The 113,012-nt window shown below is 41.5% G+C and overlaps 2 protein-coding genes and 2 long non-coding RNA genes across 6 annotated transcripts; 3 read left to right on the forward strand and 1 right to left on the reverse strand.

Moving 5' to 3' along the window:
• Positions 1-6,896: 6,896 nt before the first annotated feature.
• On the forward strand, positions 6,897-40,457 carry LOC130911324 (GTP-binding protein 8-like). Of its 3 annotated transcripts, XM_057829208.1 has the most exons (9): positions 6,897-7,040; positions 8,562-8,754; positions 8,876-9,029; positions 9,584-9,682; positions 10,887-11,017; positions 21,141-21,240; positions 24,331-24,449; positions 34,510-40,331; positions 40,408-40,457. In XM_057829208.1, exons 2-8 carry the CDS (start codon positions 8,585-8,587, stop codon positions 34,598-34,600), a joined length of 864 nt encoding a protein of 287 aa, XP_057685191.1. In that variant the 5' UTR covers positions 6,897-7,040; positions 8,562-8,584; the 3' UTR covers positions 34,601-40,331; positions 40,408-40,457. The 3 variants fall into 3 exon arrangements, with proteins under 3 accessions (XP_057685191.1, XP_057685188.1, XP_057685189.1); XM_057829205.1 differs by lacking the exons at positions 24,331-24,449; positions 34,510-40,331; positions 40,408-40,457 and having other exon boundaries at positions 21,141-21,486; XM_057829206.1 differs by lacking the exons at positions 24,331-24,449; positions 34,510-40,331; positions 40,408-40,457 and having other exon boundaries at positions 6,911-7,040; positions 8,566-8,754; positions 21,141-21,486.
• Positions 11,025-19,059, forward strand: LOC130911325 (uncharacterized). The gene is made up of 2 exons (XR_009062005.1): positions 11,025-14,090; positions 17,282-19,059. It is a non-coding gene; the product is annotated as an uncharacterized LOC130911325 (long non-coding RNA).
• Positions 40,458-58,597: 18,140 nt separating the features above from the next.
• On the forward strand, positions 58,598-71,307 carry LOC130911323 (ileal sodium/bile acid cotransporter-like). The gene is made up of 6 exons (XM_057829204.1): positions 58,598-65,584; positions 66,427-66,545; positions 66,727-66,815; positions 66,923-67,098; positions 67,243-67,400; positions 70,754-71,307. The coding sequence occupies exons 1-6, from the start codon at positions 65,190-65,192 to the stop codon at positions 70,945-70,947; spliced, it is 1,131 nt and encodes a 376-aa protein (XP_057685187.1). The 5' UTR covers positions 58,598-65,189; the 3' UTR covers positions 70,948-71,307.
• A 34,258-nt stretch (positions 71,308-105,565) lies between these two features.
• On the reverse strand, positions 105,566-105,958 carry LOC130911331 (uncharacterized). The gene is made up of 3 exons (XR_009062010.1): positions 105,891-105,958; positions 105,712-105,786; positions 105,566-105,603 (listed from the first exon to the last, which is right to left on the reverse strand). It is a non-coding gene; the product is annotated as an uncharacterized LOC130911331 (long non-coding RNA).
• Positions 105,959-113,012: the final 7,054 nt, after the last annotated feature.

Genomic DNA, 113,012 nt, shown 5'->3' on the forward strand with positions numbered 1-113,012 from the left:
ACGCTTAGTGCTCGGGCCCTAATAATCCTTTGCAAAACAATAGGGCTTTCGCACGCTTAGTGCTCGGGCCCTAATAATTAGAACACTATCCTGAAGTAAAGTAAAATAAATAAATAAATAAATAAAGTTGTTAACTCGTTTGCTCCCAAAAACGTATAAATACGTTCTATTTTTAATTGTTTCAGTGTCCCAAAGACGTATTTATATGTCTTTTCCGTTTTTTTTTTTTTTTTTTTTTTTTTCAAAAAAGACATCTCTTGGTTGTGATTCAATTTCGCTCCAAAGCACAAAGCTGAAAATCCATTTTAAAGCAATAAAACTGGCCACTGGAGGGCAGTAGCGGTAAGACCCGCAGCCCAATTCAACGGCAACGAACGGCCAAGCCGCACGGCCGGGCGCCGGCGTAAGACAACCGATGCCAGGCAGCGGACAACCGAGCAGAACAACCGGTAGGACGCCCGGGATGCCAGGCGCTGGACGACCGAGCAGAACGACCGGGACCACTAGTGAAGAGGCTGATGCCTGTGAGTCCGTGCTGCTCGCGAGCAGAGCCCGCAGAGACTCAAAAAATTCATCTTTATGAGACAGACGGCGATGAGGGAAAAGTTTAACTGGCTGTCACGGCCAGAACAGCGTCATCTTTCAGTTAGTTATGAGTAAATAAATTGTTACTTTCAAAAGTTCTATTTGTCTTGTTGTTTACCTCATTTTGTAAAAGGAAAACATTATTCAGATGTTTGGGATGTAACTAAAGCAAAAAATAGCTTTGTATAAGTGAAAGTTATGTTTGAAATGTATGCTTTCACAAAAAAGCTCAATTTCTCCATTTTTTCATCAGAAATTGGAAAATTGCTCAAACTCAGCTATTTTCTAATGCTGATTTCTAAAGAATGGAAAAAGATACAAACTAATTTTTTTCTGCTGAAGGAAGAGAGTCTAGTCTTTCTTTGGGTGGGTTCCATGTTTATGTAGCAATAGAACATAATTTTCTGTGGGCCTTGCAAAATCAGTCAAAATCCAGTAAAACGGCCGGGAGCGAAGCGCCTTGCTCCGGTGAAAATGGCTGGGAGTGAATGAGTTAAAGTAACAATATTTATTATTGCAGTCACACTCATGAAACTTCTGTTATGGGCTGTCCAGATACAGTGGGGCCAATAAGTATTTAGTCAACAACCAATTGTGCAAGTTCACCTACTTGAAAAGATTAGAGAGGCCTGTAATTGTCAACATGGGTAAACCTCAACCACGAAAGACAGAATGTGGAAAAAATAACAGAAAATCACATTGTTTGATTTTTAAAGAATTTATTTCCAAATTAGAGTGGAAAATAAGTATTTGGTCACCTACAAACAAGCAAGACTTCTGGCTGTCAAAGAGGTCTAACTTCTTCTAACGAGGTCTAACGAGGCTCCACTCGTTACCTGTATTGATGGCACCTGTTTTACCTCATTATCGGTATAAAAGACACCTGTCCACAACCTCAGTCAATCACACTCCAAACTCCACTATGGCCAAGACCAAAGAGCTGTCGAAGGACACCAGAGACAAAATTGTAGACCTGCACCAGGCTGGGAAGACTGAATCTGCAATAGGTAAAATGCTTGGTGTAAAGAAATCAACTGTGGGAGCAATTATTAGGAAATGGAAGACATACAAGACCACTGATAATCTCCCTCGATCTGGGACTCCATGCAAGATCTCACCCCGTGGCGTTAAAATGATAACAAGAACGGTGAGCAAAAATCCTAGAACCACACGGGGGGACCTAGTGAATGACCTACAGAGAGCTGGGACCACAGTAACAAAAGCAACTATCAGTAACACAATGCGCCGAAAGGGACTCAAATCCTGCACTGCCAGACGTGTCCCCCTGCTGAAGCCAGTACACGTCCAGGCCCGTCTGCTGTTCGCTGGAGAGTATTTGGATGATCCAGAAGAGGACTGGGAGAATGTGTTATGGTCAGATGAAACCAAAATAGAACTTTTTGGTTGAAACACAGGTTCTCGTGTTTGGAGGAGAAAGAATACTGAATTGCATCCGAAGAACACCATATCCACCGTGAAGCATGGGGGTGGAAACATCATGCTTTAGGGCTGTTTTTCTGCAAAGGGACCATGACGACTGATCTGTGTAAAAAAGAATGAATGGGGCCATGTATCGAGAGATTTTGAGGTAAAATCTCTTTCCATCGGCAAAGGCATTGAAGATGAGACGTAGCTGGGTCCTTCAGCATGACAATGATCCCAAACACACAGCCAGGGCAACTAAAGAATGGCTTCGTAAGAAGCATTTCAAGGTCCTGGAGTGGCCTAGCCAGTCCCCAGATCTCATTCCCATAGAAAATCTGTGGAGGGAGTTGAAAGTCCGTGTTGTCCAACGACAGCCCCAAAACATCACTGCTCTAGAGGAGGTCTGCATGGAGGAATGGGCCAAAATACCATAAACAGTGTGTGAAAAGGTTGTGAAGAGTTACAGAAAACGTTTGGCCCCCGTTATTGCCAACAAAGGGTACATAACAATGTATTGAGATGAACGTTTGGTATTGACCAAATACTTATTTTCCACCATGATTTGCAAATAAATTCTTTAAAAATCAAACAATGTGATTTTCTGTTTTTTTTCTACATTCTGTCTCTCATGGTTGAGGTTTACCCATGTTGACAATTACAGGCCTCTCTAATATTTTCAATTGGGAGAACTTGCACAATTAGTGGTTGACTAAATACTTATTTGCCCCGACTGTATCTGCTGTGGTTGATATGTACTCCAGTTCCTCAAAAGACTTTTTAAGCTCAATCTTCATTTCTTGTATTCACTGTCTATGAATTTTGCAAAGGTTTGTCGGCATGGGGCAACCCCCCTTCCTCCTCCTCGTATTGGTATTTTAGCGATTATAGCTCCGAATGTCTCAGATTCCACAGTGGACAGGGGTAACATGTTTTCAACTGTGTACCTGGCAATCAGTGTGTTCAGCCCGGCTCTGGTGGTCATCTCTAGCTGACACGAAAAATCGAACGTTACTTGTTTCAACACAGTGGCTCCATCTCCCGTGCTGGCTGTATTTAGACTTGGGCTGGGCTAACAGCAACAGCCACAAGTTTGGTGTTGGGTTGCATTGATGTGAGGTGCTTCATAAGGTTAGAGTTGCTTAACACTAGAAAACCCAGCAGAGGCCGAATCAGCCTTTCCCCAAGACAAATACTCCCAATATTCCCAAGCAATGGCCGATTTGGCCTCTCCTCTGGAAAAACCCAGATCTGGCCAAAATGACCCAAGTGGTTTCGAATTAGCAGGTCGTTGTCTGATACACAGCTACAATTTATATGTAAATAAAACCACTAGACATACATTGTGTTGGTATGCAGCCCAAACGGAGGGGAACACACCACGGTAACTATTCATGTGATAGTTTGTGTCAGTTCAAGTAAAGCTACATTTATTTATTTACATTTGTTTATGGTGACTTTTTACTTTTTTTTAAACCCACTTCTCCAGTACTCCACACACAGCAACAGAAAAAAATGGCCCAAATGTGTACATTGTTTTGAAAAAAAAAAAGCGTTTTAGAACTGCAATTTGAGTGTAACAGAATGAATTTGTGTCGTGAGAAGGGGGAAGGGACCTGTTCGGTGTCCTGGGGAGGGGGAAGGGATCTGTCATGGAGGTGAAGCTCACCAGTTTGGTGTCATAGTACCTTCAACTACATTTTAGAAATATAAACTTTTTTTTTTTTTAAATGCAAGTTAATACAAGAAAATGTGTGAAAACTTTTGAGAAAAACAGTAACTGACTGAATTTATGAGGCGAGAAGGGGGAAGGGACCGGCCCCGAAAATTTGCTTTGAACGCACTAAAACAATGACTGAATGTCCTAATAGTTACTATGGAGGTGGTATGTACGGTACAGTGTTGTTAATCTTACTTCAAAAAGTAGTTAGTTACAAACTCAATTACTTTTTGGGAGAAGTAACTCAGTTACCTCATTGTAAGAGTAATTAGTTGTTCAGCAAAGGAACTGATGTTACTTTTCATGTTATACTGTACACATTTTTACATTATTCCTTCTAGAACATCTTTCAAAGCAACGATGTTAATGTTGTTAACTGATTGAACTAATTAAAAAAAAAAAAAAAACTAGGTCAGAATTCTTATATTTTTTAAATACACCTATATAAGAGTTAACAGTATCCAACTTTAACTTTCAAATGCTGTGAGAAAAAAAAGCCTTTTTGTTTTCAGGTAGTACTGAAACCGCACCGAACCATGACCTGAATGTGTTGTCACAGCCCTAATTTATATAGATATATTTTTCAATATGAGGCTGGTGATTCAAGGTGAGGCTCTGAAACTCCTAACCTCTCCTGTCTTCGCTCTAGTTGTTTTGATTAAAAAAATACAAGGTTCATGGATACATGGTTCAAGAAAATTTTAGGGCAATTTTGGTAAATAGAAACTGCCGTTTCTGGAGAAATTACTATGGGGCTTTGCTGTGCTAGATTACAGATTACTTTGCTGTGCTAGATACAGATTTATCAGTGACCTGTTGATTTGGGGACATTTTGTGGACACTTCCTGTTGATATCCGATCACTTCCTGTTAATTTGGGGACATTTCTGGGACATGTCCTGTTAATTTTTGGTCACTTACTGGACATACCATCTTCATAATAAAGTAGGACTAATAATGCAACATTCAGTCATTGTTTCAGTGTGTTCAAAGAAACTGCTCAGGCGCGGTCCCTTCCTCCTAGTGATGGGATTTTCGGCTCTTTTCGGTGATCCGGTTCATTTAGATCGGCTCAGTGAAAAGAGCCGGCTCTTTTTGGCTCTCAAACAGCTCTTTTAACTTTAGCTTTTCTTTTAAATATTTATGACACATTTAGCATACATTTTGATAAATGACTTGGTGAACTAAATATTGCACTCTACTGACTGCAAATAGCAACAACTATCAAGCAAAGAAAAGGGTTTTTACTTATTGAACATTAAAAAGGCTCCAAACAATAAACAAGCAACAAAATTAAACTTCAACCAACAACAATCAGACATGGTGCATCATAAAAAAAATAGTGAGTAGTAACTGCAAAGCAGCAGCGAACAAAACAAACATAAGCTACTCCTTGCTTTATTTTAACAAACATAAGCTACTCCTTGCTTTATTTTAAATTAGCATTCAAGAAAACGAAATACTTCAACTTGGACGGGCTGATCCGGCTCCTTCTCTCAGTAATTATTTGTCCAGTCTTTGAGAACCCCCTCTCTGACGGTACAGATGTTGCTACAATGCACAATCTACTCTCCATTACACGGCATTCTGCCCTATTGTCATCTGACTTTAACCAATTAAAATGTCTCCAAATGTTACTGCGTTTTTTGGCTCATCATGAAGGCCTACAAACCGCGTTCGTGTGTCGTTCTTTCCTCCTCCTGTGTCTGTCTGTGGCTGCGCAGACTCGACGGGGCATGTGCGCGGACGCGACGGGGCATGTGCTCAGCGTGCACACCGTGCAGTACCTAGTACCAAGCCCCTCGCCCCTCCCCTTTCTCTTCCTGTCTCCCTCTTCTCACTTCAGACACGTGAAAAAGAGAGAGCGACAAAGAGAGAGAGAGACAGAAAGAGAGGGAGAGAAAATGACAGAGCCGGCTCTCGAGGAAGGATGCCGGCTCTCGTCGTTCACTTCAAAGAGCCGGCTCTTTGTACTGGCTCGTTCGCGACCGACACATCATTACTTCCTCCTCCTCAATTATATATTTTGAAGCCTGGACTGGCTAATCAGTAAGTCTCATTATGAAAGTAAGAAAAACATGGTGATCCTTTCCTAACCAAGTGTTTATTTTGTCATAATGCAAATTCAGTCTGTTACTGTTTTTCTCAAGTTTTCACACATTTTCTGGACTAACTTGCATTTTTTAAAAATGTGTTTGTATTTCTAAATGTACTGTAGTTGAAGGTAGTATGACACCAACCTGGTGAGCTTCACCTCCACGACAGATCCCTTCCCTTCCTAATCTTGAGGTTTACTACTTTCTAATGTCCTCTATAATTAAGATTGAAAGCGGTTACATGTTACTATACATGTAATATAATAGAATAGCCCTTTATTGTCATTATATAGTTGTTCAATGAAATTGTGGAGCATCAAAACTACAAATTTTGAATATTTTGTTATCACTATAATTCTTGATGCATTTTTTTTTTCAACCCACAAAGAACGTTTTCCAAAACACCTACAATATTTGTATTTTTTCAATCAGAATTAAAACACACGGAGATCCCTAAAACTAATTAGCGATATAAATTTTTGAAAACAATCTGAGTATTTTATGTTGTTTTCCCTGAAGCATGTTGTTAAAAATGCATCAAATATGTTTCCATGTTATTGTGTGTATAGTATTTTGGGCGACTGTTTCTATTTTTATTTTCATTATATTGTAACTTTGAATTTTTAAGGGGGTACATTTCTGGTAGTAGCAGCAGGATGTAGCAGTAATCAAAAGCCTCTTTAGTGTTTTGCAGTGCCACGCGAAAAAGAAAACGTGGATGACCAATTTGAAGCAGTGGCCAAATTTGATCTTTAGAATTAGGTCACACAAGATCATGCCCCTTCTTTATTTGGAAAGTTTTCATTCGAAGTAGACATAATGAAGCAAATCAAAGAGGTTAAAAAAAAATCACACACAAAACAAAGTAACATATTAAAAAATGTATCTAGTACTGATTTAGCCACCTTTCTTGTGTAAACCACTGCTTTTAATCTAATATTGGGAAGTTTTTAGCAGTGTATGCAAATATAATCGAAGCTTGGGTTAATGATATCCGATATGATTTACTAAGCAAAATGTCCACAAGTGCACTACATTGTTCCCTGAACAGCAAGTACTGGGAACTTTTGGATTGTATACGTGTTTCACACGGACCTATTTAAGCGTGCACCCAATGTTTTTGCAGAGCGACATAACTTGATGAACTTCATAACATTGCGTTTATTAATACCGTTTAGCAAAAGTAAAAATATTTGAAGCCGTGCAGACACATTACAGGTGAGTAATTCCCTTATTTTTTTTATTGCTGTCATGTTGCATGAACATTTACAGACGCCCTACAAACTGACCTAAAATAACAACAAAACAGGACCGTAATTTGGAGGGCATCGTGTCTTGATTATTTGTCAGAATAGAAAGAAACTGCAGCGATGACTGGTTTATTTTGTTTAGAACAACATATTAAAAACGATAGTCACTTTTTTTCTAGAGCACGAGCTCGATATGATCACCTTTCAGCTCTGCATTTCTTGATTGATTTGGGCACAAAGTTGTTAAAGACATCCTCAAATTTGGATCGACGTAATTTCTTTTTCCCCCGGAATGAAAAAAAAAAAAAAAAAAAAAAAAAAAAAAAAAACTGCGACCAGGCCAGCCTCAACAAAGAAAAACGAAGCTAGCCGCCCCTCATTTGGATCATTGTTTGCATTGTGTTCATTACGGTAATGCAACGAGATGGCTTAAAAGAGCAAGTCCCTTGATTTTAGACATTATAATAAAAATAAAAAAACAAGAAGCTATCCAAGAATGTTTCCACATCAGGGGGACACTGGAGCATCCCTGGACACAAAATAAAGTATTGTAATATTGACTAATCCGAGCGAAACGACCGGTGTAGTGCCTAATGCAGAATCTCACCCCCCCCTTCCCCCTTGTGCTCAACGCTGCGCTTCCGACAGAATGAGTGTCCCGACAAAGACCAGAACGTCACAAGATCGGCGCATATATCACAAAAATGGTTGTAGTCTGTAAAATGTGTAAATTAAAACATATTATTGCTAAAGTCACCCGAAGCTAGCCAATGTAGGCAACGCTAAATTTCACTATTTAAGTTTTAACTGGGCAGATATACAGTAGTTGTGCACTATGGAATCGCAGAAGTGATATATGTAAATATATGAATATATTAATCGATATAAAGAGAAATAAATGAATAAATATTTTTAAATAGTATATTTTGTCACTGACTTTTACTTTTTGCAATTGAAAATCACAGACAATAGCTATAGATATTGTAATAATAGTAGTAATTATTATTATTAACAATATTATTTTTATTTTATGTCTGAAGTTCAAAGAGGAAGCACTTTAGCAACAGGAATGAGATTCTGGCAACACTGCTCCTGCCAAAATCTCAACCCCTAATTCCCCCTTCGCCAACCTCTGATAGATAAGGCTGAAACACTTCAAAATCATTCTGGTGGCGTGTTCAGCCAATTCCGATCAGCTGAGAAATTGTGCGATCGGCCCAATTTCCGATCACGTGATCAGATCGGGACATATCTACTCGTTTTATACAAAAGTGCATCCCATTTGGATTCTCCCGTTAGTCAATAAAAGATCATTCAATTGAATTCGTAGACGATTTAGTATCTACGAATAGATATGATGATATGTCATAAAAACAGATACAGTATGTATGATAACCTGTATTTTGCAAAAATCAACATCAGACTTGAAAGATATGATTCTAACTGCGTTGATTCCCCCTGATGTCCTTTTCCCAACCATTGACTTTAGCCAGGTCTGACCTTTGAGGGAAGATGATTTATCTACATCCTCTTTCATGGCTTCAACCTGGGATTAAGATGTGCACTTTCCCACAACACAGAATTCACAAGTTGGCATCACTGCAAGAGGCAAGAGTTCGATACCCAAACAAAGTGAAAAGCTTACTTTACCCTTTTACAGATGTAGAGACTTACCTGGACAGGTATTTTTTTGTTGATATATTTTCTTATTAAATATTATTACCTACTTTAAACCTGACTGTTTCTTTTTTATGTAAATCTCAAACTTTATGTCGACAATGTCTATTTTGTATATGCTGATAGCTCTGTGGATAGGACACAATTTCAGCTCTTCCATCCCTGCATGAATGATCTTCTTAAAGCTGAAAAGCTCTTCTGTTCCTCACCGTCCCATAAGATTGATTATTATGTGTCAGCAGAGAGGATGGACCACTCACCTGCACTGAAACAACCCGAGGTCAGTAGAGTACTTTTGTTACACCACACTGTTTCACTATTTGACATTTCTGCCCTGAGCCTATTTCAGCCATTTTAAAGAAAAAATATTTGTTTTTATTTTACCCCTGTAAACCACGTAAAATGTTTAACACACCCTTATTTTTTTAAACACAATCAAAATAGTTTTTTGTCGCACACAGTGGCAGAGTGGTTGGCACGACCGCCCCACAGTTCGGAGATCATTCCAGGCTCCGGCCTTCCTGTGTAGAGTTTGCATGTGCCTGAATGGGTTTTCTCTAGGTTTGAGTGTACACGTGAACAGTTGTACATCTTCTTGTGCCCAGTGATTAGCTTACAACCAATTCAGGGTGTACCCCACCACTGCCCATAGTTAGTTGAGATAGACTCCAGCACAAATGAATGAATAATTGCTAATCACGCAGTGTAACTTTAAAAGTACCTCTGTGTTGACATTTTAAGAGCTCAATCTTTATCCAGTGTGAAGGCCTATTGTTTTTCATCCAGGTTCATCCCCAACCCTTTTACATTAATGTTGTTGTTGTGTATCCCCAGGTGTGTTTCATTGGCCGAAGCAATGTGGGAAAGTCATCTCTTGTTAAATGTCTGTTTTCTCTGAGTCCAAATGTGGAAGTCAGAATCTCCAAAACACCTGTGAGTAGTCATCAGAAAAAATGTTTTAGCTGGATGTAGCAATTGACATTTTAGACAGTCATTGACAAGAAGAAAAACCCGAGACATCTAAATGAAAGTGACATTTTTTGAAAAACAACTGCAAATGACGAAGGTATTAAATACATAAAATGTATTGAATTCATACTAATATTCAGGTATCCACAAATATTTGGTAAACATTACAATTCATCTAAATCACAATCCTAGTTAAATGTGATTACTGTAATTTTCGCACTGTTACACGCACCTGACTATAAGCCGCTACCCACCAAAGTTGGCACAAAAATGGCATTTGTTCATAGATAAGCCGCACTGGACTATAAACCGCAGCTGGTCTCACTGTATTATGGGATATTTACACCAAAAGATATTAACTGGTAACACTTTATTTGACAATCAAGCTTGTTTTCTCACTCTGCGGCTGTCACACTCAACGAAGTTGCTCTCCCACCTAAGCCTAGGCTAACAGTCATCTTTGTAAGCTTTTAGTTAGTTTGTATATTGAATTTGAAAGGAAAATGTGTCTTTTTTTTTTGGCGAACTTTTTCCACGGTGCTAATCTGTTGAAGCTACTCACATGGAAAAATCTAATTGTACAACATTTTAAATGTATTCATTTTGTATATTACACTTACCACGATTTGAGAGCTCAATAAATTGAAGAACAGTACGCCTTATGTTTGGAGTATTTGTTTTTGGGTTAGCTGGCTGGCTAGCCGATAGTGTCACTTTCACACACAGCAACAAACGGGAGGGAGTGAGCGCTGCTGCGCCAAGCCGCTTCTGGCTGCATTTTTGACACAAGAAAAATAGCGAATACCGTACTACGGTCTGACGGAAAATTTTGGTGGTTTTGAAACCGCGACGTTTTCACACCACGGTAAACCGTGAAACCGGTAACCAGCACATGCCTAGTTACAGGCCACATTAATGGTGGAAAATGTTTTGACATTGTTTACCTTGGTCTTTTTTTTTTTTGAATATGCCCAGAACCTGGCATTTAAACTAGAATTGAAATGTACCTTTTTTTTTTTTTTTTTTTTTTTAAATGAGTAACTTTATATGGGGTTATCAAAACTAATTATTACTGAAGCAGATGGTTGACTTTTTTCAAATGAAAATGTAATCAGATTACAGATGTGAAAAATGATATTAATATTGTTTGTCCTGTATTTTCTTATAGGGTCACACAAAAAAGATGAACTTCTTTAAAGTGGGCAGGGCTTTCACCATTGTGGACATGCCAGGTTATGGATACAAAGCACCCAGAGATTTTGTGGAAATGGTTGAACCTTATCTCTACTCGAGGAAGACGTGAGCTGTTGATTTGGCTACTTGGAGATGAAATGTCTAACACAAATTACAAACATATATTTCATATAGTACTGTATTGGCCCGAATATAAGACGGCCCTGATTATAAGACGACCCCCTCTTTTTCAAGACTCAAGTTTGAAAAAAGACTTTTTGAACACCAAATTAATTTTTGTACAGAAAATAATTACAGTACATCCGAAACAAATGATTATAACAATATATTTGAGAGAAAAAGCATGTTATTTTGCCTCATTCAAACCTTAATATCTGAACATTTAAATATGTAAACTAAAGTGCAATCACATTCGTAAATGAATGGCTTCTGTTTTTTGAAATGTAAATAAACCAATCTATTGTGATAAAACAACAAAATTGCAATAACTGCATTAACCATCAAAGTGAAGTCTAACTGTAACTTTAGTCTTGAAACAAATCTGAATAAGGAAAAACATTGCAATAAAATAATGCAAACTGGTTAAACTAAAAAGAGTAGCTGAAATCTGTCATGACAGAACATCGCTTCAATGATATCTGGCGCCATCTAGCGTCGTGAATGGGTATAATGTCTAGACCGCGAATATAAGACGACCCCCTCTCTTTTAGTGTTATTTCAATGCAAAAAACACCGTCTTATATTCGGGCCAATACGGTAGTTTGAAAAAACAAACAAACCAAAAAATAACATGCACAAATATAATTTCTAGAAGGAAGAGGAAAAACATATAACCTGGATTCCTGCACATACAGTGCTAGTCTGGAGATGTGCCCCTCTAAGCCAGTGAATATTAGTCAGATTACATGTTTATGAACTATTATTAATGCGTGGTTAAAGTACTCTGGCGTTATGCCAGCATTCCGGTGTATGTTATTATTTGTAAGACACGAGCACCCAATTAAGAAAGTTGCATTTAAAAAAAAAAAGAATTCGAGCGAGGTGCCGTTCGAGGCAGTGTTTTTTTTGGCAGCACTTTTATAGTTAACGTAATGCTTTGGGATCTCTTCAGAAGAGGAAGTCAAGATTCACTTTAGGGCAACTTACCACTAAGGGGCATAATAGCGCTTACAAGATTAATTAAAAGAATTTACCTTCCCAGGATGACTTTTCATACACCTTCATTAACAGAACGCTCACGCAGGTGAATTCCCCAACTATGTACAGTGACGGATTCCCTCGGAATTTGTACCCACAAGTCTTTGCGCACACTAATGGCGTCAAAAAGCAGCAGACTAGAAGACAGGCAGTGCCTCTAGTGATGCGCAGAGGTGGGTAGAGTGGCCGAAAATTTTACTCAAATAAGAGAAGCGTAACTTCAAAATAATATTACTCAAGTAAAAGTAGTCCTCCAAAAAATGTACTCATACAAGTGAAGAAATGATCCATGATCCAAAATTCCGCGCGTTCCCCTCTTGTGTTAACCCTTTGTACTGACTCCATGTTCCAAAAGTCTGAAGAAGGCTCACCGAAAACATGTTGACAATTTATTCGTTGACAGTGGTCAAAAAACATGGCAAAACAGACGACGGAGGGACCCTGCTGGAGCCAAAACAAGGCTACATTGAAATGTTTCCGAGCAGCGAACGTTTGTTATCTCAGTGTCCAGTCTTTTTGAAAGCTGCGGTGGAGTGGGCCGGGCCGAAGGTGTGGCTGGGTGTTGTCTTGGGGTGATCTCTCTGTGGCCGGTTTTGGGCGGTTAGGTTTGTGTGTCATCCTTCGTGGCTGGGACGTGATTGCCACAGCGACTGACGCTAGTCTTGACGTCCCAAGCACTCGCTATCAACTTGTTATCCTGGCTAGGCGAGACGCTACTTGTTTTAGGACAGTGTGCCCTGCTCTTTGTCCTTGGAGTGGCCGGGAGAACTGATTGCGAGAGTTTGTGCCTCAATCTTGCTCGTGACACACACGTTGGGCTTCTGTGATAACATGGCATTGTGTATCTATTCTGCTTCTTCTCATTAAATTATGGTGTGCTATTTATTTTATATTAGGTGTGTTAGAGTAGTACAAACAATCCTACAGTACATATGAGAAACGATACTATTCCCTGATTGATTATATTAAGTGTGTTAGAGTAATGCAAACAGTTATATGGTGTGTGCGAGAAAGGTAACTATTCACTTCACAAGTAAAAAAAAGTATTTGGTGAAAAAAATACATTATGAATAACTGCTTATATTTTTGTTTTTTTATTCTTTTTTTTAACAATCGTATTTTTTTTCTGACCACAAAGTTATCTATAAGGACTGTTATAATGATACTGTACAACAACCCATTACATAACCACATGAAGCCAAAGAAATGATAATAAAAAAAATACATAATTGAACCATTATTCGTCCAAAGAGCGGTGTGGCAATAAAACAATTATTACCGGTAGATTAATCGAGATTTGACACGTGACGATTCGATTGAGATTCTTAAATGTTCAAAAACAATGATTCCCTAATAACTTAGAGCTGAAACGAATACTCGAGCAACTCGAGTAACTCGAGTTTAAAAACTGATCCGAGTAATGTTATTCACCTCGAGTAATCGTTTATTTTGACAGCTCTTTTGACAGTTTTTCTCAGACTACTTTTAATGCGGGACAAACCGCTAATGTCACGTGCGAAGAGGAAGAAGGAAAGATATTTTATATTTTTTATTTTAGGTAAGATATATATATATATATATATATTTTTTTTTAATAATATCTAAAAGTTTTTTGAGTGAAAGCAGTGAATTAGTTTTTTTTTAATTCTAGTTACATCTGAGATGCAATTGTTGGCTGTTTTCAACAATATACAGTGATACCTCAGCTCACGAACGCTTAAGCTCACGAACTTTTCGCCTCAAGAACATTAAATTCTCGAGCATATAGTCTCTGCTGACGAACTAGTTTTCGGCGGACGAACCAATTCACGCGGTCGAAAAGCGCCACGAGAAGCTGACGCACGCTCACGGCGTCCCAGTTCGTCCCCTCACTTACGTTGAGTGCGGACGTGGTTTGTGTTTGATAGACATTTTGGACCATATTGAGTGTACTTTTGCTATTATAGGACCGAAAAAGAGTTGCCTACAGTCCTTATGGAAGGTGACTCGTGTTACCAATTCGCCCTCGACTGGTAATTGGCGGTGCTTTCAGCTTCCCACCGTAGTGAGAAGTGGACCGGCGAGTCACGTTGGCTCGTTGTCGTCGGTTGTCTTCGGTTCGGCCGATTTCCTCTCCAGAAAGGTGGCGGCGTGCATACAAACACCCAGAGGCGTCGGATGGCTTTTTGTGGGCACTTTTATTAACAACCAAAAGCATGTGGGGGGCACAGCAGTGGAGTCTACGCTAACTGCGCACTTTGCCGGTAACACTCTCCTTCCTCCTCCCACTCCATTCCATCAAGCTATCAACTACCATCACAAAGGTAAATAAAACGACTTTATTATACAGTACAGTTTATTTCTTTAATTATAATACAATAGCACATTTATTATACATAAAATAAGGTATATTTTTGTGTTTTAAGGCTTATTTAGTAGAAAATTATGTTTTATGGGGACCTGGGAACGGATTATTCTCATTTTAATGGTTTCTTATGGGAAATAAATGTTCGGAAGACGAACTTTTCGCCTTACACACACTTTCTGGGAACCAATTATGTTCGTGAGCTGAGGTATCACTGTACATCGAAAATAAAGACATTGATTGACTGAAAATGGTTCAAGATTAGATGAAATGTCTTGTTTTCTCATGTATATTTATAATTGCTCTTCACCTAAAAATATATTTGTTTTATCGGATTACTCGATTCATCGATAGAATTTTCACTCGATTACTCGATTACTAAAATATTCGATAGCTGCAGCCCTAAACTTAATGACATCCACTGCTAGCGGAACTAAATTTAAGACACGTCTGCCGCACAAGGTTGGGATAGCTGCAGCGGAAGTTACTGAGTGAGAGATTTACTCCTGTATAAAAGACTCGGAAAATAAATGTGTGGATGTGACAGGCAAGCAAAGGTTGGTCATGCACGCTTTGGGTCCTCTTCTGTGCGCAAGTTATTATTTAGAGCGAGAGGGGAAGAGAGCTAGTTCGCAGCTCCTTGGCTTTCAGTTTTCCAGCTGTAGGTTCATGTGACAATTGGAAAATGTCCGTAGTGTGTTGCTAAGAGGAGTACACGAAACTTCTTGTATTGTTTAGCCTTTGTTGTTGTTGATTTGGAGATGTTACTAGTTAGTGCTGAGCGCTATGCTAATTAGTGAATTCGCTAGCGTGTCCATTTGGGTGTTGTTGGATGTTGTACAAAAGTTACTCCAGATGCAGAACGTGTAAAACCAGGATTAAGTACACCGGTAACACTACAAACATGCGAAATAGTACAGAAATATGTGAAAACAAAGTACATTGGTTAAAAGAATTCTTATTTCTAAAGGCACATTGTTTCCAGAAGGGTTAGGGTTAGGTTTTTTTTCCACCTTCTTGTGAATAAGAGCATCTTAAGGTCAGCTTTGTGTTGTACATGTTGAGAAATAAGTACTGCCTTTAAAATGGTTAATGTTTTTGCACTTTCTTTACAAAAAAAAAAAAAAAAACAGCTTAAGGACAGCTTTTTGTTGTATGGGCATGTTTCCATTGTTCCTGCTGAATCATTAGGCTATTTTAAATAAATGGACAGTAAGCTACGGTACTTTAATAATGAATACAGTATATGCATCTATAATCGTGATCATTGTCAAGTCATCGTTCAATGATTGAATCATAGCACCCTGAATCGTAATCGAATCGAATCGAATCGAATCGTGGCACACCAAAGAGCATGAGTTCCCTCTGGTAGAGAAAATAGTTCCCTAGTTTGAATAGTGAAGAATTCCTTCATTATTTCTATTTGGAATTTAAAGGTTCGTATCTCCGGTTTTCCGTGGTCAAACTGTGCCAAATAAAAACAGGGAGAGAGGTTAAAATCCATGCTTTCGAGTCATGTTAGACTCGCTCTATTTCATTTTTTACGGCGCTTTATAGACACTACATGATTGAACAAGCTGGTGTGAAGATACAATGGCAAGCTTGCGTCTGATTGGTATAATGGAGTCATGTGATTATTGTTGCGACGTCTCATTTGTTAAATTGGTAGAGCTACCCCGGTAATGCATCAGGCAAGCCTGTCGCAATATGCAATAATTCCATTTATCGCACGATAAATAAAAATGAAGGCGGTCATTTTTCCGCTGTGATTTATCGCCTCGCGTGCACGTGCGTGCGTGCGTGCGGCAGACTTGCTGTTAAAAGTTCGGAGTCCTTGTTACCAACTACGCAAAATGCATCTTCGTTCCAGGTCCGGCAAAAAAATAGCGCCGGAGCCAATCGTTCCCATTATATCCTATTGTTCAAAGTATACCGGCCGCGTCAGTGCTCCGGATTGACTGCGGACCATCTCCGGCGTGCCGGTGTTGTTGACATGTGGGCGCTCCCGTCAGGGGTGACATTTCACGTGGGGCGGCTATTTTTCGGCACAACACCGGATATTTACAACGAAGTCCACCAAAACATTACTGACTTGCCTGCAACGAACAACCTCGCTTTGACAACGGACAGCTGAATGGACATTGAGTGGCAAATTAAGAGCACTGTGCTTCAAACTCATCCTGTTTATGAAAGTCGATTGTCATATGCTGGTGTTGTGCAGTAACGAGCAGACGTGACGACTGTGTTGTTTGCTAACTTTTTTAATGCGCGCACACACTAGATATCATGAAATGGCAAACTCGATGTGCTACGTCCCATGCCATTGGGTACGTGAGCCCAGAGTGATTATGGGACACGTAGTCCATATACTACATCGATGAATTATAAAACGCACTGAACTGAATGGTTAAGAAGGCCAAATCAATCCATACCAGTGACAATAGACAATGCTGCAAATATTGTTAATTCAGTAGGTGACACAGATGGATTCGGACCACAAATGGGATGTCTTGCTCATGTAGTAAACCTAGCTGCTAAGAGAGCTGTAGCAATCAAGTGTGCCCCACCTCACTTTACAAACAGTAAAGATTGTTCTCAGCACTTTTATACAAAATTTCTTCAGATCAGTAAGAAGTAAGCACATAAATATTATGCACTAAAATGCATGTTTATATGATGGCAATTTAATTTTTGCCGAAACAAAATATACAATTTTTTTTTTTTTTCCCAAAGCATTAAATGTATCGAATCGGATCAAAAATCGTATCCCCCGTATCGAAAATCGTACCTAACCGTGACTTAACTGTATCGTTGCATCCCTATGGCAGGGGTTTTCAACCCAGTCCTCAAGGCACACTGTGGGTCCTGGTTTTTGTTCCAGCCGATCCAGCAGAGACAGTTGAACCAATGAGGCTTCTGCTAAAACAAGCCACACCTGACTGCAATCAACTGATTGCACTTGTAAAACACCAGATTGGGGAAAAAGTGTTGTCATCTTGTTTGGTAAGAATGAAATCCTGCACCCACAGTGTGCCTTAGTGGAATAGGTTGGGAACCCCTGCCCTATGGAACACCATAGCAGAAGCTTTGAGGGGAAAAGTTTTCATTTGCCTAAATGCTTAAGTTATTAAGTGCAATTTTTTTTTTTTTCCTTCAAAAACACTATTTATTCTGTGTTTCTGTGCGGTATTAATACTGTTGTCTTTTACTTAAGGCATGGTCTATTGTTTTTAGTTGTGATTTCTTAAAAAGTATTTTGAATTTAAGAGTAAATATAATTAAATGAGTGTACTGGATCTATTAATATATCCTGTATTCTCACTGTGTTATTGTAAATTGGTTTTTAAAAAAATGGGGAGGCGCAATAATATCGCATATTGCAATAATTTATGAGATAAATTATCGCACACTAAAATGTGTTATCGCGACAAGCCTAACACCAGGCATATCTCTACTCTTGCCATCGCTGGCACAAAAAAAAAAAAAAAAAAAATCTAATATGTAGAATAAAGAGGAAAAATGTAACGACACTTGTGTAGCCCAAAGTAGCGGAGTAAGAGTAGCATTTCGTTCTTCACAAATCTACCCAATTAAAAGTAAAAAATATAGCTTAATAAAACTTGTAACGCGTGTCAGGTAGGATGTATGCACAAGAGTCACAAAAAAAGGGGACAGGCTTCCACTTGTGCATTTTTACTAACCAAAAACATATAAATCCACCTTGACCACTGGTTACTCGGGAGCTCAATGGTCTGCGCACACGCGGTTGCAGATAAACTCCAGCAAAAAGTGAGTAGTAACAGAAGAAGAGAGCTATTCAATATGAATAAGGCGGCGCCACCACCTTGTGGTGGATGTCTTGAGAAAAGCCATTTACAAATTACTCTTTTACCCCCTTCCCACTGGCCAAAAAAAACGTGTCAACCCACTAACAATCGGCTTTTGGCGGCAGTGGGAAAGGTGCAGCGACCCGCCTCGACCCGTGTCAATCAACCCGCCAAGCGACCCGCGTTAAAATCACCTCGGCTCTGATCGTCATGCAGTGTGAAAGCAAAACACCGGGTCAACAGTCAACACCCTAATCTACGTGGTGACGTAGGCTCTTACGTGATGCGTCATAAGAACGTGCCAGTCGCCTCCCATTTAACACGCCCCACAAACGTAGTTACGTCGATGCGAACAACAAAGCTAGTTGAAGAAGAAGCATTCACTTCGCCTACGTTGCCTCAGCACAAGCAGAGTGTTGATCCTTTGCTGCATTTCGACCATTTTGAGGGCAGTAAAAAGCATGCAAACAGAGAACACAAACGGAAAGGAGGCTTCCATTTTGCTCTGCATTGTTTACTTCCTTGAACTGAATGAATTCGGTCGCATTTGTCGACGCGCATCTTAGCGTGGTGACGTCATGTAACTTTACGCACGGCTGAGGAGGGGTGGGGGGTTGGACGGGTGAAAAAAGAAAAAGAAAAAAAGACACGGCTTTTTTTGTCAATGGGAAAGGTGCCAAATGCCAATTGCTAGTGGGTTGCCTCGGCTTGGAAAAAACACGCGTTGACCCACCAGTTTCAGCGGGAAAGGGGCATTAGAAGTACATTTTTCTGAAAAAGTTAAGTAAATATAATGGAGTACATGTAACGCGATACTACTAGGGATGCAACGGTTCATTTAGCCCACGGTTCGGTTTGAACCTCGGTTTTGGGATCACGGTTTCGGTTCTGTTTACGTTTTTTTTTTTTTTTTCCCCCCCTTTTAAACTGCCTTTATTTTGCTTTTAAGAAAATGAAATAAACACTTAAAATGTAAACATTTTCGACTGTTAAAATGCCTCTTAGCTCTTTGGCTGGTGTAGTGACTGACTACTGAAATACACACACAGTATTAAAAAAAATACTTGGCAAAGTAAATGGTGTTACCTTTCATGTTTTTTTTTTTCATTAAAAAACAAAACAAAAAAAAAACATGGTAACCTTTGCTATGTTTGGAGGTCATTTAATGTTGTAAAACAACCGTTAAAGTTGGTAAAATTGCTCCTGTTTTTGCATTAGTTCCCCTCTGTCTACTTTGACGTGAATTTTAAAACTGTTTCATCCTTTAAAGATAGACTCAAGTCAAGATTTTGCCAATTTAGGAGTATTTTAGATAAAAAGTTACTTAGGTTCGCTAGGAAGGTTCACTACAACAGAGCCTTTCTGAGAAGTTTACTGCTCTAAAATGGCGGCTGTTTACTAACGCTACCGAGTCTGCCATTTTGCATGTAGTTCTATATGCATGAGACATCTAGGCGTAAATTGTAGGCTGTCGGCTACAGTCAGCAAATATTGGAGCCACGTAGCCTAGCATCGCGTTTGCTACAGCGTCACAACAAACACTCTTCCCTCTCAGTGTCTCTGACTTTTCTCGCGTCATTCAACTAATATATTAACGCACATCGTCTCATTGCCAAAACGTTGACAAAATCCGAACAGAGGAAAAGTAATGCACGAAAAACGTACAGATTTTGAACGTAACGTACGGCGTACACATTTAAAAATCAGTGCTCACTTGTACAAATTACGCCGAGACCGTCCAGCTTGATAGGTATGAATTATATTGGACCGTCAACAGTTCGGTAGTAGCACTCTGTAGAACGGGTCGTCCAACTATCAGTGGTCAGTGCGAAACTATGTGCTGTAGCGAAATCATCTTCGATGGCTTTGCGTGCCATTTCATAAATGTCTGGGATTACGTAGTTGGAGAAATATGTCCGTGAGGGAACAATGCAACGCCGGTCAAGCGTTGCAAATAAATTAACGAAGCCCACCGTGTGTTTTCACTGGTGTCATCTTCGGGGTTGTCCTGCTCTGAGAAAGTGATATCAGTGGGTGATGCCGGCTGAGGTGCCGGAGTCATGTTATAAGTGTTGCCATTAGCATAGGGAACAAGCGCTGTGCAATGCTTGCAAATTGTTTTATTTTTTTTTCAATATTTTCTCTCCCTCCGCATTGTAGTCCATGGGGAAACCGAAATGTTGCCACACCGCAGATTTGAAAGAAGCCGGTGCTTTCTCAAAATTCGGTCTCTCCACTCGCTATAGCTTTTTGTTTTCTTTCTTGTTTCACTTTCACTTCACTCGTAAGCGATAGATGGCGTTACTCGGCTTCTATTACAAAGATGTTTGACAGCGATCGGACATTTACTTGCTGGGCAGGAATTTCGCCACAGCTGTGCGTCACGTCACACACAGGCACACAGAGCTCGACCAATTCATTCCACAAGCGTTCGGAATAAATTAATTGCAAAACCGAAAAGGTGCGGTTCATAAAGGCGTATTGAACCACACAGGGCGAACCGTACGGTTCGGCTTTGAACCGCAAACCGTTGCACTGCTAGTTACTAACCACCTCTGGTAATGCTAGGCAGCCTCCACCACATGGTTAGAGGCTGAACTAGATAGTTCTATTACTCTTTTCAAGGATATCTAACATAAAACATTTCATTATGCTGTACGTCCTCCAAAATGTGGCTCCCAAAAGGAATAAGGATTTTTGTGGATAATTGTGAAGGCAGAATGTTGTATACAGTACCTTGTGCTTAATCTTCAATTTTCGGCATTCAAAAAAACTTAATATCTAATCAGAAGGTGGGTGTTTGCCTCTAAGAATCACCTGATCGTCTAGCCAGTGTTCTTGTTTTGTTGGTTTCTTGCAGTCTCGTCCGGACATTTATACTGGTGGATGGCAGTGTTGGACTGCAAAAGACTGATCACATTGCCCTAGAAATGTGTGAGGAGACTGGATCTCCTTATGTGGTAAGACTATTTAAAAAATTTTGTTTACTTTCTTGCCTCTCCCCAGAAAATACTTTACACTTCAAAGATGAATTAAACATCTGTTTTCCTCAAATAAAAGCATGTCCACTCACAGTTCTGAGATTGGAGGTTCAAAGCACAGTTACTGTGTGGAGTTTGCATCATATTTTTTGGGTTCAATCCATCAAACTTGTGTTTATTTTATATATGGCGGAAAACAGACAAGACTGAATAAGCAGTTTCTGCTCTTGCACCCCTCTTTAAAATAAACAGCCGTATTTTAAGCCAAAAGAACTGTTGTGTTTATTTGCTGCCATAGCAGATTCATGGCGCATGAAGCTCCCAAACTATTTTTAATTTGTCCATTTTACCCTGGAAACCCCCGTTTACAGACGTCGCGCAACCGCTTTTGTTTCAATCCAGCCATAAAATGAAGGTAGGTAATTATATTTTTTAAAATGTGTCATTTTTAGCTTAGAATCATCAACTGATGTCTAATATTTCGTTTAAAAAAAAAAAACGACTTAAAAAAATTATTCGCTTGCATATTTTAAACAAATAACGTCACAATGAAAAAAAAATGGTGTCTGTAAAAAAATCACGGATATCTACCTCATAACTATCACTTAATTGTATTTTTTGTTGTTACTGTCGCATTTTCTCCGATAACTAGATGATAAATAATCATTCCAAACCAAGAAAAACTGAAAAAAAAAATGTTTAAAAGGGTCAATTTATAAAAAAGAAAATCTCGACCAATCCTTGATGTCTGCGATTTCTGCATCGCGACCGTTGTTATATTACCATGTTCCACCCATAAAATCCCCCCAAAAATCCAGCTGTGGCCATTCACAGCTGTGTCTTAACACTCAGTGATACATGCTACATGGATTTTTTGGATCGAAACAAGGTAAGTACGCGATAATATCTCGTTAAAGTCATGGCGTCTTTTAATTCTGCTCTTTCATACTCTCACCTCCAGATAGGGTTTCGCTGTTTAATTTTTTTTTTTAAAAATTTTCTACCCCCAGAGAATTGAGATTTTAAGCTTTCCAATGATGTATCACACATGCATATCAGACAATTTTGAAAGTTGGCCAAATTGGGGGTCTCAGAGCAGAACTTCAAGTCACCTGAGTGTTTTCGGCCATATCTTTATTTTATGTACTTAACATTTTATTATACTTGTGAAATATAACATTTCTTGTCATTGGTTTAATTGTATTTGTGAAATTAAATTCATCAAAAAGTTGAAAAATGAGAGGACATCGTGACCCGAGGACTCCCTCTATTTATAATACTAGCACCAATATGGGCTGGCGTTGCTAGGGTTTGTGTAATGTGAACGCAATACAAACCAATGGCAGATAAAACATACTTTCCTTAGAGATGCAGCTGTAATGTGGTAATAGTAAAAGGACCCCACAAAGGGTAAGCCCGTTACGATCCACATATCGTGGTGTGAGATGAGGGAATCATCACACATCTATAAGGCCAGTTCAAACCAAAGGTTTTTCAGTTGGAAACTCGCAACTGATTGCCTTCATTGAAACAGACTCTCAAAGGCAGAGAGTGAGAGTCAATCAGTTAGACCCAAAATTTTGTCTTGCAGGCGTTACGCTTGATGATAAATGAAGTGAAAGCCGCATGGATCACTACGAAGGATGGATTTTGTTGGCCATGTAACTTCTAACATGTGACCCAATTTCCTCTGGCAACCCTAATATTAACTCAAACTAATACAAGCTGCACGGTGAAGAATGTACCTCACAGTTCTGAGATTGTTGGTTCAATCCCACCTCCGGCAACCCTGTGCCGTGCCTGCGTGGGTTCTTTCTGGGTTTCTTCTCTGGTTTCCTCCCACATCCCAAAAACATGCATGGTAGGCTGATTGAACACTCCAAAATGTCTATTGATGTGCATGTGTCCGTGGATGGTTATCTGTCTTTCCCCCGCAACCCTCATGAGGATAAGTGGTTCAGAAGATAGATTAGTTGAATGAACCTTAATACTTCTCCCAAAACTGCTTGTGTAGACTTCTGCCTTCAATAAACTCCCACTCCCACAGGCCTGCCTCTTCTAATGAATATGCGCGCTGTCCACTTTGGCTGACGCGCACACTTTGTTCTGCGAGTCAATGACACAGGCCAATATTATGTCGAGGCAGAAATGAGAAAGATGGCTGATTCAGGTGAGCCTGAAATTGAAAACCCTCAGTGCACATTTACGCTTTGGTATACTTCTCAGATCAGAATTGAAACCCTCAAAACTACTCTTCAATCTTCATAACATCGTGTCACTGGTGTAAATGAAAAAAGCAGTTTTTCGTGCAAATGCATTAGTGCATCCATGCAAATGATTGTGTACAATTCTCTGATGTTCCCAACATTATCTATTGCATACGTCAGATTGCCCCATAAAATATTTTTCACATTAAAAAGAAAAAAAAAATTTGTGTATCAACTCGTGTGTCAAGAATCGTGATACGAATTGTATTGTTACAGCCCTAATAAAGTGGTTATTGCGCTTTTAATAATAATGAATCACTTTTCCAACTTTCATTTGTTTATCTAAAAGAGAGGAAAGTTTTCATGGTAACATTATAATGCAGGGGTGGTTTAAAAAGTCTAGACTCAAAATTTCCATCACAATGTCCAGCCAAAATGAATCCCCTAGTAATATTCCGGAAAGTTATGCATTTTTCATTTTGAAATCCAGCATCTTTTGTGGAGTATTCAAAACCACAACGTACTGTATCATTACAGCATATTTAAATTTGGTTTCTTCAAATTTGTACATGAAACCAAAAAGTTTGAAAGCCAACTGAGGTATTGCAATGGCAAGAGACGTCTTTTGGTCAAAAGGGGGCACTGTTGCCTCCTAGATCAGGGTTTTTTCAATGTTAATTTTAGAAGTTTCAAATTCATTTTCAGACGCTTATTGTACAAATGTGTATTTTTTCGTGAAAATCGTTCAGGCTGTTTCAGAGTCCAACGAACACCCACACAAAGTTCCATTTATATACTGTATAAGTTTAAATAAACGTGCGCTTGACCGCCAACTGAAAGCTGTTAAATATTGTTTTTGCAGATGGTGGTGACGAAGATTGATAAATGTAGTCGTGGTTCACTACTGACAAACCTATTGAAATTTCAAGATGTTATTAAAACACAGACATCTAGTTGCTTCCCCCAGCCGTTTTTGGTCAGGTGAGTGCGACTAATTCTCACGCTCTAGTTTTGTTTTCCCCAGCTGGCAACTTTGCTGAATAAATGACAAGGTTTTACCTGCGTTCGAAATTGCGTGGTGCCGCCTGCCAGCTAAATCGGTAGCAGCGTCAAACTCTGTTCGTTCACATGTTTCGTCTTCAAATGTGTTATCAGGTTTGAGGTATTAAAACTGGCCGATTTAACTCCATCTCTCCAAACTTCCAGGCCGCAAATCTTACATGCACCCATTGTACGCAATGGAGATTTTTTAGCTAAAATATTTCCAGACCGCCGACATTTTCCTCTTGTACTTTTTCTTCCATATGAAAAAGCTGACGCGGCATTGTTCAAGAGCGGCTATTGGCCCGCTTTCATTGGTCTGGAGCAGGCCAATAGCCTTAGCTGCTTAGCATGCAATTTGATCATGTGTCATCACACAACAGAGAGCATCAGGAGAAAAAAAGGCTGCGGTCAAATATTATAATACTGAACCGGTAAATGGTATCGGCGCCTTGTTTGCTGGTACTCGCCAATGCCGGCACCACCATTTCGGGCCGGATCGGCTTCCCCTGCCGATACTGCTATCGGTATCGGTGCATCTTTATTACAAAGTCTGTAGTTTTGACCATTATGCAGGAATTTAGCCCTGTCGTACTGAATAAATGCATTTTTAATATTTCATATTCCATTTAGCACAAGACCGGGGAAAAATACTTAGATACAAATACTATCCTGTCAAAATATTAGAGTAGAGAGATTAAAACTATGATGACATTTTGCAGTCTGCTTAGTCATCAGCCTCGTGCTTGTTGTCTCTGTTGCCTTTTTCTCATTCTGAATTTTCTCCTCCCCCAAATACAACTCAAACATATATGGCTGCATGTCACATACTTCCTCTGGATCGAAAATATCGTTCGAAAAATGCACACTTGAGCCAGAATCACTGGAAAACTCGTCTTCCACTGGGCTCAATGCTAAATCTGCTGAAATTGCTCCTTCTCTGACATCATCACCAAGATGGAGGCGCCAGAGAACTATAATGACTGGAGGAGCTAAACTGCAGACTCATTTCTTGTCATCTGCGCTTTGCCGAATTGTTGTGTACAGTCAAATCGTATCAAAATATGATTTTATTTCCAATAATAATGGTATTTAAGATTTTTTTTATCGTGGCACATATACTTTAAAGCGCCGGAGAGATAAAACTGGAGAGATGATCATTTTAATTTAATAATAGAAAATATTATTATCCGCGCATGAGGGTACTCTAGGGGGCACTCATGCTCTTGAGATGGCTGATGCTTCATTTCTGCATATTTTTCCAGTTGTAGTTTGAGGATGTGGGTGTATTTTTTTGGCCTGATATTGTATTAAAATAGGTTATAGAGTGATATAACAGTTCATATAGGTGACATTATGCTGAGGAAAAATATACCAAGCAGGATACCCAGGACATGTTCAACATTTTTAGACATAGAGTACGTAGTAAATAAAGTATATAGTAAATGGAGACAAAATGTAAAGTAGTTAAACAAAAACGCCAAAAAAGGCTCAAAACGCGTCGGGTGAAATCCGTTTTTTCACATTTTTTCCCCAAGAAGAACCATAACAAAGATCTATTTAAAATATTTCATTAGCTGAGCTAATGTCGTAGCTCTCAGCTACGGTACATGTACGTAAACTGCGTTGCTGATTACAGCGATACAGTGATTACGACTTTTTTTCTTGCAGCAATAGTACAACTTACATCTCGTAGTCCTTGTTTTTCCTTTTATCTGGCCCTAATAAGTACTAAATTACCACAACAATAATAGTCCTCCTGTTAACAGACCCATTTCAATGAGTAGGGGGAAATTTTAGTAGCCGTGTAATGAGTTTAACAAGTTTCGGTGAGAAGGTGAATAGTGTTTTTTTGTTTTTCGTGAGCTACATTTCCACACAAACGCACATTGAGGTATATTTAACTTAGCAAGGACAGGTAAGAGTCATTTTTCGAGTGTCGTAGAGCTCGTGAAACTTGTGAAAAAAAAAGCGCATTTATCAAGGTCTCGTCAGCCGTGATTGCGTATATCCGTCTGCCGAAACTGCCTGATAGCACAGATATAAGTACGCCTGCCCCTCTGCTATAGACCCCAATCACCAACATCACACAATCACGTGATTGTTGTATTGTGCCGCCATATTGTCCGTCATTGTGTGTCCGTATTGTCAATGCTCGTAGTTTCTAAAGGGTGGATTTACCTGCAAATTATGGAAGCCCTGGTGCTTTCAGATGCTGTAAACTCATTGGATGAGTTGCATGAAAGCCATTACTTGGAAAATCTTCAGTCTATCGAGTCGCCAGATCCATATTTGATGCCCAAACCGATGTTTCCTCCCGTCCCGTGCGTCAGAGCTTGTCCTGAGACCACAAAATTTCCAATCATATTCCAGTTTGTCACGATGAGGAGTCGGGTACCCAAAATCGGCACCGGCCCGAATATAAACCGACATTTGGTCAGCTGAGCGTCACCGTTGTAACGATTGTAAAATGAAACTTGATCGACAACGGGCCGGTGAGTGCCGAAAAATAGCTGCCCCGCGTGAAATGTCCCCCCTGACAGGAGCACTCATTCATAACGCTTTATTGACATGGAAACATCAAATGTTTTCATGGACGCATTATAGTAATGGATTTACGACTGTAAGATCTGTTTTAAATAATTACAGTACTAATATTTTGTGTAATTTATTTTAGTAACAAATCGTGGACTGGGCCACATAACCATCTTTGAACAGAAATGTATTAGTCTACAGGTTTTCACGACCATATCCCAATGACAAACCACACAGGTATGACATTTATTAGTTCAAGCAGAGTAAAATAATACATATTCACGGTACAAGAAAGTCGCTTCTATGTGGGCGCTCCCGTCAGGGGGGACATTTCACGCAGGGCGGCTATTTTTCGGCACAACACCTGTTGTTGCGCTCACCTTCTTGCTGCGCGACCGTGGCGAAGAGCTTCGTAGTCTCCGCCTGATGATGTCCATGATCGTGTTGGCATCATATTGATGTTTTCGCCGCTGTCTGATGGCTGTCGACACAAATGCATCATGGACCGAGATAAACAAACCATGCTGCTTTAGAGATTTGCCCTTTTAACAATGGGCACACAACAACTACTAAAATGGCAGCTTATCTTCTGTTACTGCAACCAACCGCCACACATGCCTTCACAATTTTGATTAATCATTGTTAACGATTGTCAGGCAGGTTTTTGGGTTCGTTTACTAGGCGGTGATTCCTTAGACAATCAGAAAAACACTCAGTAATAGGAGGAATGTACGTAGCGGTAATATGTAAACACTGACGGACAATATGGCGGCACCAGTCAGGGGAGCGGAGTTGTGACATCACGTGATTGGGGTCTATTGGATGCGTTGTTGAAGTTAGCACGGCACCGCTCTGAAAATAGCCGCCTGTCAGCGAAAATTCATTCGAACTTGCCGATCTGTTCAAGACGGCCATTTGCCGCTCACTTTCGCCGAAAAGTCCGATCCAAAATACTGTAATGCTCCGGATGGGGCAAAGGAGAAGAGTTGGTATTGGCTTACCCACTTTACTGTGGCAACAATATTAAAGGAAAAAAATAACAAAAAAACAGCGGCTGCGGCGGCATGTGACCGCTATCTCTCGCTATCTCGCCCGTTCACCTATTCTTCCTACTCGCTTCCCCCTACATCACAGCTCCCTAGTCCGATCGTCTCTTAAGGGGGCCGCGCATAGCTAGTATATATTAGGCCGGAACGATATTGGATAAAAAAAATTTGCGATTTTTGTTGTTGTTGTTGTTTTGTTTGTTTTTGTTTTTTTTGGGGGGGGGGGGTGCGATTTATTGCGATAGTATACTGGACTGTCTCAGAAAATTAGAATACACAATATTCTAATTTTTTGAGACGGTCCTGTGTATATATACAGGACTGTCTCAGGAAATTAGAATACACAATATTCTAATTTCCTGACTGTCTCTGACTGTCTCAGGAAATTAGAATATTGTGTATTCTAATTTCCTGAGACAGTCCTGTATATATACACAGGACTGTCTCAAAAAATTAGAATATTGTGTATTCTAATTTTCTGAGACAGTCCAGTATATTAGGGGTGTCAAACGATTAAAATTTTTAATTGAGTTAATCACAGCTTAAAAATGAATTAATTGTAATTAATTGCAATTCAAACCATTCTAAAATATGCCATATTTTTCTGTAAATTGTTGGAATGTAAAGACAAGACATACTGTAAGACTCAACACTCAACATACTGTACATTAATACTGTATTTGTTTATTATAACAATAAATCCACAAGATTGCATTAACATAATTAACATTCTTTCTGTTAAAGGGATCCACAAGAAAGACTTGTAGTTCTTAAAAGATAAATGTTAGTACAAGTTATACTCATTTTATATTAAAACCCCTCTTAATGTTTTCGTTTTAATAAAATTTGTAAAATTTTCAATCAAAAAATGAACTAGATACACTAAATACACCACAAGGTGTCAATGGCGAGTTTTAAATTAATTTAGAAATCAAGCCAAATAGTGTGTTTTCTCCCTCGACTGAAGCCGTAGTTTCCTGTTTACTTACTGGTCCATTCATCGTAATTCACGTCATTTGAGTGCTGGCTTCACAACGTACTTGATCTCTGATAGGTTGTATATTGTGAATAAATATTGCCATCCAGTGTATTTGTTGAACTAAATGAAATGTTTAAGTAGAGTTAGACCAAAGTCTCATTAAGTTTTATGTGTATGTTGCATAGCTATTTTGATTGGGAATGCCAGTTCTCTTTGCACTGTTGTTTAACTGTGTGAGAATAGGGCCTCATTAATACAGATTGAAGCGCTTTTCTTTTTGTGAACATTTTTTTGAGAGATATTATTTTTGTGTTGCTTTCACTAAATGATACTTATGTTTGTTGTGAATGAGTTGCTGAAGCTTATGCCAATAAACAGCGCGGTCCAATGAACGCCTGTGTCCACTCGCCTCTCTTAATATTCTGATATAGAATTATCCAAAGCACCTTTAAGTGCACGCGGCACCAATGTTTTTTACTCACATGATGCAGGAGGTTGAGTTAGAGTTACGGCCTGCCGAGAGCCGTCGGCTGTGTTAATGTTGAAGCTGAATGTGTTAATAAAGAAACAAAGTGCCAGCACGTCGCGTGGTATACCTATGTTAAGAAAAAGCACAAAACAAGACACCTTTTTCTGCCTCTTAGCTCTCAAGTGCGTTATTGTAATCTGTTTGAAGCAATGCATGAGCGGGTCATTCCGCGCATGTGTTAAATGCGTTAAATATTGTAACGTGATTAATTTAAAAAAATTAATTACCGCCCGTTAACGCGTTAAATTTGACAGCCCTAGTATATACAGTGGGGCAAATAAGTATTTAGTCAACCACTATTTGTGCAAGTTCTCCCATCTGAAAATATTAGCGAGGCCTGTAATTGTCAACATAGGTAAACATCAACCATGAGAGACAGAATGTGGAAAAAAAAAAAACAGAAAACCACATTGTTTGATTTTTAAAGAATTTATTTGCAAATCATGGTGGAAAATAAGAATTTGGTCAATACCAAAAGTTCATCTCAATACTTTGTTATGTATCCTTTGTTGGCAATAACTCCTCACAAGCTTTTCACACACTGTTGCTGGTATTTTGGCCCATTCCTCCATGCAGATCTCCTCTAGAGCAGTGATGCTTTGGGGCTGTCGTTGGGCAACACGGACCTTCAATTCCCTCCACAAATTTTCTATGGGGTTGAGATCTGGTGACTGGCTAGGCCACTCCAGGACCTTGAAATGCTTCTTACGAAACCATTCCTTTGTTGCCCTGGCTGTGTGTTTGGGATCATTGTCATGCTGAAAGACCCAGCCACGTCATCTTCAATGCCCTTGCTGATGGAAGGAGATTTTCACTCAAAATCTCTCGATACATGGCCCCATTCATTCTTTCCTTTACACAGATCAGTCGTCATGGTCCCTTTGCCGAAAAACAAATGTTTCCACCCCCATGCTTCACAGTGGGTATGGTGTTCTTCGGGTGCAATTCATTATACTTTCTCCTCCAAACACGAGAACCTGTGTTTCTATCAAAAAGTTCTATTTTGGTTTCATCTGACCATAACACATTCTCCCAGTCCTCTTCTGGATCATCTAAATGCTCTCTAGTGAACCGCAGACGGGCCTGGACGTGTACTGGCTTCAGCAGGGGGACACATCTGGTCGTGCAGGATTTGAGTCCCTGGCGGCTAATTGTGTTACTGATAGTAGCCTTTATTACTGTGGTCCCAGCTCTCTGTAGGTCATTCACTACGTCCCCCGTGTGGTTCTGGGATTTTTGCTCACCGTTCTTTTTATCATTTTGACGCCACAGGGTGAGATTCTGCATGGAGCCCCAGATTGAGGGAGATTATCAGTGGTCTTGTAAGTCTTCCATTTTCTAATAATTGCTCCCACAGTTGATTTCTTTACACCATGCGTTTTACCTATTGCAGATTCAGTCTTCCCAGCCTGGTTCAGGTCTACAATTTTGTCTCTGGTGTCCTTCGACAGCTCTTTGGTCTTGGCCATAGTGGAGTTTGGAGTGTGTTAGACCTCTTTAACAGCCAGAAATCTTGCTTGTTTGTTGGTGACCAAATACTTATTTTACACTCAAATTTGGAAATAAATTCTTTAAAAATCAAACAGTGTGATTTTTCTGTTTTTTTTCCACATTCTGTCTCATGGTTGAGGTTTACCCATGTTGACAATTACAGGCCTCGCTAATCTTTTCAAGTAGGAGAACTTGTACAATTGGTGGTTGACTAAATACTTATTTGTCCCACTGTATTATGAACGGTTTTGTTGTTCTTTTGTTTTATTGTTTTGTATAATTTTTTTAATACTGCTATCATCAAATATTATTTGAATATTTTTCTTGATGCCTTTTTGGATGCTGGTGCGCCCTTAGGCGGTTATCTAAATCGCCTTATGGGCGGCACGGGTCTGCTTTAACACGATAATAGTCTTATTAGGGCCTGAGAACCAAGTGGTGCGAGAGCCCTATTGTAATTGTAAAGAATTATTTTTTTTTCATTGTAAATAAAAATGGACCATTTGGAGGGCTTTGCATGCTTGAAAACTCACCAAAGTTTGCACATACATGCAGCTTTGTGTAAATTTTGGTAATTTTGCGACTTTGCGAAAAAAAAACGTAACGAAATGGCTCAACAGCCCGCCCCCTTGAATTTTTCAAGAGGCCTCTCCTTTTAGGATTTTTTAAGTCAATACCTTGTGCAAAACGGCACCAAAAAGTTTCTTGGACCCATATCCCCTGGGTTTCTTTCGTATCTGGCATGAGTGAGAGGTATACCAGCCGGAACACGACTACATTGAAAAAGGCATAGGAGGACAAAGGTATGATAAGCCAAAATAACACGGTTTCACAGTATTGCAAATACAGCTCTAAAAGGTGTTACTTTCAGATCTGGGTTTTTAAAAAAAATCCGTTGAACAGGACTTTTATTTTTGAAAACATTAGCAACATTAATGTTATCTTTAAATAGTAAAAATAACCAAATATTCTAAAATAAAATAATTGCAGCGTTTTAGGTGAGCCTAAATCAGGGGTCGGCAACCCAAAATGTTCAAAGAGCCATATTGGACCACAAAAAACAAGTATGTCTTGACCCGCAAAAAATTTAAAGCCTTATAATGAATGCAACACATGCTGTATTGTATCTATATCAGCTATATTAGCCTACTATCAAAATTACTAAGTTGGCTACAAATACATAATGAGCCTTCATGATTAAATATTTATTTTCCCTGCAGTGCATCCTATAGAGATTAACACACCACGTGGCTTCATTAAAATATTAACGATTAAGAAGAAAGTTTGTGCTATGTTTGTCCTCCTACAAACAAACAAAAATATATCCCTGCCCCATCTTTTGTCATTTTCAAAGATATTTGAAAAAGCTCCTGGGAGCCACTAGGGCAACGCTAAAGAGCAGGTTGCTGACCCTTGGCCTAAACCAGGGGTCCCCAAACTACGGCCCACGCCAAACCACGGCCCACGGGCCGAATATGGCCCACCTCCACATTTGGTCCGGCCCACTGAACAATACCAGAGAGCATTTTTTTTTCTCAATAATGTTATTTATTTCCTGGCCTTTTCCTGTGAAGATGTCAGCTAGGGTTATTTGGTTATTAGCTAATTATTAATATTATTATTATTATTATATTATATTATTACTTTTATTTTATTTACTTTTGTTCCGTGAAGAATCTAGAAAGGGTTATTTGATTGTGGCTTTCTAAAAAACAATATTTTTTTTACATTTAGGCACTCCTGCAATCGTCATACTTTTTCTGTTACAAACTGACCCCGGCCGCTCATCAGAGGAGTAAAAAGTTATGTGGCCCTCACAGGAAAAAGTTTGGGGACCCCTGGCCTAAACCCACAGCCACAGATCAACATTATTACCATCAGAACAAAAATAATTGAATTAATTTCCATAAAAAGCACGTGTGTATGACTCGTATCATGTTTACATTATACACTCTTTTTCTCAACACAGACAGTTCCCAAATGGAAAAAAAACACCACGTTTTACCACCGCTGGACACGCTGGAGTTAACTCTGGTAGCTGGTGGGAAACGTTCATGACAGTGTTTACGAACCTTTAATTTATAAATGCAAAATCATATATTGGAGGTATTGCCTCCTCAGCACCTACCCCCATTAGGCCTGGTGCCCCCAGCTGGGAAAATGAAACTTTTTACTAGACAGGCCAAGGGAAAAAAATGACCTCAAACCTTCATCAGGGGAGCCTTAAAGTGCCTGTGACATGACAAAAAAAGTCTTAAATAGCATTATTATTAGAATTAAAATCGTATTTTGAGAATTTGAGAAAGCGCAGATGACAAGAGATACGTCTTAAAATATGCCGCTGTTGTGATGACGGCTTACAGCTCCATCTAGTGGCAACAGAAAGTCACTCACTTTACTTATACATGTCCAGCTCCTATCAGGTTGGTCAGTGTAGTTACAAGACATTTTGTAATCCTACATTTTATGCCCATGTCCACATGTCTCTGTCTGTTGCCATGACGACCCTATGTTCGCCGTTACAAAGAAGTAGATTTCTTCAGGGACTTAGACAGCTTATAGAGCCACGAAATTTGGCACACTTGGGCAAATTGAATTTGAATAAGGGGGTGGGTACACAGCCCAGTTGTGCCTCCTTTTTCGTAGGACCCTCTTCAATTGGGGTTTTTTCACCTAGGTGTGTGACTCTCATGATATACAAAAACATCTCTGTCAACCATGCCCACATCACATAAAGAGGTTCTACACAAAAAAGAGGAGAGTCTGAAGCACATGGTATTTTCTCATGTGATGATGAGAAGGGATCCGCCACCTCCCTGAGCTGGGTGCCGTCAGAGTTGTGTGATGCCGGAGTAGCACCCAATTTACGAGGGCCCGTAAAGTCCTGCTTGCAGGCCTAGTTCTTATTCGAACTCTTAAAAGTATGTTGTTTGTAAAAATAAAAATAGTAATTAATTAAAAAAAAAAAAAAAGTGAGTCAGCTAAATTTACAGAATAAATGCACGTGGTCTGGATGGTACCACCACTTCCTTAATTTGAGTCAGGAAAAACACTGACTCAACTCGACAGTCTTTCTTTTATGCACGAGTGAATACAGAATGAAATGCCGTAACATTTGACCCATCCATTGTTGAGAATAAAATAAAAATGTGGAGTCTGACGAGTCGCGTCGAGAACAAATAAAATCTTGTTCTGTGTCAGGGAATTCCGACAAGAAAGTCTAGCCACTTTTACCACTGGCGTTTCTATTCGTGTTTTACTCGTACACAGACAAAATGCTTAATACGTCACAAAGTCTTGTGTCACCACACTATTCGGCTCCTCCCAAGTGTCCATATTTCACCACTAGTTACAAATATATCATTATTATTATTACAGTAACTGACCTGCTTTTTCTTTCCTTTTTTCCCCACCAATCAGCTCCCTCCAGTTTTCAGGGATCTACCTCCTGAGATGCTTTATTGCTCATATTACGGGAAATCTACAGCTAAAGGACACCTCTCAAAGTTGATTTGTGTTAAAAGAAGGTATTAAAGGTCATGTGTCGCAGTTTTCTCAGAGATGTCTCAGAAGTTTTTTTCTTTCACTGTCTCTCAGGGAGAGTCTTACATTAACGTTATAGATGTGAAGCGTTAGAGATCTTGAAAGAAAACTTTTTTGACTGCTGTTAGGTTTAACCCCTCACACTCTAAAGCTGTCTTATAGACAAGTTTCCGGAGCCAATCAATCGGCGCCATCTTGGAAAATTTCTGCGCTGAACTTCTGGTTTAGACAGAACAACATGAAGTGCGATTGACGTAAGCATTGTGTTGACAAAGTTAAAACTGCAAAATTAAACCAGAGGAACTCACGGAATCTCCAAAAATGGCTACATGGAAAAACCTGGTCTTTGTGGTGGCACGGGCTTGATTCCACATCTGCCTTCATGAACATGTTGTTCTCCCATGTCGTGATGATGGATGATGGCAGATGGAAGTGGTATTTCCAAATTGTCTTTTTGAGGGATTTTGATGAGTAATGTTACTCCAGCTTCACTTTTGTTTCGAATGGAAAAAGTGTAAAACGGAAGGCGTGAGCAGAAATGCCAAAGTAAAGCAGAAGCACCTCGGAAACTTGTCTACTGACTTGTCTATTCTCCTGTCAATATATATTGCACATTATCAATATTTTCTCATATCATCAGCTCATATCAGGCATTGAATCTAAAATCAAACTTTTTAAAAGCTCAAAGTAGCCTTGCTGAAACAGTTAAGGCAAATGCGTCATGGGAATGTCTGTATTTGAATTGCAAATATATGGAAAATGTTTTTAAAACTGAATTGGTTGATTGTGCTGCTTGTCTACGCATAAAATACAAGAAACATTGAACGTGCGGAGTGTTTAAAGTTGGGGAAATAAAAGTCAAGATTAGTAGTTAACTACGGTCATAACTTTTATAGAAAGTAGTGTTAAAGGGTCAAGGTCATATGATAAATCTTTCATAGTGCCATTGCTCTCGCTCATAAAAGGCAATGGGCTTGTTTCTTTCAAACATTACGAAGGAAAAATAAAGTATTATCTCGAGTCTGATCATGACACCCATTTTAATAGTCGCAGGACACGGATTCTTAAAATTGAAAGCATCCCTAATGAGGAACAAGTAGAGAGGAAAGATAAAAGGTGGCGAAGATAAAGATTAGATAAGGCACGCTACCTACAGCTGGTATTTTATTATTCGCGTTGTCATGCAATGCAGAGAAATTGTGAATTTTATGAGTGTTCCTAGTGAGTGAATCAGAGCTTAAATTTTTTATGCTCTTTTTTTGTGCAATGATGATAAAGGAAATCTATCTAGGAAACATACAATAGATTACAATGCTTCCCCAAGTAGATATTACTTTTATTACTCTCATCATGACTCACCTCAACAACATAGCTAGTTAAAAAAAGACCGTCATATCAAAAATGCATTTGTCTGCTAAAATGTGGTATGTTCAATGTATAGTATATGTATAGCATGCTCTAGCTATAAATTGAAAATTGTCTTCGCTAAGTAGGCTTCAAAATGGGGGAAAAAATAAGGTTTCCCCGTCACATCTCATACGATTACTGACCTCAAACCACAGCTTGCTCATGAGCAGTGTTGTTAATCTTACTTCAAAAAAGTAATTAATTACAGTTACAAATGACTTCTCCCGAAAAGTAATTGCGTTAGTAACTCAGTTAACGGAATGTAAGAGTAATTAGTTACTTGGCAAAGTAACTGGTGATAATTTTTTTTTTTTCTCAAAAAAACAAACAAACAAACAAACAAACAAAAACAGGTCATACAATGGGACGTTTTAAGGGTTTTTGGGACAATTGGCCCTAGCCTAATTTTTTACCCTTAACTAGACACAGGGGTATAGCGGATATTGCGATAACTAGATAGTAACCTTTGCTATGTGTGGAAGTCATTTAATGTTGTGAATCAACCGTTAAAGTTGTTAAAACTGCTCCTGTTATTGCATGAGGTCCCCTCTGTCTACTTTCGACATGTGTAAGTTTTAAAACTGGTTCATCATTTAAAGATAGATTGAAGTTAAGTTTTGCCGATTTAGGAGCATTTTAGATAAAAAGTTTCTTAGGTTCGCTAGGAAGGTTCTCTACAACAGAGCCTTCCTGAGAAGTCTACTGCTTTAAGATGGCGGCTGTTTACTAACTCATCTAGTTCTTTATACATGTTGCTAATGCCGCCATGTCTGTCATTTGCATCTAGTTCTGTATATATGTGATATCTATCGTATCATTATGTGGACGTAGTTTGTAGGCTATAGGCTACAGTCAGGTATTATTGGAGCCACCTAGCATAGTAGTAGGAGTGGAAACTTCAGGGCACCTCACGATACGATATGATTCGCGATACAAGGCTCACGATAACGATTATCTCACGATATCACAAAACAGCAATTATCGGTATATTGCTCAGAAATTTGATACATGATATTCTACGATATTACTCTTGAAATGAAAAAAAAAAAAAGATATTTCAAAAAAGAAAAAGTACTGTTTAAGTCATTTATCAAACAGTGACACCTTTTCTGTGCCACATTGCTGTAAAATATGAATCTACTGCAAATTGTGTACCTGCACATATAGAGGAAACAAACCACAACCACTGATATCTCTTGGAGAGATCATGATGAATGGCACCCTTACTTTTTTTAGTTTTAAATCCTTTTAAAAAAAAAAAAAAAAAAAAAACAGTGCTGTAGGTGTCAGTCAGCAGTTGAGCTTGGAGTGGGGCAATGATAAAATTAGTGGGTCTTTTTTTCGTATATGACCTTTGTTACCAAAAGCATTGGTTTGAGCACTTCCACCATCTGCTTCAGCATTTGAGATGTCGGACTCAGTCACAATTTTCCTCACCTTAAAAACAACAAAATACAACAAAAAATATTAGTTACTTAATAGCTGTTGAGTTGAAATCCTGATTTTTTGTGTTGGAAGTATTGAGTGAATTAAAAATTTTTAATTGAATGTATAGAAATAAAAAATGCAATAATTACCTATTTTTAATACGTAGGCTACATTAATTGTTATGCACATCACCTTACATATCTTGGAAGCTTGTCAAACCATTTTTATAGCTTATTGCATCAAAATGGCAGTAATAACAGTTTGTGTAGTAAACTAGATGGAAAGTGGTTCTCAAATAATATCAAATAAATCAGTAAGTTCATGTAGGCTTGTTCGGTATTCATTTTCATCCAGTTTAGGGTCCTGGTTTATTTTATATCACTCAACACCAAATGTCATCAAAATAATACATGTAAAATAAAAAATAAATTACATTGCAAAACTTTCTTACCTCGAGTGATGAAAGTGAAGCAGTGAAGACATCCGTGTCCACTTCGTCACCAGCTGGCAGTGAACCTTATTTTTGTTAGACAATTCTTGCATACAGCAAAGTCCTTGTTCACCTTACTTCCTTTCTTGTTGGTGTAAAATCTCAAGTGTGTCCACATGTGTGATTTGTAGCAATATTTTTGTCACTTTTTCCTCCACCGTTTCCACGAAGCTTTTTTATTTTTTTCAACCCACTTGGAGCTTCCTCTCTTCTTCTCTCAAAGGATTGTGGGCACTTTACCTTCACAGCGACTCATGAGCGCCCCTAGTGGACCGTCAAGGAATTAATCAACAAACACTGATCAGTTTACAGCATCCAATGGACCAACCGATCGGGTTGCAAAATATCGCGATATATCCAGAGGCGTAGCAAGGGTTCCCGGGGGCCCCAGGCAACAAGCAACATGGGGCCCTTCGAGCGTGTGCAAGTAAGTGGGACAGTTGGACTTGGAGCAATAGAAGAAAGAGTTGCAACACAAAAATACCACCATCGGATGCGGAGGTATATACCTTTGTGTGAAATCAGTAATCAGATTGGCCCTACAACCCACAATATTCAAATTATTCCGTAAAAACCACTGATTGATGGACTACTGACCGAAATGAGTATAAAATTTGTTAATAAAATTGTTTAGGATTATTTTAGATGCATATATGTTATATTTTTCTTCTAGAGTATTCGACGAGGAATACAATAGACCCATTAATACACTTTTTTTGGAAAAATCATTTCTTTAAGTAGTCACATGAATAATGAGGTGGCCTGTGAAAATCAATGTGGAACAACTCGACAAAGACTTTCCAGAGAGTGCTTGGTGAGTCACTCTTTAAACAATCATGTGGTATTAATAGCTGATTGGACTTTCTTAAACATGTATAATCTATGTGACATGGTTAGCGCTGATTGGGATTGATAACAGAATCGTTAGAAAAATCTGCCAAATGATTCCATGGTATGAAACACCCTCTACACTTGTCGCTGCGACAGTGCAGTTAAGCTGCGCGTGCTAAAACTGTTGGCCCTCTGGGGGCCCCTGCTGGCTGGGGGCCCTAGGCAGTTGCCTGGTTTGCCTAATGGGCCGCTACGCCTCTGGATATATCGCTGTATCGAGATATTGTCACACTCTTACATAGAAGCATCGTGTTTGCAAAGGCGTCACACTCCCTTGCCTCTTCCCCACTCCTGCTCTGCTCTCTCGTCTCCGTGAGTCCGTCTTTACTCGCGTCAGTCAACCAACATAGTAATGCACACCTTTCCCGCCTCGGTAACGGCGTTGCCACGATGAGAAAATTAATTGGATTACTACTACTGAAGAAAATAACGCCGTTAGCAACGGCGTTATATTCTACCGCCGTTATTAACAACACTGCTCATGAGTCAACTGGGAATCAACTTTTTAGGACTACAACTTTTTTCGGCTTGTTTCTAGCTACCCAAACTTCATCTTCCATGCCAACGAGACTTCTTAGCGTGTACGCAGGGATAAGCATCACTCTCGATCACATTTTGTGATTCGCCTCGCCTGGGCATCGAGAGCTGGTCCCCAGAAGAAGTATCCCTCAGCCACGTTTTCGGTCCCTCTTCCGTGGCAGCAGGGTTTGATGGGAGGTGTCATAAAACAGATAATGTCCACGCCGGTGAATTTCCTTTAACAGCAAGACTTTATTCGACTTTGGTTATCAACACTGTTTTTTGTCATCTCCCCCTTGCCTTTGCACAATAACTCACCAGCATAGCAACAGACATAACAATGGATTGCGCTGTCGTAATTCTCTTACAGGAATGCTAGCACTTTACATATATTCGTAACATACTGTATGTGGCAGGAGGAAGTACATGAAATGTACCCGTTACCTCCCTCGACACACTGCTGTGAAGTGAGCCGCATTTTCTATTCGTGGTCAAGCCAGTCGCACTGTCTTTTCAGATATGTTTCCCTTTCAAGTTTTATCATACAAAGACAACGCATGTGGATTCCGTAAGCTTTATAATAGAAAATCATGACACTCACGTCATGTGGAAGTGTAGTCCCGTGGTCTGCGCGTTTGCCTGTCACATGGGCAACGAAGGTTTGAATCTCGCTGGAGACCTTTATTTACTATTCCTGACTAATAAAAACACTAGTGTGCAGTTAAGCTTACATTTCATATAATTGTGTGACATATTGTATTGTATACTGATTGTATTCAATTTGTGATCATAGTAATAGTAATACTGCTCCAACTTGCTGGCCAAGTTTTGTCAGGGCTCCTTGATTGCAGGCTTGAGACCAGACGAGTGGAACGGTGACAGCTGCGAGCCATAACAATCAGCCGCCTTTAAAAACCAGCTCGTCGGTGCCGCTCGTCGCCAGACCAACACTTTCAACTTTCTCGTCAGTGAAGTCCAGCATTCAGGTATTTACCACAACTATTCCTACCCGGCTAATCAGACCTCTTGTTCCATCCCAGGATTCCCCGTGCCTGCTCCCAGAATTGTACCGACGCCTGATTGACTTCCCGTCAACACCTGCCAGGTACCAGCTCGAGTGCACGTGCGCTGCTGCGACCCTCGTGCGTTCATAAATAAACTTTTGTAAATCACCGCAGCCACTCTTGCCTGCTTTGGGGTCCACTTCCCAGCGAACCTAACAGCTTGGTCTGGCCAACATGGATCCCGCGGACATGGATCCGAGTGCCGCTTCCCCGTTGACCCCCTCCATGGACCGACACGCTCAAGCCCTCAAATACCTTTACCAAAAGGTAGGAGAAATGTCTGTGGCTCTCCAGTCTCTCCAGGCGCAGTTCATGCCACTTCCCCAGCACCCGACGTCACTACCCCGCCGAGGCTTCGCCTCCCCAACGCCGCCTCGCGAGCCACAAGTGCCCCCCCCCCCCCCCGCCCCCTCCGATGGTGATTTGGGCTCTTGTCGTGCCTTTTTGGTGCAGTGCGGTCTCGTGTTCGATCAACAGCCACATAGTTAGGGCGGCGAGTGGGCCAAGATCGCTTACCTGATCGGGTGCCTTCGTGGCCTAGCCCTGGCCTGGGCGACAGCGGAGTGGGAGAAGAGATCAGCGGCGTGCGCCTCATATGATGGCTTCACAGCAGAGATGCGCAAAATTTTCGACCACCCGATCTATGGTAAGGAAGCCGCCAAATGCCGAATGTCCATCCGTCAGGGGGGCCGCATTGTCGCAGAGTTCTCCGTGGAGTTCCGCACTCTTGCGGCTGAGAGCAATTTCAACGACGCCGCGCTTCAAGAGGTCTTCACCAGCACATTCAGAGAATCCCTTAAGGACGCGTTGGCTTCCAGGGACGAGCCAGGGGATCTCGATCAGCTCATTGATCGTTCGATTTGAATCGATAATCGACTTCGCGAAAGATGACGTGAACACCGTGAGCCGCCGCCTTTCCCTTTTCACCGTCCCGCTGCCCCGAGTATGGCCCCTCCTTTCGGGTTTTCTCCACACGCCGTCGCCTCTTCACCGCCCTCAGCTGAGAGCCCAGAGCCCATGCAACTAGGACGAGCCAGGCTCACTATGGAGGAACGCACACGTCTGCTCGCTGCACAGCTATGCATCTACTCTGGCCAAGCAGGGCATTTCCTCCGCCATTGTCCGGTGCGTCCGGGAAATCGGACAGGCTCACCAGTAGGTGGGGAAATACTGGTGAGTCATGCGTTTAACAATTCCTCAGCTCGTCTCCAGCTCCCTGCCACTCTTTCTTGGAAAGACCAGTCCTGCAGTGTGAAGGCTTTTGTTGATTGTGGTGAAGATGAAAGCTTTATTGATCGCAGGTTGGTGAAACAGCTGGGCGTTAGAATGCGCTCGTTACCTGTCCCGTTAAAGACCATCGCACTCAATGGACAGGTGCTGTTTAGTGTGGGGGAGCAGACCGACCCTGTCCACCCTCTCCTTTCTGGTAACCACCAAGAGGTACTCAGCCTATTAGTAATCGATTGCCCTCACATGCCGCTGGTGCTTGGCCTACCCTGGCTCAAGACTCACAGCCCAGCTGTGGATTGGACCCACCCCAAGCTCACTGCATTGAGTACCTTCTGCCATAATAATTGTTTAAAATCTGCCCTTGCTCCAGCCTATCCTGTCCAGATCCCAGACCAGCTAGACCTCTCGTCAGTCCCTGAGTGCTACCATGACCTGGGCCTAGTCTTCAGTAAAGACCGTGCAGTGGCCCTGCACCCCCACCGCCCATATGACTGTGCCATAGACCTCCTTCCTGGCGCCGCCCTGCCAAAGGAGCACATTTATAAGCTCTCGGGGCCTGAGAGTGAGGCGCTGCAGTCCTATATTAGAGTCCTTGGCCACAGGTATAATTCGTCCGTCCTCCTCCGCTGTCGGCGCCGGCCTCTTCTTTGTGGGGAAGAAGGATGGCACATTGAGGCCCATCATTGAGTTCCGTGGTCTCAACAAGATCACAATTAAAAACACGTACCCACTCCCTCTGATGGACTCTGCTTTTAAAGCCCTCCATGGCGCACGTATCTTCACCAAGCTAGACCTACGCAGCGCTTACCATCTGGTCTGTGTCAGGGAGGGAGATGAGTGGAAGACCGCGTTTAACACTCCCCTGGGCCATTGTAAGTATCTCGTCTTGCCTTTTGGACTCACCAATGCCCCCACAGTTTACCAGAACCTGGTCAATGATGTATTGAGAGACATGATCAACAGGTCTGTTTTTGTTGATGATATCCTGATTTTCTCTCCCAACCCTACAGAGCATGAGCGGCATTTGCGCCAGATTCTCCAAAGACTCCTGGAAAACCGTCTGTTTGTTAAGGCAGAAAAGTGTGAGTTCCACGTCCCAGAGACCAAATTCCTGGGCTACGTCATTGCCAAGGGCGAACTCCGCATGGACCCTGGTAAGCTAACCGCAGTGGTAGAGTGGCCACGGCCTACCGATTGGAAACAACTCCAGCGTTTCCTCGGGTTCGCGAACTTTTATCGGAGGTTCATCAGGAATTACAGCAGGGTCGCAGCTCCGCTTACGGCCCTCACATCGACTGCTTCACCATTTCGCTGGTCTGACTCTGCTGATGCTGCCTTCAAGGACCTTAAGGGACGCTTTACTTCAGCCCCCGTGCTGGCGCATCCTGACCTTTCCCTACAGTTCATCGTGGAGGTGGACGCCTCTGAAGTGGGCGTGGGAACAGTCTTGTCCCAACGACAGACTAGCGATGGGAAGGTGCACCCCTGTGCATTTTTCTCCCGCAGACTCTCCCCCGCCGAGCAAAACTATAGCATTGGGGACCTTGAATTGCTGGCGGTTAAGCTTGCCCTGGAGGAGTGCCGACATCTGCTGGAGGGAGCTCGCCAACCTTTCATCGTTTTGACCGATCACAAAAACCTAGAGTACCTCAAGACCGCCCGCAGGCTCAACCCTCGCCAGGCCAGGTGGGCCATGTTTTTTTGAACGCTTTAATTTCTCTCTCTCCTACCAGGGGCACGTAATATCAAGCCAGATGCCCTGTCCCGTCAGTTCCTGCCTAGCGAGACCAGGGTGGATCCAGCCCCCATACTCTCTTCCACCTGTTTTCTTGCTGCAGTAGAATGGGAGGTGGAGTCCAAGGTTAAGGAGGCCCTTGGTGAGCACCCGGACCCCAGGCAGGGGTCACAGGCTAATTTGTTTGTTCCCGCATCAGTCCGGCAACAGGTGCTAGAGTGGGCCAACTCGTCCCGCTTGTTCTGCCACCTGGGTATCTGCAGGACCCTTGCTGTGTTGCGCCAACTCTTCTGGTGGGCCACGATGCCGGAGGACACTTGGGCTTTTGTCACGGCTTGCCACGTTTGCGCCCGCAACAAGACCTCCACCAAACCCAGCTCTGGCCTGCTTCGCCCTCTTCCCATCCCTAGCCGCCCATGGTCCCATATCGCCCTGGACTATGTCTCCGGTCTCCCCCCTTCCCGAGGTAACACCATTATACTCACTGTGGTTGATAGATTTTCCAAGGGGGCCCATTTCATCCCGCTTCGCAAACTCCCATTGGCGAAAGAGACCGGAGAGCTGTTGGTCCAGCATGTCTTCCGCCTTGCACAGCATCCTATCCGACAGTAGCCACGTTTACATGCTGACTTTTATTCATACCGATTCAAATCATTCCGAATGGAAATTTCACATCAGCTTTTTACATGTCACTTCATCTATTCCGATCCAGCGTTTACATGTGACTGCCTTTATTCCGAAAGGACGTTTGACAACTGCCGTCTGACATGCGCAGATTAATCAAAACAAAGCGTCACGTTGCAAAACATGGAGATCGATCGTCAGATCAGCTGCTGTTTTAACTTTTCGAGTGGAAACAAAACTTCAGAATGATACGCCGTTCATTTAAAAAGTTGTGTGGGTGCGCTGTGCGTGTGCTTGGAAGCCATGTTGCAAGTGACGTTACTTACGTCACCGAGTGACATCACCACGTCAGTACGGAGCATGCGCAGAAAGAACGCAACCAGACACCATTCCGCTTCCCTGTTTACATGATATAATTTTACTTCTAATCGGTTTGGGAAAAGGAATATTCCACCCCTGTGAATCGGAATGAAATTCCATTCGGTTTGGGCCTGTTCATTCCGAATGAGGTGTTTATATGGAACACATTTATTCAGTTTGAACAAATATTCCGATTGTAATTGTAATATTTGGCTCCATGTAAACGTGGCAAGTGTGTCTGATAGGGGTCCCCAGTTCACCTCCCAGGTATGGAAGGCTTTCTGCGCAGCTCTGAACGTTGGTGTGAGTCTCTCCTCAGGTTACCATCCTCAAACCAACGGGCAGTGTGAACGCACAAACCCGCAGCTAGAAGCGGTGTAGGCGCACTATCCTATTCCCCTCACTATCCACTCGCGGGGGCCTGCGCTTGTCAGTGATGTTCCTTATTCTCGCTATATGATTATACAACTTTAACATTTGTTAATAATATGCTCTGTGTGTAGTATCATCCATCGCTTTTCCCTTTTAAATGGGCACTTTTAAGCGAACGCAAGAAGTAACAACAGGAACATTTTTAAACAGGCATTTCACGGGAGAGCATTTCAACTCTTCGGCCAATCATATAGCGAGTGCGAGTGGATATTGAGGGGAAGAGGATAGTGAACCTACACCGGCCCTTCGTTGTATCGCGCAGTCCTGGAGCGACCACCTCACCTGGGTCGAATATGCTCATAACACCCTGCCGAACGCCTCCTCGGGCATGTCCCCCTTTCTGTGCTCACTGGGCTACCAGCCCCCCCTTGTTCCCATCCCAAGAGCAAGACATAGCGGTTCCCTCTGTGCAAAGGCACATCGACCGGTGCACCAAGGTGTGGAGGCGAGCACGCGCTGCACTAATCCGCTCGTCCGAAAGTTCCCAGGCCCAGTCCAACCGCCGCCGTACACCAGCCCCTGTCTACTCGGTGGGGCAGAAGGTATGGCTCTCCTCAAAACACTGGCCACTGAGGGTTGGATCCAGGAAAGTGAGTTTTGTCGGCCCCTTTGAGATAGAGAAGGTGGTGAATCCCTGCTCATTCCGCCTCAAGCTCCCCAGGTCTCTGAGTCCATCCCACCTTCCATGTTTCCCAGGTAAAGCCGGTCTCGTCATGCCCGTTGTCCCCCCCGGTGCCAACTCCCCCTCCTCCGTTGTCAATCGACGGGCACCCAGCTTTCAAAGTGAGGCGGCTCTTGGACGTCCGCCGCCATGGTCGTGGGGTACAGTACCTGGTCGACTGGGAGGGCTATGGGCCTGAGGAGCGAAGCTGGATCCCCGCCAGGCAGGTGTTGTGCAGGTCCCTGATACGGGACTTCCATCATGCCCATCCCGGTCGCCTGCCTCGGACGCCTAGTGGCGCCCGTAGAGGGGGGAGGTACTGTCAGGGCTCCTTGATTGCAGGCTTGAGACCAGACAAGTGGAACGGTGACCGCTGCGAGCCATAACAATCAGCCGCCTTTAAAAACCAGCTCGTTGGTGCCGCTCGTCGCCAGACCAACACTTTCAACTTTCTCGTCGGTGAAATCCAGCATTCAGGTATTTACCACAACTATTCCTACCCGGCTAATCAGACCTCTTATTCAGTCCCAGGATTCCCCGTGCCTGCTACAAGAATTGTACCGACGCCTGATTGACTTCCCGTCAACACCTGCCAGCTACCAGCTCGAGTGCACGTGCGCTGCTGCGACCCTCGTGCATTCATAAATAAACTTTTGTAAATCACCGCAGCCACTCTTGTCTGCTTTAGGGTCAACTTCCCAGCTAACCCTAACATGTCTTGAAGAAGGAAGTTGCAATTCTCCTGAAAAGTCACTGGCAGCGCTTATTCATTAAATAGTTTGAAGGGCAGGCATGACTCTGCATTTTGGCACTAAATTATATCCGTTTTAGGACTCTTATATATACATTTATCACAATACCTAACTATGTAATTTCAGATGGACCTGTGGATGAAATATCAAAGCATGGCAAAAATATGGCATACGCATTCATGCAAATGGGAGCAAGTCTCGCCTCAGATGATGTTATTTTTCTCTTGTTCTATGGCCCATGTCTGTCAGTTTGCTCCCTGCTCCACTAATGGGGTAATATTCCTTCACACTCAGCCTGCTGCCACTCCACTTATCAAGAAGCTCATCTGCCAGTCAATCCTAATCACAACTGCAACTTGTGACCAGCTGCTCTGGCTGTGTATTTAACCCCCAATTTCCACCCGGTCTGCCGCAGCTGCATTCCGAACAATGCAACAAATACGTTTGTATTGTAATCCATACAAGATGGTCCACATAATCCGCTCAGCTCCGATCCGGATCCGCCTGAGTCCGGCCTCTCCGGTCATCAAAACTAAAATACGGACGAGGTCTATTTTCTGGTCCGTCAACCTGCGGCCGGATCAAGCCCTGCCGTTTAGCACGCACCAAACAGGAAATAGAACGGCAGCAATATCCGGTCTTTCAAAGTAAATATAGTCTGTACATGTATCATGCATCTAATTTTTACTATTTTTGATTGGAATTTACACGAAACAAAATGTATATATATTGATGTGAAAAATCCTATGGAAACCTGTGTTTTCTAACATATTAGGTCTTATGGATTTAATATCAGTTTTATCAATCTTGAGAGATTCAAGTAATAGAACTAAACAAAACATTTTTTTTATAACTTTCTTTAAAATGTAATTTTAAATAAATGCAATTTCTGTTGTTGGAAACCCCCACATTCATTCATTCACACACAGGGTATCACATCAGGTGCACATGATTAGAACATCATTACCCCGTGTTTTGAAGAAGGCCTTCTTTAAACCTCACATTTAGTTTGGTGTGCCCCTGACTGTTGAGGTGGGAGAAAACACCATGGTGAGATCAAAGGAGCTGTCCGAGACCTTCAGAAAGAAGATTGTAGACACTTATGAGTCTGGTAAGGTATTTCAAAAGATCTCAAAAGAAAAAATCAGCCTTTCCACTGTCCGAAAAAATAGTCTACAAGTGGAGGACATTCAAAACAACCGTCAACATGCCCAGGTCCGGCCGTGACCCTGAGAGCAGACCGAAGATGCTAAGTCTCCAAAAACCCTAAAATGTCATCATGGGACCTATCAAGTAAAAGTCAGGCATGAAAATCTCTCACCTTTCGGCGAAATTCGCCGTTTTGAAGTCAAAAAGGGCGACCTACGTGAATTGCGTAGATCCGAGGAGAAATTCTTTTTTGGGGGGGGGGGGGTTATTTAATTATTATTATCATCATGTGATTAACTTAGTACGTAAACTGAGCACTTAAGAACACAGTCAGCAAATCCTTCTAGATGCTTCGCTGACGAGAACCAATCATCGGCCCAAGCTGCGTTCCATTATTCCAAACGCGCGCACTCCTTACTGTACATGGAGTGCTCGGAGAGCCTTTGGTTGCATTGCAAAGATGCGAAAACAAAAAGCAGGCCTTATCCACACCGGGGCAGACCAGAGCGCAGCATACACACTTGCCTGTATTTGCCAGCAGAATGAATTTGGTGAGTAATGGTTTCAATCGTTTTCACATTTTGCGATATAAAAAAGTTACTGCCATTCGTTGCAGCTTGCGTTGAACACTGCCAGAGCTAGCCAAATCTCCCATGAAAAAAAATAGCTCCCGTTAAATTGGCGTCAAGCTTGTGTACTTAGCGGTAATATAAACGAAGAAACACTGTTGAGTCAAATTAAGCGGCAAGCTCTCGGATGGAGGGGGCGCCTCACATCGCTCCCGTTGTCCGCCGGAGACGCGTTATTTTTGGCTTGGATTTGAGCTGACGGCCGGTGTCGGCACAACACCGGCCCGACGATCGGTGGGAATGAGTCCTGCTTCTTAAAGCTTTTCAGAAATACAGGGATCCCTTGTTTTTCGTGGTTAATGGGGACCAGAACCCGCCGCAATAAGTGAAAACCGCGAAGTAGCACCCCCCCCCCCCCCATTTTTTTGTGCGTGTTCAATGCATTTATTCAGATTTTACATTGGAAAAAAGATACATATATATAAGACATGTTTTTTCAAAGTATCATTTATAAATGGTTTTCAAGCACTTCAAAATGTAAGAATTATGATAAGTTTTAAACATGTTACTGCCCCACCGAATTATTTTTAAACAAGAATAAAGTAGTAAGAAAATGCTTGGCTTCATTAAATGCTTCATAGTGAGTCTACTCAAACCCTCTCAGGCTTTGGTAAAAGGTGATTGACACGTGTGCAAAGTTTTTCTTTTTATACATATTTTTTTGTTTGAAGCAACTTATTTGACTGAATAATAAAGACACAAATGTCCTAGCCAAAATGTGGCCCAAACGCAAAACAACATTACTTCAATGGAAAAATTTGTTTCAATCAAGAAAAATAGTTTTCAAATGCTTTTTTTGTCTCAAATTTATTTTTGCAATTAAAAACTATTTTTTTTATTGAGGACTTTTGGGGGATTAAAAGTATATACTGTGTTTTGATTGAAGCAACTTTGTTTTTGATAGAAGTAACTTTGTTTTTTGATTGAATAATAAAAACACAAATCTACCTCCATCGTTATTGAGAGAGAAAGAAATTAAGAAAGCTTTAAAACTAAAAGCCACCGGGGAGTTTTTTTTTTTTTTTTTTTTTTAATATTTATATTTCATTACATAGACATGCGTCGTAGGGAAGGGAGATTGGGGGATAAAAAAAGGAGTTAGATGAGGCTGCTAAAGGCAGTGGATACCTCATCAGCTGGGTGAATAGCAGACCTGGTAAGAACAAGTTTGCAAGGATAGTCGGGTATTAAATACAATTATAAACACAATTACAATGTTATTTTTCTATAAGACTTTTATGTCATTGCTTTATTAATCATTAGGTGCTAGAGTTGTTAAGTATGGATAATAATGAAATAATAGTTTTTTAAAAAAAAAAACTGTGCTGTTGGTGGCTCAGTGACCATCTGATGTGGTTTGTTCTCAGATGAACAAGTTGAGGAAGGAAGTTTTGATGCAGAGGTTGAAGGACGAAAAGAGGCAGACTGACTGAGTCACAGCCAGAAAGTGTTGATGACAGTTTTGATTTCTATTCACTGTTGCCCCCTCCCAATTAAAGTATGTCACAGTCGCAGCCAATTATTATCTAAAGCTGGTTAAAATTGAAGTTATGTTGTTTTAAGGTTTATTAAATACTTGTTAATGTGCCCCTTTTGATCTACGAGCACCCGCCCCTCCACCGGTCTCTGCATGGCTCTGCTGAAACAGTGTGGGTCGACAGAGCTCAATATTTTGTTGGGGTGTACAGTGTACTGGAACATATTTCCTCCACACCCTTCTCACCTTTTTAACTCCTGACCCATTTTCATGCCTGAAAAGTAAAAAGTATGGCTTAGTAAAACTAGATGTACATTTTTCTCAAAAAGTTACTGAAGTAAATGTAATGAAGTACATGTCATGCGTTACTACCCACCTCTGCCCATAACAAAATCTCTCAATACATGGCCCCATTCATTCTTTCCTTTACATAGATCAGTCGTCCTGGTCCCTTTGCAGAAAAACAGCCCCAAAGCATGATGTTTCCACCCCCATGCTTCACAGTGGGTATGGTGTTCTTCGGATGCAATTCAGTATTCTTTCTCCTCCAAACACGAGAACCTGTGTTTCTACCAAAAAGTTCTATTTTGGTTTCATCTGACCATAACACATTCTCCCAGTCCTCTTCTGGATCATCCAAATGCTCTCTAGCGAACCACAGACCTGCCTGATCATGTACTGGCTTCAGCAGGGGGACACGTCTGGCAGTGCAGGATTTGAGTCCCTGGCGGCGCATTGTGTTACTGATAGTAGCCTTTGTTACTGTGGTCCCAGCTCTCTGTAGGTCATTCACTAGGTCCCCCCGTGTGGTTCTGAGATTTTTGCTCACCGTTCTTGTTATCAGTTTAACGCCACGGGGTGAGATCTTGCATGGAGCCCAAGATCGAGGGAGATTAACAGTGGTCTTGCATGTCTTCCATTTTATAATAATTGCTCCCACAGTTGATTTCTTTACACCAAGGGTTTTACCTATTGCAGATTCAGTCTTCCCAGCCTGGTGCAGGTCTACAATTTTGTCTCTGGTGTCCTTCGACAGCTCTTTGGTCTTGGCCATAGTGGAGTTTGGAATGTGACTGATTGAGATTGTGGACAGGTGTCTTTTATACCGATAATGAGTTAAAACAGGTGCCATTAATACAGGTAACGAGTGGAGCCTCGTTAGACCTCGTTAGAAGAAGTTAGACCTCTTTGACAGCCAGAAATCTTGCTTGTCTTCAGGTGACCAAATACTTATTTTCCACTCTAATTTGGAAATAAATTCTTTAAAAATCAAACAATGCAATTTTCTTTTTTTTTTCCCACATTCTGTCTCTCATGGTTGAGGTTTACCCATGTTGACAATTACAGGCCTCTCTAATCCTTTCAAGGAGAACTTGCACAATTGGTGGTTGACTATATACTTTTTTTGCCCCACTGTATATCTAATGAAACCAGAATCTTCCCTTCATGAGGTTTTTGAACTTCCAAAGAAATTTTCAGAAATATCAGATTATGCTCTAAATTGGTCAAAATCAATTATAATGCCCTTTTCAACAAACTCATGGAATCCTGCATATCCAAATTTAAATTACAAAATTCTCATAGGGAACATAAAGTATCTTGGAATCTACATTTCACCAAAACTTACAGAATTAACTAAGCTAAATCATACAACTCTCTTCGCAAAAATATGTGAAGATTTGATACACTGGAAAAATCTTCCCATCTCACTTTTGGGCCGGATAGCGACAGTCAAGATGAAAATATTACCACAAATAAATTATTTGTTCTCAATGATCCCCTTTAAACCCACTCAAAAATGGTTTCAAGACCTAGACTCATCCGTCACAAAATTCTACTTTAAGAACAAGAAAAACAGAATTAGCCTTGCCAACTTGCAAAGAAACAAACCAGATGGGGTTTAGAGGCTCCCAATTTCCAACGCAAATACAATACCTTATTAAGTGGTTACATCTTAACACTGAACAACAGTCATGGCTAGAATTAGAGCAAACAGACTGCAATCGAATACAACTGGCAAACCTCGCCTTTATCAGTTCTAATATCAAGCAACATAGCTGCTTCAAGAATCCAATGATAGCATGTACTTTGAAAGCCTGTTGGAGAGGAATGGAAATTACACATTCACAATTAACGCAATTTAAATTTTCACCAATCTGGCACAACCCAGACTTTGGAGTTAATAAAATTCCTATTTATTTTAGCACATCGGATGGTAACAGGAATAAGCCAGTTACAGCATATGTTTAAAATAGTACATTCATGTCATATGAAAAAATACTACAAAATTTCCAAATCAAAGGGGTCAATTTCCTTCAGTACAATAAAGTCAGGGCAGCCATCAAAAGCAAATTCCCATCACTAACGGGTACATTAAACCCACCACCCTTTGTAAATAAAATAGTAAACATCCATCCTCAACAACAACAACAACAACACACTTTCAAAAGTATATAAAGCTTTTTCATGTAACAACTCTACTTGTCTACCGATCGAAAAATGGAGTAACGACCTTTCGGTAACAGATAATAACTATTGGTCCCATGTTTGTAAAAACACATTTACAATGACAAAGAATAAGAACCTTCAATTTATACAGTTCAAAATACTGCACATATGGCATATTACTCAATCTAAAATGCAAGAAATGGGGTTCTCCCAATCCGATAAATGTACAAGCTGCAACGAAGATACCTCAGATAGGCTACATACTTTCATGCTCTTTGGCAATGTAAACCAGTAGAAGAGTTTTGGTCACAGGTAGCGAAGAAACTCTCTTTCCTTTTGAACTGCAGGATTCCATTGTCTCCAATTCTTTGTCTGCTTGGTGATCTGAATACAGTGAATATCTCAAACCATCAACCACAAACCACTACAGTAGTACCTCTACATACAAAGTTAATTCGTTCCAGGACCTTGTTTGTAAGTCGAAATAGTCGTATGTCGAGCAGGATTTTCCCATAGGAATACATTATAATTCCATTAATTTGTTCCACAGCCCAAAAACCTACACTAAATCCTCAGTAAATACTGCTGGTACTATTACAATTGGCAATTACACATAGCCAGACAAATAATTTATAAATAAAAATCGGAATAATATAATAATTAATAATTATTCCAGTAAATAATGTAATGAATAGGATTCAAATGTGGCACTTATTTTTGCTGTACCTGAATGCACCGCGGGGCTGACGTCACAGTGAGAGAGGTCAGTGCGGTTGAGATAATACTTTCGTTTTCTTAAGAGCACAGTCAACTGCGGTGGACGATAGGCGTTTTGAGTTGGATAAGTTGTTAAATAAATGATAAAAACTTAACTAAGCTGGCGATTTCCTTGGCGATGTTACCACAATGATAACTGTCACCTTAACTTAAAAAGACAGGCGAACGGTGGTCGGAAGAGGACCGTGGAGCTGTATTGTTGAGCCAGTTCATGGATGCGCACCCCACGCTAATTTTTTTCTATAATTTGCATCTTCATTTCAAAGGTAAGCGTCATTTTTTTCCTTGTTTCACCAACTGGACCAACGTTTTTTGAAACCTGTGTTGATTTCTCACACAAGAAAATCCACCGTGGGTTATTTTGTGGTGGTGTCATATCGTCGTATTTCGAGCATGTCGTCGGATGTAGTAACAAATGGCGTGTCAAATTTTACGTCGGATGTCGAAAAAATCGTGTGTCGAAGCGATCGTATGTCGAGGTACCACTGTACTGGTAAGTTTAGCAAAAACAAACAAAATATGAACATGAACCAAATGCTAAATCTAATCACTGAATATATAACATTAGAGAAAATATCTGCCAAACAGACAAATAAAATAGACAAATACGAACAACAGTGGGAAACAGTTGCCAGAATGATGAACATAGAATAAGGATTCTCTCTCGCCTGCCAAGGAATGCCACAACAATAATAAAAATGTTTACATAAATTGTTATATGCAGGGTGTCCCGGGAAGTTGTATGCATCCTCTTACAGCTGATAACTTAACATGTTCACACCTGAACTACATTTTCACACTCCCAGTAGCATTTGATAAATAATTTTCTTCCTTTAAAGTTAAGTTAGTCAATGTGTTTAAGAAACCCAAAGACAATTCGGTTGCCGGTTGCTGGGGAATGTATGCATTTCTTGGGGGGGGTGACCGTGATATATAAATTACCAGATTCAGAGGAATCAAGGAACTATGTTCAAATAAGACACTTCACTGGACCTCGGCATACATCTAAGGGTGTTTGATAAACCTTTTCTGTCAGCTTCACAGGTGTTGGGTGGAGTTTGTTGGCGTCCTGCCCTGTGCTGCCCCGTCGCCGGTCCTGTCCCCGGGGTTTTCGGCTTGGGCTTGTCTGGTTGCATCTGGTCGTGCGTGGGTCCCGTCGGGTGCGCGGCGGTCTCGCGGGCGGGTGGGGGTGCCGCGCGGCTGCCACAGCCCTTGCCTGGCCGGCCGGTCTGGGTTTGGTGGTGTATACGGCGGCCACAGTTCCCTCCCGGGTCGGCCCAACCGGAGCCGCGTCTCCTTGAACCGGGTACCAGGGAGGTGCTCCCTGGTGTCATTCCGCGCACCCCTCCTGGCCCGAGGGTGGGTTGGGGTGGTCGCACCTCCGTGCCCTTGGTCTGTCACCGGCCCTGTCCGCCTTTCCGGGCCGCGGCGGCTGCCGCTGCCCTCCTGCTGGCGGGGTCGTCGGCAGGGCCTCTTGGGGCCCGCAGGGCCTTTGGTGGGGCTTGTTGTCCCTTGCCAGTCGGGTGGACATCCCCTGGTCTCCAGTGCTTGGCGTAGCGCCTGTTCAGCTGTACGGGGTGGGTGCTCGAGCGGCGGGTGGTCTGGGGCGGGGATTGATCGGGGCCCTGGCGCTTCTCCCGCCCTGCGGCTGGTGGTTCTGGTGGACGGGGCCACGCCTGCAGGAGCCTGCCTCTTAATTCACGCAGTCCTCACTTTACACTGTAAATATCTTTCACCCTGGCACCTACATTCTCATCTATTCCTCCGGGGAGAGTCGGGACGGGGCCATACAGTCCCAGTCGGCTTCTCCCTGATTTTAATGCATCACACACCTAGGTTGTGGGATGGACGAGGCCTGTTGCGGGGGGGGGCTGCTCACGGTCACCTCCTCACGGCAGGCCTCGCCATTCCTGCACCTTTTTTAGCGCACCAGGGTTGGTGGTGCATCCCCTCTTCCCATCCCTTAAGGCTGGTTGATGTGCGCGGGTGGCCTGGGGGACCACCCTGGATCCCGGGGTACCACCCTGGATCCCGGGGCGGGGTGACGATGGCTCCTTTGCTGGGCTGCGGGAGCAGGGATGGACTGCGCTGACCCCCTCCCTGGGTGTCCCATTTTGGGACACCCTGGGATCCGCCCCAAGCCGAGCCTAGCCTCTGTTTTGTAAATGGGGCCATTACTTACGCATTACCGGCCGCATCCCATTTCTATTTTTCTTCCCCCACCACTTGGCCCTTCAAACGAAGGAATAAGGAGTAGGGCTTGAAACGTCAGCCCTACGAATTGGGACACCTCTTTACACTCACGAACGTCATAAGTCCGTTCCGCCAGTTGTTACCAGTGTTGTTAACCTTACTGAAAAAAAGTAATTAATTATAGTTACAAATTACTTCTCCCAAAAAGTAATTGCGTTAGTAACTCAATTACCTGAATGTAAGAGTAATTATTTACTTGGCAAAGTAATTGGTGATAATTACTTTTTTTTTTTTCCTCAAAAAAAAAAAAAAAAAACATTGGCCACACTATGTGAAGTTTTTTGTGAAGGTTTTTGGTACAATTGGCCCGAGCCCAATTCTTTACCCTAATTTACCCTTTACCCTGAATCAACTGTTAAAAGTTTGTAACCCTTACTTTCCGTTGCTGTGAGGCTGTGGTTCAATCGGGTTACAGTTTAATTGTTGTGGTGCCTTTACTCAGTCTTCTCTACTAAAATAATGACCGACACGGCAGGACAGTCTTAACTCTGCGTCTTTATTCTCGCAGCGCGGCGCCAGGAACTCTCGTGTTACACTTAAACACGTCCTCTAACAGCACAACCTAGGGGGAACTAATATTCAACTAGGAACAAAAATTATACAACATAAAATATTAAATATGAATGAACAAAGCATCACATTCGAAAATATTAATGCATAATAAAATAAATGATAGCCTATATAAATAGAATAAATTGGAAATGAGCCAAAACACCAATAATGAAATTATAATAATAATGCACAATTCCTGCTTACAAGTTATTAAAATTGCTCCCATTATTGCATTAGTTCCCTTCTCTCTACTTTCGACATATGAAAGTTTTAAAACTGTTTCATCATTTAAAGATAGATTCAAGTCAAGATTTTGCCGATTTAGAAGTATTTTAGATAAAAAGTTACTTAGGTTCGCTAGGAAGGTTCTCTACAACAGAGCTGTCCTAAAAAGTCTACTGCTTTAAGATGGCGGCTGTTTACTAATGCATCTAGTGCCGTGTCTGTCATTTTGCATCTCGTTATATCAATATACAGTATATGTGATATTTATCATGTCTACCATATCTACCATAACATGCGGGCGTCGTTTGTAGGCTATCGGCTACAACATGTATTATTGGAGCTACCTAGCATCGCGTTTGCTCGGCGTCACAACTTTCTTGCCTCCTCCCCACTCCTGCTCTGCGCTGTCGTCTTGGTGAGTCCGTCTCCCTCAGACTTTTCGACCAATATAATAACACATAGTAACGCATGCCTTTCCATCCTCAGTAACGGTAACGGCGTTGCCAAGATGAGAAAAGTAATTCATTAGATTACCCACTACTGAAAAAAACTTCCTTGCAAACCTGCCTGACTGGTTTGGCCCATCCTAAGTCAAGCTACTTTCTCTTTACTTGCATATTCAGCCATTAGCTCAGGAGGGGGTTGGGCGAAACCTTCCTTGCAAACCTGCCGGACTGGTTTGGCCCTTCCTAAGTCAAGCTACTTTCTCTTTACTTGCATATTCAGCCGTTAGCTCAGGAGGGGGTTGGGCAAACCTTCCTCAGTAAGGCTACTTTGAGACACTTATTACTTGACACTAAACTGCTAAACTTCTGAGGATATTTTAATAATAGTATTTTAATAATGTTAATTTATTCGAATGTATTTGTTTGAATACCCTATACGTGTTAAAAACATTTTTGAAAAGATCAATTAACAATTTGCTGTGGATATACATTGATATGCATAGATATTTAGAAATACTACAACTAAGCACACCAAGCAACAGTGGTAAAAAGAAAAGCATCTCACATGAAATTGCTGGAAAAAACTATGCAAGATTAGTAAATACCACTCTTGGTTCAGAAACAAACTATCATTCAGGTAGTATGTCCATGTGTTGTGGACCCTTCCGTTAGTTGCAAGTGTTTGTTTTGTTTGCTTTGCTTAAATTAAATGAAACAAGCTTGATACATCCGAATAATATTCTAACAGCTGATGACCAGTATTATCTACTCTCAATGTGTTTTCTTCAGTCAGAAAAGTAATAGTTAAAAAAGATTAAACACAATAAAGAGTGCACTAATTAGGGGTGTAATAAATAAAAAATCAACACCACTAATTGTAATGTTAGTTTATTATTCACTGTGTTTCTTCATTTGTAAGGTTTGTTTTGTTTTTCAGTTTTGCTAAACGCACAAGTGCACTTTTTATCGTCGCTTTTTGGTTACGTAATAACTGGCCGAACGGACTTATGACGTACGTGAGTGTAAAGAGGTGTCCCAATTCGTAGGGCTGACGTTTCAAGCCCTACTCCTTATTGCTTTGTTTGAAGGGCCAAGGCGTGGGGGAAGAAAAATAGAAATGGGATGCGGCCGGTGGTGCACAAGTAATGGCTCCATTTACATGGGACACCCATGGTACTTCTAGTGTTAATCGTGATATCGTTTAGCTGGCGCTGGCGCATGGACACAGGCCTCTGTCCTTCCCCACGAAGAAAAAGCCCGACCCAGTGGCAGAGGAAGCAGGGCGGATTAAACCCGCCTTCAACAAGGAATGGATGTAGTCCTTCATGGCTTGTCTCTCGGGACCAGAGATCGAATAGAGCCGTCCCCTGGGAATGAGGTTGATGGCGCAATAATTGCGTCGGTTAGAACAGGGGTCCCCAACCTTTTTTGCACCACGGACCGGCGTTCTGAGAAATTTTGCAACCCATCAAAAATTGCAACGATGCGGTTCTGCGCATGCGCATAACGTTAAACATAATGCAAATTTTGCATAAAGCAAAATGCGCAAATGCAGCGATTCCAAAGTAAACACTACAAACTTTCTTGAAAGAAAGGAATATTAACTTACATTTGATCATGGAAGGACTTGTAGAAAAGTTCTCCACAGATACATCCTGCCATGTTAGCTGCACACCGCTCTCACCATTAACGACTTCGCCTTGTCGTTAAGCATTAAGAAGCCCGCTTCACAAAGATACAATGTTGGAAATTATAGCAAAGTGCTCTCGTAGCGATGTCCGGATATTCCAGAATGACTTTAATCCAGAACCTCGGTAGAGTTGTTGTCTCAAATGTACGTTTAAAGGTCGCCAACTCGCCGTCATTTACGATCTCTACAAGTTGATCCTCCTGCTGCACAGACATGCTCCAATCACTCGGTTTATTCACAAACGGGTCACAAATCCTCTCCTTCGCAGTTCGTATGTCTTCGAGGTTGTAGGCTCGTCAGGTGCCCTTTTCGCAGAAAAATATCTCCAAAGACGTCTGTTTTCCAGTCATCTTTGCTTGTGTGGGGCTAATTATTTCCGGGAACAAATGTGCTGCGCCCGCGGCCTAGTAATACGTTATTATCGAGGACAAGCGCACATAGATATATTATATACACAAACAAGATGTACTGCTAGTGGTCCAATCAATGGATTTCTATGACGACATCCTAATCTATCCCATAGTATTATATCTAGAGTAGACAGGGATATTGATGTGTTTAACAGGGGCACAGGGTTAATTCGGCCAGAATGCGGTCGTTATTAAATTATTATTTCTGTGCGGCCCGGTAGCAAATGCGCCACGGACCGGTACCGGTCCGCGGCCCGGCAGATGGGGACCCCTGGGTTAGAAGGTAAGTACATGGCACTGGTCCTGCAGAAGACCTGGCTTCGGTGGTGGTAACAAGCGGAGACCGCGCTCAGGTTGATCTCCAGTCCTGAGGTGGCAGAAAGAGACATTTTATAACATCAACCTTCTTATCCCCCATATTACACACCTCCCCACATTTCCTTGCACAATCACTACCCCTTTCCACAATTGTTCCAATGCTGCATTCAATATTCTGTGTTTGCACAACCAGGAGAACCCAAGCACCTCAGTCTGAGTTGATGCTGAGAACAGGTGAAAACTCAGGCTCTGTGTGTCCTTGTTTCACCACACCCACTGATTCGGTAGTATGGGTTATCGTGAATAGTCTGATGCCGTCATTGGAACTGGCCACCAGAGGTCGCCCGAGAGGCACGGCCAGCAGTCCCAAAAGTTTACATCCCTCCCCAAGGCATCAGGCTTTCATCTCCTCCTGATTCTATAAGTGTGTGGGTCCTAGCCTTGTGCGTTACCTGGATAGGGGTGATTGAGCGTGGTGTACTCACCGAAGTACGTTGTGGTTCTTTGGGTCCGTCACAGCAATAGGGACAGGCTGCCACCTGGTGTCATTAGGCCCCGCAGTAGTAGCCATTTCCCTCCAGTTGGCGGTGCTTGCGCTCCTCTCTGGAGTGACCGGTCCGCCCTAGCTACATGGGCTCGGCGTCTACTGGTTGCGGTGGGGTATGATGCAAAGAATGGTGGTGCCCCTCGGAACGTTCAGAAGCCCGGGGTGGAGGCCTCTCAGTACGGTTTGGTTGGTCCCTCCGATGCTCCTGCAGCCGATGGCCTGTCCAAATGGCTAAGGCAAGGAGGGAATCAAGGTCATCGGGTAGATCGAGGGGAACGTGTCGCTTCCGGATGGGAACGGAAAGTCCGTTCAGGAAGGTGTCGAGAGCGCCGTGTGCCCCCATCCGTTTCCTGCAGCCAGGGTACGGAAGTGGGTAGCGTACTCGCTGACGAAGCGGTTGCCTTGCAGCAGATTTCCCAGTTTCCGTGCTCGCTTCCGTTCGGTGCAGACGGGGTTTGAATGTCCTGATTACGGCTTCTCTGAAAGCGGTGAACGAGTAACAAATTGGGGAGTCGTGCTCCCACTCAGTCATCGCCCAAGCCCGGTCAGTCATATGAGTGACCGTGTACGCGATCTTCGCTCGGTCCGAGCTGAACTTGCCCGGAGAACAGTCAAAATGTAGCATATAGTCAGTAATTACCATCTGACTGGTACCAGCTTCTCCAGAGAAACCTCCGGTGGCGCCAACCGAGGACATCCCCCAGAGTGACTGGAAAAAGCTGGTGAGGGGGCAGCAGGTGCCTCAGGAGGCGAAGTGACGGGCTGAAGTCCACCCGCCAGGTTGGTCAGTTGAGCTGTGAGCTGGATCATGGCCGGAAAACAACCGAAATGCAAAAACTGCTTTTGGCGCAGTTATGCATATATAACACACAATCAAACACAACATGTTTTACACATGCATTAGGCCACTGCATTACACTGAAACAATTCAATTTTATTTGTATAGATACACTGCCAATGGGTTTCCTCATTGACTTGTTCTCCCCACTGTAGTACTGTGCTTTCTTTGCACAAAATCTGGATCCCACACAAACCTTTTAGCCTGTTTTCTAAACTTCAGACCACCTGTAACAGACATGGGTTTAACATGAGACGTGCTTCGAGTGCCACGTTTATTTTGCCACTGCCAAAAACAAATGCACTTAAAAGAACATTTATTTATCGAGCTGTTTCATGCTGGAATTTACTGCCTCCTAAAATGCTTACAACAAGCAATCACATTTCTTTTAAAACAAGTCCTAAAAATCTATAATTTGTAAGGAAGTGATGCTTATTTAGCCCTTGTAAATATATGTAGTTGTTTTATTTGATTTTTTTCCACACTGTAGAAATGTAAACCTGCTTTATGCTATTAATTGTTTTGTATATATTGTAAAATTACTGTGAATGGACCCCAGGAAGAATAGTCTCTACTTTGGTAGAGACTAGTGGGGATCCTTAAATAAAGAAATATTAGTTCCTGTTAAAATTCTTGCTGCTGCGTTCTGGACTAGCTCAAGCTAGCTGACACAAGGCAGAAATGAGAAACTGATTTTCATTCAAAATAGTATTTTTTCAATACCTTGCAAACTTCCATTTAAAGCTCCATCTCATTTCCTCAAATCTAAATGCAAACCTTCAATTTTAACTATTTAAGAACATAGAATGTACATTACATATGAAAAGGACCGCTCGGATGTGTGTGGAAGCAATCGATATATTATGCAATTTTTTTTAATCCCGCGCCATGAAAATGAGTCACATCCGGCCAGAGTCTGGATTGAGGAAGAAGGCGAATGTGACGTCAGCAGTAGAGATCATCTTCACTATACAGCCATTACTATAGTGTGCAGAAGGAATGTGGATTCAGCTGATTTTGCGGATTAATTTGTTTATTTTTCGCATCACATCAGTCCAATGTGGCTTTTGTTGCTGCACCAGGGAGAAGCGTGTGAGCCTTTTTGGGTTTCAAACAGATGCTGTTCACCGCGAAGAATGGGCAAAACAAGTCCGACAATCGAGGGACCATTGACGGATGAGGAAGTGACTGTGTGTGACGATGCTCCCTGTCCACCGAAAAGGCGTAAGTGGCCGCCTTCCTCGGCCGACCACCGGCGGCTTGTTGGACACCACGGTCGCGAGCCGATGAGCGCCCGTGCTCGGACAGCCACGTGCTCTCGTCTGCGGCTCTCGATTGTGTAGAGCAGTGGTCTCAAACCGGTCCTCAAAGGGCCGCAGTGGGTACTGGATTTCATTCCAACCAAACGAGAACAATCCCTTTTCACCAATCTGGTGTCTAACAAGTGTAATCAGTTAATTGCAGTCAGGTGCTGCTTACTTTAGCAGAAACCTCATTGGTTGAACTGTCTGTTTTGGATCTGTTGGAACAAAGACCAGGACCCACTGCGGCCCTTTGTGGAATCGGTTTGAGACCCCTGGTGTAGAGACTTCCGCCTCTCCCGGCTCTCTTTGTGGGCCCGCCGAGAGAGCACTATCCTCGGCTTGGGCAGCCACATACTCCAATGCTGCCGTTTTTGACCACCCCAGCTGCGTCCCCCGCGATGAGCACTCCTGCCGGGGCCGCAAAATACCGTTCGGGAGGTTTAAGAAGTCGGCCATTTTGACCATAATGCAGTAATTTAGCCCTGTCATACTGAATAAATGCATTTTTAATATTTCATTTTCCATTTAGCACCATTATTTGTCATGACCATCCATTATATTTAGCAATTGGGAGAAGATGTATCTATCAGGGGAAATTGAGTATATACAAAGAATATCCTGTAAGAATATTGGAGTAGAGAGAAAAAACAATGATGACATTTAACAATATGCGCTAGTCATCAGCCTTTTGTTTGTTGTCGTTCAGAATCTTCCTCCTCTTCCAAATACGACTATGGCTGTATGCCACCTGCTTCCTCTGGATCGACAATATCACATGAAAGATCCACACTTTAACCAGAATTGCTGAAAAACACTTCCTCCTCTATTGGGCTGAATTCTAAAATCACAACTACGCCGACATCATCACCCAGATGGTAGCGCCAGATTGCTCTAATAATAGGTGGGGCTAAACTGCAGATTAAAAGACTCACTTCTCGTCATCTGCAATTAGCCAAAATGTTGTATATAGACGAATCGTCTCAAAATATGATTTTCCTTCAATAATAATGCTATATAAGATTTTTTTTTTTTTAATGGTGTCACAGGCACTTTAAGGCAAAACACTCCCACTTTTGTCCACCTGCGCCGCTAAAACCGACCAAAACTGTTCCTTAGTGTTGCTTTAACATGGGGTTTTGACAGTTGGCATTATATTTTCAGGATCAAAGCATCGTTCCGCCCCATTACTGTCCCGAATCTTTCTCCCCTGTGTGGACATGACATTTGGGCCACAATAATGGGCTCACTTGGTACTTGGTATTTAAAATTGGCCTACATGGCACAAAACGTGATTTTAACATATGTGGATGTCTGGTTTAGTTTTAAGAAAACATTATGTCATTAATCATTCATTTGAATATTTTATGAAGAAAAAATTAAAAATGGATAAAATGCTTATTAAAAACAAAATGAAATTGAATAAACACAGTGTTAGGCCCGCAATAACTAAAGTCGCTTTATTCAATTATAATTTTATGGTATTTAATTCATTTCCTGCCATTAACAACGATAGACATCCAATTCATTGGGACCGGAAGGTTTGGCAGTGAATGCTCATGTTTTAGTACCACTGACGGCTCATTCCGTTTTGACTGAGGGTTGGCAGCGTTCATTTGTTCCTTGGCAAAACAGTTTGGTTATCTTGGGCCATCAATGGCAGCCATGAGTGCCCTATAAAGCTTGGTATAAAGCTTAATTAAAGGGTATGTCATGCCCTGGGAAAATGTTAATATTCCATCATTTATCCATAAACGCATGCCTTTTGTATTCATATCATGCCACTTCGTGGAATTACACACAAGAAAATGAGAGAAATTTGGCTCGATTGTCAAGCTAAAACGACCGGCGCCCGAGATCTGGCAGATTGTGTGCGGGACGTCACGACAAGTGAAGAGAGTGCCACCGGCCACTAGGGGGGCAGCGCCTGTCTGCATCATTATGATTCCTTCTAGTGAGGGGAGAATTAGGGGTGTTTCGAGCTGTTTATGCTGATGCATTGTGTTCATCCTGCACATATTCCAGGTTCCCTCATGAAGAAACACCCCTCGTTGTCAATAAAAGAGAATTCAGAATTGACAGTGAGGGGTGTTTCTTCAACAAGAAAAAGGCTCAGTGCTTTAATACTGAATGGCGGCGATGATGCCAGACAATTTTGTTTCTAGTTTCAGCGACGAATCCGACGTAGAAGGACGTAACGAATGTTCATCTAATGGTGACGAGGAGAGTTACGAAGCTTTAATCGGTGTTTTAGGTTACCAATTTGAGCCCAAACGAACGCCGATGCAGCGTAATGAAAGGGTCACTGAGGGGAGCAATGACACTGATGAAACATCGGCAGCAGATCATGTGGGAAACACCAATGATTTGTTTTGCATTTCTTTTTGTGAAGCTGATACACCATGACTGCAAAATAAAGGAATGCATTGAATAATTATCATTTATTGTGCTATCATAGCTTTTCGCTCTGCCAACAGACACAAATATGAATGGGATCAGAGGATTTGTTCTATATATTTTACGAACGATAATTTATACATGTGCCCAGTCCTGTATCCAATGCGTGACATTTTTTTATTATAAAAGAGTACTCACTCTGGCCATTTCGAGCTTGGCTGCTCCCCTCCTTTGCTTAGCCTTAGCCTCCTTTGCCAGTCATCGTCCTCTTTCTTGATATCTCGGGACATTTAGGTGGCTGCGCGTGTATGGTCGGCACCGCATCTCCTTTGAGCAGTAATCTTTTAGCAAAATCCGATTTCACTTGTCCATAGTTCGAGAAGCTTTCAGGTGGAAAATGCGCACCACAGAAAAGCGTGCCGGAGGCTGTGTCTAGAAAATTAGCCCTCTTTGCACGGACGAACTTTACCCATTGTCTGCGTAGTCCAGCTTTTTTTTTCGCGTTCGGGAACTCATGGATACTATATTCCGATAAATAACTATTTGTACACCACATAGCACAGCAGTTTTGAACCATTTTTGTGATGTTTTCGTCAAACAAACTCCAACGCTACTCTCTCGTCGTTAAAAAACAATGGCACCTGGCTCCGCCTCGACTGTCAATCACTTGTCGTGACGTCCCCGCCCCATTCGGCTGTTTCCGGAACACTTTCGGGAATGTTCGTCATTTTCGATCTATTTTCGATAATTGCTCATTAATGTAATTGATTTTTTTGTTAACTTTATCAATATTTGTTATCTTGGCACATAACGGTTCTATTGATGTCTCACACCCCCTTTGCCGCTACATACCCTTTAAGCTTGGATAGGGTCCAGCTCACCTGCGTACCCAATGACAACGTGACTTCAGTAGCCAAAAACTTGCCTTACAGGCCTGTCTTTATTTACATTTATAGCAACGAACTGTTTGAACCCTTTGTACTTAAGTGCATATATAGTATACTTAAACATGATCACATTATCAACATGTTTATAGTAAGGTATGTGCTCTACGTGTCAGGGCATCTTGCAATTGACTTTAAATGACATCAGTTAACAAGGCTACTAAAAAATACTTGTATGTGCAAAACAGACCGCATCATCTCTTAAATTCTGAGGACACGGTAATCCTGAGTTTAACTGTCAATAAAGTTTTAAGAGGCCAAAGAGCATTTCAAAGAATGATGGTGTAATCACATTTCAAAACTGACTCTTATACGCACATGCTCTGAACACTGACCCCATAAACTGTAACAATGGTTAATTTTTTCCACACCATTTTCCTTCCCACTACTATTTGGCAGTTGCTAGCAACCCATAAAGAACGTTGTGGGCCGGACAATTTGGCCACCATCATCTTATTGGATAACATTTTCAGTCCAATCTTAAAAGACTATGAATTGCCGGCTGCAGAGGGCTCACATTCAATACGCTGTGGCGGTGAGGGATAATTGACTTCATTTTCAATATGTCTATATTCAAGGAACCCGCCAGACTTACTGCCTGCCCATCTGAGGCCACGTTATGCTCTGGTATGGACTGCCTCGCTCCCACAACTGACTTTAATGCAACGCTGAGTTTAGTGTTGAGCACCGTGCTCACTGTCATGCTGGCTATGGTCATGTTTTCCATGGGCTGCACCGTGGATGCTAAAAAGCTTTGTGGGCACCTGAGGAGACCCTGGGGCATTGTCATCGGTTTCCTCTGCCAATTTGGCATTATGCCTTTTACTGCCTTTGCTTTGTCCATTGCCTTCAATGTGTTGCCTGTTCAGGCCATTGTCATCATCATCATGGGGTGCTGTCCTGGAGGCTCTGGTTCCAATATCATCTGCTACTGGCTAGATGGAGATATGGACCTAAGGTGGGAGGCTCTCTGGTTGGTTTGATCATTTGAGCAAGTTAACGGTTTGTTGGCAGAAATCATCTTTATCACCTTGATTTACATTACTTACTAGACATTAGCATACAAACATAGACTAATACAGTTGTACATGTTATTGGGCCAGAAAGAAGCCCTTTTGTGCTTCACTTTGCCCTGTAGGAACTATCCGCGGTTCCGAGAACCTTTTGGGGGATGATGACATCATTTTGCGAGTTGGGACATCTAGGAACCAGGAACTCGAGTTCCAAGAACTATTTTAGTTCCTACTTTGAGGTAGGGACTTTCAGTGGGGCCGTAGGAACTCTATCATGTAGGTGTTCGGTGATTCGTTGAAATCAGCCCATCCATACGCACGTCTTGAGGAGCCGCCATATATCTAAGGGGAAAAAAATACCTTGTACTAAATCAGTGTGCTCTTCCAGTCTCATCGTTAGATGCTGAATTTGCTCGCTGATGGAAACTATTCTGTTCCAACAAGCATAAGTTACCGCTGTGTCCTCAACGGTCTCCATTTTGTTGTTTTCCGTTCAGCTTAGTTTTTGTGGTTTTATTTTACCAGAGGTGTGTGTGTCGAGAAAATAATCACAGCAGTTAGTATCAGGCGCAGTACCCATGTGCGAACAAGACTGCCTTGCGAAGGATAGTTCCTGTAACTACTGGAGCGGCCTATAGTTACAGGAACTAAATAATGAGGTTCCTACAGTCTGAAAGCGGCTGTAGTCCCTCAAAAGGTTCTCAGAACTGCAGATAGTTCCTACAGTGCGAAAGCGGCTAAAATGTCACCCGAGAAGCATGTAACAATGTACTGTATTTATCATCAGTATCAGTATGACTGCCTGTTCCTCCATTCTGGCTTTGGGAATGATGCCTCTGTGTCTTCTCATATACACCTCCATCTGGACTTCTGCAGACACCATCCAAATCCCTTATGACAGTATTGGTAAATAAATACTTTGTGTCGATCGATATCTAAGCACGTTATCGATTTTTCATTTGAAAGATTTCCTCAATGAGCTCATTAGGATTTCCTTAACTTGTTTATGCTATGTTCGGCCTGTCTTATATTTTGGTCCCACAGAAACTGAGAGAATTCAAAATTCAGATCATTTGGCTTTAAACAGGTATCACCCTTGTGGCCCTCCTTGTCCCAATCACTGTGGGAATGTATGTTAAACGCAAATGGCCTCACATGGCTAAAAAGATCCTCAAGGTAGGAATTGACTTTGACAATCTAACCAAAATAAAGCTGCAAACTCTATTCTATTCTACTCTAATACTATTTATTGTACTTTTTTTTTTTTTTTATGTCCTGTCCAGGTTGGGTCTATTACAGGATTTGGTCTCATTATCATCATTGCAGTGGTGGGTGGAATTCTTTACCAGTCTTCCTGGACCATTGCTCCCTCTCTTTGGATCATTGGAACCATTTACCCTTTTATTGGTTTTGGACTGGGATTCCTTATGGCCCGCTTTGTGGGTCAACCATGGTACAGGTAAGGTGACGGTACATAATCGGCTTTCAAATCAACTGCTGTACTATATTTTTCTAAATTTAATGATTTTTTTTTTGTCTTTGGTTTGCTTTAGCTCATCTGTTATACCAGTAGTGCTTTTAATTCCCGCCCCCTACTCCACAGGTGTCGAACAATTGCTTTAGAGACTGGTTTTCAGAACTCCCAGTTGTGTAGCACCATTGTCCAGCTGTCCTTCAACCCAGCTGAACTGGAGGTCATGTTTGCATTCCCTCTTATCTACAGCATCTTTCAGCTGGTGGTGGCTGTCATGTTTGTGGGAGGTGAGCGACAAGCGATGACCAGTTTGCGATGCTCTCCTATGTTTTCTTAGGCTATGTGTACACCAGGACGGTTATAAAAGATTTTTCACACATTTCATTATACCTAGCCACACAGTCATTTTAGACGCCGTTCACTGCTGCAAGCTAAGCCCATATTTCCACAGAGTCAGTGCTGTTTCACCAGGGGACAACCGCCCGCCAGTGGGGGAAAAATGAATACCTACTGAATGCAGGCTTTGAAACAGATCCGTTCAAGTTGATGTTACATGTTAAAATGTTTGATTTCACCATGAAAATTAACTTGTCTCCGGCCCAGTACATATCTTGAATTTGGTCTTTATAGCAACATAATTGCTTCACAATAACTGACCTTTTGCAAAAGCTCTGCACATTTACGTCTTCCTTGGGGGGGCGTAACAGAAAATAATTGAGAAGCACTGCCTTAAGAGAACACGTCTGTATGCTTGTTTATTTTGGAGACATTTAGCTGGGAGTGACGCTTCTTAATCCAGTGGAATCAAGTTGTATTTTCTGGCTTTGGGAAGGGAAAGAATCATATTCATACTAATATACTCCTGAGGTACCCCCTGTCCAATTTAGATATTCCATAGGTGGACCTCGTCACCACTTTAGACATCCACAGAATGTTGAGCCTTTTCATTCTCTTCTATAAAGTTTTCTGGTAGGTGACAATGTCAAAACCACCTAATCAATTAATTAGACAATGAGGAATCTGAGAGTTTGTCAGACATGTTGGACAACTGTTTTTTAGAATGTATGATTGGTCGGTGGTTGTTTAGGAGGCGAAGTTTGCGAAAGGTCAATTGTACATTGGATTAATTTTATTGTACCACAATCATCCAAGCAATCCTTATTCAAAACCCATGATTTTCTGGGCCACATCTCCCCATCTGAGACAGACTACCGAGCTTTCCTATCTTTTCAAAAACAATGAAAACTAGAGCTATCTGGATTGATAATCTCGCGTAAATTAGACATTCTGCACATTTACAATATGAATGAGCTGTAAACAACGTAATCAGTCAACAGCTAGAATGCACATCGTGTCAGACATATTTCACATGAAGCCAACTACAGTGGTACCTCTACTTATGAAATTAATTGGTTCTGGAAGTAGTTTCTTAATTTGAAAATTCTGCAAGTAGAGAGGCGTTTTCCATGTAAATGCTGTAATCCGTGCCAAGTCCCCCCCAAAATTCAGACATAAATATGTTATAATGCATAAAAATGCATCATAACATGTAACAAAGACATGTTACAATTAGATTATTGCACAATAAACATAAAATCTGAGTTGTTCATCATATAAAAACCACAGAATAGAGGAAGAAAATTTAATACACATACAGTTAATACACTCATGTAAAGCTGTCGGAACATGAGGGGCAAATGAAGAGGATGCTGGGATGCACATACAGTAGTGGTCCCTCTTAGCCAGTGTTGTCATAGATTACTTGAAAAAGTAATTTAATTACTGATTACGCCTTAAAAAGTAATCTAGTTACTTTACTGATTACTATATTATAAAAGTAACTAAGTTATTTTAAGAGTAATTTGTCAGTTACTTTTTACCAATCTTTCTCCCTTTGCGGCCTCATCATGAAAATGACAACAGAAAAATGTCATCGCGTGCAATTTAATTATTTTACATAAGGCTTAATATTCGAGTTAGCGGGGGTTTAATTAGTTGAAAGAGTTGATTTCAATCACCATTGACTCACGCTAGCTTAGCCACTCTTGTAATTCCCTCTCGAGTCGAAATGACGAACCAAGCTGTTTCTCTTTTACGGGCTTTAATCACAGAGCCCTGAAAGTAACAAATATCTGACAAACTGCACAGAATTTGTTCAAATCAACTCCAACTACTAATTAAACCCTGGCTAACTCAAAGATATACCTAATGTCAAAAATTCTGAACTTCCCCTTTAAAACAAAGACCATTAATTAAAGCCATTAAAATGTTGTCTTTAAATGTTTTAAAGAAATAAAACAAACAACAAAAATGGACGAAATGAACATGAATCCTTCAAAGTTTTTTAAAATGGGTCCAAATTATTTTTCGAACAGATCATGTGACTATAGCACCTTAGAGACGATCGTTTGCTTTGCTTAGCCAAAACTACAGCTGAGGAGGCAAGATGGATATTTAGAATTTCTTTAAACCTAAGCTTTCAAAAGCTTCAAAAACAACTTAGCTTGAACCGAGGATTGAGCATGAGCACTATCAAAAAGTACTGGCTGTCTCGTTACCTATTGCCTTTGTTTCGAGTTCTGCCACGTTGTGCTGTAATTCCAAGTGGTGCTTGAATTGGATGCTTTTAGGGTCGACAGTCTTTTTGAGGCGGCGCAAAGTTCGCAACGCACGGAGATATTTTTGTCATCTGTACTGGACAAAAATGTGAAGTAATGGCTGGTGTTTCCAGTGAGCAAATGCAGCGGTTTGTAGTATATCTCCTGCCTGCTGACGAGGTAGCAAGGCTATGTTGTTTTGGCCGCAAACTCCCAGCGCTCACAGCTCACATAGCATGGTAATACATGTGACCCGTTTTTTTTTCCATCTCCAATTAGAAAATGTGTCATGTAATGTCACTCCCATGACTATAGTATTCTTCTTTCTATATACAGTATATTATGAGGCAATAAGAAAATAGTAACACACGGGCATCAAGGAAAGTAACTTTAATCAGATTACTGATTTAGAAAAATGAATGCGTTAAATTGCTCGTTACTGAAAGAAAGTAATCGGATTACAGTAATGCGTTACTTACTGACAACACTGCTCTTAGCCAATTGGATGCCAGTAATGCTAGACAATAGCCAATGGCAGACTCTGGGAGCTGCGAGTACCAGCCATACTGTATTTTTTGCTTTTTGTATCCTGAAATTTCTTTCTGAACAAGAGGCGATATTTTCCCATTGAGGCGTGTATTAACATGAAGATTCTGTATGTAGAGACGTTCTTAAGTCGAAGTACCACTTTATAAAATCATTTCAAGTACATTTCTGCTTGTTTTTACATCAGTTGTTTTTACATCAATGCATAACTGTATTTGTCATTATTGAAATTGTGAATTCTGTGGAGTGTCAGATTTGAATTTGAATGATTTCTAAAATAATCACGAGCGTGTCAATTCACTTCCCGGTAACCAGCTGACATGGATGAACTTGTGCCCAGCCGGGCCACTGCATTTGATCGTCTAACAAGTACACATTGTGCAGTAGTGATTATGTGGTAACTCAAAGTATAGTTGGTAAACAGCGGTGACAGCAGTGTATATTGAAAAGACGTGAATATGATGAATCGTTCAAATTTCTTGCTTTTTACTCCACAGGATATCAAGCCTACAAAAAGTCATGTGGTCTGGGATCAGCTGATTCAGACAGCGAATCGCCATCCTTGGAAGATGGCTGTACAGAACAAGGAAAAGAGAAGCGTCAACACATGGAAAATAGTGCCTTTGAATTGAATGAGGATTATATGAACAAATGCAAGGCTGATCACTCTGAAAAGAATACTCATCTTTGAGACTGGGCTATGCTGACTTTGAACAGAACGACCTCCACAGGCAAGGCAATCCTGCTGCTGAAAGGCCCTAACTTTGATATACTCTACACTGCAGGCTCGTGTCCAACTGTTTGACTACATTTGAAATTATTGAGAGAACTTCTGAACCAAATGAATGGTGAATATTCGTTTATTTGTGGAGGGATCATTTGTCACACTCAGAAGAAGCTTGCTAGTGGTGTGGTCGTGTGCTCATTATGTATCTAAGCAGTCAAAAAACACACAGTTCATTACAGCATTTTTCATGCTTCAAATATACTTTGCGTTTTTAGTTGTTTGACTTAATTTATACCTTATATTTGATAATAAATTGAGATCTGACTCCAGGTGTACAAAAGACTCATGTGTTATTTGTGTTTTGGACAGGCAAACTGGGCCGCCGCGTTTTGGGTCCTCTCTTATGTGCCTGCATGTGTGCAAGTTAATTTAGAGTGCCAAGAAGAGAGAAAGTTTCAGTTGTTCGCCAGTAGTTTCGGGTTGCGTTGTTATAGAAATGTCCTGAAAGAGTGGTCAAGTCCTGTGTGCTAATATAAATAATAATGTAATATAAACTCATAGACATGATAGGTGAGGTGAGTGCGGCAGTGAGTCCCTTGTATTGTCTAGCACAGGGTTCACCAAATCTGGACCTCGATGCCATCTATCCTGTCGTTTTTTTCTACGTTTCTCTCCCCTAACACAACTGAATCAAATGATTATGTCATCAGCAACCTCTCCGGAAGCCTGATAATGATGCTGATTATTTGATTCAGATGTGTTGGAGGAGGAATACATGGAAAACACGACAGGAAAAGTGGCTCCGAGGTCCGGATTTAGTGAACCCTGGTCTAGCCTTTATTCTTGTTGTTGGTGATACAAGTTAGCTTCGCGCGCTAAGCTAATTAGCCAATTGCTAACAAGTCATTTCAGTGTCTAATGCGAGTTGTTAATATATTAGCCTTGCTATCATTGCTGTGCTGTAGTTTGCTTCATTTTCTTCTTTATGCAGAAAACCACACACACACACTAAGTCACGTCCACTAACCTATACGTATGTAAAGCTTAGTTGCCTGCTACACCATATTCAGTGTTGTCACAGATTCCTTGAAAAAGTAATTTAATTACTGATTACGCTTCAAAAAAGTAATCTAGTTACTTTACGGATTACTTCATGATCAAAGTAACTAAGTTACTTTAAAAGTAATCTATCAGTTACTTTTTAACCATTTTTCTCCCTTTGCCGCCTAAACATAAGAATGACAACAGAAAAATGTCAACACATGTAATTGACTTTCCGATGATTGAATTTAAAGGGGAATATCTGAATTTCGCACTAGCTTAGCCACTCCGGAGCTCTGAAACTAACAAATATCAGACAAACTGCTTGGAATTTATTGAAATCAACTCCACCGACTAATTAAACCCCTCTAACTCTAAGATTAAGCCTAATGTCAAAACTTCTGAATTTCGGGTTATGGTTAACAGCATGTCAGTGCCAATGTAAAACAATGCAAACTGACGGCACAATAATCAACAACACACAAGTGGATTGTACAGTGCAATAAACACAAAGGTGGTGGCGAGCGCGGAGGCGCGTGCACCCGTGCACATTAACAACCCAGAAGTACTCCTCTCAACACACACGCGGTCAATTTGGCCACAAAATGTGGCGGCAACTAAGCACTTTACACTCAGTCGGACTTACAACACATCCCACAGATGCTAAACGAACACATCACCTCACGGCATAAATGTGCAACACGCATATGATGTAAACAAAGCTTGTCAACATGGAGCGATGACTGCCCGTCGTTGCTACGGCAAAGCTACGAAACGGCCGCGCATGTAGGGGGTCCAACCTTTTGCTGATAGCTTCCAGAATGAAGGAAAATTACTCACCTTCATTCATGGATATCCACAGATAAACATTCTCTCGCAACGTCTCAACACTTGGCGCGAATGTCCACCCGCCTCAGTCCCACAACAAGTGACACGAGACCAAAACAGGAAATAGCTAAGAGGTTGTCATGGAAACACGTACCGGGAACCTTTTATTTTAGCATTTTCTATTCAAAATGCTCTTCGTACATGACTACAATATTCTTCATTCTACATACATTATGTGGCAATGAAAAAATAGTAACGCAGAGACACTAAGGATCTCCCGCTCCCTCCTACCGTCACTCGTGAACAAGACCCCAAGATACTTGAACTCCTCCACTTGGGGCAGGATCTCATCCCCGACCCGGAGAGGGCACTCCACCCTTTTCCGACTGAGGACCATGGTCTCGGATTTGGAGGTGCTGATCTTCATCCCAACGGCTTCACACTCAGCTGCGAACCGCTCCAGTGAGAGTTGGAGGTCACGGCTTGATGAAGCCAACAGCACTAAATCATCTGCAAAAAGCAGAGATTCAATGCTGAGGTCACCAAACCGGACCCCAAATTTAACATCAGAAACTTAATTCTTGAGGAAAACATGCAGAATCAATAATAAATAATAAAGAGATGGCCGCTTGAGGACAGCCCAGCTCTCCAGTCTCCAGCTCTCCTCTGCCCACCAGCTCCACCAGGACGTCGAACATCATGGAGGCCGGGTCACACCTCTCGAGCTCCACAGCGATCTCCATGTTCTCCTTCTGGGCAAGCTCCTGCTTGGCCTGGACCTTCCTGGCCAGGTAGCCGTCATTCGACGGCGGGTCCGGCTAGCTTCCTGGAAAGCTCGGCCAAGATCTCCTCATCCTCTTTATCCTCTAACTTGGCGCGGTCCAGGTCGGCCTGCACGTCCCCGGGGAAGAACTCGACAAGCTTTAGCAAGTGCAGGCGCTGGGGCGGCTTATTGCTGACCAAAAGAAAAAAAAAAAAAAAAAAAAAAGTTATAATTCATTTTACGTAAATATTAGGGCTGTCAAAATTATCGCGTTAACGGGCGTTAATTAATTTTTTAAATTAATCACGTTAAAATTAGGGCTGTCAAAATTAACGCGTTAACGGGCGTTAATTAATTTTTTTAATTAATCCCGTTAAAATATTTGACGCAATTAACGCACTATGCCCGCTCAGACAGATTTAAATGTCAGTACAGTGAAAGGCCAACTTGTTAATTGTGTTTTATGGAGTTTTTCCGCCCTCTGCTGGCGCTTGGGTGTGACTTGCATATGTTATGTGGCGTAATGTCGCCCTCTGCTGGCGATTCAGTGCAGCGGATTATTTGGGTTTCGGCGCGCTTTTCTGACGTGATTATATGTCGACGTGAACTCACACTAATAGACAGTGCTATTCAGACCAGCTAACGTCCGCATCCAGTATTCAGTGGCAGTTCTCATAGCCCCATCACACTGTTTGTGTCTAATACATGCATCGCTTGTGAGTTATATTCCTCCTTTGTTTATATTCATGAGCATTAGATAGTTATTGATGATGTGTATTTGAATTTGTTCACATATATGGTGAAATGCAGTTACATTGTTAGATGCTTGTGAGCTAATTGGCTAGTGCTACTGCTCAAATGGACACGTGTGTGTACATTTTATGTTATTTTGTGATTTATGCAAGTTATTGACACATTGCCTTGTTATTTTCAGTTTTACAAAAATACAAGAAACGTGCTCCTGTCAAAAAGAGATGACTTCAGTAAAGCCCATGCAACTTTGCCACACCGTCTGATTTCTTTTTGGAACTTATGTTCGATTTCTGTCAATTTGTGTACTCACACACATTGAGGACAGAATAGGGCTACTAGTTTATTTTTTGATTGAAAATTTTACAAATTTTATTAAAACGAAAACATTAAGAGGCGTTTTAATATAACATTTTATCCATGGATCACTTTAACAGAATGTTAATAATGTTAATGCCATCTTGTTGATTTATTGTTATAATAAACAAATACAGTCCTTATGTACCGTATGTTGAATGTATATATCCATCTTGTCTTATCTTTCCATTCCAACAATAATTTACAGAAAAATATGGCATATTTTATAGATGGTTTTAATTGCGATTAATTACGATTAATTAATTTTTAAGCTGTAATCAACTCGATTAAAAATTTTAATCGTTTGACAGCCCTAGTTAAAATATTTGACGCAATTAACGCAGATGGCCCGCTCAGAGAGTTTTAAATGACAGTACACATTGAAACGCTCACTTGTTGTGTTTTATGGAGGTTTGCCGCCCTCTGCTGGCGCTTGGGTGCGACTGATTTTATAGGCATCCATGAGCATTGAGTAATTAATTATTGACATCAACAATGGCGGGCTACTAGTTTATTTTTTGATTGAAAATTTTACAAATTTTATTAAAACGAAAACATGAAGAGGGGTTTTAATATAAAATTTCTCTAACTTGTACAACATTTTTCTATTAAGAACTACAAGTCTTTCTATCCATGGATCGCTTTAACAGAATGTTAATAATGTTAATGCCATCTTGTAGATTTATTGTTATAATAAACAAATAGTCCTTATGTACCGTATGTTGAATGTATATATCCATCTTGTGTCTTATTTTTCCATTCCAAGGCAAGGCAAGGCAAATTTATTTATATAGCACAATTCAACACAAGGCAATTCAAAGTGCTTTACATCACATGAAGACCATAAAAATCACATTTAAATCAACACAACGTAAAAACCAAGACAAATGATCGCATTCAATCACAGAATAAAAATAAATAAATAAAAATAAAACAAAAATAAAAATAAAGCAAAAACTACTACTAATAATCATTGAAATCAGCAATGGAGATAAGCACAAGAGGAATAGAAGGCAGGAAGGTTGAAATATATAGACAGTTATGGATATGCAGTGCCAAACAAAAGCGTTTTTAGCCCTGATTTAAAGGAGCTAACAGTTTGAGCATACTTCAGACGTTCGGGTAACTTGTTCCAGAGGTGAGGAGCATAATAACTAAATGCTGCCTCACCCTGCTTGGTTCTTGTTCTTGGAACATGCAGAAGACCCGTTCCAGACGACCTTGGGGGTCTAGATGTCTCATAGGAATCTAACAAGTCAAGCATGTATTTTGGTCCAAGGCCATTAAGTGTTTTGTAGACGAGCAGTAGTATTTTATAGTCTATCCTTTGACTCACTGGAAGCCAGTGTAGCGATTTCAAAACCGGTGTAATGTGGTCCAGCTTCCTTGTATTTGTGAGGACTCTGGCTGCAGCATTCTGTACTAGCTGCAGCTTCCTGACTGATTTTTTATCAAGACCTGTAAATATACCGTTGCAGTAGTCTAATCTGCTGAAAATGAATGCATGCATAAGTTTTTCCATGTCTTGTTGAGTCAGAAGCCCCTTAATTCTGGTTATATTTTTTAGGTGGTAATAAGCGGATTTAGTGACGGACTTTAGATGGCTATCAAATTTTAGGTCTGAGTCAATAATTACGCCAAGGTTTCTGACTTGATTTGTAGCTGTAAGTGACATTGTGCTAAGTTGGCTGCTTATCTTTGACCTTTCCTTTTTTGGCCCAAAAATGATCACCTCAACAATAATTTACAGAAAAATATGGCATATTTTATAGATGGTTTGAATTGCGATTAATTACGATTAATTAATTTTTAAGCTGTAATTAACTCGATTAAAAATTTTAATCGTTTGACAGCCCTAGTAAATATTAATATATATGTATACAGTATATATATATATGTGTATACAGTATATATATATATATATATATATATATATGTATATACATATATATCCATATATATATATAAAAACAAAGAGCTTTTTACTTTAAAAAATCTTGTGAATAAATGCGTAAATCCCTGATTTTTTTAAAAAATAGATATGAACATAAAAAAGTCTAGATTGAAAAAGAGAGCTAATTCGGATTGGGATCCCTCTATGGGTGCGTGGAATAAAGCCAGTGACGCTATGATGTTGTGAATCCGATCAGAGATTCAAAGAGGCTGCTCAGGATATATATTTGGTTTACTTCAGAGAATGATGAAGATGTGTGTGTGTGGTTTTCTGCAATACAGTACAACCTTATGCAACATGTCAGTTTTATAATACACACGCGCATATGCTGTATATAGACCCTACCCACGTGACGTCACAACTCCGCTCTCCTGAACGGTACTGCCCACTTGTCCGGCAAAACATAGTGTTAACCTGTTACGGCTACGTACATTTCTCCTATTTACGGCGTGTTTTTCTGCTCCTTAACATTAATAATCAAAATGGTGAAGGCGTGTGTGGCTGTTGGTTGCACTAACAGAGAAGATGGAAGGAGAGACTTGAAGTTTTACCGTATTCCGAGGGATCCAAAGAGGAGAGCGAAATGGACGGCTGCAATTCGACGTGAAAACTGGGCACCAAAAAATCACCACAGACTATGTAGTAGTCATTTTATATCCGGTAAGATGCATTTAAGATACTTAGAGGGTTTTGGGCTGACAAATAACCACAATTAAGATCATTGCGAGGCTAATCGCCGACAACATACGACGTAGTACGACATAGTTTCAAATTCAAGATGTTTGTGACTTCCCTTTCTTCCACCATCGTTATTTTTTGAATAATATTTAGCTGGTACCAAGTGAAAGAAACTGGCCTCGTCTACGGGGCTGACAAATAACCACAATTAAGATCATTGCAAGGCTAATCGCCGTCAACATACGACGTAGTACGACATAGTTTCAAATTCAAGATGTTTGTGACTTCCCTTTCTTCCACCATCGTTATTTTTTGAATAATATTTAGCTGGTACCAAGTGAAAGAAACTGGCCTCGTCTACGGGGCTGACAAATAACCACAATTAAGATCATTGCTAGGCTAATAGCCGACAACATACACGTATGTATGTAGTGAGAGTGCTATCGCTAAACCATATAAACATTAAAAACCTTAACTCCATTGACAAATGACATGAAATACATTAGACTTGACAGTGGATGTTAGCAATAACAAAAGATTTTGAATTGAAAATTTCGTAACTCACCTTTCCAAGCACAAGATAGATTCCTGCCGAATTTTCGTGGATGAGGACCTGTTTCACCCAACCAGCAACGAAGTATTCATAAGCCTCCAAGCTCTTGAAGTTTTTCAAATTTTTGTGAGGATAGGCTGATTTTGTGTGGACAAGATAATTGTAAATATCAGCGTAGCAGATGTCAGGCAGACAGGGCGAAGACAGTGGGTCGAAAAACATCGATTTGGGCATCAAATATGGATCTGGCGACTGTATAGAACGAAGCTTTTCCACATAACGCCTTTTATGCAACACATCCAGTGAGTTTACGGCATCAGAAAGCACCGGGTCTTCCATGAAATGCATTTTAAATTCCTCGATCAATTGAAAACAATGCTAATACAGAGACAAAATGACGGACAAGTGGGCGGAACCACACAGCGAGCACGTGGTTTTGTGACGTCGGTGGGTAGGGTATATAGGGCATAGGTTTGGTCTCAACATTGGTAGGGACGATATAAATGCATAACCTGCATGTACACTTTTTGCTGGGGACCGGACATTAATAAGACCAAACAGATTGGGTAAGCGGGGCAAAGGGCCACATTTCTCATGAATATGAACCAAATTAATTGATAGGTTAAATAAATCAGTATTGACTGATAATAACTTTTACGTGCATTGGTTCAGGTGATTCAAACCTTGGTTTCATAACCTACTAAAGAAACATTTTGAAAACTTCCAGAATAAATGTCTAGTTTTTATTAGCAAACATAAACATAATGAAAATAATTCAATTAATAATGGTAGTGTCAATTTTATCCTTACAACATATGGGAAGACAATCTAAATTCCCTATATAACTGAACTCATTGAATAATGCAAATAAGGTTGCTTAAAAGTTGGTGGGGTCAATTTTATCATCCTGAAAAGTTGGTGGTGTTATGTCCCTACCGTCCCTATGCAAACCTACGCCCTTGATATGAACATATCTTCTTAAATTAACACGATCAACATTAAATATAAATGAAATATACCACGCACGTAATGCATATAATTTCTCATTATGGACAATAATTAGCAAACACATTAAGCATGAAATTCGAATAACAACCTAGATTGAAAAGTGAATTGGATACTCAACAAACTGTAAACCTCATCAATGTAGTCAAATTAACGTTAGCAATTAGGACAGGGCAGCTAGCGGCTCGCTCGCGGTGGATAGCGAATGCAATAGATTATTAGCTGAGGAACTGTCATCAACCAAACGTGCTTATACATTGTTAAGGCACACTTCAACACTATACTTACTTCTCCCATTAACACACAACTTTCGGATGGTAACTAAGTAAACACGACGGTAGTTTAGGGAACGAGCTACACTGTTGTTAACCCACTGTATTCACGTTTCAAAATGCATGTATGGTGCGAAAAATAAAATAATTACCTTGAATCCTCGACCAAATCACTCTTGAGACTTCCATGCCTGCTCATAGACTTAAGTTTCGTCCTGTTTCAACCTAAATCCGAACGCAGAGTATGTTTGAGAATTGCTCTCCCTGCCAGTGGCCCGGGCTGGTGTGGAATGGGACAGCCCCCTACCGTCAGGCGTTGCGCGGAGTGAGGGCGAAGTGAGCTGTCAAGGAAATAATGAAGTCTATGATAATATACGTATAAGTAGACAACAACAAAGAGGATATCATTACAATTTGCATCAGTGATCAAATACAGTTGACCCTAAAATACTGCTTTATTTGTTTTGAGAAATTAACTTTGAGTTTTTAAAATTTGGTCTGGGAGGGCATTCCATTCAATCATAGCTCTACATAATGCTGTACGTTGTTTTGAGTTAGTTTTCATGATAGGTCTAATATAGTTCCCGCTCGTAGCATGTCTGGTGGGGTATGCGTGCAGAGTTGAGCTCAGAGTGTAATGCTTAAACAAACTGTCTGGTTTGCTCAATGTCATGTTTTTCAGAAAGGAGAGAAGAGATACTCGCAGCCCTGTATCAACTTTAAGCCAAGAGAGTTGGTCATGCCTGTTGTTGTTGTGTTGGCTCTGTCTCATGAGGAGTCGCTGGCAACGTAATGGCACGTTGTCTAGGCTGCGGCTGTTGATGAGAGGTACCAGTGGCTTGTGGCCGGTTATCAATTTGAACTGTTCTAGGCCATTGAGATAGCGCTCAAACTTCTCGCATGCCCTCACACTGGCCAGAGCTTCTTCCTCATTTTGGGCATAGCGAGATTCTGCATCGCTGAGCCGTCGAGAGCAGTAAGCCACTGGTTTCCAGTGTTCTCCATGGAGCTGAAGTAACACACCTCCAAGTCCATAATTGCTCGCATCTGCTGACACGGACGTTGGGTTGTTTATGTCATAATAGGCAGGGGTGAAAGTGGGCCTGAACAGTCAGGAACGCAGTTCCGGTATAAGATTCAGGGCTGGAACGCAGTTCCGGTATAAGATTCAGGGTCAGAACGCAGTTCCGGTATAAGATTCAGGGCCGGAATGCTGTTCCGGTACACGGTGCTTTGATTCCAAAAATATGATGGCAACTGTCAAAACGCTATGTAAAAAACAAAAAAATGCTAAGCTGCCACACATGCATTTCATCTCCAAGAAGAAAATAATCTACCAACATCAGATTTACATACACAAGTATTAACAACAAGCATAATAAAGTGCTTGTGTCTCGTAATGTTTCCACCGATATTTATTATTTATTTTATTCCACGGACGGCATGGAGGATTCCCCAGCTGCTGCAGTTATCTGAGTCTGACGATGACGAGTCACGTCAATGTGCGAATGCACGCACCAAATCAAAACGCCTGGACTCATTTATTCGTTCAATTGGCTGACATACTGACATAAGATCAGCAGAGATAGTTAGCTCTGATTGGTTACAATATGCATGTTTTCTGGAACAGCTAAAAAAAAAAAAAATTGTTGATTTGATGCGACAAAAAAAGGGCAATGCAACAGAAAATGGATCAAATCTTTAAGAGCAAGGAAAGAGTTGAGGAGGCTCATTTATATTTAGTTTTATTTACTCTGATGGGGAGGTTCAGAACATCTTAGCTGTCAAAATGCACTTTGGACTTATATTTGTTCATTTACGTTAGGCTACTTATTCATTTCCTTATGATTTTAAATTTTTTTGCCAATTTTTGGGCGATCTTCAAAATGTATTCCATTTCACTCTGCATAATATGAGTCATTTGTACTTATTTTTCTGAATGTATGTTACTTATACTGTTATTATTAAAAAAAAAATAAAAAAATAAAAAAAAAAAAGCAAAAGCAAATGTTTACATTAACTTCAATTTTAATATACATCCTTTGTTCTTAAATAGTTAAAATTGAGATTTGGCATTTAGTATGTGAAGAAATGAGGGAAAATAAAAATTAGGAGATGGACGTGTGGTTTATTGCCGTTTTTGATAATTTTTATTTTGCAAATCATTGAAAAAATACAATTTTAAATTAAAATCACCTTTTGTATGTGTTATAGAAATAACTGTGCCAAAACAGTTTTCTTTGCATTTCAGTAGTTTTTAGGAGGTTTGACCCCCCCACGAATGAAAATAAATAAATAAATAAAATTTCTTGCTCCGTAGCTACCTTCACGTTGGGAAGTTCCGGCAAGAAATTCTAGCCACTTTCACCCCTGATAATAGGCCAACACTGGCGCTGTTGTTAGCAGTTTTTTAATGCTGTCAAACGATGTTTGTTGAGCATGGCCCCATGTCCACACTGTATTGTTCCTTAGCAGGTAATGCACTGGCTGTCCCACAGTTGAGAGATTTGGAATGTATCTACCAAGGTATTTCACCATTCCCAGTATGCACTTCAGCACTCTCAAATCAGCTGGTGGCAACAGCTGCTGTATAGCCTCCACCTTGTCTGGGTCTAGTCGGATACCGGCCCCGTCAATGAGGTGTCCTAAGAATCGCAGTTGACGTTGTTTGATGAAGCATTTGTCTTTATTGAGCTTCAAGCCGGCCGTTTTTATGCGCTGCATCACTTTTTCCAGGCGGCTATCATTCTCCTCCTCTGTGGTCCCAAACACTAGGATGTCGTCCATGAAGACCTCGAGTCCTTCAGGTCCATAGAGGGTCTCCATCATCTTCCCCTGGAAGATCTCAGGAGCTGGAAGATCCCAGGAGCACTTGTAATCCCAAACGGCAGCCGCTTAAAGTTGAAGTGTCCAAACGGTGTTATGAAAGTAGTGAGTTTGCAGAAGTCAGGATGGAGCGGAATCTGGAAAAACCCGCTGGCGGCATCTAATGTAAGAAGACTGTAACGCCGCTTAATTTGGCGATGATTTCTTCAGCTGTGGGCAGGATGTACCGTTCCCTTTTGACAGCCTCTGTCACGAGGGGGGCACACACGGCTGGACTCAAATGAAAGAGACAACGAAACAAATGCAGTTCTCAATGTTTGTTTTATTTTACTGGCATTTAACAGGCCAGCTTCAAGGTCCAAAAGAAATCAAAGAAACAAGATAAAATCTTCGGCAATGTAGACTTGGAACAAAACATGACAAGAACAAAACTTACTGAAGATGGTGTCTTAGCTTCTGTTTTACGAAAAAGTCAAGGTTCGCAGTGAGTAAGCAACAGGCACACTTTTGCTTAATAGACAATGTTTATTGATTAGAAATTGCAAATAAATGAATAAATGAAGTTTTATTGATTACAATCCCACAAAAGCAAGCAAAAAAAAACAAGCATAACTCAGAATAACAAACACAACTCAGAATAACTACAACGCTAGGTCCAGATTGTCCGTCAAAAAAACCCTACGATGCAGTTAAAACACACAAGCACAAGAAACAATGACGCTAGATAAATTAGTTGTCGAAGCTAAATACCCCCACACCACAGTTTAAGATACAACGAGTTCCATGATAATGAATCAAGCTCCTACCTGTCGACAATGAACGGAGGGCCACGCACACGTTCCTGGTCTGAGCAATCAAGGAACCCCGGCCGAGCGATTGACGCGTAAAATCCTACAACCGACCCCAAGTGTGGCCTGAAAATGTCCGCTCTTTATTGGCATATATATATGATCTTTATTCAGGAGTCACACGGGGTGTCCATATCACACATATCAACATAAAAATGACATAAGAAACACAGAAACTGAAAAAGCAAAAACATGAAAAAGGCACAAACTATCTGTGCACAACAAACAGGCTTTTACTCCAATGGCGCCACATGCTTGACCTACACCTATAACTATTTTTAGGATCCATTATTTTCATTAAAATACTATTTTTGGACTTATTTAACCGATACATGAACTTATACATCAGATTTCTTACTAGCGCTTTAAAGGTGGGTAACCCAGAACTGACAAATAATTGGCTGGCGCTGTACCATCTAGGCACCTGCAATAACAGCCTCATATGTCACGTGAGAACAGAGGGGGCCGACCCCTGCCCTCAGGAGACATACTGCCTGCCCAAACATGGTAAATTTAACATGTTTTGCTCAACCTCTTAAGGAGATGAGTCTCGTGTCCAAATATAATTGGTTCACTCGTTGTATCTCTTTAGCAGCATCAAATATCCTGGTTACCATAGTAATGAGCTGAACTGCACCAGAGTGGCGAAAATAAGCTGATAAGAAGTAACAGTCAGTCCAAAAGAATGTGTGCACACTGAGCACACAGTTAGTTACTCTTACTCTCAAAGACAATTATTGCTAGTCATAAAATATATGTGCAGTTAGTGCTATATGTGTGTAGTTATATATGTAGAACACAATTCGGGTCATAAAAAGGTCACAAAGGTCATACAAGTGTTTTTCTTCATTCAGCTTCTTACAGTTTCTCTCACAAAAAAAAAAACGCACTGGCACAAGACAAGGCAAAAGGGGAATTTAAGGCCTAGGGCTAATGATAGACAGGTGTGGGCACTCAGGTGATTAAGGGGAAGTTAAGACAAGACTGACAAAGGTGAACACTGAGCAACAAAAGGGAACCCACCAAAATAAAACAGGATATGAGCTGAAATGAATCAACGCCGCGGCGTGTAACAGCCTCGTTCAGCTTTCTAAGGTCAACACAGATGCGGGCTTTACCTGTACTTTTCTTCAGGACTGGCACCATTGGGGCAAACCTGTCGGTGGGCTGCGTAACCTTCTCTGTAATGCCATTTTCTTCCATCCTCTGCAACTCTTCCTTCACTCTTTTCAGCATTGGGAGAGGAACACGACGTGCCGTGTGAACAGCATATGGCTGAGCATTGTTTTTGAGTGTTATTCTCACTGGTTCCGTCATCAAGGTTCCATGCTCACCAAAAGCTTGTAGGTGTCCACTGTTGGGTATAACATCATCCACTCTCCTTACCAAGTTCATTTTGACTAAAAGTGGTCTGCTGAGAAGGTTGTTCACTGTAGCTCCTCGGACCACATACTGTAAAAAGCGATTGGGTAAGTTTTTCCTTTGTAGGTCACTGTGCTTTGAATCTGTCCTAGGAACTTCAATTCACCACCAGGACTATCAAGCCGTACATTGACCGGTTGCAGTACCATTTGTGGAATTAGTGAGTGATAAGTGTCCTCGTGAATGACGTTCAAGTCTGCCCCAGTGTTAATTTTGAACACAACTCGAGTAGAACACAGCAGCAACTTGACAGCCCATTGCTCAGAAGAGCCATCAGTTTTTGTTACAGCTCCCAGGAAATATGGCTGTTCAGCTTGTTCTGTGACTTCACTACTTGTCTTACTTTATTTCTATTTTCCAATGTTAATATCTAGTTGTCTAGTCTCTTCATCACTAGTCACCCGGTGTCCCCTTTCCCCCCTCCCCTCTGGGGAGGGGCTATTTTTCAGCTGCAGCCTCCTGACAGTCTGGACCCCTGGCTGAATAGACGTCCTCGCTGCTTCCCCCGTCTCATCTGGCTAGATGGACCTCTTCTTGCTCCTTTACTCCACTGCATTTTTACGGACTGTAACTTCGCCTGCTAATTCCCACTAGCAGTTCTGGGGTTCCTGTCTATCCGTCCTGGGAGTGGATCTCTCCTGACTGTGGTACTCCCCGAGGTTTCTCATTTTTCTCCCAATTGACTCTGGAGTTTTTGGAGTTTTTCCTTGCCGGCATGGAGGGTCTTAAGGATAGGGGATACCCAGGACTTGAACTGTATCTATTCATTTTTGTTGCTTCATTTCTGTAAAGCCCTTTGAGACATTGTTGTTGTGATTTAGGGCTATACAAATAAAATTGAATTGAATTGAATTCACTCACTTTTTATTTTTACACACCCTGCTCCAATGTCCCACTTTGTTACATGAATTGCAAATTGATTTTTTAGCAGGGCAAGTTTCATTCTTGTTATGCTTTGCTTTTCCACATTTGCCACAATTGTCTTAAAGCCCTCATTATGCTTGCCTTGATGTTTGGTTTGTTTGTTGTACTTGCGAGTAACTTCACGCACCATCCCTGCTGTTTCCCCTTGCATGCTGATCTGCCAAGCCACCTCTTCACACTGCCTCACCGTCTCAGTGGACAGCGCCAGCGTCAGGTCGTTTGTCAGTTGCAGTTTACTGGTGTTATGGTGTTATATAGTGCTTTTCCACCTTTCAAGGCGCTCAAAGCGCTTTACACTATCTCGCCATCTACCTACTGGTGACGCAGCACCAGGAGCAACTTGGGGTTCAGTATCTTGCTCAAGGACACTTAGACGAGTTCGTCAGGGCAGAGAATCGAACTCACAACCTTTGGTTTGGGGGACAACTACTCTACCACTGAGCCACGCCACCCGTTTACGTGAAACATCTTTGTCCAAAATCCCCATGACAATCCTGTCGCGGATATTCTCCTCGCGGGACGCGCCGAAGTCACAATGCTCCGATAACTCGTACAGAGCTCTGATGAAAGTCTCCGCCTTTTCCCCCGGCCGCTGTGCGCGCTGATGAAAGCATGCACGTTCGTTACGTTCCTACGCGGCACGAAATACTCATCAAACTTATTGAGCACATGGTCAAAGTCATTTCTGTGGCTTCCTCAGCAAAGGTGGAACAATCTGTATATATTCTCAAAATCGTAGCCCATGGCGCAAATCAGGCTGTTCACTTGCACCGCGCCATCTTCCCTGTCAAGTTTCGTATCGGTCCTGATTCTCACAAAGCGTTGCCTCCAATCCAGCTACTCACTCGGCTTGTTGAAGAAGAAGTTTGTTAGGGGGTTAAATTTCGCCATAATATTAAGCTTTTACTTCTGACACCATGTAAATGATGGCAAGGAGGCTCTTCTCATGCACACACTATTATTTTTAATGGCGGTCGAGCATCAACAAAATAACAACACTCTTGTCGCGAGAATAGACCCCAATCACCAACGTCACACAATCACGTGATCACTGTATTGTGCCACAATATTGTCCCTCATTGTGTGTCGTATTGTCAATGATCGTAGTTTCTAAAGGTGGATTCACTTGCAAATTATGGAAGCCCCGGTGCTTTCAGACGCTGTAAACTCATTGGATGAGGTGCATGAAAGCCGTTATTTGGAAAAGCTTCGATCGATCCAGTCGCTAGATACATATTTGATGCCCAAACCGATGTTTCCTCCCGTCCGGTCCCGTCCCGTGCGTCAGAGCTCGTCATGAGACCACAAAATTTCCAATCACACTCCAGTTTATGTCACGATGAGGAGTTGGGTACCCAAAATTGGCACCGGCCCGAATATAAACTGACATTTGGTCAGCTGAGCGTCACTGTTGTCACGATTGTAAAATGAAATTCGATCGACAACGGGCCGGTGTGTGCCGAAAAATAGCTGCCCCGCGTGAAATGTTCCCCTCTGCCGGGAGCGCTTATTTATAACGCTTTATTGACGTGAAAACATGGACGCATTACAGTAAGGGATTTACGACTGTAAGATCAGTTTTAAATAATTAAATTACACAAAATATTAGTAATGTATTTTAATAACAAATTGTGGACTGGGCCACATAAGCATCTTTGAACAGAAATGTATAAGTCTACAGGTTTTCACGACCATATCCCAATGACAATCAACCAGGTATGACATTTATTAGTTCAAGCAGAGTAAAATAATACATATTCTTGGTACAAGAAAGTCGTTTCTGTGTGGGCGCTCCCGTCGGGGGACATTTCACACAGGGCGGCTATTTTTCAGCACAACACCTGTTGTTGCGCTCACCTTCTTGCTGTGCGACCGTGGCGAAGAGCTTCGTAGTCTCCGTCTGATGATGTCTACGATAGTGTTGGCATCATATTGATGTTTTCGCCGCTGACGGCTGTCAACACAAACGCACCATGGACCGAAATAAACAAACCGTGCTGCTTTCGAGATTTGCCCTTTTAACAATGGGCACGCAACAACTACTAAAATGACCGTTTATCTTCTCTGTTACTGCAACCAACCACCATACATGCCTTCACCATTTTGATTAATCAATGTTAACGATTGTCAGGAAGGTTTTTGGGTTAGTTTACTAGGCGTTGATTCCTTAGACAAGCAGAAAAAAACGCAGTAATAGGAAAAATGTACGTCGCGGTAATATGTAAACACTATGAGCTGACGGACAACATGGCGGCCCCAGTCAGGGGGGCGGAGTTGTGAAGTCACGTGATTGGGGTCTATAGCTGCGATATATACATCCTAGAATTACCGTATAGCTGTCGGCAGGTGCGCAAAAGAAATTTGACATCATTATATGACAGTATCTGGGTCACTCTGCTTACTGACATTAGTCCAACAAATATTACTGATATCATTAAAAGACGAGTCACGACAGAAATCCCTGTACGATCTTTTATAAACAATTTTTGACCTGGCTTTTGGGACAATAGACCCCAATCACTAACGTCACACAATCACGTGATCGCTGTATTGTGCCGCCATATTGTCCGTCATTGTGTGTCCGTATTGTCATTGATCGTAGTTTCTAAAGGTGGATTCACTTGCAAATTATGGAAGCCCCGGTGCTTTCAGACGCTGTAAACTCATTGGATGAGTTGCATAAAAGCCGTTATTTGGAAACGCTTTGGTCGATCCAGTCGCCAGATACATATTTGATGCCCAAGCCGATGTTTCCTCCCGTCCGGTCCCGTCCCGTGCGTCAGAGCTCGTCCTGAGACCACAAAATTTCCAATCATACTCCAGTTTATGTCACGATGAGGAGTTGGGTACCCAAAATCGGCACCGGCCCGAATATAAACCGACATTTGGTCAGCTGAGCGTCACCGTTGTCACGATTGTAACATGAAATTTGATCGACAATGGGCCGGTGTGTGCCGAAAAATAGCTGCCCCGCGTGAAATGTTCCCCCTGCCGGGAGCGCTTATTTATAACGCTTTATTGATGTGAAAAAATCAAATGTTTTCATGGACGCATTACAGTAATGGATTTACAACTGTAAGATCAGTTTTAAATAATTAAATTACACAAAATATTAGTTATGTATTTTAGTAACAAATCGTAGACTAGGCCACATAACCATCTTTGAACAGAAATGTAATAGTCTACAGGTTTTCACGACCATATCCCAATGACAATCACACAGGTATGACATTTATTAGTTCAAGCAGAATAAAATAATACCTATTCACGGTACAAGAAAGTCGTTTCTGTGTGGGCGCTCCCGTCAGGGGGACATTTCACGCAGTACGGCTATTTTTCAGCACAACACCTTTTGTTGCGCTCACCTTCTTGCTGCGCGATCATGGCGACGAGCTTCGTAGTCTCCGTCTGATGATGTCTGCTATCGTGTTGGCATCATATTGATGTTTTCGTTGCTGTCTAACGGCTGTCTACACAAACGCATCATGGACCGAGATAAAACAAACCGTTCTGCTTTCGAGATTTGCCCTTTTAACAACGGGCACACAGCAACTACTAAAATGACCGTTTAGCTTCTCTGTTACTGCAACCAACCGCCACACATGCATTCACCATTTTGATTAATCAATGTTAACGATTGTCAGGAAGGTTTTTGGGTTCGTTTACTAGGCGGCGATTCCTTAGACAAGCAGAAAAACACGCAGTAATAGGAGGAATGTACGTAGCGGTGTAATGTAAATACGATGAGCTGACGGACAATATGGCGGCACCAGTCAGGGGGGCGGAGTTGTGACGTCATGTGATTGGGGTCTATTGCCTTTCTGGAAATGGCAACTAAGTTGTGGTCGCAAAAACCAATAGGAACAGATATGGCTTTTGAACAGAGCGCCAAAGTATTGAAATGCAATATGAAATGAATGCAGTGAGTACAGATATCCAAAAAATGGCCCAAGCTACACGTGAGTACCCAAAGCCTCTTGGACCTCCTTCAAGTTCACATGATGATGAGAATTGAGAATTGGCCCCTGCCGCCACCACCATGTCTTGACGAGGAAGAAGATCAACTTGTGCGGAGAAGACGTGCGCTCGCACAAACACAATGGATGGGTTGCCGCTGAACCCTTCACACTGGGCTGCCGCTCGTTTTCTAAACAGCCTTCAGGATAGATAAACTTTGAATCAATACGAGAATTGTGTGACGTAATATTGTGATATATCTCAGAATATTTTTTTCCATCACCCTTTATGTATGTACAGTATGTATGCATGTGAATATATGTGTGTTTGTAATGGATTGTGGCATATCACTATTGCGATATAAAAAAAGGCCCATATTGAGATTAATGTATGTTTTTTCCATATCGCATATCACTAGTTGTTCGTTTATTTTCATTGTCACTAGTTGGTTGTTTTTTCACTATTTCACAGCAACACAGATAATCAAAGCTTGGAGAAAGGCATTATTTATTTATTTTTTATATCCCCTATTACATCAAATAGATAAAAAATTCCAATGGTTTCTTGTCATAGGTAAGTATCTCTTAAGTGAAATGCACAGGTATTTGCGAAAGTAAGATTTTAAAGAATTGATCCGTACTGTTAAGGTTAAAAATGCAACTCTGCTGAATGATTTGGAGAGTGCAATAAGCTGCTGTGACTCATGGCGATACCAAGTTGAGGGTCTTCAACTCACTGTCACCATGGCCAACAAAGATCTTTATGTGACAAACGCCATTCTTTATCATACTGTTGTGCAACGGCAAAGCTGTCTTGACCAGCTCGTTGATGGCTTGCACCATTATGGTGTAAGATTTACTTTACAAATGTGTATCATGTTGGGGATACGCTGTTAAAATGTTTTTTAAAAAGTAATATTTAATCATAACTTCTTTTTTTTTTAACTTCATTTTGCATTTACCTCCAGGTTTTATCACTACTGAGAGAGACCTCCAGCTTGCCTGTTCATTTTGGCAGACCTAAGGAGGGCAAAGTCCTAGCAGCTGATTCAGTTGCTGGGATTCTGAAACCAACCTAGTCTGGCCTTGGAAGCAATAAAAGATCTTGACTGTCATAAAATTTCGGGAGTTTGTCCTACTGTATATGTTGAAAGTAAGTGTCAGAATGGACCCTGTTTTTTCTTAGCTGCCAACTTGTTTTAATGGTTTTAAAATTGTGTGATTTTTTAAAAACTGATTTTATGTGTGTTTTAGTGTTTTACAAGTATTTTCCATTGCATGATTTGAGTGATGTGTTTTAATTGTTGTCAGCTGAGTGTTTAGGACTGATTGAGAGACTACACCCTCTCCTTGAACTGATTGGTTGTGACTGTTTTAAAGAGAGGCCACATGGCCAAAGAGCTGGACTAGACTGGACAGGAGAACAGACAAGCAGGAGGCTGAGGCAGGCGGTGAGCTGGGCCACGTACGCGCTCCTGCCCACCCAGGTGGCGAAAAACCGGTGGCGAATGTACAGACAGGAGTGGCTTAAAAGCTGCCTCCGCGATCGGGCATACACTGTAAATTCTAACAAGTTAAGTTTACGTAAATAAATTGAGGAAACCGATTACCTTGGGAAAAGTAAGTAAACAAACTTATTGTGTTAAGTAGTGTGGAATGATGTAATTTATTTTTTTTTTAAGTTATGAGAACTTAATGTATCAGACTAAAGTTAAATTCAAATCAAGTTGTTACAACGCAATTACTTTACTTCGAATGAACTTTAATATATTGTGCCAAAACAAGTGGGCTTTACTTGAAAGTTTTATTACTTTACTTGAGGTATCTTAGTGTAATCCACTTCAATAAAGTTGACATGAACTCAATAAAGATAAGTAACAATAACTAAATATACTATGCCGAAGTAAGTGGGCAGTACTTAAATCAGACATGTCCAAAGTCCGGCCCGGGGGCCAAATGCGGCCCGTGGTCAAATTTCATCCGGCCCCCAGCCTCTGTCATAAAATCAATAACATCTGGCCCGCACACAGACTTAATAAATTGGTCAGCAGTACTGCAACCAGCATATGAAGTAGCTTGAGATTTGTTTTTCAAATGTAAAGTGCGTTATAAATAAAATGTATTATTATTATTACACACGAAATGCTGCTCCTCATTTACCCACTAAAAGGCAGCAGCACTTTAACCCTTTATGCCAAATGTATCACATTTGATACACCTAAAATTTCATAATTTTCAGACTAATTTAGAATTTTGACATTTCTTTTTGAAAAAAAAAAAAACTGGGGATGCAAGTCAACACATGCATCTGCAGGTTCCATGAGAAAAAACATGATTTAGCATGGGTTATAGACATTAGAGCGCTTATTACACATATTCATTTTGACATTTCTTTTCACAAATTTGAAAAAAAGGTTTCATTTGGACCTTATTTTTCAAATTTTGGGATTCTCTGATAATTGCTTCATGTTGCAGGTATTTAAGGCTAAGCAACATTAGTCCGTGTGACCCTCTACTTCCAATTTTCTAAAATGCCGACAATCAACAAAAAAAAGTTGACCGTGACAGCCAACGCTTCAAGGATAGATGGAAATTGGACTATTTCTTCACTAAAATACGCAACAACTGTGTCTTGCCTCAATGGCAAAGAGACAGTCGCTGTTTTTAAAGATTTCAATTAGGCGATATTACCAAACAAGACACGCCGACATGTACGACAAGATTACAGGAAAGATGCGCAGCGAGAAATTGAAGCAACTTGAAGCTAGTTTAATTTTACAGCAGTAGTATTTCGCAAGAGCCCGAGAGTCGAAAGAGAACCCCGCAAAGGCTAGTTGCGAGATTGTTGAAATTATTCATTACATTAATAATAAAGCAAATGTGACACACTGAATGGCTTGCTCAATTTTGCTTAAATATATTGTTCTATGTAAAGGACGTCAGCCAAGGTCGGCCCCCCACATTTTTACCACGCCCAATCTGGCCCCCTTTGCAAAAAGTTTGGACACCCCTGACTTAAATTGTCTGGGCTTTGCCTGCAACCATTTATTTTCAATGGGAAAAAAACAAATGTCCCCAAATCAACAGGAAATTACCAAATATCAATAGGACATGTCCCCCAAATGACCTGATGTCCAGGACACGCCCCTTAAATGTCCCAAACTGACCAGGTCACGCCCCCTGAATGTCCCCAAATGACCTGATATGACCAGGACACGCCACCCAAATGTCCCCACATGACCTGATATTACCAGGACATGTCCCCCCAATCAACAGGAAGTGACCTGATAGGACCAGGAAGTGACCTAATATGACCATGATATGTCCCAGAAATGACCCCAAATCATTTGTATTGTTCAATAAATATAAATAAATAAAATAAAATAAATAAATAAAATGACCCCAAATCAAAAGGAACTGGCCAGATATGGTCTCTGAAATGCAGGGGTGAAAGTGGGCAAGAACGGTCAGGAACGCAGTTCCGGTATAAGATTTAGGGCTGGAACGCAGTTCCGGTATAAGATTCAGGGCCAGAACGCAGTTCCGGTATAAGATTCAGGGCCGGAATGCTGTTCCGGTACACGGTGCTTTGATTCCAAAAATATGATGGCAACTGTCAAAACGCTATGTAAAAAACAAAAAAAATGCTAAGCTGCCACACATGCATTTCATCTCCAAGAAGAAAATAATCTACCAACATCAGATTTACATACACAAGTATTAACAACAAGCATAATAAAGTGCTTGTGTCTCGTAATCTGTTTCCACCGATATTTATTATTTATTTTATTCCACGGACGGCATGGAGGATTCCCCAGCTGCTGCAGTTATCTGAGTCTGACGATGACGAGTCACGTCAATGTGCGAATGCACGCACCAAATCAAAACGCCTGGACTCATTTATCCGTTCAATTGGCTGACATACTGACATAAGATCAGCAGAGATAGTTAGCTCTGATTGGTTCAAATGTGCATGTTTTTTGGAACAGCAAAAAAAAAAAAAAGTTGATTTGATGCGACAAAAAAGGGCAATGCAACAGAAAATGGATCAAATCTTTAAGAGCAAGGAAAGAGTGGAGGAGGCTCATTTATATTTAGTTTTATTTGCTCTGATGGGGAGGTTCAGAACATCTTAGCTGTCAAAGTGCACTTTGGACTTACTGTATATTTGTTCATTTACGTTAGGCTACTTATTCATTTCCTTATGATTTTAAATTTTTTTGCCAATTTTTGGGCGATCTTCAAAATATATTCCATTTCTCTCTGCATAATATGAGTCATTTGTACTTATTTTTCTGAATGTATGTTACTTATATCTTTATTATTAAAAAAAAAAAGAAAAAAATTAACTTCAATTTTAATATACATTCTATGTTCTTAAATAGTTAAAATTGAGATTTGGCATTTAGTATGTGGAGAAATGAGGGAAAATAAAAATTAGGAGATGGACGTGTGGTTTATTGCCGTTTTTGTTAACTTTTATTTTGCAAATCATTGAAAAAATACAATTTTAAATGAAAATCACTTTTTGTATGTGTTATAGAAATAACTGTGCCAAAACAGTTTTCTTTGCATTTCAGTAGTTTTTAGGAGGTTTGACCCCCTCCCCCCAACGAATGAAAATAAATAAATAAACAAAATGTCTGGCTCCGTGGCTACCTTCACGTTGGGGAGTTCTGGCAAGAAATTCTAGCCACTTTCACCCCTGCTGAAATGTCCATAAACCAATGTGGGCTGGGTTAAGATCTTTATCTTCACACAGCAAAGTCCAGAGTAATTTCTCCAGAAATTGCAGTTTCTATAACATATCTAGTTTCGTCAACTTTAAAATAAGAATTTACAAAATGGTATTATGAATATAGATGTCCCGATCGATCGGGTCCGATCACGTCATTTTCAAAGTATCGGAATCGGCAAAAAAATATCGGACATGCATTTTTTAAAATATATATATACATATATTTTTTTAATTATATCGTTTTCTAATTGTATTTAACGTTACAGACAAAATGCCTTACACTCATCCAGAGTCTTTAGTTTTGGCTTAAAGTAGGGCTATCAAATTTATTGCGTTAACAGCGGTAATTTTTGTTTTTTTTATTAAATTAATCACGTTAAAATATTTGACGCAATTAACGCATGTGGTGCACGACCCACTTACGCATTGTCGCGTTCAATCTATAATGGCGCCGCTTTACCTATATAGTGTACAAAGCTAAAAGGCAACGTAAAATGAGAAGATTGGATTTTGGCAGTCATTGGAGCCTTTTTTTAATTGACTAAAGCCTTACTATCCCTCTCTCAACAATTAGAAAAATTGTGGGAAGCAATGTGGGGAAGAAAGGTAGTCGCTGATCTTTTTCTTAACACCCTATGTTATTTCCCAACGCAGTGAAGATATATCAATTGGTGCCACTACGCACAGTCATGGTTGCACTTCCCATCATGCATTTCGGCAGAACAGTTAAATGGCTACAATATCATTTACTGAAAGCTCAACAAATACACTAGATGGCAATATTTAGTCACAATATACAAAGTCACATTTATCCTTTAAGAAGTACAAGTCCTTCTATCCGTGGATCCCTCTCACAGAAAGAATGTTAATAATGTAAATGTCATCTTGATTTATTGTCATAATAAACAAATACAATACTTATGTACTGTATGTTGAATGTATATATTCGTCCGAGTTTTATTCATTTTTTTCTTAATGCATTGCGAAAAAGTATATGATCGGGAAAAATGATCGGGAATGATTGGAATTGAATCGGGAGCAAAAAAAAAGCAATCGGATCGGGAAATATCGGGATCGGCAGATACTCAAACTTAAACGATCGGGATCGGATCGGGAGCAAAAAAACATGATCGGAACAACCCTAATTATGAACTTTTTTTTTTTTACTTCAGTATTTCCAAACAATATGACAACACAGCAACAAAAAGGCTTGGCAACATTTAGTCTGTAAAAATAATACAAACTGATAAATAAAAACTAACATTCAGAACACATAATTTCCCATTACACATACTGTATTCCTTGCCACAACATCTACGGCCTAGAGCAGGGGTCTGGAACCCATATCTGGCTCTTTTGACGGCCGCATCTGGCTCGCAGACAAATCTTTAATTATTAAAAAAAAAAAAAAAAAAGCTTCGTTATACTCCTTTACGCGTTGCACAAAACGGCGACAATCCCCGGCGACTAGAAAGCCGGTTCGCACTTATTTTAGTGGGAAAGTGGCAAACATACATGACGTTGCGTCTATCTATCTATTTATCTGTCTATCAATCGCATCGGCAACGCAGATGAGGCAGAGACACTGATCGGATGGGGTCGCCGTATTTTGCTGTCAAAAAGAGTGGCCAATGTGCGCATGTGCGTAGTAATCTTCCCACTGTTTTAGTTTCGTTTTCCCCTTAGAAACCCTTTTGAGAAGATGGCAAAAAGTAATTTGCCTTTGTGGAGAGAGCAGGTTCTGCGGTGTGTCTAATATGCAATGATGAAATAGCATTTATGAAAACGTCAAATATAAAGCGGCACTTCGACACCCGCCATACTACATTTGCATCGAAATATCCGGCGGGGGACAACAGGAAGAAAGCATGTCAAGAGCTTCTATCAAGAGTTCAAGCAAGTCAGCAGAAACTCCGTGTTTGAACCAAACAAGGTGGCTGGAATTCAGCTAGCTTTGCTGGCGCTTTAGCAATTGTGAGAAACGGGAAGCGATTCACAGATGGGGAGTACGCTAAAGCAGGGGTCCCCAACCTTTTTTGCACCACGGACCGGTGTTATTTGTTTTGTTTTTTTCACGGACCGGTGTTCTGACAAATTTTGCAACCCATCAAAAATTGCAACGATGCGGTTCTGCGCATGCGCGTAACGTTAAACATAGCCGCAAAATGCGCAAATGCAGCAATTCCAAAGTAAACACTACATACTTTCTTGAAAGAAAGGAATATTAACTTACGTTTCATCGTGGAAGGACTTGTAGAAAAGTTCTCCTCAGATACATCCTGCCATTTAAGCTGCACACAACTGCACACCGCTCTCACATTTCACGACTTCGCCTTGTCGTTAAACAGAAGCCCGCTTCACAAAGATACGATCTTGGAAATTGTAGCAAGGTTTTCAATGCTCTTGTAGCGATGTCAGGATATTCCAGAATGACTTTAATCCAGAACCTCGGTAGAGTTGTTGTCTCAAATGTACGCTTAATAAGGTCGCCGTCATTTGCGATCTCTACAAGTTGATCTTTCCGTTGCACAGACATGCTCGAATCACTTGGTTTATTCACAAATGGGTCACGAATCCACTCCTTCGCAGTTCGTGGGTCTTCGAGGTTGTAGGCTCGTCAGGTGCCCTTTTCGCCGTAAAAATATCTCCAAAGACGTCTGTTTTTCAGTCATCTTCGCTCGTGTGGGGGCTAATTATTTCCGGGAACAAATGTGCTGCGCCCGAGGCCTAGCAATACGTTGTTGTCGAGGACAAGCGCACATAGATATATTATATACACAAACAAGATGTAGTGCTAGCGGTCCAATCAATGGATTTCTATGACAACATTTGAATCTATCCTGTAGTAATATATCTAGAGTAGACAGCGATATTGGTGTGTTAAGCAGGGGCACAGGGTTCACACAGCCAGAATGCGATCGTTATTAAATTATTATTTCTGTGCGGCCCGGTAGCAAATGCGCCACGGACCGGTACCGGGCCGCGGCCCGGCAGATGGAGACCCCTGCGCTAAAACATTCATGCTTGATGTTGCCAATAAACTTTTTGACGACTTTTCGGATAAAGACAAGATTATTAAACGGATTAAAGGCATGCCCCTCTCAGCAAGAACTGTTCACGATCGTACCATCATGATGTCAAATCAAATTGAGGCAACGCAAGTGATGGACATAAAATTCGGCTCCATATTTTTCACTCGCTTTGGATGAGTCAACGGACGTAAGCGATTTATCACAGTTCAGCGTGATCGCAAGGTATGTTGCCGGTGACACACTACATGAGGACAAAAGAGGGACAAAAAGAGGGGAGGATTTATTCAAGTCCTTCATTGAGAAAAAAAATCTACCAATGGACGAACTTGTTTCGGTGTGCACTGATGGAGCTCCATGTATGGTTGGAAAAAACAGAGGATTCGTCGCGCTTCTTCGGCAACATGAAAAGAGACATATCCTAAGTTTCTTAATGCCTGCATGACACTTAAGCCTGAGTTATACTCCCGCGTTGCGGTGACGGCGTAGCGACTACGGCGTCATTCGATAGTTCTGCGGTGAGGGAACGCGTTGCTCTGTAATTCACCGCCAAGCCACTAGAGGGACGTGGCGTTATTTTTGTACGGTTTTGGGGCATGCTTGTTTACTTCCGCTAGTCGGAGAAAAATAAACAATGCAAGATGGAACTCTTGAAAGTAAATATTCTGCTCATCAACACTGAATAAATATGGAACATACAAATGTTGACGGGCAGGCGACGCAGAAGACGGTTTCGAGGCGGTCTGGCCGACTTTTGATGCCGCATAGAGAGTTTTAGACTCGGGTGGAGAGAGCTAGCTGTGGCGGCTAGCTTCAAACTGGCGTCGAGCACTGCGTTCAAGGTCTGCAAAGCCCTCCAGCCTGATTTGTTTGCCGTGTCCTACAACCAGCCAGTGGGAAGCCATAGCTGCGTTGGGAGGCTTGATTTTAAGGTTATGGGGTGGCGTGGCTCAGTGGTAGAGTAGTCGTCCCCCAACCCAGAGGTTGTGGGTTTGATTCTTCGCCCTGATGAACTCGCCTAAGTATCCTTGAGCAAGATACTGAACCCCATGTTGCTCCTGGTGCTGCGTCACCAGTAGGTGAATGGCGCGATAGTGTAAAGCGCTTTGAGCGCCTTGAAAGGTGGAAAAGCGCTATATAAGTGTAACACCAGTTATCATAAAAAGCACTGAGGCACTCTCAATCAGTGATGATGTATTGTGTGTGTGAACTGTCTGTTATTGAAAATTAAAGATCAAAACAACTCTTTTGACACCAAATCTGTGCTTTATTCTTCATATACTTGAAACATATGTACACAGTAAATGATGAAGTGCACCAACCAAAAATACGACATAAAGTGATAAAAAGTTGGCAGTTTTTGGCCGACTGGGTCACCGCTTCGTGTGGCCACTCGATTCCGACCACCCACGTCTCGGTGGTTCTTCCATTTATTTATTTTTTCGATCGCCGACCTTGCCATTTGGCAATCACAATAATAATTTCTTGACGAGACTTGCTCTTCGATGATACTCCCGTCAGCTTGGTCCATTTTTGCGTGTAGAAAACAATGTTTGATTCTATTGTACAATGGCGGTGTTTTCGCGGTAAACCGGAAACAACAGTCTGAGCGGACCAATCACAGTCCGTTTTCGCTTCGTCATACGCGTCTACGCGACGCGAAGGTTACAAAAATCGAGAGGTGCGCGTCAGGCTACGGCGTAGGGTCGTAACTCGATTCTTCCTTGACGGCGTAGGTCTGACGCGGAAGTATAACTCAGGCTTTAACCTCACAATGTATCAACCAGACCACAAAGCCATCAGCAACACACCATGCAGCACCAGAAGTCGCATTAATGGTAAGAAATACTCATCATTGATTAGCAACAGCATAACAATGTTATTAAAAGGAATTTAGACTTATTGTACTTTAAAAGTGTTGGAATTACATAAAATGCACACATTACTTGCATTTTTAGTTTTAAACATATTGTATGGCTCTCTTGGAATTACATTAAAAAAAAATTTTTTTTTTTAAAGTGGTCTTTATGGTTCTCTCAGCCAAAAAAGTTCCCGACCCCTGGCCTAGAGCTACAAGCTGCAAACACTAGGCCTAGGCCAAAAGTGCATTCTTTAATGTTTGCAGTTTTAGGCTTAGCTTTTGGTCTCCCTGGTGCAACAAAACCTTCTGAAAGAACTCAAAAATGTTTTTCATAGTTTCGGGGTATACAAGATGCAGTGCAAAAATTAAAGCAAAAACAAGACAAATTGCTTTCGTCATTGTGGGAATCTCATCCATAACAAGGTTCCCTTCAAGGATGATCGCAATGCTACATGGCGTTAGTGGCATGTCCTCCGGTATGACTTGCAGAACCCCAACAGGAACTTGGACAAATCATCGGAAGAGTCTGAATCCTGCATTTAAAATAAAAACACAAATAAATTCAATTAAGATGGTGAGACATCACACACACATTATAGTATGTTCACTTTGATGATTGAAGTGCCTGCACAAAATCACAGAGAACAAACCAAAACTCTGTAATACTGTCTTAGAGAGCTCTTTAGATTACGAGCAGGTGGAAATGGCTGCATTTCATCACTAAACCTGCACAAAAAGGTTAAAGAAAATCAAATGTGGGACATCAAATTTGTAACTCCCAACTGATTCAGAAAATGTCACTTTTTGTGACATCCCCACTTAAATTGGAAAAAGTATTTTTTTCCTTTGCATTTGGCACCTTATTTTTGAAATATAACAAGTTAACTCACTCATATCACTTTTCTATCATTTGACACATTATTTTTTAAGTAAAACACATCATTCTATATAGGGCTTCTTTCGTTTTCTGATACATTGTACCAATACTGTATTTATATATGAGGTTTGTGTTTGGGTAGAAAGCTAGTCCTCCTCCTATAGCTCTTCACTAAAATAATCGAGATAACTTTTTTTCTTTTTCTTTCAGAGATAAATGATTAATATTATGTGTAAGATGTGCTTTAACGCTTTTGCATGCTAAGGTTAATAATGTGTGTTTAAAACTAATAGTTATAACTACTTTCTTATTTAACAGTCTTAAGGCCTTACAAAAGAAAGAATGTGTCGCAGAAGGTCACATTCAACTGAAGGACAGATGCCAGCATGACCCATAGGGGCAGATTTCCTGTTTTAGGTTTCTATTGCTGACCATAAAGTTTCAACACAATGAGACAAGACAAATAACTGCCCGCATTCTTCTCTCAAGATAACAGCTATTTCTCAAGATGTGAAACTCACACATGTATGTTGAAACTCTCTCACATTGTCAATAAAAGGCTGCGCTCCTCAGGGAGAAAGTCAGAGAAGCCTTGTTGTGAGCCACTCGCTCCGCATCAACCTTCCTCCTGACGGCCGTCAGCCTAAAAAACTATCTCGTTCCTAGTCTGATCCTACTCCGGTCCCTCTCCTAGGTCTTTGTTGTTTTCTTAGTTCAAGTATTAGGTTTAGACCTAACATTATGTTTGGAATGTTCAGAAAGAATACTGACTGGGAGCATTGTATTTGTTTGTTTGTTTGGTTTTTTTGGGGTTTTTTTTTTTTACCTGGTTCCACGTTAATATCACACATTGACAAGTTTGTTGAAAACTAACTGTTGTGTTCCCTGAAAGTGTTTTGCTACTGTTGTTGTCACCTTGAAGAGGCTGAATGGCATCATTCAGCTCATTAAAATCTCTGGTATTCAACGGAGAAAGTCCTGTTTGAGTTTGGTGCTGTCACATCCTGGTATATTGTCTCTTCCTGCTTTATTTTGAAGCCTCACCCTCCTGTTTCCACCACTCACCCTTCCTGCTGTCCCACCTGTCTCTGATTATGATGACCTGTTGTTCCCACCTGTGCCACATTCCTTATGTGCTTAAATTGTTTGTCACTCCCTAGTCTCGTGCCAAAGTGTCTTCGCCCTTCGCTGCCACCAAAGCCAGATCATAGCCAAGATATTCTAAGTTGTAAGTTGCTCATAGTATTTTGCCCTAGATCTTTGTTATTTTGTGCCTCATGCATAGCCCTTCGTTGTAGTTGTAAACTCCAGTGCATTTTGCCTGGCTCTCTTGTTTCTCGTTTGTATCATTTTATTTTATAGCTCGTTATTTCCTGGAGCGTCCTCAGTTTGTTCCTGCTTCTTATGGTTTGTGTTAAATAAAAGACTGAACTGAATTCTGCACGTGAGTCCGCTTATGGAGATAGAATAGTGGCAAAAGAAGTGAGGTTGTAAAATGAAAATTATACCTGTAAAATGACCAGTTTTAACTAAAAAACACTTGTATTTCCAAATTTTGCGTTGTGTAATAAACATGAAAAAAACACGATGTAAAAAAATAAATTCTACAAGTGTTTTTTTTCCAATTACAAGTGATTTTTTTTGGTCTACAGGTTTTTTTTCTTCACTACGGGTTAAAAATTACCAATTACAAGTGCACAAGTTTTGTCACATTCTTGTCGAGTTTTATGAGCCAAAAAAGATACTCGTAACCTAGTTTTAAAATAAAAACATACCTGTAAAATGACTAATTTTAACTTGTAAAACAAAAAACAACTTGTATTTCCAAAATTTGCGTTGTGAAATGAACATGAAAAAAACACAATGTAAAAAATAAATTCTACAAGTGTTTTTTTTTTTCCAATTACAAGTGATTTTTTTGTTCTACAGGTATTTTTTCATCACTATGGGTTAAAAATTACCAATTACAAGTGCACGAGTTTTGTCACATTCTTGTCGAGTTTTATGGGCCAAAAAAGATACTCGTAACCTAGTTTTAAAATAAAACCATACCTGTACATTTGACTAATTTTAACTTGTATAACAAAAAAAAACTTGTATTTCCAAATTTTGCATTGTGAAATAAACATGAAAAAAACACCAAAAAAATTCTACAAGTGTTTTTTATCCATTTACAAGTGATTTTTTTGTTCTACAGGCGTTTTTTCTTTGCTTACAACCTCGCGAGTTTTGTCTCCCCCTTGTCGCGTTTTCAGAGACAAAAGTCACTTGTAACCAAAGATGAAAAAATCTACTTGTACATCGAAATAATCTGTTGTAAAAAACAAACACAAAAATATCATTCCAAGTCGTGGTCAAAAGAAGACGTTAAGAACACAATCTAGTGAATAGTTTTTCGGGTGTTTTTTCTTTAATGATCTACAAGTGTTTTCTGAGCATGTACAAGTACATTTCGGGGTAAGCATGTGAGCCAAAATTCTGACCAATCAGAACGGCTATTGTTCAGGAGGAGGGCGGGACACACCATTGCCGACCTGCTGGCTTCTGCTTGCTCTTCCATATGACGGCAGATGATAGAACTTGCGAAACACCTTAGGTAAGGAGTTTACTTTGTTTTCTCTTGGGTGTCATGTACTAAAAGGATTTTTCAAGCTAATGTAATCCCTATTTAAATATCAGTTGATTTTGCATTTAAAATAGGGCACGAACATCGATGGCGAGCCAATTACCTACGGTTAGCAATGTTGACTTCGAGTGTTGAGTTGATACGGTGTTACACGCATAGGAAGAACTCGAAAGACATGACAGGAAAAACGGCAATTAACGACGGCGCGTACCGTCGCCCGTGTGATAGATTCCAGAAAACTAGAGATATTATCGTTTTAATTTGATAGCATATATACTATTTTTTTTTTTTTTTTTTTTTTTTTTGGTGCATGAGTGAACAGTACAGGGCATTAACGCTATTGGAACGGGGCGTCATTTCTTTATATACGGCAAGTCTGAATTGGCTAATTTGGTTTTATTTTTTTGGCTTAAAATGGTAATATAATAGATCATTGTGCAATCATATTTCATATAGATGGCGTTGTGCTGAGAAAGTATAGCAAGGCATGGTAGATTTTTACATGATAGAGATTGTAATATGTATACAAGTATTCAAAAATATAAACGTCCAAGAAAATCCTCAGTTAGTACTTTGATCTTACAAATGTAATGCTTTATGTTACATATGCAACATTTTGTTTTACTTTACATTTGGCAATCAGCTATTGCAAATTAAAATATTCTGAATTACAATACCTTGTTATACAGATGATTACCAAAACAACCATTGTATATATCATGTTGGGATAGTTTCATTTAAAGAATATTTTTTTTTTCCATATATTGCCATAGACTTCACCATCTCATAGTGAAGTCTATGATATTGCCTAGGTATGCGATCGGGATTCAAAATCAGGTGAACTCACACTTGGGTGCAAAAATATGCGATTGAGACATCTCTAATTGTAACCTTGCAATTGAAAAGTTACCTTAAAATAGTTTCAATTCATGTAATTTGTTCATTTCCCTTCGCAGATCCTCAAGACACATTGGAACAATTGGTGAAATTCTCAGTTGGCTGGGAGATTCCATTGGAAGTGGAGGAATTTAGTCCTCCCAGCCCAAACAGCACGGGGAGGCCAGCAACAGAACGGAAATGTGCTCCGCCGCTCGACGCCCCCGAGCGGAGCCAGGCCAGGAGGAAGCTAAACTCCGCGCGTTCCTGTGTTAACCCTTTGCACACTGACTCCATGTTTCAAAAGCTTGAAGAACACTTGCCGAAAACAGGTTGACAATTTATTCGTCGACAATGGTAAAAAACAAGGCAAAAACAGACGACGGAGGGACAATTCTGGATCCAAAACAAGGCTACATGTTTCCGAGCAGAAGAAATCTCTTATCTCAGTGTCCAGTCTTTTTGAAGTCTTTGCTGACGCGGGTCTTGTCGAAGGCGTTTCTGGGCGTTGCTTTTTGATCTTCCCCTTGTTGGCCGGTTTGAGGCGGCTTAGGTTCGTGCACGGATTGGGACGCCCGCTATCAACTTTGCTGTCCGGGCTGGTTGTGCTTGTTTTAGGACAAAGCGCTTTGTCCTTGGAGTTTGCTGGGAGAGCAGATTTGCCAGAGGTGGTGCGTCACTCCTGTGATAAGACGGCATTGTGTATCTCTTCTATTTCCTCTCATTAAACTATGGTGTTCTATTTATTTTATATTAGTAGCGTAGTCCTACGGTAAATATGAAAATGATACTATTTCTTGATTAATTATATTACGTGTGTTAGAGTAATGCAAACACTTAGACGGTGTCATATGTATGTGTTAGACTATACTGGACTGTCTCAGGAAATTAGAATACACAATATTCTAATTTTTTGAGACAGTCCTGTGTATATATACAGGACTGTCTCAGGAAATTAGAATACACAATATTCTAATTTCCTGAGACAGTCAGGAAATTAGAATATTGTGTCAGTCCAGTATATGTGTTAGACTAATGCAGACAATTATATGGTGTGTGCGATGACGATATCGTTTCCCCTTCAGAAGACATGCAAGTGGAGATAGTTGAAGCAGAGCATCCGACATCTTCAACTCGCCTCCCTTGCCTACGATTGCCAAGTCACTACACTACTTAACTTGAGGACTTTAAACAGAGTTGGAGGTATTGCAGTGCATCAGTAGATTATCTATTTTGGAATTATAGCGTATTGTTTTTGTATAACTGAGTATTAAAGCTAAACAAAAGAGGAAAAAAATGATTTAAGTCGTAGTATTAGTACAAGAAAAAAAGTCATAACATTAGAAGAATAAAGTCATGTATTGCAATATTAAGAGGATAATTTTGTGGTCCTATTTTTTAAAAATTTGTTTGACCTGTCGTACTAGACCAGGGGTGCCCAAGTCCAGTCCTCGAGAGCCCCTATCCAGCTCGTTTTCCCATGTCTCCCTCCTTTAACACACCAAAATCAAATGATCAGCTCATCAGCAAGCTCTACAGGAGCCTGATAACAGTCCTGATTATTTGAGTCAGGTGTGTTGGAAGGAGACATGGAAAACAAGCTGGATAGGGGCTCTCGAGGACTGGACTTGGGCACCCCTGTACCAGACTGCTTTTGCTAGGGTGATGATCTTCTTCAAATGTTTGACAATGGTAAAACAGTAAATTTGTTACATGTTCAATATGGAGGTCCAAAGCCACCAAAATTAAAATTTTTACCTTGATGCATTTCCATATATTTCATCTTTGAATCTTATGTTTCAATCATTCTCGTTTTCATATGCACTTTTATTTTTCCTTCATTTTTAATTTTTGCAGCTTTGGTCCTCCATAGTACAAATGTTCCAAGAATTGCTAATGAAAAATGTTGGTGAAATAAAATGTTCAAAAGGTACGTCATGTTTCCCCCAATTTAAAGGGCGTTTAATGAAATTATACATATTCAATGTACATGCATTAGTGTCATAAAAAATGTCTGCACCAAGATTACTTGATGTTAGTGGGTCCAAAGCAGCAGCCAATCCAGCATGTTCTGCAGTCGTGAATTGGCATTCAATATGTGGTATGAAAATTCCAGAGTTTGGCTCACTTGTTTTCTCAGTCAATCCGGAATCTGTAGATCCTGTTAAAATATAATGCACCAATTTGAGCAATAACACGAGGTAATACTGTATATGAGCATTGTGACATGGTTAAGTTGCAAGCAAAGTGCCAAAGACAGCCATGACAAAATTCAGTGCATAATCATGACAGTCATACAGTTTATACACAAAAGTTTAATATTTACCAAGGAAATTATTCTTTGTCAATGATTTATTTTGCTTTAGTTGCATTATTGAGTAGCAAACTAATACACTTGCCAGGCAATGTTTCATGAATGCAGAAGAACAGTAGAACCTGTGTATGAAAAAGCTCAGCTAGTTACGGTACACGTCGTCGTTAGCTACTTTCAAATGTTTTCCAACTTCTTCCCATCCTTCGCGTACGTGTCACCCAGGACCTTACCAAGTTGCTGTCCGTGGCCATGCAAAGGCAACATAGCTAACCGTGGCTAACTGGCTCGCCATCGATGTTTGTGCCCTATTTTAAATGCAAAATCAACTGATATTTAAATAGGGATTACATTAGCTTGAAAAATCCTTTTAGTACATGACACCCAAGAGAAAACAAAGTAAACTCCTTACCTAAGGTGTTTCGCAATTTCTATCATCTGCCGTCATATGGAAGAGCAAGCAGAAGCCAGCAGGTCGGTAATGGTGTGTCCCGCCCTCCTCCTGAACAATAGCCGTTCTGATTGGTCAGAATTTTGGCTCACATGCTTACCCCGAAATGTACTTGTACATGCTCAGAAAACACTTGTAGATCATTAAAGAAAAAACACCCGAAAAACTATTCACTAGATTGTGTTCTTAACGTCTTCTTTTGACCACGACTTGGAATGATATTTTTGTGTTTGTTTTTTACAACAGATTATTTCGATGTACAAGTAGATTTTTTCATCTTTGGTTACAAGTGACTTTTGTCTCTGAAAACGCGACAAGGGGGAGACAAAACTCGCGAGGTTGTAAGCAAAGAAAAAACACCTGTAGAACAAAAAAATCACTTGTAAATGGATAAAAAAACACTTGTAGAATTTTTTTTATATTGTGTTTTTTTCATGTTTATTTCACAATGCAAAATTTGGAAATACAAGTTTTTTTTTTGTTATACAAGTTAAAATTAGTCAAATGTACAGGTATGTTTTTATTTTAAAACTAGGTTACGAGTATTTTTTGGCCCATAAAACTCGACAAGAATGTGACAAAACTCGTGCACTTGTAATTGGTAATTTTTAACCCGTAGTGATGAAAAAATACCTGTAGAACAAAAAATCACTTGTAATTGGAAAAAAAAACACTTGTAGAATTTATTTTTTACATTGTGTTTTTTTCATGTTTATTTCACAACGCAAATTTTGGAAATACAAGTTGTTGTTTTTTGTTTTACAAGTTAAAATTAGTCATTTTACAGGTATGTTTTTATTTTAAAACTAGGTTACGAGTATCTTTTTTGGCTCATAAAACTCGACAAGAATGTGACAAAACTTGGGCATTTGTAATTGGTCATTTTTAACCCGTAGCTAAGAAAAAACACCCGTAGAACAAAAAAAATCACTTGTAATTGGAAAAAAAAACACTTGTAGAATTTATTTTATATTGTGTTTTTTTCATGTTTATTTCACAACGCAACATTTGGAAATACACGTTTTTTTTGTTTGTTATACAAGTTAAAATTAGTCAAATGTACAGGTATGTTTTTATTTTACAACTAGGTTATGAGCAGTGTTGTTAATCTTACTGAAAAAAAGTAATTAATTATAGTTACAAATTACTTCTCCCGAAAAGTAATTGCGTTAGTAACTCAATTACCTGAACTTAAGAGTAATTAGTTACTTGGCAAAGTAATTGGTGATAATTACTTTTTTTTTTTTCCCTCAAAAAAAAAAAAAAAAAAAAACACTGGCCACACTATGTGAAGTTTTTTGTGAAGGTTTTTGGTACAATTGGCCCGAGCCCAATTCGTTACCCTAATTTACTCTTTACCCTGGATAAACTGTTAAAAGTTGTTAGAATTGCTCCCATTATTGCATTAGTTCCCTTCTCTCTACTTTCGACATATGAAAGTTTTTAAATTGTTTCATCATTTAAAGATAGATTCAAGTCAAGATTTTGCCAATTTAGAAGTATTTTATATAAAAAGTTACTTAGGTTCGCTAGGAAGGTTCTCTACAACAGAGCCGTCCTAAAAAGTATACTGCTTCTACTAACGCATTTAGTGCAATGTCTGTCATTTTGCATCTAGTTATATCTTGTGACATCAGGCGGGGACAGGTAGTGGAGGGCCGTTACATTCCTTTTGTAGAGCTGAAGAATCAAGTCAAAATGGCCGCCAGCCCAAAGACTACACTTCCCAGCATGCCGCACAACGCATCCAGGTGTGGCTGCTTAAGCCACCTAATTGCAGCTGGCCTGGAGGACAAGATAAAAGACGACCAGAAGAAGCGAAGGGGAGGGCGGAAGGAGACTGACAGAGAGATTTGGAAGAAAATATTTTGAGAACAGACCTAAGTTGCCATTTTAAGACATTTGAAAATTTTGATGAGAACAGACCTAAGTTGCCATTTTTGAGACATTTTAGTTGATTGTTTACTGTGTTACTGTTTGTGCCACATTTCGGCCTTTTTCTTTTGGGGAAAACCCGCTGTTTTTCTGATTAAAGAACTGTTTGGTTGGACACGTTGGCGTCTCAAGCTCCTTCCTGGCCAGGCCTACCTCGTGTGCGGTCACAATCTATATACAGTACATGTGATATCTACCATGTCTACCATATCTACCATAACATGCGGGCGTAGTTTGTAGGCTATCGGCTACAACATGTATTATTGGAGCTACCTAGCATCGCGTCTGCTCGGCGTCACAACTTTCTTGCCTCTCCCCACTCCTGCTCTGCTCTGTCGTCTCGGTGAGTCCGTCTCCCTCAGACTTTTCGACCAGTATAGTAACGCATGCCTTTCCGTCCTCAGTAACTGTAACGGCGTTGCCAAGATGAGAAAAGTAATTAGATTACCCACTACTGAAAAAAATAACGCCGTTAGTAACGCCGTTATATTGTAACGCCGTTATTAACAACACTGGTTACGAGTATCTTTTTTTGGCTCATAAAACTGGACAAGAATGTGACAAAACTTGTGCACTTGTAATTGCTCATTTTTAACCCGTAGTGAAGAAAAAAAACCTGTAGAACAAAAAAAATCACTTGTAGTTGGAAAAAAAACACTTGTAGAATTTATCTTTTACATCGTGTTTTTTTCATGTTTATTACACAACGCAAAATTTGGAAATACAACTGTTTTTTAGTTAAAATTGGTCATTTTACAGGTATAATTTTCATTTCATTTCATCACTTCTTTTGGCACTATTCTATCTCCATATCCGCTCCGTTCCATCCAAGTGTGACAGTACACTTTGGCCAGCAATGGACTCAGCAGAATTCGCCAAGCTTTTCGCTTCGCTCCAGGGCCACGACAACAGACTCACCCGTCAGGAGCAGTTCCAGGCAGCCATGGCCACCAAGCTGATCCAGCTCACATCTCAACTGACCGACTTGGCGGGTAGGCTTCAGCCCTTCACTCTGCCTCCTGCTGCACCTGCTGTCCCTTCGCCTATCTTTTCAACTCACTCTGGAGGAGGTCCTCAGTTGGCTCCACCGGAGCGTTTCTCTGGAGAAGCCAGCCACAGTAAGATGTTTATCACAGACTGTACGCTTCATTTTGACTGTTCTCCGGGTGAGTTCAGCTCGGACCGAGCCAAGATCGCGTACATGGTAACACATATGACTGACCGAGCCCGGGCCTGGGTGATGGCTGAGTGGGAGCGCGACTTTGCTACTCCTTCCCTGCTTTCAAAGAAGCCCTAATCATGACGTTCGACCCAGTCTGCACCGAGTGGGCTCGAGCACGGGAACTGGCAAACTTGCTGCAAGGCAGCCGCTCCGTTAATGATTACGCCATCGAGTTCCGCACCCTGGCCGCAGGAAGTGGCTGGGGACACATGGCGCTCTACGACACCTTTTTGAAGGGGCTTTCCATTCCCATCCGGGAGCAACTCGTTTCCCTGGATCTACCAGACGACCTCGACTCCCTCATCGCTTTAGCCATTCGGACAGACCATCGGCTACAGGAGCGCCAGAGGGTCCAACCAAATCGCCCTGAGAGGCCCCCTCCCAGGGCATCTGAGCGTCCCGAGAGGTGCCCCCCTTCTCTGCATCCTGCCCCATTGCAACCAGTAGATGTCGAGCCCATGCAGCTAGGGCCGACCAGTCTCTCCAGAGAGGAGCGCAAGCGCCGCCAGCTGGAGGGAAGCTGCTACTACTGCGGGGCCTCGGGACATCTGGTGGCCGCCTGTCCTTCCCGCCACGACCGACCCAGAGAAATGCAACGTACACAGCAGAGTACACCACGCTCGACCACCCCTATCCTGGTAACGCACAAGGCTAGAACCCACACACTCCCGGCACTCATAGACTCAGGAGCAGATGAAAGCCTGATGCCTTGGGGCGTGTGTAAACTGTTGGGACTGCGGCCTGTTCCTCTCAAGCGACCTCTGGTGGCCACGTCCCTCGACGGCAGCAGACTGTTCACAATAACCCATGCTACCGAACCAGTGGGGGTGGGGGTACAAGAACATACCGAGACCATGAGCTTTCACCTTTTCTCAGCATCAACTCAGACTGTGGTGCTGGGGTTTTCCTGGTTATGTAAGCACAGCCCGCAAATTGAATGGAGAACTGGGACAATTGCGGGTTGGGGTAGTGGCTGTGCAGGGAACTGTGGGGGGGGGGGTAATACGGGGGCTAAGAGGGTCGATGTTAATAACGTGTCTCTTTCTACCTCCTCAGGACCGGAGATCGACCTGAGCACAGTCCACCATTGTTACCATCATCATCTTCTGCAAGACCAGTGCTATGTCCTTACCTCCTCACCGACCCTATGATTGCGCCATCAACCTCATCCCTGGGTCCACCATCCCAAGGGGACGTCTCTATTCGATCTCTGGTCCCGAGAGACAAGCCATGAAGGACTATATTCAGTCCTCGTTAAAGGCAGGTTTGCTCCGCCCTTCTTCCTCTGCCGCTGGGGAAGGCTTTTTCTTCGTGGGGAAGAAGGACGGAGGCCTGCGTCCATGTATTGACTATCGCCAGCTTAATGATGTCACGATTAAGAACCGTTATCCACTCCCGTTAATGTCATCAGTTTTCGATCAGTTGCAACAAGCCAAGGTATTCACAAAGCTTGACTTAAGGAATGCTTACCACCTTGTTAGAATACGAGAGGGGGATGAGTGGAAGACTGCTTTTAACACGCCAGATGGCCATTATGAGTACCTTGTGATGCCGTTTGGTCTTACCAATGCTCCAGCTTTCTTTCAGGCTATGATTAATGATGTCCTACGTGACTTCTTAGACCGCTTTGTATTCATTTATTTAGATGATATCCTTATCTACTCACCCGATTTAGCAACCCACCAGCAGCATGTAGCCACAGTATTAGAAAGGCTCTTGGCTAACAAATTATATGTTAAGGCAGAGAAAAGCCAATTCCATGCCGACACCATCTCCTTCTTGGGCTTTATCGTAGCCCCTGGAAGGGTTCAGATGGATCCGGCTAAAATCAGCGCTGTTGTTAACTGGCCAACCCCCGATAGCCGCAAGAAGGTCCAGCAATTCCTGGGATTTGCTAACTTCTACAGGCGGTTTATCCGAGGCTTCAGCGCAACAGCGGCTCCCTTCCATGCTCTCACTTCTCCACAGGTGCGGTTCTCGTGGACCCCTGAGACGGAGGCCGCCTTCCAGACCCTCAAGACCCGTTTTACCACAGCACCAATTCTGAACATGCCTGATCCCCTCCGACAGTTTGTGGTGGAGGTTGACGCTTCTAATGAAGGGGTTGGGGCCATGCTCTTGCAGCGCTCTGAACAGGATGGAAAGATTCATCCCTGCGCCTTTCTTTCATGGAAACTCCAAAGCTGAGCGGAATTATGAGGTGGGAGACCGAGAGTTATTGGCCGTGAAGACTGCCTTAGAGGAGTGGCGTCACTGGTTGGAGGGGGCGGAGCACCCTTTTCTGGTCTGGACAGACCACAGGAACTTAGAATACCTTAAGACTGCTAAGAGACTAAACGCTCGTCAGGCCAGGTGGGCGCTCTTCTTTAACCGCTTTTCGTTTTCAATCTCTTACAGGCCAAGGTCCCAAAACAAGAAGGCTGATGCGCTCTCTCGCCTCTACGACCCTGAGCCTGTGGCCAAAGAGCCTGAAAGCATCCTGCCACTGAACTGTGTGGTAGGGGCGGTGCATTGGCAAATAGAAAAGGAGGTGAAGCTGGCTAATGGGGAGGCTCCATCACCGCGTGGGTGTCCAGAGAACCGTCTGTTTGTCCCGATCGACTTACGCCCCCGGGTGTTTCAATGGGCCCACTCCTCGCCGCTTTCCTGCCATCCGGGAGTTCGGCGGACTATTCATGCCATCTGCCGGAGGTTCTGGTGGCCGGGGATGGAGCCGGAGGCCCGGGAGTACATTAAGGCATGCTCGGTCTGCGCCCAGAACAAGAACTCCAACCGTCCACGCATGGGACTATTACAGCCACTGCCCATTCCCTCCAGGCCATGGGCAGAGATATCCATGGACTTCGTCACGGGGCTCCCGGTCTCCCAAGGCAACAACACGATCCTCACAGTGGTCGACCGATTCTCAAAGATGGTTCGTTTTATTGCTCTGCCAGCCCTGCCCTCCGCCAAGGACACCGCCGAGATCATGATGAGGCAAGTGTTTCGGGTTCATGGGTTCCCCAAGGATATCGTTTCCGATCGAGGGCCCCAGTTCGTGTCCCGATTCTGGGGGGCCTTCTGCTAGCTAATCGGAGCCAAAGCCAGCCTCGGCTCTGGATATCACCCGGAATCCAACGGCCAGACCGAGCACCTGAACCAGCAGCTGGAAACCGGCCTCCGGTGCCTGGTTTCCCAGAACCAATCGATATGGAGCAACCACCTGGTCTGGGTCGAGTTCGCCCATAACACGCTGCCCACCTCAGCTACGAGTATGTCACCGTTCAAATGTGTGTTTGGCTATGACCCTCCAGTTTTCACCGCCCAGGAGCCGGAGGTCTCAGTCCCCTTCCGCCCACGCCTTAGTCCGCAGATGCCGGCGCATCTGGGAGGCTGCCCGTCTGGTCCTTGCTCGTCAGGGGGACCGAATGAAGAGAGCGGCAGACCGTCGACGATGCCCGGCGCCTTCATACCAGCCAGGGCAGCGGGTCTGGCTCAGCGCTCAGGACCTGCCCCTTCGAGCTTCATCCAAGAAGCTGGCACCCCGCTTTGTTGGTCCATTCCCAGTTTCCAAAGTGATCGGACCGGCGGCTGTTCGACTACGCCTTCCCCGCACCCTTCGGATCCACCCCACGTTCCACGTGAGCCAAGTGAAACCCGTGGTTGAGAGCGCCGTGCTGCCGACTCCGCCCTCACCACCCCCGCTGGAGATCGACGGTGGCCCCACCTACAAGGTCAAGCGGCTGTTGGCGGTCCGGACCAGGGGCAGGGGACGTCAGTATCTTGTCGATTGGAAAGGGTACGGCCCCAAAGAGAGACAGTGGGTCCCTTCCCGCTTTATTCTTTGCCCAAGCCTCATCAGAGACTTCCACAGGGCCCATCCTGAGCTGCCTGGTCCGTCTGGGATCCGGTCCTAGAGGGGGGGGGTTCTGTCACATCCTGGTATA

This window comes from Corythoichthys intestinalis, unplaced genomic scaffold (assembly GCF_030265065.1).
Source record: "Corythoichthys intestinalis isolate RoL2023-P3 unplaced genomic scaffold, ASM3026506v1 HiC_scaffold_27, whole genome shotgun sequence".
In the NCBI taxonomy this organism is placed as follows: domain Eukaryota; kingdom Metazoa; phylum Chordata; class Actinopteri; order Syngnathiformes; family Syngnathidae; genus Corythoichthys; species Corythoichthys intestinalis.

Excerpts from the sequence above, each read along its gene's own strand:
- LOC130911324 (XM_057829205.1), top strand. The coding sequence starts at position 8,585 with ATGATTTATCTACATCCTCTTTCATGGCTTCAACCTGGGATTAAGATG. Across the intron at positions 8,755-8,875 it reads GTAGAGACTTACCTGGACAG|CTCTGTGGATAGGACACAAT; the intron begins GTATTTTTTTGT and ends ATATGCTGATAG. Across the intron at positions 9,030-9,583 it reads CTGCACTGAAACAACCCGAG|GTGTGTTTCATTGGCCGAAG; the intron begins GTCAGTAGAGTA and ends GTGTATCCCCAG.
- LOC130911323 (XM_057829204.1), top strand. The coding sequence starts at position 65,190 with ATGTCTATATTCAAGGAACCCGCCAGACTTACTGCCTGCCCATCTGAG. Across the intron at positions 65,585-66,426 it reads GATGGAGATATGGACCTAAG|TATCAGTATGACTGCCTGTT; the intron begins GTGGGAGGCTCT and ends ATTTATCATCAG. Across the intron at positions 67,099-67,242 it reads GTGGGTCAACCATGGTACAG|GTGTCGAACAATTGCTTTAG; the intron begins GTAAGGTGACGG and ends CCTACTCCACAG.